At 36.9% G+C, this 144179-nt stretch overlaps 2 protein-coding genes across 2 annotated transcripts; both read left to right on the top strand.

Moving 5' to 3' along the window:
* Window positions 1-27743: 27743 nt before the first annotated feature.
* TMEM196 (transmembrane protein 196) lies at window positions 27744-83414 on the top strand. The gene is made up of 4 exons (XM_022587857.3): window positions 27744-27999; window positions 71052-71108; window positions 75115-75369; window positions 79401-83414. The coding sequence occupies exons 1-4, from the start codon at window positions 27835-27837 to the stop codon at window positions 79458-79460; spliced, it is 537 nt and encodes a 178-aa protein (XP_022443565.1). The 5' UTR covers window positions 27744-27834; the 3' UTR covers window positions 79461-83414.
* Window positions 83415-92519: 9105 nt separating this feature from the next.
* Window positions 92520-114387, top strand: POLR1F (RNA polymerase I subunit F). Its single transcript, XM_022587814.3, has 4 exons — window positions 92520-92831; window positions 97517-97658; window positions 110254-110462; window positions 111749-114387. Exons 1-4 carry the CDS (start codon window positions 92578-92580, stop codon window positions 112131-112133), a joined length of 990 nt encoding a protein of 329 aa, XP_022443522.1. The 5' UTR covers window positions 92520-92577; the 3' UTR covers window positions 112134-114387.
* The last annotated feature ends 29792 nt before the right edge of the window (window positions 114388-144179 follow it).

Genomic DNA, 144179 nt, shown 5'->3' with positions numbered 1-144179 from the left:
AACTATGATTTGTCCATAATGGGCACAGGATACAGTTTGGGCTCAAGAGTCCCACCCTAAAGTTTCACTGATTGAAAAAAGCATCTCTTTCTCCCAATGTTGCTAAACTTCTTGAAAATAAGTGGATATTCCAAGGTCATTCTTGGAGAGAGCCAATCTGAGAAAAGAGCCAGTGCAAAAGAACATAGAATTCAAAAATGGAAAAAGAGACTTTTTCCCAAGGTCATTGCTGAGTTCCAAGATCTCCCTGTGACCAGAGCTGCAGAAAACTGTACAACTCTGATGAAAAAATCACAGATACTAGTAAGTGAAAATGTATTCCATGATCATGGGCTGAAAGATTCAACTGATTCAAAATCCTTACACACAGAAGCCTACACATAAATGTTTATAACAGTGTTGTTTATGATTGCTTGAAGATAGATGCAACACTAACAGGTGAATGGATAAAAAAATCGGTACGTCCATAAAATGGAATAGTCATTGATAAGAGAAATGAGCTATCAAGACATGGATGAATTTTGAATGCATGTTGCTAAATGAAAGAAGCCAGTCTGAAAGACTGTATAATTGTATAATTATATGATATTCTGAAAGAGGCAAAACTATAGAGATAGTAAATAGATCAGTGGTAGCTACAGGTTTGGGGGAAGGGTAAAACAGGTGAAACATGGGGGGTTTGTTGGGAGCAGTAAAGCTATTCTGTATGATATTCCAGTGGTAGATACATGAATTTGTCAACCCATAGAATTATACAGCAAAAAGAGCTAACAACATTTGTAAGCTTTAAAAAAATCATTTAGGTGGCTGGGGATCCCAGGAAAGAATGCAAATTGCCACAAGAAAACGTAACTATTACAAATGTATGAAACAACCTCACTAAATGAAGTGGAGGGAAAGGTGCTGACCTAAATAACTTTGAAAATGAGTGGATTCTTCCTGTAAGACTAAAGGCAAAAGGAACCGTACATAAGTACTGTACTTTAGTTGATAAAGTTCACTCCCACGAAAGTACTGGGTTAACATTTTTGATACTGCTATACACACGTATATACTAGAAGTGAATAATTAAATAAATGGATGGAGCTTGGTGGGAGTCATGTTTTTCCACAGTTGTAGGAATTTATGGATCAAGATGGGGAGGAGGCTATAATGGTCCATGTGGAAATGGATTAGAGTTAAATATCATTATTAACTCATGTTTAAATTAGTATAGGTATTGAAAGTCAGTTATAGACATATTTATAGATGTACATATGCACAGGTTGGTTGGTGTGCACACCACATAGTTATTTGTTCTGTCAGCTGAGAGGACTTACAAGCAATGATACCCCAGTAGCAACTAGTGCACCAAGCATCCAGAACTTGGTTTCTAACACCATAGTTACAAAGAAAGAACCAAGAATCCTTGGATAAATAGCTGATTCTAGGTCTAGGGCTGGAACCACTGAAGGAGATCCTAATAGCCAAAGCAAGAACAATTTGAGCATCAAAATAAATAGTAATGTATTATAATGCAAAGTATAAATATCCATAAGTTTATATTGATGTAAATGAACGATTGAATGAATAAATAAATAGGGAGAAGAGACAAATCTCTTCTGCAGAATAATTTCAAAGAATTTATGTAGATACTCCACCCTCAAGGATGAGTATCTGTTTCAACCTCAAGGAGTATAACTGTATTATAGTTGCTATGTATAATACAAATATATATGTATGTATGTATATCTATATACATACATAATATAGTGCTTATATATTATTTCTGTTTTAACATAGTATGTACATATGTGTATGATATAGTGCTTTTGTATAATATATTTATATGTACCATATATATTAACTATATGTTATAAATATATACTTATATGTAATATATTTATAATTTTTAATATATATAATGCTTAGCACAGTGCCTGGCTCATAATCATTACTCAGAGAATGATAGTGGTGATGGTAGGAGTCATAATTGAACAAATAATCAGTGACAGTAATTATTTAATAATAACAATGGAAGATATGCCCTGTAGAACCATTTTGGAAACCTGTTGGGCAGTATCTATCAAAGCTGAATATTTGTACAACCTATGCCTCAGCAATCCCATTCCTAGGAGGTGTGTGTATGGGTGTATCTCTGAAATTAGTACATATTTTACCAAATGGTATATAGCAGAATGTTCGTAATAGTGCTATTTGTAATAGTCCAAAAGTAGAAATTCCCAAATACCCATCAGCAGTGGAGTAGGTAAATAAATTGTGATATATTTAAATTTTATGGAGTGGCATATGGCAGTTAGAATAATGATATAGAACTGCATGCCACAATATGGATGAATCATGAATGTAATGTTAAGTTAGAGAAGTCAAACATAAAAGAGTATAATATATGATTCCCCTGATGTAGACTACAATAGTAGGCAAAAATGTGTGTTGTTAGAAGTCAGGGTTCTGGTTACTTTTGGAGTTTGGTAGGGTGAATAGTTACTACAAATGGGCATAGGGGAGCTTCTGAGGCTCTTGATCTGGGTACTGGTTACATGTGTGTTCAATTTGCAAAACCCCATCAGCCTATACACTTAAGTGCACTTTTCTCTTTGTATATTACACTACAAAAATGTTAAAAACATAGAGGACACTGTGATGTCATGTAAAGGTCATTGCATTTATAGAAGCTGTCAGTAACTAGCTGTAAGAGCCTGAGCTACTTCTGAAACAGAATTTATCCATTTACAATATACTACAGGGTCATTGTGAAGATTAAATAAAATTAAAGTATGTGAAAGCATCACAAAAAACTCAATCAGTATTGACCATGCCTACCTACGTAATAGGTTTCAGACTGCTGAATTGTCAGTGTCAGTGATGTGGTGAAATGAGTGGTATATTATTCATTTTCAATTACTTTCCATATTCTTTATCCAGAGAATGATTATCTCAAACTCAGTCATCAAGGGAGTTCTGTTTTTATGAGCTTGTGTCACATGGCATGACTGCCAAGTGGACATAAAATGAAATAAGATAAAATAATATTTGCTTTCTCACGGTGTCAAAGGATGCCAATGCTATTTTGGGAAGTGTGTCATGGTAAGCGGATTATTATCACTTTCAACATGACTGTATTAAGATTGTACCTGAAAACTATTTTTTTCTTTTGGTACCTCAGGAGCCTCCAGCAGTAGAGCAACTGGTGGGAAGCTTAGGAACTTTCCATGCCTGTAAGAAAGAGAAAAAAAAGAAAGAAAGATGATGGGTTAAAATGCATATAGTTTTGCTTTGTCAGTGAGAATGAACATAATAGCTCATAAATATGGGAAAGGTGTAATTCTAAAATAAGATAAGGGTAAATGATTATAGTCAAGTATAAGAAGGTATATCTATGAATGGTAGGATATAATTCTTTTTAAAGAACAATTTAGGTTAAACATCAGAAAGAAAAGTCTCCTCAGAGTAACAACAATTCAACTATGGAACATTAATTTAAGAGAGGCAATGTCAACCCCGTTTCTCAAGACAGCGCAAACAGAAGCAGGCTAAGTGGGCAGACGATAAGTTACAGGGAGTAATATTTTGCTGATGAGAGGTTAGTTTGGTCATTTTCCCCCCTTATCAAAAGATTATTAAAATATTTATGGATGAATTGGGATTGACATATATACACTACTATGTATAAAATAGATAACTAATGAGAACCTACTGTATAGCACAGGGAACTCTACTCAGTACTCTGTGGTGACCTAAATGGGAAGGAAATCCAAAAAAGAGGGGAGATATCTATAGGTATAACTGATTCACTTTGCTGTACAGCAGAAACTGACACAGCAGAGTAAAGCAACTATACTCCAATGAAAAAAATATTTATGGAACTTAGATCTTTTTAATTTTTTAACAAATTTTATTGGAGTATAGTTGATGTACAATGTTGTGTTAGTTTCAGGTGTACAGCAAAGTGAATCAGTTATACATACACATATATCCACTCTTTTTTTTTTTAAATAAATTTATTTATTTATTTTTGCCTGTGTTGGGTCTTCGTTTCTGTGCAAGGGCTTTCTCCAGTTGCAGCGATCAGGGGCCACTCTTCATCACGGTGTGTGGGCCTCGCACTGTCACGGCCTCTCCCATTGTGGAGCACAGGCTCCAGACGCGCAGGCTCAGTAGTTGTGGCTCATGGGCCTAGTTGCTCCACAGCATGTGGGATGTTCCCAGACCAGGGCTCGAACCTGTGTCCCCTGCATTGGCAGGCAGATTCTTAACCACTGTGCCACCAGGGAAGCCCCTATCCACTCTTTTTTAGATTCCTTCTCCTACATAGGTCATTACAGAGTATTGAGAACAGTTCCCTGTACTCTACAGTAGGTCTTTGTTAGTTATCTGTTTTATATACAGTAGTGTGTATATATCAATCCTAATCTCCCAATTTATCCCTCCCAGCCCCCCTTACCCTCTGGTAATCATAATTTTGGGTCTGGCATGTTAAATACTGAAATTGGTCTCATGTAGAAGACCTCAGACTTCCCAAAAGGGAAGAAACTCCCCACGTACCTGGCTGTGTGGCTGACAGGGTCTTGTTGCTCCAGCCAGCTGTAAGGCCTGAGCCTCTGAGGGGGAAGAGCCGAGTTCAGGACATTGGACCACCAGAGACCTCCCGCCCCCACATAATATCAAATGGTGAAAGCTCTCCCAGAGATCTCTGTCTCAACGCTAAGACCCAGCTCTACTCAACGACGAGCAAGCTCCAGTGCTGGACACCCCATGCCAAACTACTAGCAAGACAGGAACACAACCCCACCCATTAGCAGAGAGGCTGCCTAAAATCATAATAAGTTCACGGACATCCTGAAACACACCACCAGATACGGCCCTACCCACCAGAAAGACAAGATGCAGCCTCATCCACCAGAACACAGGCACCAGTCCCCTCCACCAGGAGGCCTATGCAACCCACTGAACCAACCATACCCACTGGAGGGCAGACACCAAAAACAACGGGAACTACAAACAGGGAGCCTGCGAAAAGGAGACCCCAAACACAGTAAGTTCAGCAAAATGAGAAGACAGAGAAATACGCAGCAGATGAAGGAGCAAAGTAAAAACCCACCAGACCAAACAAATGAAGAGGAAATAGGCAGTCTACCTGAAAAAGAATTCAGAGTAATGATAGTGAAGATGATCCAAAATCTTGGAAATAGAATGGAGAAAATTCAAGAAACATTTAACAAGGACCTAGAAGAATTAAAGACCAAACAAACAATGATGAACAACACAATAAATGAAATTTAAAATTCTCTAGAAGGAATCAATAACAGAATAACTGAGGTAGAAGAATGGATAAGTGACCTGGAAGATAAAATAGTGGAAATAACTACTGCGGAGCAGAATAAAGAAAAAAGAGTGACAAGAATGGAGGACAATCTAAGAGACTTCTGGGACAACATTAAATGCTCAAACATTCGAATTATTGGGGTCCCAAAAGAAGAAGAGAAAAAGAAAGGGACTGAGAAAATATTTGAAGAGATTACAGTTGAAAACTTCCCTAACATAGGAAATAGTCAATCAAGTCCAGGAAGCACAGAGAGTCCCATACAGGATAAATCCAAGGAGAAACACACCAAGACATATAATAATGAAACTATCAAAAATTAAAAACAAATAAAAAATATTAAAAGCAGCAAGGGAAAAGCAACAAATAACCTACAAGGGAATCCCCATAAGGTTAACAGCTTACCTTTCAGCAGAAACTCTGAAAGCCAAAAGGGAGTGTCAGGACATATTTAGGTGATGAAAGGGAAAAACCTACAACCAAGGTTATTCTAGCCAGCAAAGATCTCATTCAGCTTCGACAGAGAAATTAAAACATTTACATACAAGCAAAGGCTAAGAGAATTCACCACCACTAAACCAGCTTTACAACAAATGCTAAAGGAACTTCTCTAGGCAGGAAACACAAGAGAATGAAAAGACCTACAATAACAAACCCAAAGGAACTAAGAAAATGGTAATTAAATGTAAATAGATTTAAAGCTCCCACCAAAAGACGTAGACTAGATGAGTGGATACAAAAACAAGACCAGTATATGTGCTGTCTACAAGAGACCCTCTTCAGACCTAGGGACACATACAGACTGAAAGTGAGGGGATGGAAAAAGTTATCCCATGAAAATGGAAATCAAAAGAAAGCTGGAGTAGCAATACTCGTATCAAATAAAATAGACTGTAACATAAAGACTCTTAACAAGAGACAAAGAAGGACGCTACATAATGATCAAGGGATCAATCCAAGAAGAAGATATAACAATTGTAAATATTTATGCACCCAACATAGGAGTACCTCAATACATAAGGCAAATGCTAACAGCGATAAAAGGGGAAATCAACGGTAATACAATCATAGTAGGGGACTTTAGCCACCCCACTTTCACCAATGGACAGATGATCCAAAATGAAAATAAATAAGGAAACACAATCTTTGAATGACACATTAACAAGATGGACTTAATTGATATTTATAGGACATTCCGTCTGAAAACAACAGAATACAGTTTCTTTTCAAGTGCTTTGGAACATTCTCCAGGATAGATCATATCTTGGGTGACAAATCAGGCCTTGGTAAATTAAAAAAAATTGAAATCGTATCAAGTATCTTTTCTGAACACAATGCTGTGAGACTAGATATCAATTATAGGGAAAAAAACTAAAAAATACAAACACATGGAGGCTAAACAATATGCTACTAATTAACCAAGAGATCACTGAAGAAATCAAAGAGGAAACCAAAAAATACCTAGAAACAGATGACAGTGGAAACATGACGACCAGAACCTATGGGATGCAGCAGAAGCAGTTATAAGAGGGAAGTGTATAGCAATACAATCCTACCTCAAGAAACAAGAAACATCTCAAATAAACAACCTAACCTTGCACCTAAAGCAATTAGAGAAAGAAGAAGAAGAACACACAAAAAAAACACCCCAAGTTAGCAGAAGGAAAGAAATCATGAAAATCAGATCAGAAATAAATGAAAAAGAAATGAAGAAAACAATAGCAAAGATCAATAAAACTAAAAGCTATTTCTTTAAGAAAATAAACAAAATTGATAAACCATTAGCAGGACTCATGAAGAAAAAAAGGGAAAAGACTCAAATCAACAGAAATAGAAATGTAAAAGGAGAAGTAACAACTGACACTGCAGAAATGCAAAAGATCATAAGAGATTATTACAACTATATGCCAGTAAAATGGACAACCTGGAAGAAATGGACAAATTCTTAGAAAAGCACAACCTTCTGAGACTAAACCAGGAAGAAATGGGAAATATAAACAGACCAATCACAAGCACTGAAATTGAAACTGTGATTAGAAATCTTCCAACAAAAGCCCAGGACCAGATGGCTTCACAGGCGAATTTTATCAAACAGAGAAAGCTAACACTCATCCTTCTCAAACTCTTCCAAAATATAGCAAAAGGAGGAACACTCCCAAACTCATTCTACAAGGACACCATCACCCTGATACCAAAACCAAAGATGTCACGAAAAAAGAAAACTACAGGCCCATATCACTGATGAACATAGATGCAAAACTCCTCAGCAAAATACTAGCAAACAGAATCCAACAGCACATTAAAAGGATCATACACCATGATCAAGTGGGGTTTATCCCAGGAATACAAGGATTCTTCAATATACACAAATAATCAATGTGATACACCATATTAACGAACTGAAGGATAAAAACCATATGATCATCTCAATAGATGCAGGAAAAGCTTATGACAAAATTCAACACCCATTTATGATAAAAACCCTCCAAAAAGTAGTCATGGGGGGAACTTACCTCAACGTAATAAAGGCCATATATGACAAACCCACAGCCAGCATCGTTCTCAGTGGTGAAAAACTGAAACGATTTCCACTAAGATCAGGAACAAGACAAGGGTGCCCACTCTCACCACTTTATTCAACATAGTTTTTGACGTTTTAGCCACATCAATCAGAGAATAAAAAGAAATAAAGTGAATCCAAGTCAGAAAAGAAGGAAGGCTGTCACTGTTTGCAGATGTCATGATACTATACATAGAGAATCCTAAAGATGCTACCAGAAAACTACTAGAGCTAATCAATGAATTTGGTAAAGTAGCAGGATACAAAATTAATGCACAGAAATCTCTTGCATTCCTATATAGTAATGATGAAAAATTTGAAAGAGAAATTAAGGAAACACTTCCATATACAACTGCAACAAAAAGAATAAAATACCTAGGAATAAACCTATCAAAGGAGACAAAAGACCTGTATGCAGGAAACTGTAAGATGCTGATGAAAATAATTAAAGGTGATACACACAGATGGAGAGATATACCATGTTTTTGGATTGGAAGAATCAACATTGTGAAAATGACTCTAAAACTCAAAACAGTCTGCAGATTCAATGCAATCCTTAGTAAACTACCAGTGGCGTTTTTCAGAGAACTAGAAAAAAAATTTCAGAATTTGTATAGAAACACAAAAGACCCCGAATAGCCAAAGCAGTCTTGAGAAAGAAAAACGGAGCTGGAGGAATCAGGCTCCTTGACTTCAGACTATACTACAAAGCTACAGTAATCAAGACAGTATGGTACTGGCACAAAAACAGAAATATAGATCAGTGGAACAGGATAGAAAGCCCAGAGATAATCCCATGCTCATATGGTCACCTTGTCTTTGATAAAGGAGGCAAGAGTATACAATGGAGAAAGGACACCCTCTTCAATAAGTGGTGCTGGGAAAATTGTACAGCTACATGTAAATGAGTGAAATTAGAACACTTCCTAACACCATACACACAAATAAATTCAAAATGGATTAAAGACCTAAATGTAAACCCAGACACTCTAAAACTCTTAGAGGAAAACATAGGCAGATCACTCTATGACATAAATCACAGCAAGATCCTTTTTGACCCAGAAATGGAAATAAAAACAGAAATAAACGTATGGGACCTAATGAAACTTACAGGCTTTTGCACAGCAAAGGAAACCATAAACAAGATGAAAAGACAACCCTCAGAATGGGAGAAAATACTTGCAAATACAGCAATGGACAAAGGCTTAATCTCCAAAATATACAAGCAGCTCAATATCAAAAACACAAACAGCCCAGTCCAAAAATGGGCAGAAGACCTAAATAGACATTCTTCCAAAGAAGATATACAGATTGCAAACAAACACATGAAAAGATGCTCAACATCACTAATCATTAGAGAAACGCAAATCAAAGCTACAATGAGGTATCACTTCACACCAGTCAGAATGGCCATCGTCAAAAAATCTACAAACAATAAATGCTGGAGAGGGTGTGGAGAAAAGGGAACCCTCTTGCACTGTTGGTGGGGATGTGAATTGATACAGCCACTATGGAGAACAGTATGGAAGGTCCTAAATAAACTAAAAGTAGGGCTTCCATGGTGGCGCAGTGGTTGAGAGTCTGCCTGCCGATGCAGGGGACACGGGTTCGTGCCCCGGTCCGGGAAGATCCCACGTGCCGCGGAGCGGCTAGGCCCGTGAGCTATGGCCGCTGAGCCTGCCCGTCCAGAGCCTGTGCTCCGCAATGGGAGAGGCCACAACAGTGAGAGGCCCGTGTACTGCAAAAAAAAAAAAAAACAAAAAAACCTGAAAATAGAATTACCATATGACTCAGCAATCCCACTATTGGACGTATACCCTGAGAAAACCATAATTCAAAAAGAGTCATGTACCACAGTGTTCACTGCAGCACGATTTACAATAGCCAGGACATGGAGGCAACCTAAGTGTCCATCGACAGATGAATGGATAAAGAAGATGTGGCACATATATACAATATTGAGTTATTTGTAATGAGGTGGATGGACCTAGAGTCTATCATACAGAGTAAGTCAGAAAGAGAAAAACAAATACCGTATGCTAACACATAATGGAATCTAAAAAAAAATGGTTCTGAAGAACCTAGGGGCAGGACAGAAATAAAGATGCAGAAGTAGAGAATGGACTTGAGGACACGGGGAGTGGGGAAGAGCAAGCTGGGATGAAGTGAGAGAGTGGCATTGACACATATACACTTCGAAATGTAAAACAGATAGCTAGTGGGAAGCAGCCGCATAATACAGGGAGATCAGCTCCGTCCTTTGTGACCACCTAGAGGGGTGGGATAGGGAGGGTGGGAGGGAGACACAAGAGGGAGGGAATATGGGGATATATGTATTGGTATTGCTGATTTACTTTGTTATACAGCAGAAACTAACACAACATTGTAAAGCAATTATACTCCAATAAAGATGTTAAAATATATATACATATATATATATATATATATATATATATATATACACACTAAGAGATGCCTAAGGTTGCATATATTTATTTTTGCCTTTAATTTGTCTTGTTACCTATTGTTTGTCTCTGAGTAGATAAGAAAGATAAAAGATCGGTATTATGGAATGTGTTAATGTACCTCTGTTGTGTCATTAAAACTAATGATATTTTGAACAAAACAAAAAATGCAGGTCTTTCTGTTCTATTCTCAGCTTATGAAACAGTGCCTTATAGGCAGGTATTAAGTATTTTTTGGCTAAATGATGAAAGATTGAACATAGTGGAAAATACACATACCTAAATTAGGCTCAGTATTTAAATAGAAAATTGACAAATTATTAGGCCTTGCCAAATCCAGTTTTCAGCACCATATTGAATCCTAGATTCTGTTTGGGTATTTAAGTGCCATGGAATAAGTTCAATTCTTATATATTTGGAAATCAATTATTTAATCTTTTATTATTCCTTAAATCTCTTTGAAGTTCAAAAGGTAGTACAGTATTAGATTTCCTATGTAGAAGTAAAAGTATAATAAGAATTTCTTATTCTACTAAGCTCTACATACCAAACCTTTTTTTAAATATCATTGTTTATATAGAAAAATAAACAAAACCATACTAGGTGAAATGGACAAGTTACTATTTTGCTGGGATACCTCACGGAGGAAACATGTTTTGCCAGGTTTTTTCTAAATCTCCTTCTGTAAACAGATGTCATACATACCATGCAAAGTATCATGGTAAGACTCTAATACCAATTAATACCTTATGGGACAATTATATTCTCATAAAAGAAGCATTAGTTCACCCTTTTTCTGTCTTCTGGTTTATAAGTTGTCTATTCATAAGATAGATATAATCATTCTCCTCAAAACTTATATATGAGAAATATCACACTGTGTTTTAATTTACATACTTTGACTTAAATCACCATTTCCAGAGTTTCTAATAAAAGTCATTATGATGGAGGCCCAGGGAGACATTTTTGTTTTACCCAAGAATTGTTGTATAAGAGTTCAAGAGATAATAATTCAGAAAGTTGAAAAATGATTTTGTCCTTGATTTATCGTGGTCCACCCTGAGAAGGTAATTATCCAAATCAACCCCTCCCCAACCAACAGTTCCATAAAAGTTAAGTCCAAAGCCCTAAATATTTCATTGTATATAACGATTAACTTTTTTCCTTTACTCCAAGAATGGGACTACCTATAATTCATCCCTGGGAGAACTGACAAAATATTCATTTCCTTTTAAGGAAATAATTCATTTTCGGTTAACTTTCTTTTAGAACCTTGGTTGGGAAAGGGTGGTCTGAATCCATGTGATCCGTTTTAAGCCTATTCATTGACTACTTACAACATGCATTCATCTCTCAGCCACTGGGACTTTTTAACATTTCCAAGGCCCCTGTACCAGCGATCACGTGTACCAGTTCCATCAGATCTCTTTCCACCTCCCAGGCCCCTTAATGAGCATGAGGACCAGATTTCATAACCCAGAGAGAAATTACCTTCTTCACTATTCTTAATCCTCATAAATCCAGTCTTTCCCAGCCTCTCTTCAACCCTTCCAAGAGTTCTCCAATTCTTCCCCCCTATCAAAACAAAGCCTCCTGGCTCTCTATTGGATCAAAGGAAGTCTTAAGATCAACTTGCTCTTTTGAAAGAGGAAATAGAAATTACCTCTTATTCTTTCTTGAAGAGCCTAAGAAGCAATAGAGCAAGATAATTTCTCAGTTAGTCTGTTTAGACATGAATATCTGAACTGGCTTCATGCTCTTAACTGTTCCTTCCTGAGGTGCAGTATTTCTTAAGCTTCACGACCTTCTTCAAGTCATGGCACGTAGAGGAAATCATGGGAGATGTATGGCCCGTTGGAGGAAGATGGAGAGAATTTGGGGACATCTCTATGGGATTTTATTTTTAAAAAATCATTTCATTTCCTTTATACAGCATAATTTTGATTAAAAACCATTTAAAGTATTAGGGAAAATATTACATTTTGAATTTGTGTGAAATTTCTAGATATACTCTAACAAAAATTTTATGGAAAATAATATTATATCAAGATTTTTTTCCATGAAATGGATACATAATCCCTGATCAAAATTTTGCTAAAATTCAAATTCTTGACAAGAAACTTTATTTGGATCAGTAGTTGGTAATAATTTTTTTATTTTGTTTTTATTTTTTATGTACTTCTAATACATTTTTTATTGAAGTATAGTTGACTTACAATATTAGTTTCAGGTGTACAACCTGGTGATTTGCTCGTTTTACAGATTATACTCCATATAAAGTTATCATAAAATATTGGCTATATTCCCTGTGCTATACATTACATCCCTGTATCTTATATATTGAAAAGATATATGCACCCCAAAGTTTAGAGCAGCATTATTTACAGTAGCCAAGACATGGAAGCAACCTAAGTGTTCATCAGTAGATGAATGGTTAAAGAAGATGTGGTATATATATACAATGCAATATTAGCCATAAAAAAAAGAATGAAATTTTGCCATTTGCAACAGCATGGATGGACCTAGAGGGTATTATGCTTATTGAAATACGTCAGACAGTCAAAGACAAATACTGTTTGTTTTCACTTATGTGTGAAATCCAAAAAATAAAACAAATGAATATAACAAAACAGAAACAGACTCACAGATACAGAGAACATACTAGCAGTTACCGGAGGGGAGAGGGTGGCAGGAGGGAAAAAGTAGGGGAAGGGAATTAAGAGGTACAAGCTACTAGATATAAAATAAAGCAGATAATAATTTTAAATCATTACTATAAATCATCATAAATGATAACATTTGAAATGTAAAAATTCTAGCAGCAATTTTTTTCTGTAATTTACAAATGTACTTTTGAAATTTTTTATGGTAACGTGAATGCTCTTCAAATTCAAGTAGATATTTTTATATCATGTGTTTCCTAATAAACATCTGTAATTGTAAAACTGTTTGCACCTGGCTTACATAGAACTAAAAGGACACAAGAGCCACAAAAGGAATTTTCCAATAAACATGAAGACACTAGTACCTAAAGCTGCACCCGTCAGAAGCTTCCACTTGGCCACCATTGCTTTTCACTGACTCTATCACCTTGTACTACTCCACTGATCCTTAGGTACCTGGAGTAGGGTTCCTCCATGAGCCACTTTATCCAGGGAATATGTTTGCACCTGGCTAATTAAGTAGATGTCCAAAAGATAGAGCACCTCCTTGGCAATGTTCACTATCACATACCATACCAGCAAGTACTAGATGGTACGGAATAGTCTACTGCCTGCAACGATTGCAGATTCACCCAGCACTGAGAAGTATCCAGCAGTGGGTATGGGGAGTGATGAGGGTAAGAAGGAATGGTTCCATCCACCCCACTCCCCACCCTAGCAAGCACTCTAAAGCCTGAGAAGACAGATATTTCTTGGCCATATGTAATACATTTTACCATGCTGCCAAGTGGTGAAATACCAGTACCAACCTCTGACCGGCAATTTTACAGGATTCACTCTTCCTGATTGTCTCCTCTTTGATTCCTTGGCCTGGTTTCAATTTCTCAGTCCAGCACTATAAAATAAGATTGCGGTTGAATGTTCTACTTTTTAAAGAAATTCAGATTTCTCCCTTGTATGATATTGTCAAAATGTACATCTCACCACCTCTAACACTACCTTTCTAGTTCAAGCTTTTATTTACAATTGCAACAGACAGACTCCAACTGCTTCCATCCCTACCCATCCCTCAGTGGATTGTATCTGGAGTCAGCAGATTAGGAAATTGATTTTATGAAAATGTAAATCATGTCACTTCTTTTCTCAAAAACCCTCAGTTTATCCACTTAGAATTTAATACAAAATATTACCACGGTCAAGCAGGCTTAAATAATCTAGTCCCTGGCTACCTCTTCAACTTCATTTCCAACCACTTTCCCCCTAACTCACTAGGTGTTAGCCATTCTAAAAACACTTAATACTCACTTCTTCCCTTTGTCTGCTATGCTTTTTCTCCAGTTCTTCTTTGAGTTCACATGCTCGCTTTATTCAGGTATCTCTGATCGTGTGTCATGTACTGGACACTATCTAAACTACCCTTTTATCACGTCATTCCCAGAACTTGACTTAATTTACTTCACCATTTGAAATTATGTCGTATAATTATTTGTTGACTTGTTTGTTGTTTGAATCCCCCACAGAATGTAAGCTGTTTTAGGGCAGATATTCTGTCTTATTTATGGGATATCTTCAGTAGCTAAACTAGTGTCTGGTATATAGTAAGCACTCCATAAATATTAGCCATTATTCATCTTCAATATTATCTCATGAATCAATATTACTTTGTCCTTTTGCCCAGAAAATGTTTCCAGAGTCTGAGTCCATACCTAGAACCCCAAGTCAAGATCTGGTGTGAGGATGAGGTTAAACTAATTAGAATAATTCAGAATGAAAATTAATTTAATCAAACTTTAAAAAATATTATGTAATATCTCTCTTCCTAACTCAAGGCCCTCATAATGAAGTTTGATCTACTTTAAATCTTCTTCTGTTATAGACAATGCCATTGTGACTGTCCAGCTAATCAGTAAACCTATCATTTTTAGTTACTGTTGGGTATGTACAGAGTTCTGAACCAAGAACCATTCATAAGTTATCAAGGAAATGTAAAAGCTGCTTTTATTACTCAAGATTTTTCTTATTGAAGATAACAGGAAGTGAAATTAAATAATAATTTTATTGGTGTCTAAGTGGCCTGAAAATTGAACAGAACTTTCAATCTTTCTTGTTTATTCCCAATAATTGGCATATTTGCTAAGAGAATATAGTGTTGACTGAGAAGAAAGGGTTTCCTTTGAAATCGCAGAAACTTTATGCTTATTCAGCACCTGTGGCATAATGATCTACTACAGTTATGGCCTATCAACCCTATCATATTATTGGATTTTTCATATTCCCTTATCATTCCTTAAGGGCAGAGGAATATGCTTTTTTTTTTTTTTTTTGCGGTACGCGAGCCTCTCACTGTCGTGGCCTCTCCTGCTGCGGAGCACAGGCTCCGGACGCGCAGGCTCAGCGGCCATGGCTCACGGGCCCAGCCGCTCCGCGGCATGTGGGATCTTCCCGGACCGGGGCACGAACCCGTGTCCCCTGCATCGGCAGGCGGACTCTCAACCACTGCGCCACCAGGGAAGCCCGGAATATGCTTTTTTACAGCTTAAAGATTTCTGATTTAAAAAAAAAGACCTGTTTAAAACTTGTAATTTATTCCCCTGGCTTCTTAAGCTGGCAATATTTAACTTAACTTCAGTTTCCAAACATTATCATTATTAACTTTAATTTCTAAATTAAAGTATCATAAAATGATGTTCTCTGGAGGTTTTGAGATTCATATGCATTTTCCCACCCATGTTAAGTAACACCAGACTGCTGTGCTTTTTAGTTCCTGTTTCTTATTGTATGACTTTTTCTGATTAAAAATTAATACAAGTTTTTGTTCCCAAATTGAAAAGTACAAAAAGCATAAAGGAGAAAATAATAAACATCTAATAAACATTAGAGTACTAATAAAATGATTGTGTAATTCCTTACAGTGTTCTTTATATTCATACTTTTAAAGAAAACTAGGATTGTTTTGTTTACTTATATGATTTTTAAAGTATAGTTTCAAATCGTATTTATAGCTAGAAAATATATGATTTTAATATAATTTTAATACTATGAATTATTCTATCTTGTAACTTTGCAATTCTTTATTTCACTGTTAGACTTTATGTGGAAAATTGGGCTGATTTTAACTTTTTTCCTACAATAATACTGTTGTTAACGTTCTTATGTGTAAATCCTTTTGATCATCAATGAGTATTTTATTAGAGTAAAATGGAAAGGTTATTACTGAGTGAAAGTGTATAAGCATTTTCAATACTCGATATGTATTGCTAAATATCTTTTTAAAATATCGTACCCATTAATATTTCCACAGTATTTATGAGAATGACCATTTAACTTTACCCCAGTAGCAATAATTATTATTTTAAAATAATTTTTTGCCAGTCCAATAGGAGAGTTAACGACCAGCTGCACATTTTGTTTGCTCCTGAGTCTGAACATTTTTTAACGTGTTAACTAGCTATTTGTAATATTTTGTTTGGGTGTGAAAATTGCCTATTCAAACACTGTGACCTTTTAAATCAGGTTGTTTTCTTTTTGTTTGAAATAGTTATTTATATGTGAAGACTAAAACTTTATCATAAATGTTTCACATTTTTTCCAAGTATTTATTTTAATTTTATCAAAATGAATCAGTGAAGAAAGCAAGGAGAGGCAGTCACCATGCTGATCTGATTTTTTGTAATTAAATATAACTAGCTGAAGAACTTGAAGTGGATAGTCTTGGAAAAATAACATCGTTATCTCTCAGTTTTTCATCAATTCTTTAATTTTTCACATATTTGTTAAACAGGTATTTATTAAGTATTTGTTCAGTAAGTTTACAAGTTAGTGTCAACTCAAAAAGCAGGAAACAAGCGCTGACATAGTAAAATATACACCCAAATCTCTAGAATACATAAGATGAGGCACGGACCAGACACACTAGTTGTAAGATAGCTGAACTTGACAGGATTCTCTTAAAACCAAAATTGTGATTATAACTACAAATTCCTCATTTGGGGGAAAATAAAAAGATAAAAACTATTAAGTCTTGTGCCTGCCCAGGAACTACTCAGCCATGTGTTTTGAGAGAAATACGGAAAGCTAACAGGGGGAGCACATACATGATGATAAACCTTTGAGTGACAGGAATCTGGAAATATAGAGGCAGAAAAGCAAGAGGCATAAATGAGCAGAGGCTTGTTAAAAATGCCAAAGACAGTAAAAATGACATTTTTAGAAATGTTCAGAACAAGAAGAATGAGGCCAGAATAGGCCCACTGCTTGGGGGGAATATGACATAATAATTCTGGAAGGAACAGCTAAAGCATGGGATGACAAAAAGAAGATTCAAAAAGATCTCTACAGGAAAGCATGAAGGGCCAAAGCTAACAAGATGAAATTAGATAAGTGATAAATAAATCAACCTGTCCTTATGTTAAAAAAAAAGATAAACTGAACAAGTGCAAGATTGGGGAAACAGGACGGTCTACAGGAAAAGTACTCTGGGTTTTTCATTGATTGAAAACTCAATATGAATTTGTCTTTCAGCGTGCAGCCAAAAATGGCCACAATCATTATAGAGCACATTTACAAAAAACACAGAATTACAGAGATAATTATGCTGCAGTACTTGGCCCGTATCAGAACACACCTGTTACACTTTACACAGCTATAAATGTTTTTACTTTAGAGAAACAGGAGCAAGTTAAGACTCACTACTATCAATGACCTGGACCATTTTGATTGATCTTTAAGAGACTCAGAAATTTCTCCTGTAAATGTTGAACATGACACAAGACATGAAAATTGTAAACTATTTGAACAACTGTGATAACAAAAATAGGTTTTACTTGTTCTCTGTTGCTCCAGAAGATAGAACTGAGTGCAGTGGATGGAATTCACAAAAAATCTAGATGTTGGTCTAATATTCAGACTTTTTTTAAGGCATTGTGTTCCTAGTCACTGCAAGAGTTGAAGAAGAGGTCAGGAATATGGTAGAAAGGATTTAAATATAGGATGAAATCTAACAAGAGGGATTTTCATGACCCTATCAACTCTACCATTCTATGCTAACCTACTTTTCATATTTGTTAATGTAACCTAATAGCTTTTTCTCATCAGTTAATCTGTTTCTGAAATAATTATATAAATAGTTGCTCAGTTAATAAATGCATAACAAAATGATTATTAAATATCTTAGCACTCATTTTTTAAAGTGTTTAAGAGAGTATCAGAAATCAGAAATAGGTGTGAAAACTGTCTCTTTCTGGCAGCAAAAATTTGAGCAGAACACTGCATTTCACTGAACCTCAATAGTCAAGCAGCTGGTTCTTTTTATGGTAAAAAACAAGCCTCAGCATAAATTATTATCCCTGGTTTATTGATTAGGACAGTTGATGGATAGTTTTGTTTATTTCTTCTACATACTTGCTGATTTTTTTCTCTAGTTCTAGCAGATGGGTATTTAAAATCTCCAAATACAGTGGAATTTTCCATTTCTCTTTTAAATTCTATCAATTTGCCTCATATGTTTTGACATTTTCTTTTTGGGATTTTTTACATTTATGATTGTTATGCCTTTGTATTAGTTTATTGCTCTTTAAAAAAATTATGTCAGAATTTAGTGGCTTGAAACAACATTTATTATCTCACAGTTCTGGAAATTGGAAATCTGAGTGCATCTTAGGTGGGTCCTGTCTTGCAGTCATGGTGTTGGCTAGGTATGCAGTCATCTCAAGGCTTCCATGGTCAAGGATCTGCTTCCAAACTCACTCATGTTGTTGGCAGGATTCAGTCCCTCCTCCTGTTGTTGGACCAAGAGTGTTAATTCCTTATTGACCATTGCTCTGAGGCTGCCCTCAATTCCTTGTCTGTGGGCCTCCTAACATATTAGCATATTACCATCAGAGAAGGCAATAGAGATGACCATAAGATGGTAGTGATAGTCAGGGTCTTTTGTAACCTAGCTACAGAGGCGACATCCATCACTTTTATCAAATTCTGTTAGTTAGAAGTAAGTCACTAGGTCTAGTCCACATTCAAGGGGAGGGATATTTGAGTACCAGTAGGCAGGAATCATTGTGAGATGTTGTCAGAAGATAACTACCACAATCTATTCTTTAACTTAAATTTTTATCCTTTTATTATGTCCATTCCAATCTCTGGTAGTAATTTTGTTTTGAAGTATATTTTATCTTTTATTAATATAGCCACTGTTTGCATGGAATATCTTTTTCCTTCCATTCACTTTCTTTTTTTTTTCTTTAAAGTGTATATCTTGTGTACAACATGATTGTTTTGTTTTCCTTCTATTGTTTCTGATAATCTCTGCCTTTTAGTTTTAATTTTTATTTCATTAATGTTTGATACAGTTTTTTTAATATCATTGAATACTGTTGTGCCATTTTATTTTTTGATTGCTACTTGTCTCCTCTGTGTTTGTTCCTGTGTTTCTCCTTTCCTGCCTTTTATTTGGATTCTAAAATATTTTTTAGAATTGAATTTAAGTTTCCTATTTTACTTCTTGGCTATATTTCTGTGCTTAGTTATATATTTTGCATTTCCTTTTGGTTACATCAGGAATTACAATACATCCTTAACTTGTCATAATACACTCAGAGTCAATTATGTACTACTTCATTTAAATATGAAAATCTTGTAAACATAAAGAATCGTAGTTCCCACCCTTTTCATTATAATTTATTATATATAATAATCTACATACATTTTAAACCCCACAAGACAATGTTATGATTTTGCTTTAAACAGTTAAATGGTTTGTAAAGATATAAAGAGGAAAAAGTCAAAAAGAAAAAAATAACCTTTTTATTAAACCAGATATTAACTATTTCTGATGTTCTTTATTCCTTTCTTAGGATCTGAGTATCATTTTCCTCACTTTGAAGAACTTGTGATTTCTTACATTTCAGGGCTGAAGGACATGGATTTTTAGTCTTCTTTTATCTGAAAATATTTTTATTTTGGACATTTTTAAAGGACATTTTAGCTGTATATAGAATTCTGTGTTTTTTTTCTTATTTAATCATATAAAATAAGTTATTCCACTGTCTTCTGGTTTCCATGGTTTCTGATGAGAAGCTATTGATATGACACATATGCCACTTTTCTCTTTTTGCTTTTAAGAGATGCTCTTTATCTTTAGATTTCAACAGTTTGACTTGGCCTTGTGCTTTGTTGTTAGCTTCTTTATATTTTCTCTGCTTGGTGTTGATTTAGAAACTCAAATATGTGAATTTCTCCCTTTCATAGATTTGTGAAATTTTAGCCATTATATTCTGAAATATTTTTCTGTCCAGTCCTCTTTCCCCTTCTTCTATTCCAGTTGTACCTATCTTTGACCATTTCATATCATTTAAGATGTTCCTGCAACTCATTTTAAAAACATTTATATTGTTTACTATAATTATTATTTATCTATATTTAAATTAACCTATGCTGTTGTGTTCATTGAGCTAAGTCCTTCCAATTTTGTTTCTTTTAAAATTGTATTTTTTACTTCTAGAATTTCGATTTTAAACTGATTTTATCTTTGTTATAATTTCCCATTTCTCTACTAAAATATTCATTGGTTGAAAAAAATGTTCTCTTTTAGATCATTGGGGATAATTGTAAGTACTGTCTTAAAATCCTAATCTGTTAGTTCCAACATCTGATTTATTTTCTGGTCACACTTGCTTGATTTTTTCTCTCTCGTGAGAGAAAATGTATTTTATTTTTTGGTTCTTCATATGTTGGATAATTTTTTATTACATCTAGGATATTAGAAATATTAAGTTGTAAAGATTCTGGGTTCTGTTATTTTTCTTTAGTAAGCATTGTATCCTTTGTTTCAGCTGTTAATTTTTTTGCTGGAACTGTAAACTCCGTTTCTTGCACAGCAGCTCTGGCTTCTGTGCATATTTTTAGTCTGTTTGAGGCAAAAACCAAAAAAGACTATTGTTCACAGTTACCCATCTATGTAGCATTATGATGCTCAGAATTTCTTTGTCTAGATCTGTTTCCTTCTGATATATTTTAATTCTGTTTGAAGAATATTTCTTTTAATATTTCTTAAAGTGAAGATCTCATGTCTTCACTGAGTAAATTTACTAAGTAAGTTGTCTCAGCTTTTGTTGGTCTGACAGATCTGTTTCCTTTACATTTTTCAAGGTATTTTTGCTGGGAATATAATTCTAGATTAATAGGTTTTTCTGATTCTTTTTAAGTTTCAGTAATTTAAATTGTCAGTCACTTGTCCTCTGGATTGAATAACTTTAGACGAGAATCTGTAATTCTTTCCTCTTTTCCTCTATACATAATGCATCCTTTTTCCTCTGGCTGCTTTTAATTTTTAATCCTTATCACTGTTTTCCAGCAATTTGATTGCGGTATGCCTTGTTGTGTTTATTCTATTTGTATTTTACTGAACCTCTTGGATGCGTGGGTTTGTAATTTTCACCAAACCTGGGAAATAATTGGTCATTTTTACTTAAAGTATTTTCACATACCTATTCTTCTAGAATTTATATTATGTCCATATATCATTTCTTAATTGTTCTACAGGTAATTGAGTCTCTGTTCATTTTTTTTTTCAGTCTTTTTTTTTCTCTGTGATTTAATTTGTATTGAGATTTTTCTCTGTGTAACTTAATTTCTGTTGTGTCAATGTTCACTAATTTTTTCTTCTTCGGTGTCTAATCTAATAAATCAGTGTACTATTTTTCATTTCAGATATATAATTTTTCATCTAAAGGAATTATATTTTGTTTTTTGCTACAAATTCAGTTTATGTCTTTATTACATTAATGTTTTTTCTCTTCATCTTTGAATGTATTTCTAATAAGTCTTCAAGTGTTAACAAATTCCATCATCTCTGAAATCCTGGTTATGGATCACATTTTCCTGGTTCTTCATATTTCAGGTACTGATTAGTATAGATTGTGAGTGTTACATTGTTGAATGATAGTTTTTGTCATTTTATTTAAGATGTGCTAGACTTTGTTAAGTTACTTACCAAATAGATTGATACTTTAGAAGCCTGTTTTAAAACATTTTTATGTCAGATATAGGGTTGCCTTTATGCATAGTTTAGCCCCACTGCTTATATGTGCTCTAACTGTTTTCTCCACCAAAGGCTGAGTATTCAACAAGAACTCTCACTGGCTATTGTGAATCTGAAAAATTTCCCAGACATCTTGTAAGCTTCAGATTTTAGTTCTCTGGTCATTCCATTTCTAGCCTTGTGTAGTTGCACCCCCTGATTTTGCGGCTTAGATTTAACAAGAGACTCAAGGGAGCCCTATGGAGATTTATGGATCTCTTTCTCTATTAAACACCCTGAAAATACTGGGTACCTCAGCCTCCAAGAATTCTTCAGTTTGTCCCTGAATTCTGTAAGACTACTGTGCTCTGCTTGGTACCCCTCTTCTTGTAACACAGCTTGTTAGATGCCTATAGTCAAAAGACCAGGAGAGAAAACATTGCTTGACCTTTTGACCTTTTAATTTACTAACCTTATATTAGTGACTGAATTGATTATTTCACCAACTTACTTGACTGTATTAAGACAGGTGGTATTTGTTTACCAGCTCTTGGATTTTCCTTTTTCCATGTATTAAAATTTCTATATACGGCATAGGGAATATAGTCAATAATATTTTAATAACTTTGTATGGTGAAAGATGATTACTAGACTTATTGTGGTGATCAATTCATAACCCTATAATTGTAGAGCCACTGGGGCTTAGATACCAATGTATGAATACTTTATTTGTGTTTCTCTTGATTTATTGTTTTATCCTGTAATTCTTTCTCTAACAAATAATTTTGAGAGGTAGAGGATGCCATTTGAGCCCCCCCTTTTTTTTTTGCCATGATTTCCACGATTAAGAGTAAAATTTAGTGTTGCTGTATTTAATTGGGAGTGGGGATCTTTCCATCGTTTAAAAGGGCGTGGAAAATATACTTTGTTTCAGCTGTTAATTTTTTTGGCTGTGCTGGAACTGTAAGCTCTGTTTCTTGCACAGCAGGTTTGGTTTCTGTGCATATTTTTAGTCTGTTTGAGATGCAAACGAAAAAAATCTATTGTTCACAGTTACCCATCTATGTGCCATTATGATGCTCAGAATTTCTTTGTGTAGATCCAAGTTTCCTTGCAGGGATCAAAATTCTGCTCTGCCTGTCGTATGGTATCCTAACACTGTTTATTTGAATATATTGTATATAGTAGGAGAGTAAATCCAGTCCCAATTACTCCATAAAGGCTAGGAGTGTAAATAATCACACTCTTTATTAAAAAGTAGATATCAGTATAAAATACATAATTTGGGTTTTTTACACGCTTAAGTCATTAATAATCAAAAGATATTTCAGACATAAATGGAAAATTGTGATAAATACAATACTGAGTACTATACTTATTCTAATTAATTTTCATAAGCACTGATGTTACTATTAGATAATGACTTCTAAGCTGTATTATCACTAGAAGACAAAAAAGGCAAAAGATAAATTCAGGATTAATTATCTCTTCTTCTTAAGCTTTAAATAAGGAAAAAAACGTCCTCACAATGTTATTTCCTTTTTTCTTTTTTTAGCAGAATTACTTTATAAAGTCCTAGCTAAGTCTTAGGTATCATCATTTCTAGCCACACTGACAAGAGTATTGAAATATTAAATAGACTTGTAGCACTTAAAAACAGCTATATGATTTGTAATAATTTTGTGATTTTTATTTTTCTTCATCTTCTGGACTACACTGGTCATTCAGTGCAGTTCCTAAAATCACCATACAAATTTAGTTTATAATAGCTTGAACAATTTAAATCAATTCTCAAAATTAATCAGTTTAAAATTTTGACCTTTTCATTTACTAACCTTATATTAGTGACTGAATTGATTATTTCACCAACTTACTTGACTATATTAAGACAGGTGGTATTTGTTTACCAGCTCCTGGATTTTCCTTTTTCCATGTATTAAAATTTCTATATATGGCATAGGGAATATAGTCAATAATATTTTAATAACTTTGTATGGTGAAAGATGATTACTAGACTTATTGTGGTGATCAATTCATAATGTAGATAAATGTCAAATCACTATGTTGTATACCTGAAACAAATATAATATTGTATGTTGACTATACTTTAATAAAAAAATTCTATAAATCTTATTTGGGTAAATGGATGTATGAAGATCTCAGAACTCTTAGATACTTATTGGCAGAACTTAGGTCCGTAAAGAAAGCAATTACAGAGGATTTTCTTCTGATTAGCTGGTAAGTTTAATAAAAATTATTTTGAGATTACCTATACATTCATATTCACTGTATCCTACATAAGCCAGCAGGTGGCAAACTTGAGATTTTTTATACTATTGCTCCTATTGAGGAAGTACAAGTATTGAACCATATATCTGTCAATGGATATCATGAATAGCTTTTTTATTGTACTATAACATAAGAAAAATTAAACCCTCTAATTGTAGAGCCACTGGTGTTTAGATACCAATGTATCAATACTTTATTTGTGTTTCTCTTGATTTATTGTTTTATCCTCTAACAAATAATTTTGAGAGGTAGAGGATGCCAATTGAGCCCCCCCTTTTTTTTTGCCATGATTTCCACGATTAAGAGTGAAATTTAGTGTTGCTGTATTTAATTGGGAGTGGGGATCTTTCCATCATTTAAAAGGGCATGGAAAATATACTTTTTCTCCCAGAACAAGTATTGTAAGATATTTTTGAAAGTCCTAACAACATTGATCTTCATGTTGTTAAATACAAACAGTAACTTGTTCATGGTAATGATTGTTTTTATTTTATTCCTATAAATATTTCTGTTTTGGTGTGACTCGTTGGTAGTCATTTATAAGTGATGATGGATTTAATTTCTTATTATTTTAAATTTTTGTTAGAATATAGTTGATTTACAAAATTTTGTCAGTTTCAGGTGTACAGCAAAGTGAATCAGTTATACATATACTTATATTCACTCTTTTTTAGATTCTTTTAGTATTGAGTAGAGTTCCCTGTGCTATACATTAGGTCCTTATTAGTTATCTGTTTTATATATAGTAGTGTGTATATGTCAATCCCAATCTTCCAATTTATCCCTCCCTCTCCCCACCCCTGGTAACCATAAGTTTGTTTTCTACATCTGTAAATCTATTCTGTCTTGGAGATAAGTTCATTTGTACCCTTTTTTTAGATTCCACATATGTGATATCATACATGTATATTTGTTTTTCAAAAAATGAAGATTGGTTGTAGTCAAGCATATGATTAGGCTTTGGGTTTATAAGAAAACACATTTCTAGCCATTGCATTCAGAGATGAAAATTCAATCATAATAATTTACTCATTTCTTTCTCTCTGGGAAATTCATCCATTGTTAACACTACCTCTAAAAATTAATTTTCCGTCCTGTAAGTTACACTCCTTTTTATATGGCTGCATTAACCAATCTATTTTAACACTTACTATAACTTTCTCTTCCAATGGGGAATAATATAAAAAAAAAAAAAGGAAAGCAGTGACTAAAGGCAAACAAAAAGTTAGGCAACATAGTTACTCCATTATTTCTACATATAAATTGGATCATTTAAATGACTTTTACAGGATTTAAATAAAATAAACTATCCTTCAGTAAAGCCAAAAACTATATGAAGGATTCTAGTGATTGGCTCTTTGGTAGACTGAGTTTTCAAGAAGTGGAAGGTGAATTCTCTAATTATTGAAAATAAACGTTTGAGGTTTTCTTCAAACATCACAGTAGCTGAAGACTCTTTAAGACTTATTAAGACTCTAATAATTCATAATTCTTCCTTCCTTGCTTTTTTTTAAGGGAAGAAGACTCAATTTTTCTAAAATGTGGAATATAAATACATCAAAAGGAAAATAAATTATACTGTACATTTGAATTTAAACTCTGAAAGAAGCTCTGAAACTTAAGAAAACTAAAACGGGCACATGATATAGATTGTATATCATTCCACGTTAGTGTTCTCAGCACTGGGGCCTTAAGAAAAAAAAAAAGAAGCTTCTGATCAGAGGAAACTGCCCTGCTCTAGACAGCATGCATTCAGAGGTCAAGATGCCCTGGCCTTGTGCAATGTGTTCTAACTCAACCCTCCTTTCTTCTGTTTTCCTTCAGTCCATCTCCACATTCCCCAGAAACCAGTTTTTGAGAAAGATGACCCAGAAACATCTTCTCATCCTCCCGACTCCCGAGATCTTCCTGCTGGAATACCTTGGGATTTTTCATGAAGTAAAATCAGGGACATGAAACTGGGGCCCAGACTCAGTGATACCCAGACTTCTAGAGTCCCACGTGCATCAGACTACAACACAAAAATACCTGAGCCATAGTTGGCCCTTGTTCTAAGGATTCTGATGAGGTCAAACTGTCATAAACAGTTGTGCAGTGAGCCAGATTTTTGTTTTTAATAATGCCCTTTCCAATGTAGTACTGAAATATACACATCTCTTGAATATGAGTGAGAACACGCAGTCCCAGGCATGTGGTCTGGTGATGCTACCTAGAACGCGCGTAGCTGCGCTGCTAGGGGAGAGCTGGGGAGGAACCGCGGGCACCTCCCCCGCAGGGGTGAGGCCCCAGCCAACTGCATCTTCCCAACCTTCGGACATGGAAGGTGACAGGTTGTGACAGCAGGGAGTGGCCAACTCCTTAAAGCAGGCTTGAGTGTAACTCTTCTTGAGAGAAGAGTTCCTTGGTGAGTGTTCTTTGGAGTCCTAGTGAATTTAGGAGTCTGTATTTTCTCCCTCCCCTGTGTTCTCTCTGCCTTTCTTTACACACTGTGCACCCACGTCACCCTGTGTACACGCAGAAGAAAGTTTTATACAGAATGAGCCCCGTGTTGACGTAGGCATCACCTCCCCTCCCATCTGGACAGAAGCCCAGAAGGCAGCGAGAGGGGGGTTGGGGGAATGCGAAGGTAGGGATCGCTTGGATCCCTGTGGTAAGCGTCCCGAGGCGGGGCCGATCAAGGGCCAGACTAGAGTATTGGTTCTGGACCCACAAATAGATCAAGCTTTTCCCTCCTCCATCACCCTCTTAAATCCCAATGAGGTCATTGCAATGAGAGAGAATCAGATCAAGAGACAAGGGGAGGAAGAGGACGACGACGAGGGAGAAGAAACCCAGACGGAAAAAGGCCATCAGACAAGGTCGCTTTTTCTGGCGACACAGAAACTGCGCGGAGTGTGGTGCTGAATATCATCTGCCCGCTCAGCCTGGGGACCAAGGGACTCGTAGAAGCACTTTGTGTTACCACGAAAACAAAGGAAAGGAGACGAGAGGGAGAGAGAAGCTCTGAGCAGTTCCGCCTTGGATCTGGGGAAGCAAAGCTCATCTACTTGGCAAGGAAAGAAAGGGGAGCCTGAAAGGGTTTGGGAGGCTGAGGAGGGAGCGGGATTTCCCTGCGGAGAGTTGGGACGCGGCAGAACTCTGGACAGCGCCTCCCGAGCCGGATTCCAGGCTCGGGGCTCCGGAGCTCCGTGGCTCCTCCAGGGTTCCAGCTCCTTGTTGAAAGCCCTTTCTACCGGTGTGCTCTCCTCTCCTGGACTCCGACCACCGAACCGAACCGGGAAAATCCTTCTACGATCCCTGTCCGAACGTGCCAGGGGATGGAGCGACTCTGCCTCTGACCCGGTCAGGGAAGAGGGTCTCCAGTTCTGGAAATCCAGTCCTTGTGGATAATGCTTCGCCGGTGAAGAAAGAAAAGTTTTGGGGTCTGGTAGGGGGCAGAAGGGGTAAGGAGGATAGTGGAAGAAAGAAGGTGGATGGTTGGCTTCTCTCTCTGATCTGGAAGGAATGATGACCGAGGAAGGATGTGCACCAGCGGCCAGATTATTGGGAGCCTCTTGGTTCTCTCTGTGCTGGAGATAGGGCTGGGGGTGTCCAGCGTGGCCGTAGGAGCGGTCAGCTTCAGCCTGGCCCTCCGAGAGCACAAGCCGCAGCTTGGAGACTCGTCCCCGGTATGGAGCGGGGTGTGTGTACGTTGAGCCATTTCACTCTCTCTTTACCTCTTTACGGTGATGGTCAGTGTGTGTGCGTTAGTCACTCCCTCCCTGGGGAAGAAAATTATAAATCTCCTCTGGCTTGCATGTAGGTTCATGTTGGCAGGCTATACTTTATGTTGTCCTTTATTTATTAGTGTGTTTCCTTTTTTCTTACCTTGACTTGATACCAATTAAATGGCTTTGTTTAAAGTTGGGGGGAGGGCAGTTTCCACTGGCTGAATCTGCAAAAGCCTGCGGAGTGGTGCTGATTAGGGGCATCACACCTGTCAAGGGCAGACTCACTTAATTTCTTTTACAAGGAAAATCAAAATGAAAGTGTCATATCATTTTCTTATACCAGGAACAAGCAAGGGTAGAATTGTGCGTTTATTTCTGGATAACAGTGCCCAAAGTACACTAAAGGCAACACCGATATCACAAAAGGAGAAATGGGGTGTGAGTGTGAAAGGAGCATTTTATCCCAGAAAACACTGCTCTTAATTTTCCCTTGTTAGCATCTATAGAACTCTTTTGTAAGTTCTAGGCAATAAGGTAAACAACAGATTATGATATGTAACATTCTAATTGAAGAATAACTCAGCTTAAACAGTACCTAATGCTCAGAGAAAATGTCATAATTTTCTCTAGGTCAGACGGCAGACCCAGTGAGCTTCTTGTTTATTTACTTTGGGTGAATCTCCAGGACAGCTTTGGAGACCCATTCCTTCCACCAAGGATCAATAAAATAACTCAGCACTATTCCTAGCGTGAGCCTAATTGTGAAAATCAGCTTTTCTTCTCCTTTAAGTTATATAGCTGCTATATCCACATCCTTCTGGGTCTCTGGCTTGATTCTATTTTCTCAGATAGTTTAATAGGATGTTATTCTGTCACAGATAATCAGTGAGTATAATTAACAGTCATGGCTTAGTCATGCTCTAGGTCACCGAGGAAAAAATTATTTATGAGTTAAAGAATAACTCTGAAGCAATTTACTTTTGAGAGAAGTTCTAGCATTCTTAAAACTGGCATACTTGTGCTTTAGAAAATTAGTTTTTATATTTTAACTTTTCAGAGTGAAGTGTTTTTAAATTGCAGAAGTTATAAGAAGAAAGAAAAATGGTGTTCATCTCTAACATGGAATTTTTCTAGGAATCCTTGTTCTGAATTCAATGTTACCACCAACCTCAATTAATTACCTTTTTCTTTATTATGTAATTTTATCAATGTATATTTTAAATTTAAGTATGAAAGACTAAAAGGCAAATCTTCAACCTAGTAATTTTACATCTTATATGTAGTAGTGATTATTTTGAGATTTGTAGTATTATTACTTTATTATTATTTAAATAGAAATTGTTAGACTTTAAAACTTCTATCAGACAGTTGTCAAAATTAACTGTAATGTCAACATTTAAATCACGGGAAGAAAATGTGATCTTCTGGTGGCTTATGAGGAAGAAGCCTCAAATACTCTTCAAATCAATTCCTGTCTGAAATTCAAGAAGCTGAGTAAATAAATGTAGGTTGTATCTAAATAGCATTAAAGTATCCAGTTTACCTTCAAGAATAAAGAAAAGTGCTTACATTTGCTTAGTGTCAAGTAAGAAAAATAATTAAATGATTTTTTCCTTTCTTTCCCAACTATTTACCATTATCTAGGTGAGTCGACATATGTGTATGTACAGAAAATGAAAATTCTGAAGCAGCTCAGTGAAAAGCAAATAAAATGATAATACAGTCATTATCATAAAGAATTATTTCCAGTTTTAACACTTTGTTTCCTTAGAGTAACCAAAATTCACCTAGGATTCTCAAATAATAATTTCAAATTCTATTGTCTGATTCAGTTAAAAAAAAAAATCCATATGATTGAATGAATGGATTTAAAACTTGAGTGCCCATAGATTTGGTCACTTTTATTAACTCAACATAAAAAATCAAATTTGTGAAGATATAAATATCCAAATTTGATCTTTGTTTATCACATTATAGGCATGCTAAATTGATTTTTAAAATAATTTTTCAGAGGTCATTTGTGATACAGACTGAATTCTCTCTTAATTCTGGCGATGATGAATTCATATAACCAGTATTTATAGAGGGCTTACCATATGCAAGGTGTTTTACTGTTGAACACAAAGCCTATTAAGGTGAATCAGAATGCCTAGCAGAGGAAACAAGATGGGTATGTCACAAACTTTTATCAGTAGTGAGAAATTAGTTTGACTTCAGGGAGTTACAGGAGTAGATAAAGGGGAGAGAGGAAATACCCATGGGAGAACTATTATTTTTCTCTTGATCTTTAAAGTTTATTGAAACTTGGAGTTAATGTATCACAGTGTTAAGTAATGTATCACAGTATGAAATCTGGAGTTTGCCTGGGTACAAATCGCAGCTCAGCCATTAGCCATTTACTATCTGGATGACTAGCCAAAGTTTCCTCATACTCTGTGAAATAGGGTTGCTAGAAGTCGCAAATGAAATAATGCTCTTAGTAAAATGCATGGTATGTAGTAAGCACTGAATAAATGCAAACAGCTAGTACTGGGTGCATAGACTAACAGTAAAGGGCATGAGAAAGAGAAACTTTTAGGCAGCAAGGATGAAGACGAAAAACTGGGACAGGATGGGTTGTGTTTCAGGTAGAATAGGCTCTTCTATTTTTCTGGGGCTTACGTGCGTGAGGGAGAGATAAGGATGGAAAGAGTGGAAGGGACCAGACCATGGGAGGCTGCGTGCCAGTCTAAGGCAATAGGTTTATTTCCTCACAGTTTTAATATAATAATAATAATAATACCAATTTTTAGTTCCCAAAGAGACTGCAGGAATATGCAGCAGAAAACTAGATTGAAAACTACTAATCTCTTTGGTATTCGGTGAATTAAAAATCTGTGTTATTTATAAACACTGGATGGGATTTTATATTAATTAACCTTTCAGGTCATAGTGTATAATCAGAGTGTGTTTTGATTGGTGCCATGAAGTTTTCTCAACACAGATATCATTATTGCCAGATTTTGAATTAAATTTTAGAAGCCAATGGAAATAAAAACTGCACTACGAAGGGATTACTTATTATAATGGACCTCAACATCATAAGCTTTTTTCTAGGTCAAATGCACTAAGAGTTCAGGCAACTATTTGATTATTTGGACTTAAATTATTATTGGATATTTTTGGATTATTGGAAAAATTATTGGACCAAAATTTTTTTTATTGTATTTTATTGTGATAAGAACACTTAACAAGAGATCTTAGCAAATTTTTAAATGTACAATATGTTATTGTGGACTATAGGTACAATTCTGTGCGTCAGATCTCTAGAGCTTATTCATCTGATTAAATGAAATTTTATGCCCCTTGATCCATAACTCCCATTTCCTTCTCCCCACTACCCCCTGGAAGTCACCATTCCACTCTTTGATTATGTAAACTTCACTATTTTACATTCCTTATATAAGATGAATCATGCAGTGTTTGTTTGTATGTGATTGGCTTATTTTATTTAGTATAGTGTGCTCAGGTTCATCCGTGTTTTCACACATGACATAATTTCCTTCTGACTTTCCTTCAGAATTAAGGCTGAATCGTATTCCATTGAATGTATGTACCATATTTTCTTTACATATTCATCTGTTGATGGACATTTAGGTTGTTTCCACATCTTGGCTATTGTGAATAGTGCTGCAATGAACATGAAATGCTAATATATCTTTGAGATCCTGATTTCATTCTTTTGGCTAAATACCCAGAAAAAGGATTGTTGGATCAAATGGTAGTTCCATTTTAAGTTTTTTGAGGAACCTCCATACCGTTGTCATAGTGGCTACACCATTTATCATTCTCACCAACAGTGTGCTAACGTTCCAATTCATCCACATTCTTGCCAACACTTTTTAAGTGGCTTAAAAAAAGAAAAAGGGCTTAAAATCCACAAGGTGGATGCTTATACAGACTATCTCCAGTCACTATTTCACAATCAGGCAAAGGGTACGTCCTGGGACCAGTCTAAAAGATGTGGGCAATCAGAAGGAACAATTACTTAACTATAATTTCATAGTGAAAGAAAGCTATAAATGCCTTATAGGATTTTGGCCGCCTCCTGATTCTTTGTTACAGTTTATATAGACACCTCCTTGAGAGCATGAAAGAATACATTATTACTAGATAACAATAAATGAACCATTGAGTAAACTGCTTTGGAAAAGACATAGGCATGGTGAAATATAATTGATGTGTCAGGTATATTGACAGGGAGTTAAATAGACAGGGCTATGTTTCCAAGCTGCTGTGGGATAGTCATTTTTCTCAGTCTCCAGTGAATCATGTATAATGGAAGTGGTTTATATTTAGTGGTACACAGATCCAGGAGAATTTTATTTTGTTGCTCTAAGTTGGTACTTGAAAAATCTAAAGATTCAAATGGTGATGTCCAGAGAAGCATCTGATACTGAGTTTTATTTGATACATACCATGCTGAATTCCATCCATCTATATCTGATATTCATTCTATAAATTAAATATATTAAAATAACTTTTCTTAGGCTCCTTACCCCACATGTAAAATAGTTTTTTAAAATACTCAAAGTTTTTCTGATCAAAATCATATAAAGTTTGAGCGCTTTTTATTGCTTATTTTTCTGAAGCATACTTGATTTGTACGTCATAACTTCATCTGCTTAAAAAATCCTCTACTTTAGGTGAGTGAAATTTATAGCATAATCAAGTCACATACTTAGTATGTAGACTCCTGATTCACCATGGCAACAACTCAGCCAGTGGTAAGATTGTGTTGAAATTCACCTACTGTACAATCTGACCCATACCATAGCACGACAAATGAGATGCTATGTATAAATGATAGTTGCTCAAAAATGTTATTTCTAATATTTAAGTCTGTTCAGTTAATTTAAGGAAAAACAAAATAAAGTGAAAGAAACCCCTCAAACAGTTACTTCAATTGTACAAAATTTGAAGCTAGTGTGTCTCTGGCCAGATAATACATCATTTTTCTCCAAAGTTAAAATATAATATAAAGGATGCATATAATTTGTCATGAGATGAAAACACTGCCCCTATCCTCAGAAAAAATTACAAATGAACATTTATATCCAATCTTTAAATTAATTTGAATTATATAAGTAATTCACAAATATTGTTTCAAAGGGTTAAATAAAAAAAGATCAAAACTGAAGTTCTCTTCTCTACCACCTCATCAAGATTAGCCACCATTATAAATTTAGTGTGTAATCTCAAGATATTTCTTTATGCATAAATAGTATTGTTTGAACATATAGACTAATTTTAATATCAAGTTTCTGGATATAATAAAGCGCCTTCATGGACTCTCTAGAGCCAGGTAAAGAATATCTTCCTTATCTGAGTCACACTCTTATACTCAAGTGCTACTTGTTATCTACTCAAGTTAGGGCAGTTAGATAACTGGCAATTAGATAAGTTAGACAAGCTAAACAGTTGGAAAATGTAGTTATTATTCAAGGAATCATACTCTGTGTCAAAAAAAATAAAATGCCGATTTCTGGTGTTGATTGATAATGGTAAGATGGAAGAAAAATGGTGAGTTTTGCCATTATCCGTTGATATTTTTTTTTGTTTTAGTCTGTATTTCACCCACATGTAAGTGACATGTGTTGAAATTTCTGTGCAGAGGCCATGAAAAATTCTGCTTCAGAATTGTGGCCCTCATTCAAGGGTATAACTGGTCTTGAAGAATTTGCCATAGAAATGTGAGGGGATAAGTGATAATAATAGCATCACTCACCTATTTGTTGACAGTTTGCTCCATACAACATGATCTAGACAAAGTCACATCTTTTCATTTGGATGTTTTTGCTTAAAATGTTCAAGCTGGCTCTCCATATTGACTTAATTATTAGCCAGATCATCCAATATGTGCTTTGAATATGGCTAAGCAATTTAACTTTCCTGTATATTCACTTAGCCCTCAGATACTTAATTTTATTAGTAGATGGGAGGTATAACCCAGCCATCCAAACTTCATCCAAAGCTATCTTGAAAATTCAGTAAAAATTAGAATAGATTTTGGTGTGTGTGTGTTTACACACTCACCAAAGGGGAAAAACCCCAACAATTTTCTGTTTTCTGTTCAAATGATGTTGGATCATTCACTTACGAACTGAACAAAACTTCATCCTACTACTGCATTATATATATATTGATACATAATTCTATTCATTCAAATGGCATTTCTATACCTAAATAACTAAGCCCAGAGTTGTTCAAAATATTTAACTTTATTGTCCTAATAATTTAGTCAGATTACAAGGTGGTTACTCTGCAGATAGGTGTCCATGTTGAAATACATGGACAATGGCAGATTAATTAGACGATAGTATATAAAGACTCTCACTGAGCATCATTCTAGGAGAAAAAGAGAGAAAGAAAAGACACTATGTGACTACTTTCCTCTGTGATGTATAAAGCCATGCAATCCTTGTCATGAATGCAGATCTAATCTATATATACTTTACTCATATTGAATGACAGATGGGATTCATACATCTCACTCAATATTACTGTAGCTCTGGATAACTATGTGTCTTCACTGAGTCAAGGAGTACCTATTTTACAGGTTGCTGTGAAGTTACTGTGAAGCTAAGACAATGCTTATAAAGCTGTCAGTAACGAGCCTGGCACAAAGTAAGCGCTCAGTGAGCATTAGCCCTGTTTGGCTCCATGACTGCCTGGGACCATTAACCCACTAGTGGTGCACTGGTTCTCAACATTTCTCCAACACCCTTAATCAACTCCAGTTTGACTCATCATTTTTGTTTTTTCTTTTCATGTATAGTATCTAGTTAGCTTTTGATTTAATCCAAGTATATACATTAACAACTAAAAAAATGTACCGAAATATCTACATTAGAGAAGTCATGTAAATATTCAGCTTAAAACCGAATGGGGAAACAGCTGCTGCTGTAAGACACCTCTCTCTTTGTTTTTCTGTTGGAGGTGGAGAGGGTGGTAGAAACCCTGTGATAAAAATATTTGAAAATCAGATAAGTTAGACAATTATCTAAGTTAGGCAAGTCAAACAGGGGAGGTATGGTAACTACTTTTTATACCATAAGACAAAGTCCTCGAAACACATATAAAACCATATGTTACTGTCATAAAGTCAAAATAAAAGTACAAATTAATACTTCTGACAAAGATACTCAATATCTTGGAAATTCGTATGGTTTTGCCCTAACTACCCAAATAGCTTTTGAAGCAATGTTGATTTCATGTTGTACTATTAACAGATTCATCAATGAAATATCTAGATTTCAACAATGACTCTTATAATGTTAATTAGTGATCATGATTTTGAGTGCCAATATTACAACTCAAGAAGCAATTGAAAGTTCCATTAGTTCATGATCTTTTATTAAATATTGGAAAAAATTAAGGCAAAAATAAAATACTAGTGGTTAAGTATATCACCTTGGCGGACAGGGTGCCTTGAGCTATTTATCCTATAGAAATAATACTAGACATGATTTATTCATGGTTAACTATGGTCCATATGCTTTCTTATACATTTTATTTCTAATTTTAACAACTTTGTGAACAATGTAGTGTTTTATAAAATTTATGTAGGAAAAAGAACTTACCTAGGGTCCACCATTATTTAATCAGCTGAGTTAGTATTTAAAGCCAGAGCAGTCTTATTTCAAAATCTGTACTTCTTTGACTGCATTGTGTGGAACATGGGATATTTTCATGAGAAAGTCATTCACTGAGGCCCGACCTCATTATTTGCTCCCATCCCTGAATCTACGAGTCAGGCAGGATGGCATAAAAGCCAGGCCCCGATCACTGTTTGTATCTGTTTTCCGGAAGAGACTGATATAGTCAACTGATGAACAACACAACCCCGATGTTCTCAAAAGAGTGTGAGATAATGGATTAAATTGTTCCTATCCGTAAAGCTTAAGCTTTAGCCTTGAAAAATAAAGCTAAATTATGCATCTCAAATAATCATTAAATATTATGAGGACAAATCAGGAAGACACAAAATAACATATTTGTTTAAATATGTTCAGAATGAGAGGTATCAATGAAAGATCAAGGGTGTTCTTCCTCATGGTGGGAGAACTGTACCCAGGCCTTGGAGATCGGTCAGATTTCCAGTGGGCAGAGGAAAGAAGATGATGTGCTAAGCAATTATTAGTATGTGTAAAATCACGGAAGGGATAATAAAATGGAGAGTTTGTGGAGGATTGAGGAGACTGAACTTGTTAGAGCAAAGACATGTTCACAGAAAAACTGGTAAGTGAAGATCTACCTCATCTGAATAGGATGGGCCCAGCTTCAAAAGGGTCCTGAAAGAATGGTAAGACTAGTCTGCTCTTGATTCCCAACTAAGCTTGATGAGTTCTACTCGGTAGAACTTGACGGTCATGAGGCCAAGGCAGTGGGGCCAGGCATTGCTGCTCAATTTCAAGGCAAAACACCAGCCCTTGGTCCCAAGATGTGTATGCAGGATCAAGAGAAAGACTTGAAGGAAATCTTGAGACTTGAGGGAAGTGAAAATCTTTCATCACAAACCTAACTCCAAATGGCTTTCCTGTTATTGACGGTGGATTTGTAAGATCATAAGTTCCTTTTGTTCAATTATTCTTACGGCTGCCTGTCATACAAAAGTAAGAGTTCATTTGTGTAACTGGAAGTATTGGCATGACACACAGAGATGAAAACAGGTTTTGGAGGTATTAAGACTTGGGTTCACATTCTAGCTCTGGTATTTTCTAGTTGTTTAAGTTTGAATGATTTGAATTATCTCACTGAGCAGTCAGCTAACTCATTGGTAAAATAGCAATCCTACTACTTATCTCATGGAGTTTTCTAAAAATTAAAAGTAGGACTTCCATAAAGGGCTTGATAAATTTTAGGTATTCAGTAACTGTGACTGGCCCACAACAATGACTGCACGCTTTTGCCATATCTCTGGAAAAATCCATTTTCTGTGTGTGGTTTCTATTGTGCATTATAGACATTTTATTTCTATACATTTCTGAAGGGCAGCTTATTGTAAGACCGTTGATGAAATTGACCTTGGACTCAAGACTTAGTAACATTTAGGCCATATATCCTCTTTTAGAAAATATGTACTAGTCATAACTGATTTTTGGCATTAATAGTAGTGGTGATTTAATGTGCTTGTCCCAGGGTCCCAGGAATATTTTCTAGGTCAGTATTGACATAAAGAGGTATAATTTTTGTTTGTTCTATCAAATACAGATGTGTTCTTGATTTTCTCATTAATTTTGCTGGGTTGTTGGAATTTTTAGTTCTTTCTCTACTTGTTTTCTGCCAATTAATCTCTTACATGGATTACTCTGAAGAGCTAAAATAATAATTAATGATAATAATAATGACATAAATAATAACAGCAATGGCAGCTTATGTTTATAATATACTACATTGCCTAAGAATTCCACCTACTTGTTATACCACTTAGCAGGTGAGTTTCTTCACTTAAGGGATGAGAACCTAAAGGATTTAGGATTCAGTGATTTAAGATCGAAAAGCAACAGGTGTAGGGTAGAAACCTAAATCACCTGAAGAAAGAATGTATATGTATGTGTGTGTCAGTGTGTGTGTGCATGTGCCCATGCAGGTGCTCATACATGTACAGTGGAGATCGAGAGACAAGTAATTCCTAGGAGGAAGTCGATAATTATCACTGATACGCAGTATAAGCTGCATTTAGGCTGCTAGTGCCCTGATTTGGGGGCAGGTTCACAACGTCGTGACCCTCTCGCAGCTGCCTCTTATCTCCATAACTGGCAGGCTTTCAGAAACTGCCAGGCATGTTGGATGGACGTTCATTCGTGGTGTTGACAATTCTTAGGAAGAGTATAACTTCTACCCTCCAGTCCCCTGTAGCCCCTGGATATTTTCAACTCTGAGAGGACAGGACACAAATCATAGACTCAAAGCTGGCATGTACCCAAGGAAGTATCTTTTTACCTTTCCTCTTCACCAAAGCCATCTTCTACATTTTTAACTTTATGAGGTCTTCCACATGTATCAAGTTGTGAGCTTGATATTTGAATGTTGCCCAAATATATTATAGTATTTAAGTTAATATTATTTATATGACACGAAGGAATCTTAAACATAAAAATACAAGTGAAATCATTGCAAATTGGGATAGCCCACATTAATGTAAAACTACCTTAATCTACATAAAAATACTTATTAAGTTGTTATTATGACATATATGGAGCTCCTGTAAAATGTATATAAGAAGTTTATGCTACTTTAATAAGTAGAATGTCATGGACAGCATTATCTATATCTGGATGTTGAATATTGATTGCATCTTCCTTTACTTCCCTCCAGAACTAATCATTTTTTAAAATTTTAAGTAAGTTTGAATTTTAAAATTCATTTATATGTTATATTTGGCTAAAATAACAAAACTTTGGACTCAGGAGATAAACTCTTCTGATTTTTTCCTGCTTTCTATGAAATAGTTTTATTTTGTTTTGTTTTAATAACTAACATGAATAATGACTATACCTAAGATTTACTTGGACAATTGCCACTTAAATATACTGCAAATTCAAAGTCCCTCTTGCTGAAAATTTACAAGTTTAGTTAAAATTTTCCTTGCTGCTTCTGGAGCAGAAATAGCTCGAACATCAAAAAGCCTTATTCACTTAGCATACTCAAAATATTGAACAGATTATTTTTTAAAAAGAAAAACTATCACAAAGAGTAGTTGTAACAAAATACAATGCATAATTCATTAAATACAAGAAAGATTGCATTACCTGAACCCTGAGTGGGGGTGTGAAGGAATGAATGGCATTCTGAGCATCAAGGCTGATTCTGAAGAAAGAAAGAATTCCACACTGAGGATTTGGGTCCCAGTAAGAAGTTTCTGAGATTTTTGGACTTGGGTTCATTTAGAAGAGCTTGGCCTGCCGATCAGCCTCATACTATCTATGTTTGATGCTTTCTTCTGAAATTCATTCTTGCGTGTTGATAGTTTCATTCAGTTACTTTACAGTCTCTGCAAAGGTTTCTTTCACTACTTGCTGTGCATCCCCATTTACTACTGTGGGGTTTTTCTTTCCATTTCTCCCTTGAGTGCTTGATTTAATTTCTTTATTTGCTCTGGTTGCCTCTTACCCCATGCTGTCTGCTAGGCTACCAAGATGGCCTGGTGCTAATAGAGGACTGCTTGCTTATCACATCAGCATAGCTCTTGTACACTTTATCCTCTTGGTATTTTATTTTCCTGGGAAGGTGATTATATTTGTGAGAGGTAATGGCTCTATTGATAAAAAAGTGTACATTTACCCTTTCCCAGTTGAACTTTTAAATTTTTTTAAGTTTCAAAATTTCCTGGAGTGGAAGAAACATAGTATATGGATCAATGTATATAAATGCCTTACTTTATTTCAGTGTTCTGTTTTGGGATGGAAAACAAGAAATTAGATCTAGCTTAAGGGAAAAGAAGAACACTGCGTATTAGCAGGATCTTCCATAGACTAAGAAAAGAAAAGACTATAAATAGGAAAGTAGAAAAGTGACTTATTTTAAAAATGAACGCTTTGCTAAAAATGCAGAATAATTGGGAGAGGGGAAAGCAGAGGCCATTGAGGATATCTATAAATGTAATAAAGGCAGAAAAAGCCCAGGAAACTGAGTTGTTAGATAGCATGGTCAGGGCCTGGGAACCCCCCAGGGATTAGGCTTATGAAAATGGGGCTAAATCAACGTTGAAGTCAGTGACAAAGACACTTGATCAGCCTGAGCTACATGGTCTACACTGGGTTGGGATGAGTCAAGAAGAGGAATGACAGCATGGTATGGAGGAAGAGCTATGGAAAATGAAGAGAGTCAAGTTCCTGTTCCCATTCTCATCAGCCGTATGCTATTCTTCTCAATTCACTTTCTTATAAGATTTCGTTAACAAGTATTGATTCCACAGCTATGACATTCTATGCTCCGAGTTAGGTTCTGAGGATTTAGCAGTGAATAAAATTATCATGATCCCTGGTCTTCTGAAGCTTAATTTAAAAGGAATTCCCTGGTGGTGCAGTGGTTGAGAGTCCGCCTGCCGATGCAGGGGACACGGGTTCATGCCCCAGTCCAGGAAGATCACACGTGCCGCGGAGCGGCTGGGCCCGTGAGCCATGGCCGCTGAGCCTGCGCGTCCGGAGCCTGGGCTCCGCAATGGGAGAGGCCACAGCAGTGAGAGGCCCGCATACCGCAAAACAAATACATAAATAAATAAATAAAAATAAATAAAAAGGAATATAGACGATGAACAAATAATGCACAAATTAACAATTAAAGGTTGTACCTGTTAAATAGGAGAAGTACAGGCTTATGAAGACTATAACAGTTGTCAATAATGGGAGAATAAGAAAATGCATCTCTAAGGAAGCAATATTTTCTGAAGGATGATGAGGCATTACCCAGATAAAGAGGGAAAAAGCATTGTTCCAACCAGAGGGAATACCGTGTGTAAAGACTCTGAGATAGAAAAAGATCCATGTGTTTGAGAAACTGAAAGAAGGCCAGGGTAACTGGAGCATGACTAGTGAGTAGGAGGAGATATAAGGCACTGGGTGAGGTGAAGAGACACACGTGGGGATGAAAATCACTTCAGGCTTTATACATACGGTACAATGTTTTTATTTTCTCCTAATTATATTAGGAGCCACCAAAAGATTTTAAGCAGGAAAGTAACAGGATTATACCTGCATTTAAAGAAGCTCATTTGGGGCTGCATTAAAAAAAAATTTTTTTGGAGTCAGACAAGTTCTTAACTTGTCACAAATTAAATCACAAGTCTAGTTAGGAGGCTGCTAGGGTGTATGAAGCAATAGTTACATGGATGAGAGTTAAAGAATAAAACAAAAATAGAAGAAGAACAGATATTTGAGATACACAGTTGACAAAACTTTGTGTTTCATTAGATGCCATTGTAAAGTATTAAGAATGAGCCTCAGATTTCAGGACTGAGCAACTGATAGGGTCCTATTTACTCTTGAGATTAGGAGATTAGAGAAGGAAAAACTGTGTGTGTGTGTGTGTGTGTGTGTGTGTGTGTAGGGGATAATTGTGTATGGTGGGAAGAGATCAAGGATTTATTTGTGATCTGTTAAGTTGGAGATGCCTGTGAGACATCCAAATGGAGAGATGCTGTGGGCTATTAGATGGGTCTAGATTTCAGGGCTGGAAATCTAAAAATGGGAGTAGACTGTAAATACATTAAATACATTTAAAGGTATTTAAAGCCACATGACTTGTAGAAACCACCCAAAACAATGCCTTCAGTTACTGTTATATTCAGAAGCTGGACATTCAGAATTTACTATAATACTCAGAAGTAGAAAAAAGAGACTGAAAAGTTGTGACCAGAAAGATATGCTAAAGACCAGGAGAGTGTGGTATCCCAGAAGCCCAAAGGAGAGAGGTTCCTTGTAAGATGTGGAGTGAAATGTGGAAGTCATTACTTACTTTCGCAAGAGAAGATGAAATAAAACAGGGTGTAGAAGGCAGTCTGAAGTCTGAGAGAGAACGGGAAGTAAAAATGCAGAAATAGTAAGTGTAGAAGCTTGGCAGTAAAGGGAAGATGGAGTAGAGAGAAAGAACCATCAGTAGAAAAAGATTTGGAGTCAAGGAAGGCTTTCACTTTTAAGGGAGATTTTGGAACACTTCGGCATGCTGATGTGAATAATGGAGTAGAATGGGAGAGTTATAAAGGGGGAGAAAGAAAGTCTTTGAGTAAGTGAAGGGTGATTGAATTTAGAGCTAAAATAGAGGTTTTGTGTTGAGAAGTTTTATCTTTGTTTCATGTAATAAAGCAAGATAATATGAGTTAAGATGCAGAGCTTGTCACACCTAATGGCGAATAGAGAGAGGATTCTCTGATGGCTTTTGTGTTTTCTGTCTAATTTGATATCTGTCAATAGCTAAGGGTAGAGAAGAAACATGTCTGGTTTGACTCTGAGAACATGATTAAAATGTCTTCTCTCCCTCTTGATTGAGAATTATAATTAAGCCACACAATATGAACAGGATAGAGACATAAAAATAATTTATTCCAAATTCATCATTTTACAGATAACTAAACTGAAACCCAGAGAATTAGCACTGATGGCTAACTACAGAACCAGGACAAGAGTCCAAGTCATCTAATTCTTGGTCTAACACTATTTGCACAGATGCCTCAAAACATTAAATATCCTTAAAATAAGTGTTCAAACAAAAGGATAATGAAATTATGTGGCTATGCCCCAAACTGAACAGGAATGATCTCAAATTATTGGCACTGCTAACTATCATGGAGATATAGTAATTATTTTAACAGATTTCAGGGGTTTCCTCCCAGTTGGGAGTTTCAAGGAAACAGCTTTCCAAAGAAATTGTGACGTGTTCTCCATGGTGCTTTTCCAAACTGACTGAGATAAGCTAATTTTTTTTTTTTTCCCCGTATTGGGTCTTCGTTGCTGCATGTGGGCTTTCTCTAGTTGCGGCGAGTGGGGGCTACTCTTTGTTGCGGTGCGTGGGCTTCTCATTGCGGTGGCTTCTCTTGTTGAGGAGCACTGGCTCTAGGCACGTGGGCTTCAGTAGTTGCAGTGCACGGGCTCAGTAGTTGTGGCTGGCAGGCTCTAGAGGGCAGGCTCAGTAGTTGTGGCTCACGGGCTTAGTTGCTCCACGGCATGTGAGATATTCCTGGACCAGGGACTGAACGTGCGTCCCCTGCATTGGCCAGCAGATTCTTAACCACTGCGCCACCAGAGAAGTCCCCAAGCTAATTTTTAAAAGTTACTAATGTTTCCAAACCCACAAAAGCTAGTGATCAATTTAGGTAAGTAAGCAGATTGCCTTCAAGAAGGCTTTAAAAACAAATTCCAAAGCTCATTTATCAAGCTTTATGCATTTGTAGAGCTTGGACAGGGAATGTCAAAGTCCTGTAGTTCTGAATATTTTCTCTCTGAGGCTATTCTTTTTAATTCAAACATCTAGAAATCAAAATTAAGTCAGATTTAGTACAGTTTGCCTAAAGTGGCTAGAAACAAATATGCGTATGTTTACATATATATTATATATATGTATGTATGTAAAATGCCCTTATCCAACACTGTTGTAAAAATTGTCAAAATATTTTATAATGATAAATTTCTTTAAAGGGCCACACTAAAAAAAAGGTGCTCTTTTCCATAAATGTATCTTTGGCCATGAATATAGCAGAGTGTACTTACTAGTGATGGGATGAGCTGAGTTTTGTAGTGTGACATTATGAAATTAAAATACCATTATGAAAGGTTAGCAATTTTCACCACCTTTGTACCCCAACTATTTGTAGTTGAAGGAAAGGATTTTCTCAAAGGAACTGTTCATTTGGGGAAAGAGGTGTAACTTTAACTTGTAATTTTTGCTAATGTCTTTTCAGCTCTAGCCAAGGGGTATCGTCAAACATCTTTGGCTCTCAGACCTTCAGAATAGTCTCTTAGAGGGATACTTGGGGAGTTTATAAAATATCGAGTTGAAAGTATCTGCTGCGTTAAAAGATGCAAGTTTGGCAGACATCATGCAATGGGTTATCAGGAAACTTAGGCGTATAGAGAACAAGTTGCCTCTAGAGCTCACACATAACTGAAACTAACTAATTTAGGAAATCATTGTATCTCTTGGGTGATATTTGGTGGTTGAGGGGGGCACTTGTTTTTCTTTGACTTGTGACCATAACTAGGATTAGGTATTCTCTAGATTTGCACAAATAGAGTAGCCATTAGCCACATGTGGCTCCCGAGCACTTTAAATGTGGCTAGTCTGAGTTAAGATATAAGTATAAAATGCACACTGGATTTCAAGGACTGAGTAGGAGAAAACGACATATAGTACCTCAAGTTTTTTAATGTTGATTTCATGGGAAAATGATAATAGTGTGAATATATTGAGTTAAATAAAATATATTGTTAAAATTTTCACCTTTTTCTTTTTAATGTGACTACCAGAAAATGCAAAGTTATACATGTGGCTCACATCTGTGGCTTAGGTTAAATTTCTATTAGACAGCTCTCACCTAGATACTTTTTTCTCATCAAAAACAAGTAGTCAGCTGGTCAAGAAAATTGTCAAGCTTTGTTTACCTAAGACGTGAACTATATAGATGAGGAACGCCTTTTAGACAATTTGAGTTCTTTGTGAACTGGGAAGGCTGTGTTGGCTTAGTCAGCTGGTAGAGACACTAGAAGCAGCTAAGTGTTACAGTACAGCATTTTCCAGAATGGATACCTCAGGAGCCTGCTCCCATGACACAAGTCTTTCAACCTCTGTTTTTTAAATGGTGAAATCAAAGACTCTGTGTGACTTTTTGTTAAAGGGATTTCAAATATTATTTGGCAAGTATCAAAAGTGTTTTTGGGGCTTCCCTGGTGGCGCAGTGGTTGAGAGTCCGCCTGCCGATGCAGGGGACACGGGTTCGTGCCCTGGTCCGGGAAGATCCCACATGCCGTGGAGCAGCTGGGCCCGTGAGCCATGGCCGCTGAGCCTGCGCGTCCGGAGCCTGTGCTCCGCAACGGGAGATGCCACAACAGTGAGAGACCCGCATACTGCCAAAAAAAAAAGAGTGTTTTGGGAGAGGAGAAGCTTTTTCCCACTTCTTTTACTAACCTGAAATTAATTCATTCATTTATCCATTCATCAACATATATTCATTGAACTTTTTGTATGTGTGAGGTCCTGTTAGTGCTAAAGTTTTAAAGATTAAAATACATAACACCTGACAAGAAGGAGTTCAAGAACTTTTAGAATGACAGCTATATAGTGAATAATTACCATAAAAAATGATCAGTGCATCAGTGTTATAATAGACATGAATATAATATATTTTGTTAGGTTCTGACTAGGAGTACATAGAGAGGTTGAAAAGGCTTCACAAATAATGGATCTTGATATTTAAGAAATAATTTTCCAAATAGAGGGAGAAAATAAACATTTATTGGCATCTGCCATGTCCCACAGTCAAGGCTAAGCACTATCACATGGGTTGTTTCTTTTAATTCCATGATCAGGTGATATTAGTCTCCTCATTCTTATAAAAGGAATGGAGAATATCATTTTATTATAAATGATAGCATGTGTCAGAGAGCTATGATATATGTCATGGTAGATACTGGAGAAATATTTGGTACATATGGTCAGTACTGGAGAAGTGTCTGCTGAAATTGAGTGGAGAAAAAATAGGGTTGCTTGGTTTACAGATCAGAGAATGTCAGAGCAGGGAGAACATCACAAATCCCATCCAGTTCAAATGCCTCCTTTTAAAGATGAAGCCCAGAGAATTCAATTGACTCACCTAATATAATTAAATGACAAAGGAAGACTGAATGAGAGCCTTTTTGCTTTTTTCTCGGTAGTGCATGGCCACAACTTGTTAAGCCCATGACTACAGAAAGTAATTCTATCACAAGCTGCACTTTCATAACACATTATTTACTGCTCATCATTTACGGCAAGCTTTCAGCTTATTTGTACAAGATTCCTTTCTGTATTCTACTATTTAAAGTTGCAATTACAATATTATTGCTAATTTTTCACATAATTTCTCCTGTTTTGAAATTCTGATGATTTTCCCTCCTCTTTCCTTGCTTTCCTAAATATGTGTTCCTTTAACAAGACCCATCTTGTTGAGATAGCTATGGTGATCTAAAGCTTCAGGATATACACAGGACCCTAGAGCTTCCCAATAAATCAATTTGACAGATAATTACTGGTCGTTAAATGAAGTGCTTTGCTGAGAATTTGAAGATAGATAAGTATATGGACTCTGGATTTAAGGGTTTTATAGTTGGTGGGGGAAATACATGTAAACAATAACAGATACTGAACATGAATTCCTCTAAGTGCTTTACACCTATTATTTTATCTAATATTTATAGCAATTCTATGAAGTATGTTCTCTTATGTATTTAATTAAAGGGAAAACTGTAGCAAATTATTTAAGTAACTTTCTCAAAGTCACACAGCTGGAAAATGATGGAGCCATGATTCAAACTCAGCCAATTCGATTCTAGAGCAGTCATTCTTAATCACTAAACTATTGATATATTGACTCCTACTAATCCAAATAAGTAGAGTTAAATACAGAATGCAGTGTATGAAAGTCCTGCGAAAGGAAAGTGAAGAGGGAGACAGATGGCGCAAAGGAAAGTGAAGAGGGAGACAGATGACTTCATGGAGGATGTGTTTTAGTGGCAAGTCTGGAAAAATTGAAGTAGGGAGAGCTTGATGGGAGGTGAGGAAAGAAAGGCCTTTCAGGTTGGTGGAGACATGATCCGTGGAGAGCTTGAGAATGGTAGAGGATATTGGTTTCAGAGCACAGTATATGAAGAAAGAAGAGAATCTGAAGAGGTAGGGTTGAGCTAACTGTTAGAAACTTGAGTACTATACTATGGGATTTGAACTTACACTTTTTAAGAAACGGACAGGTACTAAAAACGTTTTAAAGGTTTTGAGGATATAAGTAACAAGAGTCAGTGTATTTTAGGAATAATCACCTAGGAAGCAGTGTGAAGAATTAGAGCTAGGGGCACTATGAATATCTTTCATATTAAAATTTAGAATCAGAATGAAGGTAACTCCCGTAGGAATGGACATTAAAAGGGCATATGTGTCTCAGAGCGGCTGGGCCCATGAGCCATGGCCGCTGAGCCTGTGCGTCCGGAGCCTGTGCTCTGCAACGGGAGAGGCCACAACAGTGAGAGGCCCGTGTACCGCAAAAAAAAAAAAAAAAAGCATATGTGAGCAACTTTATGGAGATAGATTCAACAAGACTTGGTGGGAAGCAGGTTATGAAAAATGAGGGTGGAAGAGATTGGAAATTAAGGCTGCCTTTCTGCCTGGGTTAAAGAGAATGAGAGAGTTTCACTGAGATCAGGAAAACAAAAATGGAGGCATGTGTGGACGGCAAGAAAACAAATTAAGTTTAGACAAGTTGTGCTTTGTTAAGTCATTTATTCACAAAATATTCACGTGTCAATTTATAACAGACTTTGTGCTATATACTGGGAATACAATAAAGAACAAGACTATGAGGTCCTGACCTCAAGACAGCTACAGTCTATGGTAGGGAGGCAAACATTAAACAGGTAAGTGTAGAGATAAGTATTTAATTACAGTGCTACAAAGGAAAAAGTCAGGATGCCATCAGAGCTTAAAATGGGAGCTCAATCCAGAAAGTTAAGGAATTCTTCCATGAAGAAGTAATATTTAGGCAGTCATTTTTAGGTCCTATTTAGATCAGGGATAGTACTTAGCCAGTCAAAGAAGAATAGGACTATTTCAGGCTAAGGAAACAGCATATTCCAAGTCCTTTCCTTGAGTGGGATGAATTCCAAGAAGTTAAGAGAGAGATGAGTGAATGTTGATGTTGTAGAAGAAGGCAGATCATGAAACAGTTTATAAACCATGCAAAGATTTTGGATTTTTTTCTTAAAGACAATGGGATAATATTAAAAGTTGTAAAATGTGGAAGTAACAAGTTCAGACGAGAGTGGATTTGATGAAGGCAAGGGTTGTAAGAACAATTTGAAAGCTTTTGCTGTAATGCTGATGAGAGATGTTAGCGGTTTGGAAGGGAGTGGAAACAATGGAAGTGAACAGAAGCAGGTAAATTTCAGCTATGTTCTGGAGACAAAAAGAAGAACGCTGTGTGGTTCACTGACTGTGGTAGATGAGGGTAGGAAGGAGGTGTCAGTAAGCCGTTCCGGATGTCAAGAATAAGAACTGGGTCCATGACTGTGCTATTTCTGGAAGTGAGAAATACTGGAGGAGCAAAATATTTTCAGGGGGAAGATGACAGTATTTTCAGGCGAATATGCTCACAATATTTTCAGGGGTAGAAGATGAGGACATTCTGAGTGTGAAGTATTTTTGTGAGGCGCCTCAGTGCCTGGTTCCTCTAGCTGGCTTCATTCTTAGTTTTCAGACTGTGGTCCCCAGCAGTTCTCAGATCATATCGTCACTGGACCAAGGCCAGTAGAAAAGATAGTCTGCTTCCTGGCTGATGAAACAAAATTTCTAAAATATATTCTCTTTCCCTAGCTTGAGCTTAACTATCTTGTGGTCACATCTGAAGCCATCACTGTGACAAGGGGACAGAACATCCTAACTTATTATACCTGGCTCACAGGTCCGTAGGGGATGAGAAGCACATGCCTGAGAGTGAGGGATGGGTGGTTTTCTAGCAGAAAAATGAGGTGCAAATTGCCAGATAAATACATTCGGAAGAGCAAAAAACAGCTTTGCGCCACCACACGTAATCAGTGATGCCATAGACGTGAATAAAAGAAAGAGAAAAATGTATAGTTTGAAATTTGGGGAGGACATTGTTGTGAAAAAGACAGTTGGCATTCCGTTTCAGAGTTTAGATAACGGTCAGTACTTGCTGTACAAGATGTGAGAAGTTGTTGGCAGAGAATAATAGTTTTTCTACCAAGAACACAGAGTGAGAGGAGAACTGAAACTATAGCATAAGACGGAAAAAGAATCCAGCAACGGAGACCGAGGAGGCCTGGGCAGAAAAGTAGGAGGGCAGCTGGGGGAGTTCAGTGCCATGGAATCCAGTGAGGAGACTATTTCAGAAATAAAGGAATGGCCAATACAGTGTCACTGATAATCTTTGAACGGGCAATTTTAGTGAAGTGTGGGAGTAAAAACTGTATCTATCACTGTATTTACTCAACAAATAATTACTGAGAACTTACTGACTGTGAAGTCCTGTGACCAAGATCCTTACTCTTCCATTCCAAAAATTTAGTAAGTGTGCCCTATAAACCAGGCATCATGCTAAGTTTTCTGGGTGGGCATAAAAACTAGAGTAAAAAAGAGTCTCTTTCTAAAGAGCTTACTGTCTAATGATATAGATAATAAACACATGAATAACTGTAATACAAGGGAAATATAATAAGGACCATAAAAACAGGCACCTAAGATACTATGAGAATTCAGAAAAAAAGATGGGATCACACCTGGTGTGATTTGAGATGGACCCTGGAGAATAGGTAAGAAAAAGAATAACATTTTGTAAGCAGAGAAGTGAATATAGGCAAAGATGATAAACTGAGTGTGTACAGGGATTATTAAGTCCACTTTGGCTGTAGGAAATCAGCAAGAGACCAGTTCACAAATTAGGTTGGAACTACCCATCTGGGTGCTGATGACAAGCCAAGAAGTTTGCTGAGCCATTGGGAAAAAAATTGTATGAAGCACTAAAAATCATGCTGAGAAAGAACTTAGGATGACACTGGAGAAACGGAAGGCAGAGAGATGCTCTAGAAAGCTCTTAGATAATCCAGGGGAGGACTGGTGAGAGCCTGAACGAAATAAGAGGTTCACTGTGGATGTAGAATTAATAGGACGTAGTCATTGATTTGATGAAAATGATATGGAAAGGGGGAAAAATCTAAAGTGCCTCTGAGTTTTGAAAGAACAGTAGTAAAAAGTGATAGAAATAGTAAAGTTATGAGTGAAAGTAGATCCGAGACTCATTTTGTGAGTGTCCCTAGTGGGCCTCTTTCTTTGACTTCCATGCATCTGGCTGTGAGCACACTGAATTGCAGAATGACTGTAGGCTGAGTTAAAAATAGATGAAGCTTTCGTGATGACCAACATCCTGTGTTATTCTCTGATCCCTTGGAACATGGGCCCACTTTAGACATAACATTTTGCCTTGAAGCATCACGTTCGGTAGCAAATATCATTGGCAACATTTAGAAGACTTCCCTTGCATCACATAGAAATTAATACATTTGATAATTACTTTCTAGAAGGTAGTCCACTTACAAACCTTGAAGTGTTGTTCATTGCAGCTCAGCATATCAGGGCTAGAAGTTTGAGAGAATAATAGTGCCCAAATCCCTGAGTACATATTGTTTTGATGTGGGACAACCCACATCCACGAAGGAGCAAATATATATACAGTTTTGGTATAAGACAAGATTTTGTGAATGAGAACAGAATAACAAAGAATGCATGCACAAAATATTTTTATAATTCCTGTCATGAATTCAGACACTGGTCTATACTCATCAGATACTCAAAAATATTATATAGTTTTAAAAATTATTATGAATAGCTCCATTTGCTTGTGGTTCATTGGGTATTAGAAATTATACCGAGCACATCATAAGCATTATCTCATTAATCATTTTAATAGCACTGTGAGGTAAGTGTTAGGATACCTGTAGTAGTGTATCCATTTCACAGATGAGGAACTTGAGATTCAGAGAGTTTAAGTAGCTGCTGTAAGTCCTGCTACTATGTGGCATAGCCACATTTAAAGCCCAGGTTCTCCTGACTCCAAAGTCTGTACTCTTAACCATTACGCTGTACTCCATCCATTTTTTCAAGTCCTGGCTGTAAAGAGTAGCACTGGGTCTATAACCCAGACCTTAGTCAACAGCGCCCATTGATTCATCTTTTCCCAGAGTGAGAAAATGTCCTAGAGCATAAATGCGGCTTCTCTGATTCTTCAGAGTACCCAGCAGCCGAGTGTGACAAGACATTGCAGATACCTTTCTCCCACTTGTAATTCCATTCTTCTAGCTGATGCACGGCCATCACGCTGTCTCTCTTGTCAGGGGAAAGAGGTTATTTTCTCTTGCAATATTTGTGTTTCTTCTTCATGTCGATTAACAGAAAAACGATGCCAACCTGCTTCTTCCTAGTTCTGTACTTAAACAAAATAACCACGATATCCTTTTCCTGTAATTAGATGCTCTTGTTATTTTTTCCTCCAGAAATCAGGGTCAAACTTAAAATTGCATTCCATTTTTCACCGTCCCCCTCAATTTGTCCCAAGTATTACAGTTACTTCTCACAGACACCTTTGGAAACAAAACACTGTTCAAGGAAATGAGCATTGGGAAATTATAACCTCTATAACAAATATTTAAAAAGAGCATAATGCACAATTTCTTCTCCTTCAGAGATTCTGAAACTGTATTTTGGTTATAAATTGTGCAGGCCTCACTTTATTTCTGAGGGAATGATGTTACTTGTATTGAGTTCTGTAAAGTATAGAACTATCCGTAAAGGAAAAGAACTGGATAATGGATCGTGTTTGTTTATAGACTTCTAAACATTGTAGACCCCATATGTTTTAATCTCTCTTGTCCTGTTTGAAAGTAGAGAATGGCCTGGAATAGACAAAGAACACCAGAGGGGCACTGTTTGAAAGTATCTATCACCCAACAGCAAAGTTCCACCAGTTAAAGACTGATATGTGTTCATTCTTCTGAGATAGAAATATCTGTAGGGAGGGTGGACCAGACATAATGATGATTAGAGACATCAACGATCTGGAAATCTGCTAGAAAGAAATCTCCTGGATAAAAGAAGGTCTGCCAATTTATTGATTTGCTTTTCAGGCAGTTCCTTTGCTGACAGAGGACACCACAGCGTTCAGGAGAGAGTGATCATGAAGATGGCTGAGAAACCAGGGCATGTTTCCCCTAGAGAAAACACAGGGTTAACAGTGTCCTTGTCCTAAACTGTGGATGATGGGCAGATACCACAGGATTAAGGCTTCAGGCTTAATGAAAGAAAGAACTCTTCGACAGTCAGAGTTACTTAAAGATGAAGAAGGCTGACTCTTTTGATGGAGCAGATCCAAAACTGTAAACACTCTTGTCAAACAAGGAAAGCAAGTAATAGAGTGATATTGGTTGGGCACATTATGACTATATGATTCACTACCATCCTAATTTTCAGTGCAACAAACTGAGCTTAGCCCCAGTAAGTTGGAGGAATTGTTTGTAAGTGTTGTTTACTTGGAAGCAGGAGGATAAATGAAAGAAGAATTTGGAGGAGTTGTTAAGGAACACAAGGCTAACTCACAAAAAGCCGTGACCTTCCCTTTCAACAAAAACAGAACTCTCTGTTTTATTACCAAGGGTCTGACATATACATAAAACAAGAAAATGGTGTTAAGTCCTTCTCTTGAAAACAGAAGTTTCTACTTATAAAGTATAATATGGAAAGAGCTAATCAAAATATTTCTCTCCTTGGCTTTAAGTTCCCACCATGTGAATGACACTGCTCTGGATTATTATCAAGGGTTCTGACATATACATAAAACACGAAAATGGTGTTTTCCCCATATGGATACTAATTTTTGCATGTAAAACCCACCCAAGTTGTAAGTAGAATTTAAATGGATGCCCTTTGGGATTTTGTAACTTAATTCAAATATGTCATTCACATGGTGGGAACTTAAAGCCAAGGAGGGAAGTATTTTGATTAGCTCTTTCCATATTGTACTTTGTAAGTAGATCCTTCTCTGTTTTAAAGAAGGGTTGCCTCTGCTGTCTTACTTTCCGTCTTTTTCATATTCATTAACTCCTCTAAATGCTAAAGCCATAGGCTAAGCCTTATGTGGTGTGATCAGAACAAAGTTCTGGAAATACTAAGTGAAATATCCTATCATTTTGCATAAGTTTACTGTAGAGAATTGGGAAAATACAAAAGAACAAAAATGCCATTGAAATCACCAATGATTCCAGCACTCAGAGATAGTCAGTGTCTATATTGTGGTATATTGCCTTAACTTTGTATGAAAATAATAATTTTTGCAATGTAAACAGTGTGCATAAAGTTTTGCATTCCACTGTTTTGTTAAAACAGTGTTATAAGCATTTCTTCATGACCTAACATATTCAAAGTAAACACAATTTTAAAGACTAAATTTTAGCTCTTTGGTCCAGTCCTCTGCTTTTAGATAGTTTCATACAGTTACTAAAGATTAATATTATCTACACCTCATAAAATAGATTTGCCTTTAGTAGACCACTCCAACTTTCTACCTGACTTCAAATTGTCTTCTTTATCCTATAAACTGATTTCTTATCTCTACATCAGAGAGTTGAGCATCTTTAGAATTTTGATATTCCCTTTTGAGCTTGAAAATTAGAAGTCTTTCATAACTGCTTCTTTCCTTAGACAGGATAATACCATTATCAGAGTCAGCATGAGACAGTGGAGAGTATGCATGCTGCAGAGGCAGCCAGTTCTGAATCTGAATCCTGATGCTGCCGTTCATTAACTTTATATACCATCCAAGCATATCTTGGACAAGATCACTTATATTTTTCTCAACCTCAGTTTCTTCTTCTGTAAAATGGACTGGTTTGGTGGATCGAAACAACATGCTTGAAGTTTCTTGATTATTTTAAATGTGGATAAGTTAATACTCAATAAGTCAACGATTATAAGTCTCCTTCCACTTATGTTTTGATAAGCCCTCCTATGCATTCTTACCTAGTTCTGTCATCACCCTGTTTTGGCCAGCTACACGATAAATACCTTGAAAACCATAAGGCTGAATGGACGAAACTTCTCTGTAGTAATTACGTATAGTCTTTATTCTAAAGGGAATCAAAGGACTTTAACTTAGGAGAGGCAGGAGGGCATCCAAATAACATCCAAGACATCATCATCACTATCATAAAGCTACATGGGAGAAGAACTGGTAGAAGTAAATGCATTACATGAAAAGGTTAATTACTTGAAGGGAGAAATTTTTAAGAAATCACTCCCAGCTAAAGACCAGTATTTCTGTTGTAAATTGAAAAACAACCCTGTAAATTAATTGGTAGCTACTGCCATCAAGTGGTAGAAAAATATTTCTTCAGAGACAAGAATCCAATAGCCTTTAGGCGGGAAAGCTCCGTTATCACAATTTAGTAATTCCCCGTGGACCTGAATTTATTTCATCCCTTCCTGTTGCATCATAACCACCCAAAAGCTGATCTTCATTAAATGCCCAGCTGTCTTTGATTTCTATTACCACACTTCCAAAATATCTTCCTGTCCAAAGAGAAAACTTAAGGCTTATTTTGATGGCTGTCCCAAGGGCTTTCTCCAATACAGAAAGAAAAAAGAAATATAACTGCAATGAATGCTGACAGAGTTGGGGTAAAATCATGATTGGAAAATCCTAATGTAGTTCAGTCTCTAGAGTTAGAAAGATAGGTGTTTGAGTTCTGCCACATACCAGCTGTGTGATGTGGGAGAAAAAATGTTGGTCATAGGATCAGTTTTCTTAGGTGACCGTGAAGACTCAATTAGATGATATATGTAAAATGTTTAGCCCAGAGGCTGGTATCCAGCAAGTGCTCCATAAATGTTAGCATGTTCTTTTATTACTATGACTATTATACTACATTTCCCTTCCCTAATCCTAAATAAATATTTATTGTCCTAGCAATTAGTACTAATATCATTCAACCCAACCCTAAAGAGGTTCAAGCTAAGAAGGTAAAATCCCTACAACAACAAACTTTGCCAACCATGCATGATAGGGACGTTCTACGATTTGTCTAGCTCCAAAGAGAAATAGGCTGGGAACACAGGAATGAAGAAACCCTCTAAATTCTAAATCTAAATCTGGCAGTCCTTCTTTCCTGCTGAGGTAATTAATGGTCATGACAATAAATAGCCCAGGACCCTGAGGACCCTAAAATGTCTTCTCTTTCATCAGAGAGAGATAGCATGGTGCCACATGTTTGTCGCTGAACTCCAATTATTTGAAAATTGATCATCTAGCCATGTGGTATATTACTCTCAACTAAAATGTCAGTATATTTCATAGGATCCTACTTCAACCCCTTGTCAAAACTGTACCAACCGGTCCTCTGCATCCCAAGAGGTGGTCATTCAGTCACTCCCAAACATTTCCAAAGGGACCTCATTAATTTTATGAGGAAGCCTAAGCTACTTTGTGGACAGGTCTGTTCATTGGAAAAATTTTTCTGGTAATGAGTGGAAATCTTCATTCATGTAACTCCTATCCATTATTCTTGGTTCTAGAATTTAAATCTAAAAATAATAGGCAACATTTTATGCTATGCCCATTTCCCAGATAGGCTAAAGACCAGAATTTTGGATAATACTAGCTTCACCCTATGAATATGTGTATACTGCAGCACAAAATGTACCTGTTCATTTAAGTTCAAATAAGCTAAAAAAAATAGTTTATTTTTCAGCAGTCATGCAATGTCATGGACAGATATTTTAGTGGTCTCAGCACTTTAAAAGAAATAAAAATAAAGATCCTCTGAGTTATTTGATTTTTAAAAATCTGAATAGAAATCGGAATGAAATGCAAAAGAGTCACCATTTTTATTAAATCAATTCACATAATACTCCAAAGAATGATTTCAATTGGGAGCAGATGACCACAGAAGTGGCCTCTGGCCCCTTTTCTCCTAAGACTTGATATCCTTTTGGAATCATCAGTATGGGGTCCTTCAAACAGGATGTGGGATGGAACACAGCCTGCATATTAAATGAGTAATGCACCAGGAAGGGGACCATTTCCATGCATCTTACAATTGCTTTGTTAATTTTGCTTTTGTATCCCTTTGTTTTTTTTATCAAGTTCTTTTGAAAACATCAGCTTATTTTAGTTGTGTTGAGGGGATAATAGAAAGGAATTTATTTTATGCTAGGTTTTATTTACAACTGAGCTGCAGATGTAGCTGGGAACCTCAAGCTAAGTATGATAGTGGCATTGAGGAAAAAGATAAAAAACTTCCAGGGGAAGGTTAAAGCTAAGGTGATAGTCACACTTATATAGCTGTCCTTCCTACCAGGGAGATTTTCCTAAAAAAGCTTTCCACTGGGGACATTGTATGCCTTGTCTATTAAAAAGAACCTTTTTGACAAGGTGCTTCTAATATACTTAGAGCTAATATGAAGTAGGGTGGAGTGCACAAAAACCAATGATATGGGAACCCCAGTTTTCAGTTTTCATTGAACTTCTGCCACTGACTTGCTATGTGAGTTTTTTTTTGACATCTTAATTCCTCCATCCACAAAATGGAAATATTAAGGAGTTTTTTCAGCCTTCCCAGAAATACTGGGAGAGAGAGCCCAAATAGTAAGTGTTGCGAACTTCTGAAAAAGTAAACTATGGAAATTTGAGAATTTATACCAACAGAATACTTGAGAAACTGTTTCCATTCGGGGTTCTTTAACAGGAATCAAAATAAAGAGACTGGATGATGAGGATAAAGGTTCATCTGCTAAGACATCTTAAAAACTTCCTTCCAGTAAGACAAATAGTCTTTGAGCTGAAGAATATTGATGGAGAGTGCAGCATTTAATATTTTCTCCAAAGCCTATAACCCAAGCGTTTTTTTTTATGTTCCACAATTATTTCTTTTTGCCACATTATTATTTCTTCCTGTAATCTTTGTGGGGTTTTCAGTAAAAGCACACCTTAACTCCAGGAAATAGAAAATCTGTCAGGCTTAATTTTTCTGCTTCTTTAAGAGCCAACGCTTATTGTCTGGCTGTGTTGAGAATTTAAGTTATTTTTTATTCACAGTCGTATCATCTTATAACACTACAAAGACGTGTAAGTGTCTGTGCCACTACTGGCATAATAAAGTTTCTGAGTAATAAAGAAATGAATCAATGGAAGGCTGGAATAAGGGTTCAAAATTATTTTATGATGGTCTTCCTTATCCAGAGAAAGCCGAAAGCCATCCCATTTATAGCATAAATCAATGAAGCTCAGAAACCATCATTCAGAGCTCTTCTGAAACAATTCAGAAATGCAGCATCTTCCTTGGGCTTTTTATTAGCTTAAGTTTATAAATCTTCTTCACCACTATTGCACTTCAGTTACAATGATTCCTTCCAAAATTTGGTCTTCAAAAACCTCACTCTCCAGATTCATTTCCTAGAATCTACTAGTTTTAATAGCCTGATTCATGTTCTTGTAAGATCGTACTTAAAATTTTTTAGGCAATGAGAAGTTTATAATCGATTTTCAATTTTATGTTTTCTAATGACCTCTTTTGAGAATTGATGTACAAATCTCCCTATTTACCTTGTCAACGTTTTAGGGCTCTCTGCGAATCAAATTGAACCAGGTACAGGAAAGATGGTTGCCAGCATTTAAAACGAGTTTAAAGTTAATTAAAAAGGTATGTGGAGAGAAGGGACACTTCACCCTTAGAAATGTCAGGCGAGTTATAAATAGTGCTGTGCAACTCATTGGTTACCCATGGTTTATAGAAACACCTTATTCTAGTTCACCCTTTCCAATCTTTTGATTTTCATAGTCCTATTATGTATACTGACAAGCTCTGGCATAAATATATTAAGGAAGAAAACTGTAATTTCCTTCCTGATCTAAAATATTCATTATAAGAACTGGAGCAATCAGAGAAAGCTTGGCTAAGTAATATAAATTATAATACTGAACCACGGAGTGAAAATAAAATTTTCTGTGTTTATTTCACAAGACTAATCAACTGCTCCAGACTCTATTAAAAGAGACAGGGAGACAGAGAAAGTTGGGCAAGAAAACTTCCCTTTTGTTAATGCCCTGTAAAAGAGCAATTCTCGAGGCTCTATGTGGAATACTGATAGCCCCACCTTTGCTTCAGTCTAGGTGTTCTGATCACCAGAAATGAATCATCATCATGGGAAACAGAGAAAAAAAAAAAAAAGGTTAAAAGACCTTAAAAGCCCCAATATACCACCATTTCTTTTTTTTTTTTTTTTCTTTTTTTTGCGGTACGCGGGCTTCTCACTGCTGTGGCCTCTCCCGTTGCGGAGCACAGGCCTAGCGGCCATGGCTCACGGGCCCAGCTGCTCCGCGGCATGTGGGATCTTCCCAGACCGGGGCACGAACCCACGTCCCCTGCATCGGCAGGCGGACTCTCTACCACTGCGCCACCAGGGAAGCCCACCACCATTTCTTGATGCGAGAAGTGAGTCTGCCAAAGATAAGCAAAGGCATAAAGTATCTCCAATAGGATCCAGAGAAAGCAATATCAACTTCTTTTCCTCTGTGGCTGCTGATATGTATGAATAAAACACTCTTCTGCTAGAGTTCTTCTGACAACTGACTTAACACCTGGGAATGGAAACAGACATGTTTTCTATGAGAGTTTAAACCCTTCAGGAAAGAGAAGAAGATTGGTTGACCATATAAGCCTAGGGAGTCTTCAGAGTCTTATATTAGACATCCATTCCTGTTCCCTTCGGGACTACTACTCCTATGCTAGTCTCCATAGGTGGCCAGTTCCTGGTAGGGCCAGCTCATCTAAGCCAAACTAGAGAGTTAAATCATTCCTTTGATTCTACAGCTAAGGTTCTCAAATTATAGGAAGCATTAACAGTTACCTTGGAATTTATCCAAGATGCAAATTCTTGAACCCTACACCACCAACATTTGATTCAAGAGGGGCTCATGACTGCACTTATAACAATTATCTCCATGTCATTATGATAAAAATGGTTTGTGGTTGTTATTCTTGGAAAAATTCTAGTCAGTACTTTGTAACTCATTCATTTCGGCTAAAGGGGGTCCAGTTGTTAAGACCACCAAAAGCGTATTCTCAAAGACTGTTCTTGGAGAAGAAAAAGGGATGTAGCGTGAGCAGCTTTTACACACTGCCTAAATCGGAAGAGTGTTGGGGGAAATCTTGTTACTTGAAACTGGCTGGATACATATTCAGATGGGACTATTATGTGAAACATACGTCCTCAGATGGGGAGAGCTCCCTTTATTTTGAGAGAGATCTTAACAAAGAATTTTAAGTAGAGGACATAAAGTCAGGATTATTTTAATTGAGGCATAAGCCCTAAGGTTTGATGGAGCTGTTTTTATGGATGCTACTCTGCCTGCCATAGTATTCTCTTTTTCCCCAGAAGGAGCACATGAAGATAGTAATTACCTCCATTTAGTCATAGCCATTTCAGCACATCCCACTGCTTATAATCAGAAAATGAGGTACCCTCCTTGCTTTAGAATGTCTGCTTTCAGACGTGCTCGGCTTGCCAGGTGTAGTATAAGAAGACTTAAAAGAACCAGAGAGTTAACAAAACAATTGACCTATGTTTTTTAAAAAAAATTGTATTCTCATAATTTGATGTCCTGAAGCTTTTTGTGATGTCCTTTGATTGTGTTTACATTATTTGATCTTGACTGAATGAAAAGCGTCTGGATTTCTTCCAGGAGCAAATTTCTGAATGGGATTGGAATAGTGTGCATCAAGGTTGAAGGGTGATTAAAGGGGAAATTACATTATTATCACTCAAAACAGTTTAGTGTAGATCAGACCAGCGGATAGTAGGTAATAGCATTCAGATGAGAGTACTAAGACACTGCCCAACTTCTAATTTCACCAAAGGGGAAAAAACTATTCTGGGTCTATTCTGAAGCCAAGCTTGGGGTTCTGAGAGAAAATGAATCAACACCTGGGATATATACTCATCGGTTACTTTCCCAGATCATTTTCTCTTTCACAGAACTAAGAACACAGACTCATGTAATGTTATATGTCAATTATACAACAGTAAAAAAAAGTTAAACATTTTTTTTAAAAAAAGAACACAACGTTTTCTAGTTTGGGAAGCTACTTCTCATCTTTTTTTTTTTTTTTTTTTTACTTCTCATCTTTAAAAAGAAACTTCTGGCAGTTATCACTTAGTGCCAAGGTACTATCTTTTTCAGTGTTTTTGTTCGTTTGTTTTGTTTTGTTTTGTTGTTGAAATGTCTACTTATGCTGACATCTCAAGAGCATCTGAGGTTTGAGAAGGAAATTTTTGAAACCCACAAAGCTACAATTGTGACACTTAAAAGGTCAACACATCCAAATTATTTTCAAATGCTACCATTGATAAGAGAATTAACCTAATCTGATCAATCATGAGTGTTTCATAAAAACAAAAATTAATTCGATTTTATTCAATGAAAAGACTCATTGCACCCAGTTATGTCTTGGAATTGGCTAAATTTCATTAATTTCTGCCCTTCCCCATGCATACTGTAAATACATTAATGCATCCATCTACTAATTCATTCATTCAGTTCGAAATTCCATTATGTCATCTAGAAACTTTATTTCAACAGCACAGCTTTGTCTGAGGAGATATGGCAAAGTTGGATATAAAAATAGATCTCTCACCCTAAGAGTACCAGTAATGGCAAATGAAATAACACATTCAATTCCATTTTTGTAGTAATATGAGGTTCAAAACTGTTCTTTTGCTCCATTATTTCTTTTCTTCATTTACTTGTCCAACACGGAGCAAAATTCCTTTTTTTTTTTTTTTTTTTTTTTTGCGGTACGCGGGCCTCTCCCTGTTGTGGCCTCTCCCGTTGCAGAGCACGGTCTCCAGACGCGCAGGCTCAGCGGCCATGGCTCACGGGCCCAGCCGCTCCGCGGCATGTGGGATCTTCCCGGACCTTGGCACGAACCCGTGTCCCCTGCATCGGCAGGCGGACACTCAACCACTGCGCCACAAGGGAAGCCCAAAATTCCCTTTTTTCAATCCATTTTTCTTCTGCAGGGTTGAGAGAATATCAAAATGCTTTGCAAAATAAAAGGTTTATTTCCGCTACCATTATGAATGTGTAGAACTGCAAAACCTTTTCTAAATAAAGATGAAATATGATGGTCGTTGAGGGTGAAGCTGCATCTACTTTAATATGTAGTGGTTTATGATTCGTTATACTTAACTGAGAATAAAACCACATTCAGCCTTCAATCACAATTATCCATGATCGGCTGCATTAATTTCTAAAGGACTGAACCCAATTCTTGTAAATTATTCTGTGGCACTTTTGGATTTGTGCCTGAAAGCTCTGACCATAGCAGGTTGCAAACTCAGTTCACCAGGCAAAACCAGCCTTGCGTAAAAGCAAGCAAATGATGGCCTTAGTGCTGTGATTGAAGAGAGACTAGCACAGCTCCTTGGCTCCAGAATATGGGCTGCCATCCTCCTTTCCAAATATGCATTCTGAAAACATATAGATTGGGGAGTTTTTGTTAGTTTTTTTTTTTTTTTAATACAAGAGGCATGGAACTTTGAGTCATTCACTAATCTATATATCTATTTATCTTGGCTGCTTAGTCACAAGACGGAAGTCATTCTCTAGTAAGGATGAATCTTCATGGGCTATTCTTTCCTAATACCTCACTAATAATTTGGCCTTGAGCAAATAGGGGGCTACTCATTTAACTTTTTGAATAGGTAACACCTGTACATGGCTTAAAAATAAATAACCAAAAGTATTCAACGAAGAGTCTAGTCTCCTTTATCCAGCTGGCATCAGTTCTCCAGCCCACGTAATCACTCTACTCTATGTTTCTTACATGTTTTTCCAGAATTACCTTATGTGTGTAAGGGCAAATATGTCCATAGATTATTAATATTTCTTGTCTTTTTATACAAAAAGTAGTTTATTACATACACCATATTGCATCTTGCTTTTTTCGTTTAACTATATATGGTAGAGAACTTTCCATATCAGTGTATAGAGAACATTCTCACATGTTTTTAATTGATGCAGAGAAGTCCATTGAATTTAATCAACTCTCTACTGACTGACAATTGAGATTGCTCCTCTTGTATTGTTGCTAACAATGCTAAAATAAATAGACACATAGATTGTTTTGCACACTTGCAGCTATATCTGATAAATTCTCAGATGCAGGATTACTGAGGCAAATGAGATATACAGATATGCTTGTATATGTATATGTGTGTGTATAATATATACATATATAAAATTTTGATAATTGTTGACAAGTTCTTCTCAGTAGAGTCTGTTTCAATTTATCTTTCCACAAGCAATGTACGACAATCTGGTTATTTTTCCCAGTTTGTCACTTTAAACTTGTTCATAATTTTCTGCCATGTAGCAATTTTTTGCTTATTTTCTTGTTTTAATTTTTGAACAAATCAGTCTTTTATTTCATGGACTTTGTAACTTCAAAGTAATAAAAGAATTCCTCTTCTAGTATTTTTATGATTTAGTTTTAAATTTAAATCATTAGTACATTAGGCTATTACCCTGTCATATAGTATAAAGTGTATATATCTAGTTTCATTTCTTTTTCCGGATGGATACACAGATGTCCAAACACCACTAACAAAATAGTCTGTTTTTTCATAAATGTTTAGAGATGACATTTTATTATATACTAAATTTCATATACATTCTGTCTATTTCTAGGTTTTATAATTCTATTCTTCTGTTCAGTTTTTCTGTTCATGTGTCAATGTCATTCTGTTTTAATTATTGAGGGTTTGTAATATGTTTTGATATCTGATGCTAACATTCACCCTCATTGCTCATCTTTGCCAGAGTTTTACTGACAAAGTTTAGGTATTCTTTTATATTAACTTTTGGATCATGTTTCCAGTTAAAAAATTGATCCTTTTGTTGTTTTTATTGAATTATGTTAAATTAACAAATTAGATTAGAAAGTACTAGCATATTTTTTACGTTAAAGCTTTTTATCCAAGATCATGTATTTTTCCATTTGTAAAAATATTCTATTACCTTATTTATTAATGTTTTTAGGTTTTATTTCATTAAAACTTGTATTATAAATGTATTTTTAAGAATTTTATTATTATTGAAAATGGGATTTCTTCCCTTACAGCCTCCAGTAGGATGTTGTTTGTCTACCTTAATTTATTAGTTTCCATATATTAATTTGTGCCTTGCTACCTTACTAAATCATCTTATTTTTTGTAGTGAATGTTAGAGTTGATTCTCTTGGAAATTTCATGAGTAAATCATACTGTCTGCAAACAATGGTAGTTTTAACTCCTCTTTTCCAATTTTAATACCTTTAATTTCGTTCTGCTATCCAATTGCATTGTCTAGTTGTGTAGTAGCTCCATTCCAGTATTCAACAAAAGTAGTGATACTGGGCATACTGATTATGTACATGACTTATTGCTGCTGGTGTTGACCATGGTCACCTGGCTGAGGTAGTGTTTGTTAGATCTCTCCTCTAAGTTACTCTTTTTTCCCCCCTTTTCATATGATACTCTTTGGAAGGAAGTCTTTATGTGTGGACCACACTTAGGGAGTGGACCACACCTCTCTGAGAGTGAGGTATCTACATAAAATATTTGGAATTTTTCTGCATAGATTTGTCTCTTCTCCATAGTTATTTATGTACTTATTTATCCAATCATTTATTTATATCAGTATGGCCCCATGAATATTTATTGTACTCATTGGTCACAATCTAATACTATTTTATTTATTTTGCTGCTCAAATTGTTCCAGCTTTAATCATTGGGAGCTCTTTCAATTGGCCTCTGTGTCCCTCTGACAAACCTCAATCAGTGTGGGTTTTTTGTTTGTTTTTTGAGCATCTCCATACTTTCTGACACTATAGTATGCTCCTAGCCCATATCATATATTTTCTGCTGCATTCCAAGGAACACACATTTCTTTAAGGATTTGTGATTCCTTTTACTGGAGGACAGTTTTAGAAACCAAGAGCCGAGTGATAGGTGTGTTCTTTGCTACTAGTATCATTACATCTAGGCCCTCTCAGCTGACAGCAAGAAAATGTGTGTATACTAATGTATATATTCACAGACCTATAAATAGTTCTATATGTAGCTATATTTATAAATATTAAGTTAAAAATTACTTCACACTGCTATCTACAATGCTAATCTGTTACCATATAGATCATTCTAGGCTGTTCCCCATGCTTATCTATAAACTCACGCTCCAATACTAAGAAACCTGTCTCCCACCGTCCATCATCCATTTAATTTAATTGTTCAATTTTAGTATACATGTATAGTAGGATCAGAATTGTTAATCAGTAACCCTGTAGGAAACAACTTTGTCCGACAGAGTATGGTGCTTATGTACAGTTTCTTTTGCCTTTACTTACTCAGGTCAGTATCTTTTCCCTCACCTCCTTCAGGGAAACCATTTCATACATTCATTGTTATACCGTAGATTGCTTTGTCACATTCTGCATTCCATCCTGTGATTCCATGACCCTCGAAATGATTTTTTAAATTTACGTGCATTAAGGTTTATTCTTTGTGCTGTGAAGTTCTGTGAGTTTTGACAAATGTGTAGTGTCATGTAACCGTAATTACAATGTAATACAGAAGAGTTTCACTGACTTAAAAATATCCCCTAGTCACCTATTCAATTTCCTCTACCTTGCCCCAAACGCTGGAAACTACTGAGCTTTTCACTGTCTCTTTTGTTTACTTTTTTCAGGATGTCATATAATTGGAATCATATGGTATGCAGACTTTTTAGACTGGCTTTTTTCATTTAGCAGTATACATTTAAATTTCATACATGTCTTTGAGTATCTTGATACCTCATTTATTTTTTATCACTGAATAGTATTTCATTGTATGGATATACCTGGTTTATCTGTTCACCTATTGAAGGACACCTTGGTTGCTTCCAGTTGTTGTCAGTGATGAACAAAACTGCTATAACGTGGCAAATTAGATGGGTAAATACCTGAAGGCACAATTGTTAGATCATATGGAAAGACTATGTTTAGCTTTGTAAGGACTGCCATGCGGTCTTCCAAAGTAGCTGTACCATTTTCCACTCCTATAAGGAATGAATGAAAATTTCCCTTGTTCCACACTACCAGCAACTGGTATTTCCAGTTTATTTTAAATTTTAGTTATTCTAATAGCTGTGTAGTGGTATTTCATTGTTGTTTAAATTCATGAGTTTTTAACAATAAATGATGGTGAATATCTTTCCATATGTACCATCCTTAGATCTTCTTTGGACACATGTCTGTTAAGATCTTTTCCCCAAGTGTTAATTCAGTTTTTCGGTTTTTATTGTTGATCATGTTTTTATTTCAACCTATTCCCTTGCAGTATTTTTCCAATGATGATTATTTGCATCAGTTTCTTTATTATGCCTATTTTCTTAATTCCCAACACAAAATTAGTCAGATTCTTCCGGATAATAGTGTATCATGCTCAATTCTAGATCTAGTTAACTAAAACAAAACACAGAAAATTTAGGGAAGATTAGGATTTCTATTAAGAGAAAAATCTATCAGCAATGACGAAAGACACTGGGTAGAATAAGCTTAAAAATTATGAAAGAGTGCTCTCTATTTCTGTGAACCATTAGAGACCAAAACAGCCCTGACACTTTGAACTTATGTTACGAACAAGGACTTTGTGTTTCTCCCTTGAAGAGCACTTTATTTGGCTTCATATCTGTTGGTATCTCACTGAGAGTAATTAAGGGGAATATCACTGCTTCAATGAAGAGCTCTAAAATGAGTAGGCCTGCTGGCAAAGCACAGGTGAACATATTGAGTGCAATTCCAGACCATGAGAGCACGTTGGAGTCACCTGCGAAGATTAAAATATTGATGCCTGAGTCCCAGCCTGGAGATCCTGATTCTTAATTGGCCACGGAATCAGGAATTTTAAAAGCTAATAAGCAGCCAGGTTTGAGAATCACTGCCCTCGGACAGGCTTTCCAACTTGATAAACTTTCCTCATTTTACACATATAATTGATACTGATACTGGAGTCACTAGAGAAACGGGATCCCAAAAGAAAAGAAGCCCATGACAGAGAGGACATCCTTAGGAGTCTAGCCAGGTGTCATGTAAGAAAGTCAAAATCATATCAGCACAGTATCAGGAAGACTATGAACTACTTTGGCATACTAGCATTTTGTGAGCTAAACTACAAAATAATCCTGTTAGAGACTTCAGTTATTATTCTTTTAACAGGTGATTGAAGTAGAGTAAAAATATTCAAGAACTGATGGTAACAAAACAAATCATCAAACTTTTAATCCAGGTACAAGGAGAAATATACCATTTTAATCAGAGAGATTTCTTTTGAATCAATTTCTCAACACTTATTATTTTTTTGTGTGTTTTCCTAATAGTTTTTCTATACGTTTTAAAGAAACTGATTAATTTTGATGAAGCTGTATAAATCAGTAAATGTTACCAAAGCATTAAGTTCAATTTGTGGTTCATCTCATTATCTTGAAGGGGAAAAAAGTACCATTTCTATTTTCGAATGTGTATATCTTCTGTAATTGGCTAGTGAATTTCAGTGAAAATTAATTCCCCTGAGGTGGTTAAATGTTACGTGAGAAAAATTTTAATAAGCTGTCTCAAAATAAGATTGGCCCACTGTCTTTCATAATCCCATCTGCCCAGCACTTTCTTGTTCTCCTAGCCAGCTGATAGAACCATTGCTTTTATCTACTTCCATTACAACCATGATTCCCAAATTTTCCATTACATAATTTAAATAGAAATTCTACAATAGCCTTTTTTCTCTTAGTCCTTTCGCAAAATAAGCTTCTTGGACAGAAAGAAATAGTAATAAGGAAGTCATTAACTAGCATCTAGGTCAGGACTGAAGGAGAAAGAGAGAGAGAGAGAGAGACATTGAGAGAAAGGGAAAACCAGTGAGAGAGAGAGAAAGAGAAAACCAGTAAGGAAAGAGGTTTTCATTCATTTTAGGAAAGTTTTAACAAATCTTTTCCACTTTACCTAGCAGAGTGTCTCTCCCTCTCTCTATTCTCCCTATTATTAGAGAAATTGAATACATTCACCTATGTTCTGATTGCTTTACATTACTGAAATTATTTACACCAACTTATTTTATAGTTTCACTTTATTTCCATTCGTTTTTCAAACTTTCCTGACATCTGTTGGTTCAATCTTTGTCGTCGTGGTTGTATTTTTTTCTCCTTACTTTTATTTTTCTGGTCTTTGATATTTTAACGCACAAATTTAAACTTCTACTTTTCTATCAATATCTGGCACATTAGTGCCTCTAGTACTCTGCCAAATGATACAAGAATCTTAGAACATTTTACTTACATGCTCTTTAACTCTAACCCACCATCTCTCATGCCAACATCACCTGGGATATTCATTCTAAACTGATATTATTTTTTCTAATCAATACATTTCTATTTAAAATATTTCCTGTTTTGCTTTATTTTGTGCTCTTGCTACTTACTATATTTCTTTCTTAACTCATGTCTTCCCCTGTTTGTTTTCCTGAAGAACAGCTTCTAGTTCTTTTAACAGCTTCTAATTCTTTTAGACACTGTCATGTGAAATAATGTTTTGAAGCCTGTATTAGTTTCCTATTGCTGCTAGAACAAATTACCATAAACTTAGTGGCTTAAAATAACAGAAATTTATTCTGTCACAGTGCTGGGAGGCAGAAGTCTAAAATGGGTCTGCAGGGCTGCATTCTTTCTGGAGGCTCCAGGGGAGAATCCCATTTCCTTACCTTTCCAGTTTACAGAGGCCACCTACATCGTTTGCCTCATGGCTCTCTCCCCCCATCTTCAAAGCCAGCAGTGTAGCCTCTTCAAATATCTTTGTCTCTGTGTCTTCATATAACTTTCTTTTGACCTTCTTGTGTTCCTCTTAAGGGACCTGTGATTACATTCAGCACCTACCTGATCCTACATTTAGCACAATGATCTCCTCATCTTGAGCTTCGTAATTTAATCACATCTGCCCAAGGTGTTTTTGCCATATAAGGTAACATTCATGGATTCTGGGGATTAGGATGTGTGTATATTGGGAGCCATTATTCAGCCTACCACAGTTCTTTTGCCCAAATGAGCACATCTCTTTGTAATCTCTTGTGTAAATGAGAGATTGGCTGAATGTACAGCACAAATTCAAGTTTTTCTTTCAAAATCTTGTATTTTATCTTAATATCTTCTTTTAGGCTGTTAGTGTGAAAGGTGGAGTCATCCTGGTGAGGAATTGATTTTACTGTTAACAATGATTATCTTTGGTGCATCAAGTCTTCAAATTCCATTAATGGAGGGCTGTGGTTACCTGAACTTTTTCAGTGTCAGTGCCTCACCCTCAGCTTTCCATTGTCCCTGCTCACTTCTAGAAAAGTTATCAGTCTGTAGTTTATTCACTTTTTCTTACTGTTAAGGTGGTATTGCTTTAGCCTTTCTACGTCCTAAGCAACAGCAGAAGGCTCCATGGACCTTTCATTAAGAAAATCCACTCAAAATTTAGAATGCTATGTCCATAACAGCTCCAGGGCCCATTCTACAATGAGTCACAGCCTTAGTTATCTATTGAATTTAATCTAAACTGAAATCAAACAAATTCCACTTGGAGGACTTAACTAGTTTTATTGCATAGTTGCCCTTGATGCCCTATCATTAGATTGCTTCATTTATATTACTTCCTAGTAAGAGCAAAGCAAATAATTCTCCCTGGATTAAAATTAAAATTAAGCAAATAATTCTCCCTACCTTCTCAGACATAAAATTATATTTTCTCATGTAAAATTGTATACCTAATTCAGGATAGAGACAGAGATATAGATATCCAGCTATCAGTTTTACTTTTTTTTTTTAACTAATTTGTTTTTCACTTGTTTCATAATTTCTGTAATGTGGGTCAGTGTTCTGCATCCTGGATAAAGTTATGTTGAACAAAAATAGCATCTTGAAATACTATAACAGACTCCTTATATAGTAAGGTACACTTAATTTTAGACTGTGATACAATCAACTAATCTTATAATTACTTTTATTACAACAAAATGGCAAGGGTAAAGAGTGCAATTATAGATGATGAGGTGTCATTGAATGCTTATGGTCGGATCTGCTAGCATAATGCAGTCTGCACTAACACTGAAAAATCCTTTTGAAAAGCATTCCCATTACATTATTAGAAATAAATTAACTTAGACACTTAAGCCTGAGATTTTATGTGTGATCTGTGACCTTGATGTGTGACCTTGAGTAAGTCACTAAACCTGTCTGGACCGCTCGTTTCCCATCTTTTAAGATCCCTTGTGGTGCTATGACTTGGGGTAAAGTTAGCCAATAAAATAAAAGATTATTTACTGCTTTTTTGTGCTTCTTTTTACTCTTTTCTGTAAACTGTGATGACTAAACTCAAGCCAGGATCCCTTAAAGCCTCCTCAGAATTGCATAATTTTGTATACTTCCCATTACATGGGTCTGTTTTTTCTCATGTTAGTTTTCTCTAAGGAGTGTGGATTTTGGATACCCAACAGAAGTATTTACACTGCAGGCCTGCTTGAGAGTGGAAAAACATTGTTGGATTCCCTTCCTACTCTACCTTCCCCCTCCCCAAATTTCTTAGAGGTACAATAGGAAGAAGCAATTTTATTGCACTTAGTTTATCCAACCAAGTGAATGGACAGTTAGGTTGGAGAGCTCTGCTTATGGTCCTGAGGTCCCCTTGGGCTTTGTTGTGAATAAATAATGGCATTGTTTATAGATTTCAAAAAGATCCAAGGAACACAAAACTGCACTGCTTTCAAATTATTTCAAGAATGAGTTCTGGGTGAATGGACTTTCAGGGTGAATAATGGGTTAGTCAGGGAAGCAGGAGTAAGACATGCTGAATCTTTGATTTGGAGCTTGGAAGCACTGAGAGGCACGGAACTGGTCCAAACTGGAATGACTTGAGCATAACCTTGAAAGGTCTGAGATGGGATCAGTAAGAAAGAGTCCATGAGGACAAGATCATCTAGACTTAGAACACAGGGGTGAGAAGTAGTCACTCAGAAGTTGCTTTTTAAGGCTTCTGAAAATTCTGCATGTATTCACATTTTATAAAGTTCTGAGTTTCTATCTGCTCATGGTTTTATGGTATGAAAATTATTCTGTTAGATCTATTTATATAGTATGTCAACACTTTGTCTGTTATATACTTTCTGAATATAATCCCAATTTTATTTTTTGCCTTTGAGAGTTATGGTATTTTTTACTAACAAAATTATAATTGTATGTGTTAGTATTTGTAAGTATTTTCCGTTTTGGTCTGTGACTTTGCTGCTATGTTTAGAAAATCCTTCCCACTTCTCTAAAATCGTATAAATCTTTTACTTTATCATCTCCTACCACATTTTTTTTATACATTTAAATGTTCAAACTGCTTTGTAGGCATTTGGTGTATGATGTTAGATGATGAAGATTAACAAATTGTCCCAATTACGTTTATTAAATAAATAGTTCTGATCTTTTCCCCATGAATTTGAAAGGTCATCTATATTATATACCAAATTCTTATATATCTTTGTGGTCCCTTATCTGTCTTGCTGCATCATTGCTTGCTTTATAATCATTTTGTTCCCCTGTATGGAAAGTTCCCTGCAAAGGTAAATTTTTATTACCTATTATTTTTAATCAAATTTTGTTGGTGCTTCCCACAAGCATATTACTTATTTCAGATAATCCTTAGAGTATTTTGATGTGTATATTTAAAAATCTATTCATGTGTAAAATACTCAGTTAAAACCACTTATATTATTAGTTCTGACTCGAGATAGCAACGTTTAAAAGAAAAATCAAATGAAAACAAGCTTAACCATATTCAGTTTTCTTTGCTAATCTGAAAGCCCTTATTAATGAGTTTATTATTTTACTTATATGGTTTACTTCCAGCAAAAGTATGCACAAATGGCCCTAAACGTTTCTCTCCAAATTAAACAATTTACCCGTTTCTGATAGCCAAAATGTGTAATAGTGCGGAACTGGTAGACGATTTATTGCAGCTGCTTTTGCAAAGCAATTATGTCACCAATGTACTTATTTACAAGCAATTACATACCACTGATAGCTTCATCCTGTTGTGTTCTTCTGACATTTCTGGTAGAATGAGGAGGCAGCTATCTTACCTGACACAGTTTGAGAGGTACAAAGAATATCTCTACGCAAAAAACACCTCCCAGTCTGATGCCTTCTCTTTTTATGTGTGTTATATTCCCTTCCTCTAGCAGAGCCCATCGATTTCTAATTACTTAGTATGAAGGAATGTACCATACAGCCATACCAATGAATGTATCATACCACTTTTCTCCCGAGAAAATAGGAAGGGATAAGGAGACAGTGAAAGTAGACAGGAGGAACAAAACTCCAAATTCATCTACTTCATCATTTTGCCTGGCGGTAAAACAGGTTCAAGTTTTGCTTAAATTCCACAATCACCTATATCAACTTTGCACAAAACTTTCATTAGAGTTTGCATTTTTATCCCTTACTATTCTAAAATCAGGTATTTTCCTTTTCAGCTTTTGATGGGAATGTAAAATTTTCAAGTTTCCCTGGAGAAAGTGTCATGAGTGAACTATAAACTAAAAACTAGGAGTTCTCTTATCTTTGGATATGAAATAATTGTTATTCTTTTCCTTTTCAGTTTCTTCTTTGTGGCATATGTGGAATATTGTGCGCCAAAAAAAAATCTGGACTTGTCGTAAGTTTTTGCCTTGTTTGTATTGTGCATTGAAGTGTCTGAAATGTAAGAATTCAAAAAGGGAAATGATGACTAGCCAACTTTCATACCCTGAATATTACTCATTTAGGATAAAAAGAAGACTGACACATAAATCCTGGCTTTTTTCTTTTCAAAGAAAACCATCAAGATTATTATAGACTCTGACAAAAGAAAGGAGAAGCTTTGATATACTCTTTAAATACATGAATCTGCAACCCTTAATGACCGCTGTGATGGCAGTCTCCACTTTTCGTTTATAGATTCCCAGACACTCACAAGAATCCTTCATTGAGCTGAAAAAGACAGAGCTTGAGTTCATGGGAAATTTAACTGTTTAGATATGGAGCTGGGCCTAAAGATTACTAGCCTTGACTGTGAAGTTAATTTTGCAAAGCAGCAAAACAGCTGTGTTGTTATAGTTGTAGTTAATTCCCAAAGGTTTTTAATTTTATTTTATTTTATGACTGTGAATGCAAATGTAAGCGTTCTCAGAAGTTTTATGGTACTGCTGTGGGTTTTGGGGGTTGTGGAATACACTCCCAGTTCACTCTGATATTGGCTGGAGGAGGATTTCTGTGTGCTGCAGTGTGGATTCCCTACTGTCTTTCATGACATTTTTTGAGAGTTAGAAAGTAGGAAAAAGCATGTTTATTTTTTTGAGGACAATAGGAAATATCACAGATCTTTATAAGTTGGCAAAATATATTGTACATGGACCCTAGAAAGTGGTCTTTGAGACTGAAAAAAGGAGAAGGGGACCAGGATACCAGGGAAGGGGAAGTATTGCAGTCATTTGTTCAACTCCTTTTTCTAATCACAGTTTTCTTTGTGAGAATACCTACTGCGACAAAAAGGGTGAAGCCCCCATTGCTTTAGATATGTGAGATGTAATTTTAAAAAATTACATTAAGGGAAACCTTTGGATAAAAATTTTTTTGGAGGCTTGTAATTTGCATTTGTGATTCTCCCATCACTCTTTACTATGGTTTGCTTTCTTTCTACGCTTTTCCTCTAGCAAAACTCTTCATGGCTATATAGTAACAATTTCTTGGAACATGGATGAAAGAAAAGGAAAGGAATAAAGGAGAGAAGGAACAAAAGAAGGAAAGAAAGGGGGAGGGAGGGAGGGGAAGTAATGAAAAGGGAGGGAGAGGAGAGGGAGAAAGGAGGAAGGGGGAGGGGAGGGCCAGGGAGGGGAGACATCTAAGTCAGTCTGGGCTGCTGTAACAAGGTACCGTAGACTGGGTGGCTTACAAACAACAGAAATTTATTTCTCACAGTTCTGGAGGCTGGAAGTCCCAGATCAGGGTGCCAGCATAGTTGGATTCTAATAAGACTCTCTTCTGGGTTGAAAATTTCTGGCTGTGTTCTCACGTGGCAAAAGAGGGAAGCGGGCTCTCTAGAATCTCTTATAAAAACAGGGACCCCGTTCATGAGGGCTCCACTCTCATGACCTAATTATCTCCCAAAGGTTCTGCCTCCAAATACTATAATATTGGGGATTAGGCTTCAAATATGAATTTTGGAGGGACACAAACATTCAGTTCATAGAAGAAGGGAAGGGAAGGGATTTTTTTAAAGGCCACTAGCATCTTTTCTGTTTTCCTAATTCTCTTATAAGTTATAAAAAAAAAATTATAAGATCTAAGCTTTTTAGAAACTACCATCCACTTTATCCTCCTGTACCATCTGAGGTTCCCATAGATGACATTAACTGTCTAAGATTCTCTACCCTTTAATCAAATTGTGTGAAAATTTCTCCACTCCAAATAACTCTAAAGTCTAGAATCTCTAGTCTGGTAAGATTTAACAATAGTATATGGTTATAAACTTGGTACAGATTTTAACGTTTTAATTCCTGAGTCAGAATGTTCTGTCTGCACATGTTAATGAAGTGTCATGCCTTTAAGGAATTAATGGCAATAACATCAGGAGAGATAGTGTTTTCCTGTAATAGTCTATTAAATTTGTTATTTATTTTATTAATTAACAGTAATTCATTATTTGAAGGCTAGAATGTAATATCTTTCCATATTTTCTGGGAATGAGTAAACACCAAAATATATTTCCAAGAAACAGCATGTCATTTGAATATACTTTAGAAGGAAATATAACTGATTGACTCTATTTGACATTGGGAGCTACAATTTCCCACTTGGGGTGATTCGTTGATTTGGTAATTGACATTCAATGCTATATTTCATCAACCATTAGAAGATTATACTCATCCATCACTGGGTTTTCAGTTTTGGTGATAAGTACAGAAAGACAGACACAATCAGGAATGCTGAATTAAGTTAGAGAAAGAAAACAAACTACCTGTAGTTCATTCTGCCCATTGTTCTATTTCATACATCCATGGCCTTACCCTTTGCTGGGAACTACATGCACTTAGCTTAGATGAACTGTTGTCAAGGAGGCCTTGTCTGAAACCCCTGGTTGGGCTACATTCCCCTGCTCCGTACTCCAAGGGCTACCTTTCATCCTTCTTTCTTAATATTTGCCATAATATGTTGGAACATTGGATCTTCTCTCACACAAGGCTGCAGTGTTCTCAAGGGGAATAACTATGAGCTGTTCTTTTTTTTGTAATGACAACTGCTGCCTCACTCATGGCCTAACAGATGCTATGTGCTCATTAAGTGTTTGCTAAAGTCAACTAACTGTCAACAGAAAATAATACCTAATAAAGTAAAATTAAATGCTAACCTAAGTTATCTAGCTGCTTGCCCTGTGGACTTATGCCAAAGGAGATCAGTCAAGTCCAGGAATGCTTTCTGAGGAAGTTAGGACTAGATTTGTGTCAGTCTTCCCTCTAGGGAACCAAGAAAGAAGCAAAATAATTTCCAGGAAATGAAAATATCATTGAAATGGGAATGAACAAGCTATACTGAGGGACAAGGGAGGTGATTAGAGTAGAGACAGTGTTCCAGAGAAAATGGAAATAGGGTTGGATAATTAAATTAGTATCACACTATAAAGTATCATCAAAGCTCATGGGAGAATTTAGACTAGACACAAATACAGAATAAAATTATTAAAGCTATTGGAATATTAAATTAAATTTATTAAACATTTACTGCACAAAAGGCATTGTGTTGTGCTTGGTTCTGCCAGAGATCCTATGATATTTAGGTTGAATAAAAACCCCTAGCTCAAAAAAACAAAAACAAAAAACAAAAACCCTAGCTCTATTAACAGAGACCCAGATCAAGCGAAGAGTAGGATCAAAAGGAAAGGTACATCCTGCGTTTCTCCATAGCGGTCAACCAAACAGTGGTTTTGGACTATCTATTGTGTGGTGTCACAGAGTAACAAAAGATTTGTAACATAAAGCACCAGTTCATAGAGGGTCCCTAAACTATCTCTTGGGAAAATAGATACTAAAACGATAAAATTCTTATAAATGAAAAAAAAAAGGAGTTAACTAAATTCCCTAAGCTCACACATCTAGAGAAGTATGGGGAGGTTTGAAGCTCATTGGAACTAATGACATTTCAGGGAGAAGACATTTAAATATTGGGGGGCGGGGGTGGGAATTAACAGAGAAACCGTAATCTGAGTCAAAAAATCTGGATTCAGTTCTTAAATTTGAGTGTCAACTGCTCATCATTCATTTTCCAAATGTATATCACCTCTCAGAGGATAGCGTGGTGGGTTAATTGAAATGCATAGTAGCACGCGATAGATATTAAATATTATTTAAATCTGAATCTACCTAGAAGATAAATTTTGCTTACTTCAGAGTTTTCATAAGATGTATCCCTGGCCTTTATATAGTCAACTATTAACTCCTGAAACACTGTGGTCTACTCCCTCTCCATTGAGTCAGAGTGCAGGGAATCTTGGTGAAAAGAGAGCCCCTGTCCTCTAAGAAGCACCAAAAGCACCTTCTCTTCATTGTAACTCAGCCATCCTTGACGTGCAGCAGGTCGGTGCAGTGTGTTCCAGTCAGCTTTAACTCCCCCTCTCTTTTTCGTATCAGATGATCCTCTTTTCTGCCTGCTGCATCTGTGGACTCATTGGGGGCATCTTGAATTTTCAGTTCCTTCGGGCAGTGACAAAGAAGACCTCTTCCCTCTATCCCCTGCATCTCGCGTCCATGTCTCTTGCGTGCATTGGGATCGGGGGCTGCACCCTCTCTTCGTGGCTCACTTGTCGACTAGCCAGCTATGAACAGAGGAGGATGTTCTCAGAGAGGGAGCATTCTCTGCATCACTCTCATGAAATGGCTGAGAAAGTGAGTTTTGTACCCCTACCTCTCATTGCTGTCACATGAAGACTGCAGTCAAATCTAGGTGAATCAACTTGCAGCTTTAGATGAGAATTTGAGGAATTGGATTTTATAAAAATTTGGCCCTATTGGACTAAGAATAGGAATTTTAAATTATTTTTTCCCTGTAATTCTGGGCACACCTATTTTTGACATAATTTTCTCTATATAAAAACACAGCTCCTAAAATAGAACTAATAAAATATTGAATGTCTTATAAATATGGATTTTTAACGTATTGTACTGAGGAAAAACATAAACTAAAAACACTCTCAACTCAATAATATCAGTTTTAGAAATCCGATGGCTTCTCCTTTCTAACTCACCCCTTGTGCTTGTAAGTAGATGCATTTGATTATGTAAATTAGATTTTCACGCATAAAGGGGCCTTTTAATAAGGCAACAAAAAGCCCTGCCTATCAGTGCAGATATTACAATACACATAAAGCTTCATTTAATTCTCATCTAAGCTTCATGCATATTTGGGTAGCTTTGCCTGTATTTTAAATAATGTTCCTTGCATAATTGTTTCATGATACCCATTCAAACAAGAAGTTACATTTATTGCATCAAAGGACAAATGATATAGTGAGCTGTCTGTGTTTCTTCTACATTTTGCCCATATTTCTTAATTCAGCTCCTGCTACTGGATCTGTTAAGGAAAAGATAAAACATTTGTAAAATAAACTCACTAACATAATGGCCACATCACATTTTACTTGATATCATGGAAATAAAATTGTGTAACAACAGAATAGAAGAAAGAGTAGCACAAGTTACAATTGCATACTTCTTTATAATGTGATTTTGAGAAAAATATTCTGTAGTTTATGTGTTTCCCTTTCATATACAATTTATACACTCAAGTAAGGAGAGTAGATGCTCTTAAATTGTTCCCAGAAAGCAATTTTAAACAGATCTACAAGTATCCTTCAAAAAAGAATTAATAGTCCAAATAGCAGGACTGGTAATTTAAAGAAATGGATTGTTAAAAATAGGTTATCATTATATATTTGGATAATGGCTCTTTTGTGCTCTATTTTTATATTAGTGTGATTTAGGTTTCTGTGTCTATGCTTGTGCAATATTTATTGTATGATTGTTATATTTATATTAGAGATTGAGGGCTATTGAAATAACCGACTTGCCCAGCTGCCCGGTGGTGCCCCCGACACCAGAGTTACCTACAAGGTACGCTGATTTCTAGGGAGTTACCATGTTGTAATGTCACTGCAGGAAGCACTGCCTCTTCTAGGAAGCCATGATGTCAGCAGATCAGTCTGGACTGATGCTGTGATATTGTTCCTCAAAGTATTGCTTTTGTGAGAACTACTTTGAGGACCTGATATAAACCAACATGGCAAAGTCTTGCAGCTTGAAAGTTGGTTGAGTATTTAAAATATTCAGCCTGCCTGTGAGCATCCAAACACATTTCTGCTTGGATGACTTGTGACTCCTTTATTCTCTGCTACATCATGATTCTGACTCGATATCATCATTCACAGACCAGAGTTTTGTTTTTAATAATACATGTGTCTGATAAAGGCAAACTTTGTATTGCTCTCATGCTAAAGCTGCATGAGTAGATAACTTAAGTTTGACACTAATACAGTAAAAATACTGTATAAAAGCTTTCTTCTTATAAACCTATCTGATATGATACATTTCAAATTTATTTCCCATATTTTATACTTCTGAAAATAAATAGTCACCATTCTTGCTTTGGTTAAAAAATATAATAAGAAATACAGGGAGTCACACAGATACTATGGCCCAATTGCAGAAAGTATATCCACTTGCAAACAGTCACAGTTGGTCCTGCCCAAATTTAAAGTATAATCTTTTGCTAAATTGGACATGCCTATCTGCAAATAAACTGAAGATACTTGACCACTTAAAAACTAATTTTCACTGTTTTTTCCTACCAGTGATTTTTCTGTGTCTATATTAGGGTGACTTTAGTTAAGAAAATTCTTTCTTTTGGTAAGGTTTTTAAAAACTGGATTTTTTTCTTAATCCCACAATAAAAGTTTATACCTTAATTTTTTATGATTATTTTTAAGCTACTTTTTGAATGCAGAGTTATTTTAGGAGAAGTAAAGGCATCTATGAATCTTCTATAAATTCCTTAGAAAATTGTTTTTGTCCTACTAGAAGGAATAGAAATAGATGGATGAGTAAATTTTATTAAAGATCATTTTGGAGAGATCATTTCTATTTTTCTTGCCACCAGTAGCGAGTTTTTAAATGAACCTCAAATCAGGTATCTTATCAATAAACTTACCCTAAGCCCAATAACCCCAATGTATTATCGGACCTAATTTCACAGTATATATCTAGCAGAGACAGCCTCTCAGTTATAGTGAACCATTGCCAGACCGTAGAGGCAGGCTATTGGCGCCCAAAGAACTTCTCCACTTTTTGTCAGAGCTTTTACCCTAAACTGGTATGAGATTTTAGGCCTTAGGTGATTCCTCAGCACCTTATTAGGGTAGGTATAGTGGATACCCACATACAACACTACCCTTATGGCCTGGAAGGGGCAAGCCACTTTGCATGGAGAGATGGGTCTTGACGTGAGAAGAGGAAGAGTCTTCTTTGCATATTGTCTTCTTCTTCAGCATTTTCTTGACGGTAGCTCTACCCCGTGTTCTAAAAGACACCAAAGTTTTCAAAAGCAAAGTTCCAAAATCAGACCAATTCCTACCTTCCAGTCCCTCACTGATTCTCCTAAGCAACTTTCAAAACCACCAAATCCAAGAAGTAAGCATCTGTATTTTACTCCATCTCCTATATTGAGTTTTCAAGGAGAAGATACTAAAAATGAGGCATGTGATATCTTTTCATTTCTGAAATAAAGATTTGGAAGAATTTCTAAAGTTTACAGAAGCAAACACATTACTTTTTACTTTTAATTCACCCAAACAGAAAGTAGATATACCTGATAGGCTTAAGATCATTGAGAAAATAATTTATTTCAATTGGAGTCCTCTTTACAGCTCTTTTGCAAATAGGCTTGTTCAAGTGGGGAAAGATGTTTTCATCTATTTTTAGATAGTTTTGCCTAAATATTATTTATAATATGGTGCACTAACCATTATAAATGTGAATGGGCCTCACATGTCCTCATTACCTTTTATTGTGTAGGGAAGAGTTTAACGTTTAACAAAACATATGAATTCAAAGCATCTGAATTTTTCTTAAATTAACATATTTTCTAAAATTGCAAGTGAAACTTTTTATGTAAGTTCATTCTTGATATCGAAATTTCTGTTGCCTTCCCATGTAGTTTTCCTTATTAACTACTTAGTAATTGATCTCTTAAAAAACATGTTAAGAGCTTTTTTTCTAATTTTTATTTTTTAAATTTATTTTGTGTGTGGTTTTTTTCTTAACATCTTTATTGGAGTATAATTGCTTTACAATGGTGTGTTAGTTTCAGCTTTTACAGTTTGTTTTTTACTGTATGAGTGAAGTGTCGTGAAAAGCAATCTGTCCTACTATGAATTATTAGTGATCTTCAGTTACAGATAGGCAATCCCCTGGTGGACATTTTTCAGTTCTTCACGAAAAGCCCACACATTTTTCTATAGAGCAAAAGTAACCCCTAGAATCTGTTGGCATTTTGTTGACATGCTCAACAGAGGAACCTATACATTGAAAAAACTTAAGTATTTAACCATCTTCTTTCTAGGTGAGGTCTTTCCAAAACAGAGTTGAGGGCCGAGAGGGGAGACTAAGGGGGCTGGGGAGAGATTGAACTGTTGCTGTGGGTAGAAGACTTTGGTCTAACAGACTGTCACTTCAGTGTTTCATGGGTTCCAAGATGCCATGAAATTTCATTTCCTCAAATTCAGCAACAGCACTAATCCTTGTCCTTCCCCAAAAGTCAGCAAGTTTTTCAATGGCTTGAAATTTCTGTTTTGTAAACCCATTAATCAAATTAATGCCTTACTCTGAAAGTGAATTTTAATTAATTCATGTTATTTTCCTAACAGGAAATGACAGACAACATGAGCAATGGAGGACCACAGCTGATATTTAATGGAAGAGTATAATCAATATTTTAAACAACTGAACGTTTTTTAAGATTTTCACGAGGCAAAGAAATACCAAAGGACTAGGAGATAAGTTAAAACAGTTCTTGCCTTTGCTGTTATCTCTCCTGAGTACTTACTAAAATTATTCTTCCTCAATTTTGCCTCACTTTACTTCTTCAGCTTTTTTTTACTGGTGAAAAACTTTCCAGAAATGTTCTAGTACAGTAATTTCAACCAACTTTCCAGATTGTTCTAAAAAAGACTTTTCAGGAAGAAAAAAAAAGGAATAGATAAAATAGAAAGATTCATATTCTACACAAACACTATTTGACTAGCATGAGTGTTAGATTTGTAATGACATATTTCATATAAGTAATTAAAAAGTGCAAATATCAAGAAATAATAATTTATTGATGTCTTTGTTCTGAAAGACGATGGCTTCAAAGAATGCCACAATTTAAAACCTCAGCAATGCCTTGTTATAAAATCATTGTAATTATTTTCAATTTGTGAATGAACTATATTTCATAACTTATTTGTAAATTACAAAAAAAAAAAAAACACCCTAAAACATAAAAAAGAGGTTTTTTTAGAGAGACAATATTAATCTGTATGATATTTTTGCATTTTTCCACAGAGTGAAAAGTTATAAATGAATATGTTTTGATTATACTGTGTAAATTGATGGGCATGTTCATGAATGAGCCTAAGAATAAAATAAAGTATGTGTGTGTGTGTATGTGTGTGTATATATACTGTAAATATAGAAAATATATATAGGACATATTTATAGCATTGAATGTAAATGAGTAGTAGAAAGGAAATTGTGGTGTTGTGGGGATATTGTCAAGATTCTATTCCCACAGAAATGGGAGAGCAATTGTTCAAGGCTTTTCTATGCCCACAAAGTCACATTTAATTTCTACTAAATTTTTTCAGTTTTATTTCTTTATTATGTCTGCTGTATGTAAATATCATTGTGGCTGATATTATGGAGTTAAGTGATCTGAATAGTGGAGTATCAAGATAGATTGCTTAATTATTTGGCCATTTTACTATTATTATGATATTTATGTAAGAACAATTATTAATATTGATTTATAAGCATAACAACTTTAATTCAAATACTTTCACATTTATAAATATAGACAGAATGACTTGCAATTATTCATGTTATTTATATTTCAAACACTTTACAGCTCAATTAAATTATATAAAAGGACAGATGATGTACGCCCAAAAGATGCAGGTACAATTAGCTTTGTTAGAATTTAATTTAGGTTTTTTGGTTTTGTTTTACAATTCACATGGAAAAATACAGACCATTTTTTAAGAATGCCTATATCCAAAGAACCTGAAAGAGTTCTCTGTAGAAGGAAATTAAAAGATAGGCTTATATTTACACAGCTAAATTCAACCCTCTCTTCCATAACGGAATGTTAAAATAGTAATCTATGACACGACATATAGGGGAGAAAATAGCTTGATCTTTGAAAATATTTGTGAGAATATAACTTGTGGCAACAGATAAAGAAAGTATCTATTTTAAAATATATAACTCATTGTATTGTACACTTTTATTATTCCGCAAAGCTAATCAGTTTTCAGGTCATTTTTTATGAGTTACTTACTGAACAATAGGTAAATTAGCACCTTTAATATCCAGTATGAGAACATGTTATAATTTAGAAGCAAAATATAGGTTTTAGTTGTGCTAACAAAATAAAAATAATGCCAGTTAATGGAAATCTGAAGGTCTTTTAGTTTTATAACAACCTGATCATCACCTACCCTATTTAAATCAGCTTATAAAAAATCTGGTTGTATATGTTCAAAAGAAATGACGGAACTGTGGTTGTCTGGTGTAGTTTTTTAAGTCTCCCAACTCGTATGAATAACTTCACTAGCCAGCAGATTTACAGAAGTGGCCCACAAATGCAGCCTCAAATAATAAATCAACTTCACTTCTGTTTATTTGATGCCATAAATAGGCATGATCTTTGTCACTGAAAATCTATACTATATAATGCAGGTATTTTGTGTGTATATGGTTCTCCTGATTTTATGCAAGGATGTAGTTTTGTACTAAAAGAATAACCACTGACTCTAATTTTAGGTGGCATTTCTTTGTAGACATGTTTGTACAATACAGAGTTATAATACATCAATAAGATGTTTTAATTTCTTTTGAAATGATATATAAAATCACCCATTAAAGGACAAAAGTAGGCATATCACTGCTTAGACATAGAGTTAAGAAGAGATGCCATCATCACAGTTATTCCAGTAGTCTACAGTGTATTTAACCAAGTATAGATGTATCTTTAATGTAATTATTTTAACTCAGTAGTTTCAGGACTCAGTTATTTAGAGTGATTTATTTGGGATATGTAGTGATTCTTTTTGAGATAAGTAGGGGAAGTTAGGAAGACATTGTTCAAGTACTTAAAAATTTAATTTTCATAAAACATTGAACTATGAACTAGAATACTTTAAGTGACCACATTACGGTTTTAGCATGAGCCCACACTTGGGAAAAAGTAATGTGATACTAAATTAGAAAAAAATATGTGAAACTAATGTGGTGGTGTGCTGTAGAGACTAGCTACAGGAAGGTGCAGTAATTATAAGCATAAAACAATAAAAGTGGACTCTGCCTGAAAAATTTTCAACATATGTGTGTGTGTCTCTACACATACATATATATAATATGAACTGCTTAGAAGTGGGACATAGTATGATGACTCTGTTGATATGTCTATATAATAAATGGTGTGTTTTGAAACTACATATGGTGTGAGCTTTCTTTCCATCACGATACACAAAATAATTTCCCCAATAACTTGATGAATAGATGTGCAGTTCTGAGTTTGGCAGGGGACAGGATGCTGTGAATGAGGAGAGGACATGGGATTAAGAAAGGGCGTTTAATCTTTCCTGTTTGAGCAAATGGGAAAGATTAAAGTACGCTCTAATGTAGACAGGAAGTGGTTGAAGATACAGGATAAAATGAGCATGATAAAAGAAGGTGAGATCCCTAAAGAGGCAGGAGGAAATAGGTTAGAGATCATAGGAGACAGAATTAACTAGAGACAGGAGATCTCACAAATGAAATCTTTACTTGAAGTATTTAGAGAACTCTGCTGACCTATTTGGATTTGTCAGATTGGTTGCTACTGGCATTTAGGGTGGACAGTAGTTCACTGTGCAGACTGTGCTATGCATTTCAGGCCATTAAGCATCTCTGGCCCCCACCCACTAAATGCCAGGAGGACATTTCAGTTGTGACAATAAAAAACTATCCAACAAATTTGCACCTATATCTTTGGTAGGGAAGTTTTGCCCCCGAATTTAGAAGCACTGAGGAAAACCCTTGAACATGATCCAGAGCAACCAATGTTAGGGCTACCCACAAGTGTAAATGTGAATTGCTCAGGGTCATAAGTTCACTGTTCTAAGGTCTAACTATATTATCTGATACAGTCGTCACAATCCTATCCACATGTGATTATTTAAATTTAAACAAATTAATTAAAACAAAATCAAATATTCAGTTTCTCAGTTGAGCTAGTCACGGTCCAAGTGCTGAACAGCCACATGTGGACAACAGGTATAGAATAGTTTTCATCATCTCAGAAAGTCCTATTGGACAATGCTAGTCAAAAGCACATCGAAGAGAATGGTTCCTCACCCTCAGTACTTATAAAACTTCTTCCACAGTCAGCCAATTATCATTAGAACAGAATGTGTGAAAAGAGTTCGTAAACACTCCATGGAATTTGAAGTTGATGAACCAGTTAAATCCAAGGACTGAACGAAACTAGCAAAAATACAATGTAGGTCAGACACGTAGTAAAGTTAAGTTGCATTAGAGATTTCATGTTTAAAAACAAAATCTGTTCATGCAAAGATTCCACTAAATGATTAAATATTTTATGTTTGACAGATAAAGTGAGATGTATAACTCCTATTTTCGAAGACATTTATTCAGCTTATCACCATGTGTCAATGGAAAATTCTGCATTTCTTGGGCTTGAGAAGGTGAGAACAGTATGCTGCCCTCTACTCTTTTCATTGACTTAGCTTGAAAGTGGCATGTTTAGAACCACATTTTCAAAAATTATTTAGCAAATACATTTCAGAAACTTAGAGCATCTTAAGTACCATTTGGTTAGAACACCGTTTCCAAATAAAGTTTCAGAACTTGGCATCACTTCACTCTTTTCTCCCTTAAATCATTTTTCTGGAAACATATGTAATATTTCTTACTCAAAGTATATGACAGCCAAGAAGTGCAATTATTCCAAGTCCATAAGTCACACGTCATCAGTTACTCACAGCAGAGGAAACCAATTCAGAAATTGCTGGAATGTGGATGCCTAGTAAAGTTATACAAAAGGATTTTTTTAAAACTCTTTTTGTCAGGAAAATTATCTACTGAATACAAAATCTTTTACTAGGAATGTAATTCCCAAGGAATATATTGTGAAAAGTCAAATTCTAGATCTAAAAAAATTTATTTCACTATTTTAACAGTTCAGTATTATCTACATCAATTAACTATAGGCAGATCTAGGAGCATCTTCACTTTCCTTCACATTAGCTAAAGACTACTGATTTCAAAGCTTTTCCTGCCTTAACATCCAAAGGCTGTGCATCTCTAGCCACACAAGGCATCGCAAGCCTTACCCCCAAAGCCATAATGTACTGTGTTACTGAAAATTGCTAGAGAGACTCTAGGAGCTTCACAGAAAAACCTAAAATCATGTCAAATTTGCATTGTTTTTTATTGACTACAGTGATCGCTCCTTGTTATTAATCAGGATATTGGTCCCCACCTACTCACTAAGGCAGGGGACCTCAAACGTCATTCCACAACCTCTGGGGCTGAGGCTAGAAGAAATCCCTTGGGCCCTCCAAGCTTACTGCCCAGGCAAGAAAGCCACAGCCCTTTGCGGGTGGCTATACAAGCCAACACTGTCCTTCACTCTGTCCCTTACTGTGAATCAGCAAGAAAAGAGGTAACATTCAACCTTATTCACATAAACGGACTTGAAGGGCCCTATGCTGCTAGATGTCCACTGCCCCATCACTATCCCCAGAGTCTTTCAAGATTTGGACATATCTGTCTTTTCTGTCTTGTAAGTGTATTAATACTTTTAATACACATCACATGTGTATTATACAATCAATATCTAAGCAGAATACAATAAAGGCTCTGTGTCCTTTATAATAAAACAAATTGCAGGAAAGAATACCAAGTTTTCAAGTCATGATAGAGAGGCAATATCAGCCTATTGCCATCTGTCAGCAAAACCTATGGTGGTGTAGCAGGTAAAAGACAACCATTTATTAAGTGCTATTGTAATGTACATTGTCTATAAATGTGACTATTCCTCTGTCACATTAAGAGCATTTATTTTATTTGAAATAAAGAAAAGGTGGCAAGACATCAGTATTTCACCCGAAAGGTGAGGTCATTTCTGGCTGTAACCGTGACTCTTAAAGTCATTCAACCAAATCATGCAACTTATATACACTTAGGTCTAAAACACAAACCACAACTCCACTGCATATGAAGCACTCCCCTTGACTTGTTCTGCTTCTTCTGATTTCAGATCCAATATCTGCTCTGTGGTGCTACCTTGATTTTGGTTTCTGGCCCCTGAACTTGAACCCGAGACTTTATCTCTCTGGTTGTCAGTCTTTGACTGCCACAGCCATGTGCTTCACTCTAAGCAAACAGGACTTCAGCAGCATTAGTTGCCTGGCAAACAGGCATGTGCTCAAATTGAAAACAGGAATTCAAAGGAAGGATCTCAGGTGACTAAAGGGAAAGCTTGAGCTCTCCATACCTTGAATGTAAAAAGGCTGAAAAATCTAGGTGGTCGTTGGAGACAGCCAGGGAGCTGTAAGTCAGAAACCAAGGCAAGATCATTTTTCCTTTTTTTCTTTCTTTTTTTAAATCGGGGTATAATTGCTTTACAATGTTGTGTTAGTTTCTGCTGTACAGCAGAGTGAATCAGCTACAGTTATACGTATATCCCCTCCCTCTTGGACCTCCCTCCCACCACACCCCCATCCCATCCATCGAGGTCACCACAGAGCACCAAGCTGAGCTCCCTGCGCTATACAGCAGGTTCCCACCAGCTATCTGTTTTACACATGGCGGTGCACATATGTCAGTCCCAATCTCCCAATTCATCCTATCCCCTGTCCACCTCCACCCCTGTGTCCACATGTCCGTTCTCTGCATCTGTGTCTCTATTCCTGCCCTGAAAATAGGTTCATCTGTACTATTTTTCTAGAGTCCACATATATGCGTTAATATAGAATATTTATTTTTCTCTTTCTGACCTCACTCTGTATAACAGATTCTAGGTCCATCCACGTCTCTACAAATGACCCAATTTCATTCTTTTTATGGCTGAGTAATATTCCACTTTACATATGTACTATATCTTGTCTATCCATTCATCTGTCGATGGACGTTTAGGTTGCTTCCATGTCCTGGCTATTGTAAATAGTGCTTCAATGAACATTGGGGTACATGTGTCTTTGGGCTTCATAAGGGGATTGGACCAGTAAGCTATAAAGAAAACTAATTTTATAATGAACAAAATTCTGCTTTTATATGTTAGATCTGTTCATTTCTTGTAGTATCTGTCTTTTTCTTCTTTTAAATCTCTAGTTTAGCCTACTCACCTGCACCAAAAAACATCAGATGAAGAGGTTTTATTCAAGCAGAGATAACACTGTCAGTAAGTATCATTCTAAAGCCGGTACGGTGCATGACAGCAGGAATCACACTAAGAAATGTCATGGGAAAGTGAGACACAAGGGGATAGAGTTGCTTTCATTTAGTCATTGGTCCTCCTCACCCAGAAATACCTATTTCAGTGTGAATTTTGGAGTTCCAGAGTTTTATTTGACCAATGTACCTTTTATGTAGTGTCTTCCCTTGTAAATTCTGCACACTGTTGCATTCTTTCACAAGTGAGAAAGTCCATTTTGCCACTGGATAAAGATAAATTCATTATTGCAATCATTTCCGAAGCATAAAAGTATTAAGAGCATCTTGTAGCCATAAGAGGAAGTGGAGAATGTGATCCATTAGTATGCATTCTGTGTAATTACTTGAGAGTAAATTCTAGGTCAAAATGCACCATGTCTAAACTCCATGTTTATCTGCTTTCCACTCTCAAACTTTCCATACCACGTTCTTTGGAATATATTTAATGTCAAAGATCTGCGAGTTCACACCTACACGAACTCTGCAGCCAGCAAGTGGTTTATTAAACTACAGCTTTAAAGTAATATTCAAAAAACAGAAAAGGAAACAGTGTTCTCTTTTTGTTCTGCAGTGAGCTAAAGACAGATGGAAGTAGATGAGAATTTCCATAGACACCCCTGCAAGCACCATGTTTAATTTTATTGGCCAGATTCCTCGGATTTGAAAACCTTGAAAGAGGGGTGTTGAAACTCTGTTGCAGAGATATCTACTTGAGAAGAATATAGGGCCTTAGGAAAAATACTGGCCCTAGTTTTCATCAAAGGACAGGGAGTTATATAAAGATGGCACCAAATCCTCAGAAAGTAACCCAACCCTTCTGATACCTTCTTAACCTCTTTCCAACCATCACCAGTGCATACAGCTACACGTGTACACCCACATACACAAACACACACCCCAAATGAAATTTATTATTTAAGCCAATCCTTTTCACCTAGAATCTTTCATCCAAAAGGACTGTGAAGTTGCCTTCCTGGTAATGACTGACAGATACCTAGGTAGATACTTGCAGCCTCAGGTGGGTGAAGCTAAACCATTGATATGATTTTATGATTTTATCTAAGTCCATATTTTAAAGTTCAGGTTTAAACAAATACACACACACACACGTATATATACATGTAGAGAGAGAAAGAGAGAGAACTCTAACGCACACATTCCTAGGTAATAGTCAGAACATCTGAACTATGGCCAGGAGATAAAATCTAAGCATAAAGATCAGGATGTTTCAACACTATTATATCTGGTTACCACGGAAGTCAGACACAAATAATTACCTATCTAGGGAGTGAAAATACAATGAATACTTAAGATTTTTGCCCTTGTTATTACCCTCATAAGCACCTAATGTGATTTACCAATAGTCTATTTATTAAAACTGTGTGAAAACTGTATTTATATATTAAAGATGAGAAAAAAGGTTGCCTCTATACTGAAGAAGTTGAGTAAACACTGACTCTTCATGGGAACTGTCAATTTATGTATCCTTTGAGAAATTTTGAATTAATAAAAATATTCAAATAGTAAGATAATTGAAGCATAGTAGTGTTTAAGATAAAATTATCACATTAGATAAACCATTTTTGTACACCTTCTCTTTTTTACAAATGAAAGTGTGTCCGGCTGTATTTGTTGTTAATTTAAAATGGCTGTGCCTCTTATTTCAGTGACAGAAGAATTGCAGGAGGATTTGACTATGCCTTAGAGAAAACAGAACATATACGTGTGTTAATACAATAAGAATAACACATGTTTTGTAGAGGACTGTTTATTTTCATGAAGATTGTTCTCTACTCCTTGGAAATAATCCTATTTTGACTTAGTTTGAATTTGTTTCAATAGATAGGTTGTAATGCAAAATTTACCATAATGTTATCCCTTTCAATATAGTGCAAAGGGGAACGTAAACTGAAATTCTTCTTTCAGTATAAGAAATGCATGGAAATTAGGTAATGGCTTCTACCCTTCTGAGTCAATGTAAATTGGGTACTATTTTATGTTCCTTATTTTAAAGACTTTATTGTGTTTGAACACTAAACCATATGAAAGAAGTAATTAACTACATTGTTGATTATCACTATTTACATCAGTTATACCTGAACAGAAATAAATTCAGAGCCTCTCTTCTGTATTTCAAGCCTCTTTACAGCCCCTGGTTCTCAAACTTCAGCGGGTATTATAATCACCTAGAGCACTTGGTAAAATGTATTGCTGGGCTCCATCCCAGAGGTGTGATTTAGTAAGCCTGGGTGGGGCCTAAGAATCTGCACTTCTAACTACTTCCCAGGTGATGCAGCTGTTGCTGGTCCAGGGACCTGACTTTGAGGACCACCAATAAAATATAACCTTATTAAAGCAGTCAGGTCTTAACTTATAGACAGATACATTTGAATAATTTCATTTCTATGTATTTTCAGCAATAGCTATAGCTTGCAAAATATAAAATCTATTACATCCAATAAAATGTAATGCAGTGTGCTTTATTATTTCTTTTTCTTCAGTGCAAGCACGGTGTACATCTGTTAGTTCAACAATCTAAGAAGCCAGTAGGAAGGGCTTTCAGAGTCAAAACTTGATCCTATGTCCTTTATTGAAGGATTATAGGTAAAAAAAAAAAAAACACAAAAAAAACAAAACAGCTGTCAATAAATAGTTGCCTTGGTTTTTGCCATTCCTACAGTACTTTGTGCTAAAGCAAAACTTTATAAATTTAAAGCTCATGTTTGCCATCTGCTGACACATTTGTGAATTACAAGTAGTCTGCATGGTTGGTATATATTGTGTTCAGAATTTTGTGTTTTGTTTCTTCATTTCCAAAACCCATTAGGTAAATTTTATACATGTATTTTCCCTAAAAGCACTGTATTTCACAATTTATTGAACAACTAAGATACAACTCTTTCCCAAACTGAACACATTTATTTCAAACAGCTAGTTTGTATTGAAGCTATTTTAATTTTTCCTACTGACAAATGAAATTGCAAGTTTGTCAGTAGGAAATTGTAAAATCTTCAATAACGGGAATCCTTTTGCTGATTTTCTGATTTTTTTAGTATAAAACAATGCACACTCAATATAATAATATATGAAAATTCGCTCAAAGGGAAAAAAGCCATAAACCAACCCACCCTCAAGAGATAACTAATATTAATACACGGTATTTATATATCCATATTCTTTTCTAATCACATAAGTGTGCATATTTCCTGGAAAAATCAAAGCATACAGCTCAAATTACTTTGTAATTTATTTTGGCCAAACCACCAATTATCGCATATTTATATTGCTCCAGGGATTCTTTGATTGAAACAAATAGAAACAGACTAACATAATACAGTGTATGTGTGTGCATGTTGGGGAGGGAAGGATCAGTGGTTAAAAAAAAAGTATAGCAAGTTAAAGGAACACTTTTCTCTCTTTCTTTGGGGTCAGTGGACATGAGGTCAAAGTCATTTCTAACCTCTTCTCTTCTTGAAAAAAGGGGGATTTTCCTAGCACAGACTTGCCTTTGGCTTGACAGGGCTTTTCATGAGACAGGGACCATCGTTGCCTGACTTCCTATTACACTTTGATCAAATTTTAGAGAAAAAGGAAATGGTGCAGACTGAATATAGGTCACAATGAAATAAACTTTGTGTATGTGTGTGGGATGGGAGATAGGTAGGAGGGATCCCATTGTACTTCTGTTTTCTTCTTCCCTGGAGTGGTAGGTGGAATAGGTTAATTTGGGAAGGTCACTCCATAATGTTGAACATTTACACGCAGGCTGAATCACCCTTTCACTCTTTGAAATCATGCAGAGTGTGAATAGTGGCTAACAATCAAACCAGATTTAAAAGATTAAAAAGTAGAAAACAATTCTCAAAATCAAACAAGCAAATTGCCTTTGAACATCCAAAGAGTTACGTTACAAAACTACTTCATAGTTTAAATTTGTGTATAATCATTACTGGAGTAATTGATTTCAGGTAAGTTTTGTTTTGACTGAATTGTCCTGATGTCCAGCTTGTTTTTTACTAAATTGTGTTTGGACAAATTGTTTTCATTCATGTTTTATCATCTGCAGACAGCCTAGATGCATCTTGACTCCAAGGAGAGGTTTTGATTAAATTGGTCTGGAGTGCCCTCTAGGCATCAGGAGAAGTTAAAGCTCCTCAGGGGATTTTGATGTTCAGCCAAGTTTGAGAACACTGAACAAAGGGGTCCAGCACAGGACGGCTGCAGGGCTTTGCAACAAAATCAAGGTAAAGTCTGTTACATTTCCCATTTATGGACTTAACATGTTCACCATTGGGCTTTGGGAGCGGTTTCTTCCAATTCTCATCTCTTGCTAAATTTGAAGTCAATTAAAGAATACTAAAGAAAATGCTTTTTACTTATTTGAACCTTTTATCATCTCTGTAGTAGGCAGGGCAAGTATTATTATCCCTATTTTACAAGTGGAAAACAGGTATAGAGAGAGTTTTTTCACAGTACCTAGGGGACGTGGGAGGATGTTAGTACTCATACCACTAATTGTTATACATTTCTCTTGGCACTTAAGCAGTCTAATACTTGTTACATGTTTATGTCTAGATACTACTTCCTAACTTAGACTGTAAGCTCTTTATCACCTTTTATTTTATTCATTCATTTAAGATGCATTGTGTTGACAAAAAATTTAATCAATTGTTGATCTAAGCAAGAAATGGAAAATTTTATTTGAGCCAACCTGAGGTTTATAACCTGGGAGATGGCTTTTCAGAAAGCTTTGAGAACTGTTCTGCCTGTTAGATGGCAAAGCACACTTACACACGTTTTTGAGACAAAGCGTTATACATCACATGAGGCATCAGCAGATGATACAATCCAGATAGGCACTTAACAAAGTGAGTAGTGATCATCATGACCCCTTACAGGATGAAGAAGGAAGGTTATCTCCTAGGGAGGTCTTGTTACTGCAGATGCACAATACACTCTAACGGGGAGGGAGGAGGCCCAAATCAGCAGAGAAAATTCTAACATTAAAATTTTTCTTGTCTTGCCATAAAATGTGAATTTTATTTCACTTTATTTTATTTTTGAGTCATATGGGGGTTGCAGTGGTGAACTAGACTGATTTCATGGTCCCAGCCTTAGTGACCTTGGAGTTTAGGTAAGGAAGGGGGGGAGGGGAGACAAACAGGCAATTAACATAAAATTAATATAAAACCAGTGTTTGATGGTGGTAATTTACAAAGATGGGGGAACTACCTTATCACTAGGTGGGGAAGAGAAGTAGGGTGGTAGTAAACTACTCAGAGGAAAAGGGTATATATCTGAGCTAAAATATGACACAGGAGTAGAATTTTCCCATGTGAGAGAAGCTGCCCTATTCCCAGATAGAAGGAATGGGGTGGGGGGGGAAGAGAGGGGAGGGGAGAGGGAGTGGGGAGGGGCAGAAGGTGGGCTGAGCGGCTCACTGAGCATGCTGGGGCTAGTGTAAAGTGAGGAGTGGTAAATGAAAATACTGGGCGCAAATTATAAAATGGTTTGGTAATTTAAGAGCCGGATTAAGGAGTCTGTGTCGTCCTGAGGGAAATGGGGTGCCTGTGTGAGGCTTTAAACAGGGCAAGCTCATGGAGACCTGGCTGCTCCAGAGTATCTTCACCATAAAACTAAGCTTCCACAGGCAATCCTGAAGTTTCGGATGCAAGGCCGGAAAGAAATGTACGAACAGAGTGATGTTTCGGCTTTGTGTCCCACAGGCCTTGGGGCTGGTGTGACGTTTGCGGGTACAAGAGAAGCCCTTGGGATGACAGACCGAGCCATTTGGAAAGTGGTGGTATGATTTCCTTGAATTAGTGATACAGAATGAGAAGAGAAGCTGGGCTGGAGAGGGATGATGGTTTCGTTTTCAGAAGTGTTGCGTCTGAGGCATCTGGGCTGTTTTTTAGGATTGGGTTCTCTGCACAAAATATATTCCATAAATATTTTAAAATTTATTTGTTGTACCGTCCAAGCTTGTAAACCTACCAAACCACCTTACTACTGGATATGATCAAAGTGTGAACCCCGAATAAATCTACATTCTAAATCCAATGAGGACGTAGCGAAAATACGGGTTTGCGGTCTCTTGAGCGACGGGGTGATGGTTGGCCTTTGAGCATGCTCAATGCTTAACCACAGGCTCCTAGCTCCACAGGCGTCCAAGTGCGAAAAAGCGGTTGCCCCCTGCTGGTCAGAATTGAGTACTTCAGCGCCAGGAGAGGCAATTTCCTAGGGGCGTGGTAGCTGGTGGATGACGTAGAAACCCGGCGTCGAGAGAGAGGCGGTTATTGACTGCGTAAGCAAGTGCGCGCCGTGGGAAACCTGACTAGCCGCATGGCTGCGGGTTGTTCAGCGTCTCCGCGGCCGAAGGCGGCCTCAGAAGGGCCGGTGGTGGGACCGGCCGGCGTCTTGCCTTGCCTAGAATTGCCTACCTACGCGGCCGCCTGTGCGCTCGTGAATAGCCGCTACTCCTGCCTGGTGGCGGGGCCGCACCGAAGACACATCGCACTGTCGCCGCGCTACCTTAACAGGAAACGCACCGGTATCCGAGAACAGCTCGATGCCGAGCTCCTGCGCTATTCCGAGAGGTACCGGTCTCTTACACTTTTCTTTCCCAGAGCGGACAACATCATAACGTTGCTTACTGCTCCTTCTTTGGGGCACGGGAGGGGGCAGCGGGTGGACGTCTTAATGGCGCAGCAGAAAAGGGGCGAATGGGAGGTCTCACCGGCCTCAGCGAGCTTACCCCGAGGCATTCTGGAGTGGCAGTCTACCTCGAGAGGCTAGTGCCTCCCTGGTCAAGATCTGTAGAGTCCCTTTCATAGGCAAGAAAGAAAACGTTAAGGTGACATGAATTGTGTTGGCGGAAGGGGTGAAGAAGCTGGCTCCACGAGAGGAAGAGGTAAGAATAGATAAGGGGTTTGGAGACCGGTTAGTTTTGTATGTTTTCTCATTTGATAATGAAAGTTCGGAATGCAGTACTTCAAAAGATTCTCTTTCACTTTATAGAAAATTATACATGAAGCATTAATACTTAGTTCAATCGTTTATTTATAAACCACGAAGGGCGGATTTTATTGTTTTGGCCCTGGTACTCTCCCTGGTTTCTCTTCTCTTGGACCTGATCAGGGATGAGAGAAATACTATTACTTTGTTTCCTTTTTAAGAGTGGGAAAAGGAAAGCCTTTTGCTCTTGAAGGTGAAAAAAACCCTTTTGCTGCATTTAAAGTAAGATATTCGAAAATAACTTGAAAACGCTTAGAATTACAAGGGTGGAGGGTCAGGGGGAGGGGGCAGATATACCTTAATATTCCTCTAGACCACTTGGCTGGAAAGTAAGGGTTATAAAACTAGAGTGAGTGGATTCCCTGGGGATTCGTTATTACCCTTCAGGAATTTAATGAACCCATGGAAATTGCAGTTTTCCTATGTCAGTTTTCTTGGGTAAAGCATCCAAGGTTTTCACTACTTTCTCAAGGGATCCTGAACGCTACACAGGTTAAGCATCTAGAATTTGCAGCTTCCTCCAAGCACCAGCACACACTTGTGTGTCTGTTTTGTATACTAGAGACTTGAGATATAAAAAAAAACAAGATCCCTGTTTCAAGAAGCTTTAAGCACTAGTAAAGATACAGATGTAAGCCAGATAAATCAATGAAATGTTAAAATTTGACAGAAATCTAAAGTTATAGTAAGAAGAAGTGGTGAATTGGATCTTAGGACCTTTGAGAACAACTTGGTAGGAGGAGGGTACTTTTGAGATATCAGCATTCTGGGCAAAAAGAGTGGCATAAACAAATGGATAGTAGTTGTGAAGTAGAATACTTTGCCCAGATAATTGTAAGTACTTTATAACTGAAGTAAAGTTTATATCAGGGGAAAGACATTGGGTACAGCTGGAGAGGAGGGCAGTGGCTCAAAGATGGGGTGGAGGATAATTCAGAAAGGATGGCCATTTTGCTCTTCCTCACCTGCCTTTGCCAGGTGTTTTTTTGTTTGTTTGTTCTGTTTGCTTAAGCAGGAAGCAGGATTACCACTTTGTCCTCTCGATAACCTCCAACTCTGAAACTTGGCACGCTCTTGAGACAGTGGTACCTGTGATGTCTGGGACATAAGCAGATTTGCAGTTTAAGAAACCACTTGATAGCATTATGTGATGGTTTAAGGAGGATGAGACAGTAAATATGAAGAAAAATTAAGAGCTTGTTATACTTGTCCAAGAGAAAATTGATTAGAGAAGATGCATTTGGGAGATTTAAGGATATGTGAGGTGGTCATAAAATCTGGAAACATAGATGTTTGATCTGTAACTAATTAATGCCTCCACTTAGGCTAGAGGAATAGGAACCATTACACCAGAGAGATGAGGAACTGACTGGATAATGATAATTTCTGTAACTGAATTGGACAGTGTGACCATGTGGCCTAAGTTGCACTCTGAACAGATCTGAACTCCCCACCCTACCCCCCATTATTTTGGGGGTGTGCTAAAAACTCCAGTTTATTCTGTGCAAAAGGGGCACCATACATTAAACTGCACATTAATAATGAGGGACAAAACATTGAATATATCAAGAATTGTAATATTGATCCACCATTTATCATATATAGTTTATGTTTCCAGACTTTGGGGCCATTCTATACAATCAGGAGGACATGCTTCTCTTTGTTTAAGAAGTAAGGAAAAGGGGAGAATTGAGAATGGCCCTCATGTTAGTTATCTCAGCAGCATCCTCTACATGACACACTGTCCACCTTTTTTTTCCCAGTGACAGAATTTTTTAAAGATAATACCATTTCAGTTTTGAAAAGTCTGCTTAGAGAAAATGAGTAGGTTTCCAAAATCACATTATAATTTCTAAGTTATATCTTTGAGAGGTCATTTTCTTATCCCTGTTGTATATAACAGCTCTTGAGTTATTTGAAGGTGGCAAATATGTTACCTCCCAGTAGTTCCAGAAAAGTCTTAAGTGTGCATGCAGTCTAATCATCCCTTAAACTTGATTTGTTTTCTAAGTATCTCAAGTGAGGCTATCACTCGGCCCTGAAACCTACTTAGGATGGTTTCAGAAAAGCAAAGGTAAAAGAGGGAAAGGTATAATGTTGAGGTGTCTGTCTCTGTCTGATGATTTCTAGTAAATATTATGCAGTGTGTTGCTTCTGAAAAGGTTTGCTGGATTTACACAAATTCTTTTGGGTTTAGGCTCTATGGTCACATTCCCTAGTCAGCAGTTCTGAACCCTGCAGAACTCAGTATGCCCTCTTATAAGGAATATTTTGCAGTACTACCTTTACTGTTATTGGAAACACACTTTAGTGTACTGAAATGAAACTTAAAGATAGTATAATCTACCTACAGAATTGAAAAAACATTCATATAGTGCTCTAATACAATACAGTAAAATGTATTTCAGTGTGATAATGCTCAAGCATGACTGCCTGGACAGAATAAAGCCTCCTTAACCTTGAATCATCATGAATGTATCAGTTGCAAATGTAGATTGGTGCAGGGATCTTGGGTTGATAGCTCACACAACATACAGTGTCTATAGTGGTAAAATGCTATCCTGAAATAATGTGTATATTCTCAGTAAAGTTCCATGCAAAACAAGCTACTCTTGAATTTATATATTATATTCCTGGAAATTTTAAATTATATTGAAACCATGCAAAGATTTTATGTTCATACACACACACACACATATATGCATATATTTTTAGGTACTATGACCGACTGTTTATAAATGTTTATAAAATGAGGTTTGTCCACTCATTTAACTCATGTAGAGCTAGGGACAATTTTCATTGTGTAGGACTGTTTTGTACGTGGCAGAATGTTTCCCATCCCTGGCCTTTGCAGTGTGACAACTATGATTAGTACCACAAACTCCCAAATGCCCCTTAGGGGACAACAGTTTTCCCCCACTTGAAACTCTTTAATTGTTGATGAGGGGAAACAAAGTGTTAATTTTGTTTTTCTTTCTCATGTGGCGGTTACTTTTTTTTTAAACCCCTCCTTTCTCTCTGTTTTCTGGGCCCCTAATATTCTCTTTGTGATGGTATAGTTCCTGCTTAGGAAAGTCACATGCAGAAATTAGTAATTCAAAAGGGTGCTTTCTGGAGTAAGTCTCTGAGTTTATGGATTTCCTAATTTGGTATTTAATTAAGTTCCGTTCCAGTGACTCCTGGCTGTTTTAAACAACTGCTACTAGGTATAAATTCTTACTTTTATTGTCTGTGAACCATTCTAGAAGTTTGAGTTCACCAAAAATGTTCTCTGCTCTCAAAGGCCTTAGATTCCTGTCTGGAATCCAAACATGTAAACAAAGAGATTAGGTAAATAAGAACTGTGCTCAGAGTCCTATAGGAGTAGAAGCAGCATGATTTAAGCCTTGCCTGGGGGAGTCAGGAAAGTTTTCAGAAACATGTAGGTAGTGGCTGTGGCAGTGAAGTCACCAGCTCAGACTCCTTAGTAGCTGTAATTTTTTTTGGTGGTATGCGTGCCTCTCACTGCTGTGGCCTCTCCCGTTGCAGAGTACAGGCTCCAGACGTGCAGGCTCAGCAGTTGTGGCTCACGGGCCTAGTTGCTCCGCGGCATGTGGGAGCTTCCCAGACCAGGGTTCACCGTGTCCCCTGCAGTGGCAGGCAGATTCTCAAATCACTGCGTCACCAGGGAAGCCCCGAACATACAGATTAAAGTGTCAGAATCAGTTCTCAAAAAATGAAATAGTTGTATTTGTTAACATTTTGTTATACTAGCAACAGTTGCAGTTTGGGGATTTTTCTCCATTAAGTCATCATTGGCTTTAATATTCAGGGGCTTCAGCTTTGACCCTAATACTTCTCTTGCTATATGCCATCTAGTACAGAAATTCGGTAATGGTGGATAATACCAAAATTGCCTCGATTCAGTAATATTCACAGAAATAGACATTTTTCTTGCTAAGTCCCATTTTGTCTCTCATTCTAGCATGACTAGAATTCAGATGAATAGGAAATAGGGAAGAAGTGTCAACTTATTGCTCTTGCATACTTGGACATTTTGTTTCTGGCTACCTATCTTGAATAATTATTTTTAACTTAGCCATTATTTTGGAACCCTTTGACGAAATTGAACTTCTAAAGTTGTTGCAGACTAATCATATACTATTGTGCTTTTGTCATGGGTGATTATATTAGGAGATGTATACTCTGGACTCAGCATATCTAATCAATTAAAAGGGGATAAATATCGTTTTTCTTTTCTATCTTTTTTTTTTTTTTTTTTTTACAGCCTTTTAGGTGTACCCATTGCTTATGATAACATCAAAGTAGTGGGTGAATTAGGAGATATTTATGATGATCAGGGACACATTCATCTTAACATTGAAGCAGATTTTGTTATTTTCTGCCCTGAACCAGGGCAAAAACTTATGGTATGTATCTTTTTTTTTCTATCTTTCTTTATATAGTTATTTAATTATGTAATTAGGAAAATTTTAAGAGACTGTACACCTTGGAATTCACAAGGATTGCTTTTGTAGGTAACAAAATCATTTTTAAGGAAACAATAAAAATTATTTTCCATCAGTTTAATCTAGGTAAGTTTTTTTAATTTTTATTGAAGTATATAGTTGATTTACAATGTTCTGTTAGTTTCAAGTGTACAGCAAAGTGATTCAAGTGATATATATTCATATATACATATATATATTCTTTTTCAGACTCTTTTCCATTATAGATTATTACAAGACATTGAATATAGTTCCCTGTGCTATACAGTAGGTTCTTGTTGTTTATCTATTTTATATATAATAGTGTGTATCTGTTAACCCAACCTCCTAATTTATCCTTCCCCTTCCCCTTTGGTAACCATAAGTTTGTCCTTTATGTTTGTGAATCTACTTCTGTTCTGTAAATAAGTTTATTTGTATCATTTTTTAAAATTCCACGTATAACTGGTATCATATGATACTTGTTCTTCTCTGACTTATTTCACTTAGTATGATAATCTCTAGGTCCATCCATGTTGCTGCAAATGGCATTATTTCATCCTTTTTATGGCTGAGTACTATTCCATTGTGTGTGTGTGTGTGTGTGTGTGTGTACCACATCTTTATCCATTCTTCTGTCCATGGACACTTAGGTTCCTTCCGTGTCTTGGCTATTGTAAATAGTGCAGCTGTGAACATTGGAAGCATGTATCTTTTAGAATTAGTTTTTGTCTTTTCTGGATATATGCCCAGGAGTGCAATTGCTGGATCATATGGTGACTCTATTTTAAATTTTTTTTTTTTCTGCGGTACGCGGGCCTCTCACTGTTGTGGCCTCTCCCATTGCGGAGCACAGACTCCAGACGTGCAGGCTTAGCGGCCATGGCTCACGGGCCTAGCCGCTCCGCGGCATGTGGGATCTTCCCAGACCGGGGCATGAACCCGTGTCCCCTGCATTGGCAGGTGGACTCTCAACCACTGATCCACCAGGGAAGCCCTATTTTTAATTTTTTAAGGAACATCCATACTGTTCTCCATAGTGGCTGCATCAGTTTACATTCCCACCAACAGTGTAGGAGGGTTCCATTTTCTCCACACCCTCTCCAGTATTTATTGTTTGTAGACTTTTTGATGATGGCTGTTCTGAAAGGTGAGGTGATACCTCATTGTGGTTCTGATGTGCATTTCCCTGGTAATTAGTGATGTTGAGCATCTTTTCATCTGTATGTCTTCTTTGGAAAAATGTCTGTTTAGGTCTTCTGCCCATTTTTTGATTGGGTTGTTTGTTTTTTTTTGATGCTGAGCTCTATGAGTTCTTTATATATTGGAAATTAATCCCTTGTCAGTCACATTGTTTGCAAATATTTTCTCCCGGTCCATAGGTTGTCTTTTCATTTTGTTTACGGTTTCCTTTGCTGTGCAAAATATTTTAAATTTAATTAGATCCCATTTTTTAATTTTTGCTTTTATTTCCATTACTCTAGGAGATGGATTCAAAAAAATATTGCTGTGGTTTATGTCAAAGAGTGTTCTGCCTATGTTTTACTCCAGGAGTTTGAGTATCTGGTCTTACATTTAGGTTTTTAATCCATTTTTAGTTTATTTTTGTATGTGGCATTAGAAAATGTGCTAATTTCATTCTTTTACATGTAGCTGTCCAGTTTTCCCAGCACTGCTTATTGAAGAGATTGTCTTTTCTGCATTGAATATTCTTGCCTCCTTTGTCGTAGATGAATTGACCGTTAAGTGCATGGGTTTATTTCTGGGCTTTCTATCCTGTTCCACTCATCTATGTGTCCATTTTTGTGCCAGTACCATGCTGTTTTGATGACTGTAGCTTTGTAGTATAGTCTGAAGTCAGGGAGCTTAATTGCTCCAGTTCCCTTATTCTTGCTGAAGATTGTTTTGGCTATTTGGGGTTTTTTGTGTTTCCATACAAATTTTAAAATTATTTGTTTTAGTTCTCTGAAACTGCCATTGGTAATTTGATAGTGATTGCATTGAATCTGTAGATTGCCTTGGGTAGTATGGTTATCTTAACAATACTGATTTTTCCAATCCAAGAACACGGTATATCTTTCCATTTGTTTATGTTGTCTTCAATTTCTTTTCAGTTTTTGGAGTGCAGGTCTTTTGCCCCCTTTGGTAGGTTTATTTGCAGGTGTTTAATTATTTTTGACAATTATTTTTGACATGATGGTTAATGGGATTGTTTCCTTAATTTCTCTTTCTGATAGTTTGTTTTTAGCATGTAGAAATACAACTGATTTCTATATACAGTAAGTCCCCTACACATGAACCTTCAAGTTGCAAACTTTCAAAGGTGGAAACGTGCCTTCCATCAACGTCAGGTGTGAGTGAAATCACAGCTTGCCTTCTGTCTCCTATTGCTGACTATCCTTCAGCTCTGCCGTCTCCCACCTCCTCTCCCTCCTCAAGTCAGTAACTCTTCTTGCCTCTTCACTTGATGCCAGCCCTGGTATGCCAGCTGTTGTACTGTACTACTGTACTTTTTAAGATATTGTACTGTAAGATTAAAAATGTTTTATCTTTTTGTGTTTTTTATGTATTATTTGCGTGAAAAGTATTATATGCCTATTACAGTACAGTACTGTACAGCCGATTATGTTAGTTGGGTACCTAGGCTAACTTTGTTGGACTTACAAACAAATTGGACTTATAACGTGCTCTCAGAATGGAACTCGTTCATATGTAGGGGACTATTAATTTTGAATCCTGCAACTTTACCAAATTCATTGATGAGCTCTACTTGGTTTTTGGTGGCGTCTTTAGGATTTTCTATGTATAGTATCATGATCCGCAAACAGTGACAGTTTTACTTCTTCCTTTCCAATTTGGATTCTGTTTATTTCTTTTTGTTCTATAATTGCTGTGCTAAGACTTCCAAAACTGTGTTGAATAAAAGTGCTGAAAGTGCTCATCTTTGCCTTGTTCCTGAACTTAGACAGAATACTTTTCAGCTTTTCACCACTGAGCTTGCTATTAGCTGTCGGTTTGTCGTATATGGCCTTTACTGTGTTGACGTATGTTTCCTCTATGCCCACTTTCTGGAGCGTTTTTATTGTAAATGTTAAATTTTATCAAAATCTTTTTCTCCTTCTATTGAGATGATCATATGATTTTTACTCTTCACTTTGTTAATGTGTTGTATCATATTGATTGATTTCGTATTTTGAAGAATCCTTGCGTCCCTGGGATAAATCCCACTTGATCATGGTGTATGATCATTTTAATGTATTTTTGGATTTTGTTTGCTAGTATTTTGTTGAGTATTTTTGCATCTATGTTCATCAGTGATATTGGCCTGTAATTTTTCTTTTTTGTTATCTTTGTCTGGCTTTGGTATCAGGGTGATGGTGGCCTTATAGAATTAGCTTGGGAGTGTTCCTTCCTCTGCAAATTTTTAGAATAGTTTCAGAAGGATAGGTGTTAACTGTTCTTTAAATGTTTGATAGAATTCACCTGTGAAGCCATCTGGTCCTGGACTTTTGTTTGGGGAAGTTTTTAAATCACTGTTTCAATTTCAGTACTTCTGATTAGTCTGTTCATATTTTCTTTTCTTCCTGGTTCAGTTGTATCTTTCTAAGAATTTCTCCATTTCTTCTAGGTTGTCCATTTTATTGGTATATAGTTGTTTTGTTGTAGTCTCTTATCATCCTTTGTATTTCTGTGGTGTCAGTTGCAACTTCTCTTTCATTTCTAACTTTACTGATTTGAGTACTCTGCTTTTTCTTGATGAATCTGGCTAAACTTTTATCAATTTTCTTTATCTTTTCAAAGAAATAAATTTTAGTTTCATTGATCTTTTCAATTGTTTGTTTTTGTTTATTTCATTTATTTCTGCTCTGATCTTCTGATTTCTTTCCTTCTACTAACTTTGGGTTTTGTTTGTTATTCTGTCTTTCATTGTTTTAGGTGTAAGGTTAAGTTGTTTATTTGGGATTGTTCTTGTTTCCTGAGGTAAGATTGTATGCTGTAAACTTCCCTCTTAGAACTGCTTTTGCTGCATCCCAAAGGTTTTGGACCATCTTGTTCTTGTTGTCATTTGTCTTTAGGTGTTTTATGATTTCCTCTTTGATTTCCTCAGTGTTCCATTGGTTTAGTAATATATTCAGCGTCCATGTGTTTGTGTTTTTTACAGTTTATTTTCTGTGGTTGATTTTTAATCACATAGCATTGTGGTCAGAAAAGATGCTTGATATGATTTCAGTTTTCTGAAATTGACCAAGGCGTTTATTGTGGCCCCAGACGTGATCTATCCTGGAGAATGTTCCATGTGCACTTGAGAAGAAAGTGTATTTTGGTGCTTTCAGATGGAATGTTCTAAAAATATCAATTAAGTCCATCTTTGTGTCATTTAAGGCCTGTGTTTCTGTATTGATTTTCTGTCTGGATGATCTGCCCAGTGATGAAAATGGATGATGAAGTCCCCCACTGTTATTGTGTTAATGCTGGTTTCTCCTTTTATGTCTGTTAGCATTTTGCCTTATATATTTTTTGTTGTTGTTGTTTTTTTCCGGTACCTGGGCCTCTCACTGTTGCGGCCTCTCCTGTTGCGAAGCACAGGCTCTGGACGCGCAGGCCCAGCGGCCATGGCTCACAGGCCTAGCCACTCCACGGCATGTGGGATATTCCCGGACCAGGGCACGAACCCATGTCCCTTGCATCGGCAGGTGGACTCTCAACCACTGCGCCACCAGGGAGGCCCTGCCTTATATATTGAGGTGCTCCTATGTTGAGTGCATATATATTTACAATTGTTATATCTTCTTTGATTGTTCCCTTGATTGTTATGTAGTTTCTTTCTTTGTCTCTTGTAACATTCTTTATTTTAAAGTCTATTTTGTTTGATATAAGTATTGCTACTCCAGCTTTCTTTTGATTTCCATTTGCGTGGAATACCTTTCTCCATCCCCTCACATTCAGTCTGTATGTGTCCCTAGATGTGAAGTGGATCTCTTGTAGACAGCATATATACGGGTCTTGTTTTTGTATCCATTGAGCAAGTCTATGTCTTTTGTCGGGAGCGTTTATTTACATTTAAGGGAATTATCGATATGAATGTTTTTATTGCCATTTTGTTAATTGTTTTGGATTTGTTTTTTAAGGTCTTTTTTCTTCCCTTCCTCTTTTGTTCTCTACTCTGGTGATTTGATATCTATCTTTAATGATGTGTTTGGATTGCTTTTTTTATGTATCTATTATAGATTGGTTTGTGGTTCCCAGGAGGTTTTGATATAGAAGTCTGTATATGTACAAGATTGTTTGAAGTTGCTGATCTTTTAATTTCAAAAGCAGTTCCAATATCCTGCATTTGTACTTTCCTCTTCTCACGATTGCTGGTTTGTGTGTGGACGATTTCCTGCCTTTACTTTGTGTTTGCCTTTACTGGTGAGCTTCCCCATTCGTAATTTTCTTGATTCTAGTTGTGGCCTTTTCTTTTCCACCTAGAGAAGTTCCTTCAGGATTTGTTGTAACGCTGGTTTGGTGGTACTGAAATCTCTTAGTTTTTGCTTGTCTATAGTACTTGATTTCTCTGTCAAATGTGAACAAGAGCCTTGCTGGGTAGAGTATTCCTTGTTTTTAAACTTTTCCTTTTCGTTAGTTTAAATGTATTGTGCCTCTCCCTTCTGGTCTGCAGAGTTTCTGTTGAAAAATCAGCTGATAAACTTATGGGGGTTCCCTTATATGTTATTTGTTACTTTTCCCTTGTTTTAATATTTTTTCTTTAATTTTTGTCAGTCTGGTTAATATGTGTTTTGGTGTGTTCCTCCTTGGGTTTATCTTGTATGGGACTCTGTGCTTCCTGGACTTGTTTCCTTCCTCACGTTAGAGAAGTTTTCAGCTATAATCTCTTCAGATATTTTCTCAGGCCCTTTCTCTCTCTTCTCCTTCTGGGACCCATATAATGCGAATGGTGGTGCATTTAATGTTGCCTCAGAGGTCTCTGAGACTGTCCTGGTTTCTTTTCATTCTTTTTTCTTTAGTCTGTTCCATGGCAGTGATTTCCACCATTCTGTCTTTGAGCTAACTTATTTGTTCTTCTGCCTCAGTTATTCTGCTATTAATTCTTCTACTGTATTTTTCATTCCAGTTATTGTATTGTTCATCTGTTTGTTCTTTAAAAACACCTCATGCAACTTCTTGGTCTGTGCTGCCAATTTTTCCCCCAAGATCTTAGATTATCTTTACTCTCATTACTTTAAATTCTTTTTCAGGTAAGTTGCCTATCTCCACTTCATTTAGTTCTTGTAGGTTTTTATCTTGTTCCTTCATCTGGAACATATTTCTTTGCCATCTAGTTTTGTCTAACTTTCTGTGTTTGTGGTCTCCTTTCTGCTGGCTGGAGGATCGTAGCTCCTCTTGCTTCAGATGTCTGCCCTCTTGGTGACGCTGGTCCTGAGGCTTGTGCGGGCTTCTTGGTGGAAGGTACCGGTGCTTGCCCCCTGGTGGGTGGAGCTGGGTCTTGTCCCTCTGGTGGGCAGGGCCATGTCAAGGGGTGTGTTTATAGGTGGCTGTGAGCTCAGTGTGGCTTTAAGTACCTTGTCTGCTGATGGGTGGGGCTGTTTTCCTATCCTGCTGGTTGTTTGGCCTGAGGCTTTTCATCACTGGAGCCTGCAGGCTGTTGGGTAGGGCCAGGTCTTGATGTCAAAATGGCAACCTTTAGGGGAGCTCACACTGATCAGTATTCTCTAGGGCCTCTGCCACCAGTGTTCTTGCCCTCGCCATGAGCCACAGCTGACCCCCACCTCCCCCCCCAGAAACCCTCCAAGACCCATAGGTAGTCCAGCCCCGGCTCCTATGGAGTTACTGCATTATGCTGGGTCCCAGTGTATGTGAAGCCTTGTGTGTGCCCTCCATGAGTGGAGTCTGTTTCCCCCAGTCCTGTGGAGCTCCTACACTCAAGCCCTGCTGGCTTTCAAAGCCAAGTGCTTTTAGGGATTCCTTCTCCTGATGCCAGACCCTCTGGCTGGGGAGCCTGACATGGGGCTCACTCTTGTGGGACGACCTCTGCAATATAATTAATTTTCCAGTTTGTGGGTTGCCCATCTGGTGAGTATGGGATTTGATTATGTTGCGAAAACACCCCTTCTGCCGTCTCACTTTGTTTTCTTTTTTGTCTTTGAATGTAAAATATCTCTCTTGGTGGGTTCCAGTCTTCTTTATCAATGATTGTTCAGCAGTTGTGATTTTGGTGTTTCTGCAAGAGGAGGTTAGCTCAAGTCCTTCTACTCTGCTGTGTTTTCTGGAATTGAGAGGCTGCTTTTAGTTTGGATGCTTGCTGTCTCTTTCCTCAGTGTGTGCTTGCCATTATCCCCTTGATATGGGGTGTGTAGGTACAGCCTTCCTTACATGCTCCCCGGACAGTAGGGGCAGCACATGGCGCCTGGTGAAAGGTCTTGTGTGGGTGGCCGCTCTCCACTCCTGGGACACTGGGGGCAGGGCGTGTTGCCTGGTCGTGGGTCTTGTATGGATGGCTGTTCTCATGCCCTCCTGGGACACTGGGGGCTGTGCTTGATGCCTGTTCATGAGTCTCGTATGGGCTGGTGCTATCTGTGCACTCCCGGGACAGCAGGGGTAGAGCTTCACGCCCGCTTGAAGGGTCTCGTATGGGTGCTGCTCTCCGTGCACTCCTGGACTGGGACAGGGCAGGGCCTGGCGCCTGCTTGTGGGTCTTTTAGCAGCAGTCCATGCCAGCCTCAGGAGCCTGCTGTGGTGGCAGTGACTCAGCACACCGCTGGAGCTCCTATAGCGGTGTCCTGTTGTCTGGGAGCACTCACAGGGGAAAGAAACTCGTGGTGGGCCTAGTCCTTTCCCTGGGTCTGACCTCTGAAGCCTGAGCTTCAGCACCCAGCCCCCTCCCACACCAACAGAGGAGTGTCTCAGGCTGGGGAATGCAGTGTGGCACTGCTGGTCTTCTGTGCATGTTATTCTCCATTTTGCCTTCCACACACCAGTTGCTGCTCTCTCCTCTTGGGCAATGAAGCTATCCCTCCATACATTCTGATCTCCTTGTTGGTGAAGAGACTTCCCAGGGTGTGGGAACCTTTCCTCCTTCACAGCTCCTTCTTTGGGGTGCAGGACCCATTGCGATTCCTTCTTTTTCATTTTCCTTTTATCCTACGTGGCTATGGGGAGGTTTTCTTGTGATCGGAAGTCTGAGGTCTTCTTTTGGCATTTAGTAGATGTTCTATGTGAATCGTTCCACTAGTAGATGTATTTTTAATATTTTTGTGGGAGAAGGTGCACTGCATATCATACTCCTCTGCCATCTTGATCTCCTCCAGCCAGTCTGTGAACTTTGGTTGGAGCATTTAGTCCATTTACATTTAAGGTAATTACCAATATGTATGTTGTTATAGCCGTTTTTAAAAATTGTTTTAGACTTGTTTTTGTAGGTCTTTCTTGTTTTCCCCTTTTTTAATTTTATTCTCTTGTGAGTGGGTGGTTATCTTTAGTGTTATGTTTGGATTCCTTTTGTCTTTTGTGTGTGTATATCTATTATAGATTTTTGGTTTGTGGCTACCATGAGGTTTTTGTAGAGCAGTCTCTCTCTCTCTCTCTCTCTATATATATATATAACACATATATGTATATAACATACATATATATATATAAAACACATATGTATATATATTTGATTGCTTTTAAGGTGTTAATCTCTTAATTTCAAATGCATTTTAAGTGCCCTACATTTGTACTCTTCTCCCCTCATGATTACTATTTTTGATACCATATTTTACATCTAATTGTTTTATGTTTCCCTTAATTGCTTATTGTGGATGTAGGTGATTTTTACCACTTTAATGTTTTCCCCTTCCTACTAGCTTTGCATGTGGGTGATTTCCTACCTTTACTATGTTTGCTTTTACTGGTGAGTTTTTACATTTCGTAATTTCCTTGTTTCTAGTTGTGGCATTTTCTTTTTTGCCTAGAGAAGTTCCTTTAACATTTATTGTGTAAATCTTGTGGTGCTTAATTCTTTTAGCTGTTGCTTATCTGTGAAGGTTCTAATTTCTCCATCAAATCTTTTGAGACCCTTGCTGGGTATTTATTCTTGGTTGTACGTTTTTCCCTTTCATCACTTTAAATAATCTTGCTACTCTCTTAGGGCTTGTGGAGTTTCTGCTGAAATACTAGCAGGTAACCTTATGGGAGTTACCTTGTAGGTTATCTATTACTTTTCAGTGTGTCTTGGCATGTTCTTTGAGTTCATCCTGTATGGGAATCTGCACTTCCTGGACTTGAGTGCCTCTTTCCTTTCCCAGGTTAGGGAAGTTTTCAGCTATTATCTCTTCAGATGTTTTCTCAGGCCCTTTCTCTCTTAACCTTCTGTGTCCCCTATCATGTGAATCTTACTGCACTTGATATTGTCCTAGAGGTGTCTTAAACAATGTCATTTATTTTCATTCTTTTTTCTGTTCAGTGGCAGTCTAGGCAAGTTTTTAAACTCCATGATACTAAAACTGATGTGCATGTACAGAGTATATGTCCCATCCAATTTATTCTCTGTATACCATCAGAATGATTTTAAAGGGTTAACATTTTTTTTATTATTATTTTATAACTTCTCAAATATATACAAGTATAGTTTGTTTATATAGGATTCAGATGGTATAGCAATATATAGAACTGGAGTTGCAAATCCAAATAGCTGTGGGACCAGGCAGGTAATGGAAATGAATGATAGGGGTCAGGGCATCCATACTGTGCTGTGGAAATGAAGGCCCTGTGGGGAAGGTCTTTCAGTTTTTTGTTTTTTAAGAGAAGGTGAAAATGCAGAAGTTGATGTGAAATCTACTAAAATGTGTACATTTATCCACATCACTTGCTCCTTTCCCACCAGCAGTTCTCTGTGTTCATATGTACTTGTATATATATGTATTTTTTCCTTTAACTAAATGTCTGTAGGAATTGTTTAGTCCATGAGAACTGTTAACTAGCCCTTGATACTGTTAATTAAAATGTAGGTCAGATTTCACTATAACAAAATTACAAGGCCTTTCTAATTTAAAAATGTTTTTCAATGTCATTTGAACTGCTAGAAATAGTACCCTCGCCCTCCAAACTGGGATCCTATAACCTCCATACTATTAAAGTTGGTGGTAGATTTGTACTTTAAAATTCCCAAATTAAACTGTCATCTGCTTTTTGTAAATTATCATAAATGTAAATATGTGCATGGAATTAACATTCTAATTGTACAGAAAGTGAAATGAAGTTAAATTATCCCTTTTACTCTGTCCCCTACAATAAGATCCAGTCCTCAAATAATTTGACCATTTTTTTCCATTTAATAATATGAGATATAGTTTACATACAATATAATGTATCAGGTTTAATTTACATACAGTAAAATGCAATAGATCATCCTGTGCAGCTCAGTGAATTCTGACAAGTGCGTATACCATCTTCTCTCCTTAGAAGTGACTCTCATGCCCTGTCCTGGTCAATCCCCTTTATCCTAGATACAAACACTATTCTCATTTCATTATCATAAATTAGTTTCACCTGTTCTGTAATTCCATATTAGTGGAATTTTTCGTTATACACTCACAGTCTGGCCTCTTTTGGTCATGTTTTTGAGTTAATATCCATGCTGTCGGGTATATTGGTGGGTTTTGTCTTCTAATCGTTCGTGGTATTCAGTTATATGAGTATATATGTACTTTGATTATCAATTTGATTATCCATCCTCATTGATGGACATTTGAGTTGTTTCCAGTCTGGACCTGTTATGAACAGAGCTATTGTAAACATGTATTTTCATTTCTCCTAAGTAGAAACTTGAAGCAGTATTGCTAGGTCAGGGTTAATGTGTGTTTAACTTTATGGAGAACTAATATCCCCTTCAGAACTTCCAGTTGCTCTGCATTCTTGCTGACAATTGGTGTTGTCTTTTGATTTTACTGGTGGGCATATGGTAGTTTTTCCTTACGGTTTTAATTTGTATTTCCCTCGTGAGCTCTTTTTCATATGTTTCGGTAAGAAGGGCCTGTTCAAGTACTTTATCCCTTTTTAACTAGGGTTTTATATTCTTTTCATAGTTTTGGTACATATCCTTTTCAGGTAACTGTATTGTGAGTATTCTTTCCCAGTCTGTGTCTTATTTATTAACTTTTAATGGTACCATTTGACAAGCAGAAGCTTTTAATTTTGATGCAGTCTAATTTATCATACTTTCTAGAGCCTATCTAAGAAACTTGGCTACCCCTCAGTTGCAAGGATATTCTTCTATAAGATTCTAGAATTTTTGTAGTTTTAGCTTTTCTGTGTAGGTCTGTGATCAATCTTGTTTTTTTGTGTGTAGGACTTCATAGGTCCTTGAGCTCCATTCTCTTGCCCATATTCAGTGTTCTCAACCCATACATTGAAAAGACTTTTCTTTGCTCATTGAGTATTTTTTAATTGAAAACTTTGTAACAGTTTTAGAAAAATTGAATGTAAAGTATATAGCATTCTCATATACATCACCTCCTTCCACACCCCTCCCCCCCATAAAAACCTCACATAAACAAACTATTTCAGTTATTATTGACATACATACAGATGTGGTACATTTGTTACAATTGTTGAGCCAATATTGATACATTATTAAAGTCTATAGTTTACAGTAGAGTTCACTCTTTGTATTGTACATTCTTTGAGTTTTGACAAAGGTATAATGACACGTATCCAACATTACAGTATCCTGTGGAATAACTGGTCACTCTAAAAATCCTCTGTGCTCTACCTATTCATTGTTCCCTCCCTCGGAAACCATGGCAACTACTTTTTTTTTTTTTTTTAAACTGTCTCCATAGTTTTGCCTTTTCCAGAATGTCATATAGTGGAATCACAGAGTATGTAACCTTTTCAGATTGGCTTCTTTCACGTACAAATGTGTTTAAGGTTCCTCCATGTCTTTTTCTTGGCTTGGTAGCTTCTTTTATTGCTGAATAATATTCTAATGTATAGATGTAGCACAGATCCTTCAGACCATCCAGAAGGTACCATTCTGGACTCCAGACTCCTTATAAGGAGACAAGTAAGTTTTATTCTGCCACATGTGGAAGGAGGTACTGCCATTACACAACACTGTATATGTGTTAATATTTCTTACAGTTTTATAATTCAAAATATGTGATTTTTAAAAAAATGCTTCGGGTTTTCATTCTATATGTTGATTCCTAGGGGAATAGAAAACTTAAGTTTCTTGGAAATTTTCATTTTAACCTTAAAATCATATAGTATTGTTATTTTATTGTTATTTAGTTTTAAAGCTTCTAGTAATGTTATGGTTTAGTTAAAATAGCCTTGCTCAAGGTGAGCTTTCTAAAAACTCTACAGTGTTCCTAAAGTGGTATTTTAGTGTAATATGTGGTAAGTTTTAAATGAGGATCAACTTTTTCGATATTGAATTATACCATTATTTTGACATTTTCTATTTGAAGATCACTTTGAAGACTGTAAAGTTTGTTTCACCTTTTAACTCTTTGGCTCTCTTCTTGATGTAATATTTTTTCCTTCTTCCCAGGGTACAGTTAATAAAGTGTCTTCCAGCCACATTGGCTGTTTAGTACACGGGTGCTTCAATGCCTCCATTCCTAAACCTGAGCAGATGCCGGCCGAGCAGTGGCAGACTCTGGAGATAAACATGGGTGATGAACTAGAATTTGAAGTATTTCGTTTAGACTCAGATGCTGCTGGAGTATTCTGCATTCGGGGAAAACTAAATATCACTAGGTCAGTTCCTAATCATTTTTGATACTTAATTGTTTCTATTAATTCTGAATTTAGGGAACATAAATCCTGCTTTTAAAAAGTTAATTTTTTGTACTGGAATATTTGTACTTTCAAACCATAAAGTCAATGTAAATATGAATCATAAGTGCTCTGACAGTGCATTGAATATTCTGAAGCTCTGCATCTAACTGGTATTTTATTAATTCAGTTTTTTATTGTCTAGTTCTTTTTAAAAGTTGATCCCTGAACTTGAGACAACTAGAAGCTTAATCATATCGCATAACTATTACCCTTTTGTTTTTACACAGTTGAAACAAAAATACTGATTTTATTATTGTCATTATACCAGGTAGATCATTTAATTTCTGTATTTTTCTTGTTTGGAATTCTTGTAAGAATTACTTTGATCCTGAGCCTGGGTTCATGGGAGCCAAGTTTAATGGGGTGCGGGGGGAACTCTTCGCATCCTGTGTTAGCAACTTTTTTTAGATTCTTCCTTGATAAGGCCTTGATAAGTAACAAGAGTATGGGTTAAAGTTCTAGAGCAGCTGTCCAAAAGAACTTTCTGTGATGATAGAAATGTGCTATATTTGTGCAATATAGCTTGTTGCTCAAGCCTCACTCTTGAGCATCTGAAATGTGACTAGTGTGACTGAGGAAGTGAATTTTTTAAGTTATCTTATTGAAATTTCTTAAATTTAAATAGTTATAGGTGGCTAGTGCTACTCTATGGGACAGCAGTTCTATAGAGAGAGGGCTACTTCATTGATCCTTGTTTTTATAAAATATTCACAACTTTGAAGTCATACTGCTTCAGCATAGGTTAAGAAGAACAGTGAACTATTACTTGAAACAAGGATTGAGGTAGTAGATGGGAAACTCCAATACTTTGATAGATACGAGAAGTTTTTTTCTTTTTTTTTTTTCCTATCGAATGTCACTGGTTTGGCTGGTAAGGCTGGGTATGGTGATGTTTAGTGTTCAGTTTGGTTTTCTGAACCAAGGTAAAATTTAGAAGCCATGTTTTTGACAAAAGTTTATGTCATTTTTATATATGAAACAGTCTAGGAAAAGTACTTGGGAAACAAAAAATTTAACATTTCCAAGACATGTCACTGTGCTGGGAGATAACAGGATAGAATATTTGAAATTTGTGTCCTAGGTATGGTATCTTGTACTACTGTCATCATTTAGAAAAATCTTAGCATGTGGGGAATATTCTTGATCTTATTTTGTTCTTTCATTTTTTGCTTAATGTTCTGTAAATTTTTTAAACTAATTTATAGTTTACAAACCAAGTGCTCTGCAGTTTCTGAAGAAGTAACAGAAACTGGCACTGAGGAAGCTACTGAAAAACCTCAAAAGAAGAAAAAGAAAAAGAAGAAAGACCCAGAGCCATATGAAGTGGAAAGTGGTATCACAGAGCTAGCAGATTTTGCAGATGTTACCATGAAGGAAGAGACAGATCTGCAGATTAATAACAATGTGAATGGCCTCTGGGAGGAAGAGCCAAAGAAGAAGAAAAAGCACCAGGACCCTGTTTTCCAAGGCAGTGACTCCAGTGGTTACCAAAGTGACCATAAAAAGAAAAAAAAGGAAAGAAAGCACAGTGAGGAGGCTGAATTTGCACCACTTTTGGAACATGCACCTAAAAAGAAAAGGGAAAAGTAATTTTCTTTAGTGCATTTTAAATATGATTTGGTTTTTTAAAAATTGATTTACACAAAAGAGATGACTAGAGTTTCAACTATGAAATGTTTTGTATTCCATAAAGTTTCAACTATGAAATGTTTTGTATTCCAATACTTTGCAAAACAGGGAACATTTGATGAGCAGTTGAGTTTTTGGTGCTAAAACTACAAAACAGATAAATTTGGGAAATGCCAGTATTATTGAAGTGCTATTTTACTATAGACAGAATAGAAAGGTAAGAGCTGCCCTCAATCTCAACTCCTTCATTCTTCCAGTGTATACATTCTAAATAAAATGATTTCTACAGTCTGCAAAAGGACTTTTAAAATACAGTGTTATTTCATATCATAATGAGTTTTGAGCTTGGGCTTTTTTGTTGTTACAGGTTTCACATTTAGTCATGATATTACATGACATGCTATTTTGCTTTGTTTAAATTACCAGTTTTAGGATTTCTTTTATCATGGCTACTACAGTATTTCTACTGTTTAACTTAGAATGGTTTGCCAAAGGAGTTTCTGAAGTTTCCAGAGCTTTTAAGAACCTTGCCACTACTGACTGTGTGGTAGGAAACAATATTCACTATTCTTTTCTTCTAGGTGCATGTATGTTGTTTTCCTTTTTCTCTCAGTCTAAGAGGTTGATTGATGGAGAGGCTGTTTTCTGACACTTGTTCATTTGTGCCTCAACCATTCTGCTTTTGTTGTGTGTTGGAGAGGAGGAGAGTCTGCTGAAGACAGGAAAAACGTGATTCTGACTAGTGGGGAACTTCCCTACTTTTAATATTTGAGTTAAGCTACTAGAAATTATTATGAAGAGAAAACAGCTATTCACTGCTTTCACTGAGAAAATGTGGAATATCTCTTAACTATTGGAAAACAGTGAAGAATGAAATGGCAAGCAGGTTGAGCCTGATAATCAGTGCAAGGTTGTGTTCGTTCAGGTAACAGGTATTTGATGATCTGTGTGTAAAACACATTCTACTGAGGTCCACCAGGGGTATAATGGCAAACAAGGTAGAAATAATTCCTTCCCTCATGGAATGTCATAGGAAAAACAGATGCACATACACAATATAAGTAAGAAATACAGAAAATTACTAATTGTGGTAAGTGCTACAGAGAAAAAGAAGATTGTCTACTCACTGTTAGTTGTGATCCATGGCAGCCATTTTCATTGCCATTTATCTAGTATCAGACATAGTACTGGTCTTACATTGTTTAATGTTTGTTAATGTATGGGTTCCCATAGTAGTAGATCCAATCTGTAATGATAGAATATAGAATTTGGAGAGTGGCAGTCATGCACAATGTTTGTCTACAAGCACATGTGCCAGATAGTGGAAATGTGCAGGCCAGTATCTTTCCTGATCATTAGGTTCATGTCGGTATTTAGCCCTCAAAATGTAGCTAGTCCAAATAGAGATGAGGTATCAGTATAAAATACACATCAGATTTTGAAGATGTACAAAGAATGTAAAATATCTCAATTTTGTATATTGGTGAGATTATAATATTTTGGTACAGTGGGGTAAATAAAATGTTACAATTAGCTTTTTTCATTTTTTTTTAAAGATTAAAAATTGCATCTGAGGGGCCCACATTATCTTTGTTTTGGACAGCACTGGTTTAAAGGAAGGATGATTTGAAAAAGGTTTAAAACAAGCTATACCATATTCTCAAGAGTTTAATGTAGTACCATACCCAGAAAATGTCATATAAATACTTCCTTTAAATTTTTAAATTTAAATACATAATTATAATGTCTGACTTAATGTGAAAAATTAATGTTTAGTGAAACAATTCTAAATCCCTTCTGGTAAATACTAAGGAAGCTGTTATAAATTGATGCTATTCATGGAAAAATACTTTGTGGCTTAGCAAAATAAATTCCCACATATTTATTGTATTTTGCTTCAGTTGCTGCTTCTGTTAATCAATGTTGTATTTTAAAATAATTTGCATCTTTGAAGAAAAGCGTATGCTGAACTTGAAGCTAGATTTATTCATGGTTTTTCACAATGTCAGTAGCTGTGAAAAGGCAGATCTGGTCATTTGCCTTGCCTAGAATAAAGTGACAATGACAGTTGTTTTTATCTGATACAGAAACCTCTGATGATGGTATCTTCCATATATACTTCAAAACACTTCTCACATGCTACATTAATCTAGGTTTTTCCTTTTTATCTTGGAATTTGCTCATTAAAAACTTCTAGCCTAGACTAGACCCCTTATCCTCTCTTCAGTTCCTATTAATCATTAATCACTGGGAATAAACAGAAGTTTGAAACGTTTTCAGGGCTCTGGTCACCACACCACCAATCAATCACACCCTCTATCAAGGGGATAATGGCCAGCACATACTGAGGAAAAATGTGGTAGGCATCCATACTGAAAACAGCCCTCCAAAAATATTAGACTCATACAGGCTACACAGGGATGTTCCCACATAAAAACAACCCTTCACAGTAGATAAGTTTCTCCTAAATTCACAGAGAAATATAAGTAAAATGAAGAAGCAGAGGAGCCAGTCCCAATAAAAGAACAAGAGAAAGCCCCTGAAAGAAATAATAATGAAATAGACCTCTCCAGTCTACCAGATCCTGAATTTAAAAAGGAGGTAATAAAAATACTGAAGAAATTAAAGGCTATCAATAGAAATGCACTAGAACTAGAAACTATAAAGAGGAGCCCATTAAAATTAGAAAACTCATTTGCCAAGATGAAAGCTGAGCTAAAGGCAATGAATAGGAAACTAAATAATGCAGAAGAATTAATACGTGATCTAGAAGATATAATAATGGAAATCAATCAGAACAGCAGACAAATGAAAAAAAAATGAAAGCAATATATGAGGCCTATGGGATAATATAAAGTCAGCCAATCTACACATAATTGGCATGCCAGAAGGAGAAGGAAGAGAAACAGGAATGGAAAATGTATTTGAAGAAATCAGCTGAAAACTTCTCACAGTTAAAGAGATATCCAGGTACAGGAAGCACAGAGGGTCTCAAACAAGATGAACCCAAACAGACCTACACCAAGACATATAATTAAAATGGCAAAAGTTAAAGAGAAGATTCTAAAGGCAGCAAGAGAAAAAGAGCTAGTTAAAAGGGAACCACCTTAAGGCTATCAGCTAGTTTCTCTACAGAAACATTGCAAGTCAGAAGGGAGTCTCAAGATACATTCCAACTCGTGAAAAGGAAAAACCTGCCATCTAGGATACTCTACCCAGCAAGATTATAATTTAGAATAGGAGAGAGAAAGAATTTCTCAGACAAGCAAATTTTAAAAAATAAAGCAATACTAAACTTACCTTAAAGAAATATTGAAAGGTCTTCTCTAAATAGAAAGAAGCAAAAATCTACAGGAAAGAAATCACAATTGTAAATTACTTAAGACAGTACATAGATTTTTTTAAAAATCAAAATTTGTGAAAGTGAAAATACAATGAATAGCAAAAGGATAAAGAAAAATGTAAAAGAGGACAGAAAAATCGTAAAATATGGGGAAGGGGAGTAAGACAATGTAGTTTTTTGGGGTGTTTTTTAGAATGTGTTTGATCCTATATGATTACAAGTCTAAAGCAAGTAGATATAGTAATGCGTTAGCATACGTGAAAAGCTGGGTAACCACAGATCAAAAACATACAGTAGATTCACAAAAACCAAAAAGGAGAGAACTCAGGCATAATATAAAAAAAAGCCATCAAACCACAAAAGGAAAAACAAAAAGGAAGAAAGAAGAAATACAAAATCAACTGGAAAACTAGGTTTAAAATGGCAATAAATTCATGTCTATAAATAACTACCTTAAATGTCAATGGAGTAAATGCTCCAAGCAAAAGAGTGGCAGATTAGCTAAAACAAGAGCATACAATATGCTGCCTACAAGAGACCCACATTAGGGCAAAGGACACACACAAACTGAAAGTGAGGGGATGGAAAGAGATATTTCATACAAATGGAAATGAAAGCAGTGGTAGCAACAATCATATCACACAAAATAGACTTTAAAACAAAGGCGATAAAGAAAGGACACTATAGGGCTTCCCTGGTGGTGCAGTGGTTGAATGTCCACCTGCCAATGCAGGGGATATGGGTTCGTGCCCTGGTACGGGAAGATCCCACATGCCACGGAGCGGCTGGGCGCATGAGTTGTGGCCGCTGGGCCTGCGCATCCAGAGCCTGTGCTCCGCAACGGGAGAGGCCACAACAGTGAGAGGCTTGCGTACCACAAAAAAAAAAAAATCATAAACCACAGTCAAGTTGGATTCATTCCAGGGTCATAAGGAATGCCTCAACATACACAAGTCAATCAATGTGATACAAAAGAAAACATCAACAAAAGAAAAGATAAAAACCATGTGATGATATCAATAGATGTAAGAAAAGCGTTCGATAAAATTCAACATCCATTCGTGTTAAAAACTCATCAAAGTGGGTAGAGAGGGAACATATCTCAACATCATAAAACCTATTTATGACAAACCCACAGCCAGCGTAATACACACAGTGAAAAGCTGAAAGCCATCCCACTAAAATCTGGAACAAGACAAGGATGCCCAGTCTCACCACTTTTCAGCATAGTATTGGAAGTCCTAGCTACAGCAATCAGACAAGGAAAAGAAATGAAAGGTATCCAAATAGGAAGGGAAGAGGTAAAATTGTCATTATATGCAGATGAAATGATACACTATGTAGAAAATTCTAGACTCCACACAAAAACTACTAGAACTGATAAATTCAGCAAAGTAGCAGGATACAAGAATAACATACAGAAATCTGTTGCCTTTTTTTTACACTAATGATGAAATGTCAGAAAGGGAAATCTTTTTTTTTAAATCTCTCTTAAAATTGCATCAAGAAAATAAAACACTTTAGAACAAACCTGACCAAGGAGGTGAAAGACATATTATATATGCTGAGAACTATAAAACACTGATAAAGGAAATTTTAGGTCATTTAAAGAAATGGCAAGAATATCTCATGCTCTTGGATTGGAAGAATTAATGTTGTTAAAACAGACACACTACCCAAAGCAATCTACAAACTTAATGCAATCCTTATCAAATTACCCATGACATTTTCCACAAAACTAGAATAACCCTAAAATTTGTATGGACCCATAAAAGACCCAGGATTGCCAAAGCAATCCTGAGGAAAAAGAACAAAGCTGGATGCATAACCCTCCAAACTTCAGACATACTACAAAGCTACAGTAATCAAAAGAGCATGATGTTGGCACAGAAACAGACATATGGATCAATGGAAGGATTAGAGAGCCCAGAAATAAAATCACACACCTATGGTCACCTAATCTAAGACAAAGTGGGCAAGAATATATAATGGAGAAAAGATTGTCTCTTCAGCAAGCAGTGTTTGGGAAAGCTGGACAGCTGTATGTCAATCAGTGAAGTTAAAATACTCCCTCAGTCCTACACAAAAAGTCAAAATGGTTTAAAGACTCAAATATAAGACTTGACACTAGATGACAACATTGGCAAAACATTCTCTGACATAAATTGTAGCAATGTTTTCTTAGGTCAGTATCCAAAGGCAATAGAAATAAAAGCAAAAATAAACAAATGGGACCTAATCAAACTCATAAGCTTTTGCACAGCAAAGAAAAACATAAAGGAAATGAAAAGACAACTGACGGACTGGGAGGAAATATTTGCAAATGATGTGACTGACAAGGGACTAATTTCCAATCTATACAAAGAGCTCATACAGCTCAACATAAAAAAAAGCCAAACAGGGACTTCCCTGGCGGCACAGTGGTTAAGAATCTGCCTGCCAATGCAGGGGACACAGGTTCGATCCTGGTCCAGGAAGATCCTACATGCCACGAAGCAACTAAGCCCATGCGCCACAACTACTGAAGCCCACGCACCACAACTACTGAGCACACATGCCGCAACTACTGAAGCCCACATGCTCTAGGGCCCATGTGCCATAACTGCTGAGCCCATGTGCTGCAACTACCGAAGCCTGAAGCCTACCGAAGCTCTAGTGCCTAGAGCCTGTGCTCTGCAACAAGAGAAACCACTGCAATGAGAAGCCCACAGGCCGTAACTAGAGAAAGCCCGCGAGCAGCAACAAAGACCCAATGCAGCTGCCGTAACTAGAGAAAGCCCGCGAGCAGCAACAAAGACCCAATGCAGCTGTAAATAATTAAATAAATTTAATCACTAAAACAACGCAATCAAAAAATGGGCAGAAGACCTAAAAGACATTTATTTCTCCAAAGAAGACATACAGATGACCAACAGGCCCATGAAAAGATGCTCAACATCACTATTAGAGAAATGCAAATGAAAACCACAGTGAAGTATCACCTCACAAAGGTCAGAATGGCCATCGTTAAAAAGTCTACAAATAATAAACGCTGGAGAGGGTGTGGAGAGAAGGGAACCCTCCTACACTGTTGGTGGGAATGTGAATTGATAAAGCCACTATGGAAAACAGTATGGAGGTTCCGTAAAAAACTAAAAATAGAACTACCATATGATCCAGCAATCCCATTCTTGGGCATATATCTGGAGAAAACCATAACTCAAAAAGATACATGCACCCCAGTGTTCATTGCAGCACTATTTACAGTAGCCAGGTCATGGAAGCAACCTAAGTATCCATCGATAGATGAATGGATAAAGAAGATGTGGCACATATACATAATGGAATACTACTCAGCCATAAAAGGAATGCAATAATGCCATTTGCATCAACATGGAAGGACTTAGAGATTATCATAAGTGAAGTAAGTCAGACAGAGGAAAACACATATCATAAGATATCACTTACATGTGGAATCTAAAATACAATGCAAATGAAATTATTTACAAAGCAGAAACAGACTTATAGACATAAAAAACAAACATGGTTACCAAAGGGGAAGGAGGAGAGGGATAAATTAGGAGTTTGGGATTAGCAGATAAACTACTATATTAAATAAACAAGGTCCTACTGTATAGCACAGGGAACTATATTCAATACCTTAAACTATAATGGGAAAGAATATGTAAAAGAATATATTTATCTGAATATATATATATATATATATCTGAATCACTTTGCTGTACACCAGAAGCTAACCCAACATTGTAAATCTACTATACTTCAGTTAAAATTTTTTTTAGCAAAAGTAAGTGTTGGTGAGAATGTGGAGAAATTTTACCGATGGGAATGTAAAATGGTATAGCCAGAGCTCCTCAAAAAGTTAAACATAGTTACCATAAGTCCCAGCAATTCCACTCTTAGATATTGAATACATACCCAAGAAAAGTGAAAACATATGTCCATACAAAAAATGTACGTGAATGCTAATAGCAACGTTCGCAATAGCCAAAAAGTGGAGACCACCCAAACGTCTATGGACTGATGAGTTGTGTATGCATACAATGAAATATTACTCAGCCATGGAAAGGAATGATGTACTGATTCATGCTACAACATGGATGAACCTTAAAAACATGCTAAGAGAAAGAAGCCAGACACAAAAGACTATATGTTGTATGGTTCCATTTACACAAAATGTTCCCAATAGGCAAATCCATAGAGACAGAAAAGCAACTTAGTGGTTGCCAGGGAGTGGGAAGAGGAAGGAATTGGGACTGACAGCTAATGGGTGCAAAATTTCTTTTTTGGGGTGATAGAAATGTTCTAGACCAGGTCATGGTTACACAAAATCTGAACATAGAAAAAAACTGTATTATTTTTTAAGTGATGAATTTAGTTATGTGAATTTTATCTCTAAAATGTTTTTAAATAAAATAAAAATAACAAACACTAAAAAAAAAAGCTCAGATATTTGGTCTAAACTGTTTTCTCTCTCAGACCTTTGCCTCGGCAACAGTAAATAACTTCTTGGTATTGTTTTGTCTACTTCTTTCAAATAAATATTTAGTACACTGGATCACCTTAAAGCCCAGTTGCCTTTCCTCAGACATTAGACTGATAAACTTGTTCCTACTTATGTTGATTTGGTAACTTGCCCTGAACTTATTTGCATGTTTCTGTAAGGCAAAAATTTAGTAAATTACAAAATGCAGTAATTAAGAATAGAAGCAAAATCAGCAAATATATATATGTGCAACCAGGATTTCAATAGCAAATAAGCTGCAGTCTCAGCAGTTTTAAGTAATTAGTTCCACATTTACTGGACATAATTAGAAAATGCTCTGGTACTTGCTGACTCAAGGAGAAACCAGGACAAATGAAATGCCAATGCTTGCCTTAGTAAACAGAGATACAAGGTAATACATCCATTAAAAAGGACCATAATTTAGAATTTAAAATTGGAATGTATTAGTAAATATAATGATCTACAAATTTATGAGATTATGATCAGGAAAGGAAAGAAATTTAAACACCATGTGTCTAATACATGAAAGAAGTCCCTGCTAGTCCTACGTCCCACCATATTTTGTTACAGTCTAATGTCTTTCAGATTTGGTTGTCTGTAGCCCAGATCACCAATTAAGGAAGATTCTTATATCAAAAAACACATTTTGTGTGAGTATTCACGCATATGTGCAAGGAAGCCTGAAATAATACTAATCCTCCAAAATGAATGATTATATAAAAATATTTCAATACCTCATGTTCTAAGATATTCATACCCACTTTTTATTCATTGCTTTTAAATAACCTTTGCATATTAAATGACAGTGTTTTAACCTCATGAGGGTTGAGTAAAGCAAACTTGAACCTGAATCAGTTCCTGATTCTTATCTATTTGTTACTTTGAACAATTTCACTTACTTCCCTAGGGTGTGGTCCTTTACCTGTAAAATAGGAACACTGAGTTGGGAGCTAGATGATCTATAGGTTCCTTTCAGTTATAACGTCCTGAATGACACTGATAATGCTGTCTTTGTAAATAGTTTATGTACTTGAAATCTCATCTACCTACTTGCATCTATTAAGAACTATAAAGAGTCTGAGATTTTAACCTATTTGCAAGCTAACAAGTTAGTCTGCCACAGTCTCATGGATGCTGACATAAGACGTCAGAGACACAGGGATTTTATTACTCAGGGCACATCAAGAAGCATAATATATATGGAATGGATAAACGACAAGGTCCTACTGTACAGCACAGAGAACTATATTCAGTATCCTATGATACACCATAATACAAAAGGATATATTAAAAATATGTATATATGTGTAACTGAATCACTTTGCTGTACAGCAGAAATTGACACAACATTGTAAATCAACTATACTTCAATAACAAGAATAAATTTTTTTTAAAAAGCTGCATGAGCTTCTTGTTTGTGTCAGTTCCCCTTGCCCAGCAAGTCCCCTGGGGACAGTGCTGAGGGCCCTATTTGGATGCTGTACGTGAAGAAAGCTTGTGTCACAGCTAAGAAATGCTATGCTTAGTGACTGGTCATTTATAAGGGTTGCAAGCAAACCTGCCCAACTTTTGCTGCAGTGGGAGACGTTATCTTTATTACACTGGACGATAAACAAACCTGGCCTTTGCTGTTGAGGGAGACACTGTTTTTATTTTCTGAGTCTTTAGCTATTTAAACATCCTTGAAAAGCTAGTCTGGAGCAAAAGCTGTGAGTGCCACTTGTTCACAAGATGCGCAGAAATGCAAGAGACTTGTGGAAAACTGTCTTCTGCTACCAGCTCGTCCCAAAACATAAGGTCAATTATTATCTTCTAATTTAATGTATACTATATATCATTACAGACTGATACAATTTATGCAAATATATACTCAATAATAGAATCCACGGTTTCAACTTTAATATGAAACTAATCACTGATTCTTTTTATTTAACGGATTTATCTTTAGAAAACAAAGTGCTTACTCTTAATGTATTTTTTTCTTATTTTAAAACTAATGCACGTCAAAATGCTAACATCTTGCACATTACACACATTTATACATATTTGCACTCACACATACTAGTGGATATATGCTAATTTTTCTAGCAGTCCCATTAAATTAGCATTTTCCACCTTTTTAGAAACCACCTCACCTCTACATGGATTCACAGAGGGTTGTGAAAACATGGGACCCAGTACTGGGGCCCCATCTGACCCCATCCCATGAATCATGGGCTCCGAAATAATGATGTGATTATGCAAACAGCAAGGGAGATTTGGGAGTACTAATTTTGATCCTGTAGGAGAGAAGGTTGTGTTCTTATCTCCGGGATCATTCAACCTCCATGGAAATATACCTTACAGACCTCCTGAACAGGAAGCTTCATTAGCTATGTGCCCTCACTGCTTCACTGTGAAATCCAAATCCATCACACATGCATCAAGGCTGTGCTCTCTACAGCTGCTCTCAGCCCAAGGTAGTTTGTGATGTGCATAGGAAGGCAGGCTCATTCCCTGGAGACACTGACTTCTCCTACAACCAACTTTGCCTTGAAAACAACCCGGTGTCCCTTCCCTGAACCCTCTTTAGATTACACAGCAACCTAGAACCCTTCTGCCTAACCATCCGTCCCTCTCTCTTTCCTTTTGGCTCAGAGTTACATTGTGGCCTGACAGCTTACCCTGTCTTCCCCAGTTCCCTCCTCATTTTCTCTCACAGGCATTTTTCCTAACAAAATCCTTGCATATTTAATTATATTTAGGTGTCTTTTTCTTGGAAGACCTAACTAGATCACTAGCTGTTAGTAGGATCTAAAGGTGATGGTGACTATTTTGACTGTCACGTGGAATAAGCCTATTGAGAATCAGGAAAACACAGAGCCAGAGAGATGGAGAGAAGTGATAATGTTCTTTCAGTTCCTACAACCAGTCAATCTGAAGCCATAACTGTCTTCTTGGACTTATGTAGTCTATAAACCAGGAAGTCCCCTCCCTCTCCTTTCTCTCTCCTTTTCCATGAGAGCAGGAACGTTACCTATCTCCCTCCAAGAGAGCAAAAACATGGTTGTTTCAGACTGCCTCTGAATTCTGAGTACTAGTATTTTGCTGGTCACCTGGTAGGAATCCAATACATATTTGTTGAATGAATGAAAAAATTACACTCTAATTTCTCTCTTTGTAATCTCTAGCCACTTTAAGGCTGGATTATTATGGAAATACAGTGGACAGCCATGGAGCCAAGTGTACTTTAGTTCAGGAGATCCACTGAGCAGAATCTTTGTTCTATTGTACTTTGAATGCAGAAAAGCGTTTGAGTAATCCACCCTCAGGAAAGAAGAGCACTTATTAAGTCTACTTTAATATCATATATTTCAGGCTTTACTTTCTAGAGCTACATGCCCATAATAACAACTTTTTTGTTGTGCTTTGTTTTTTAGAGCCACACTGTCTTGTCCCATTAAGTTAGCATTGTCCACCTTGACAGGCTCTGTTGGAGCAAACAAGAATTTCACAAACAATATGTCGACTGCTCTCCTCATAATCCTATATTATAATTTATAATTATTTTTTCCCAAGCAAATGAAAACTACTAGAATTTACACAAGCTTCAAAAAAAGTGGGAATGAACGAGAGCTGCTATGATAATTCAGGGGTGCCACTGAAATTCCAGGATAAGAATGCCACAAGACTTCAAGATTAGATGAAGTTACTGGAAAGTACCAAGAGTTTCTCTTGATCTTTCATAGGCAATCCCTACATTTTGCAGTCCCAACCATAAGGAGAGTGATTCCTTGGCTGTCAGTCCCAATGGCAAATTCCTAAAAGAAGGAATCTGGCCCACTTTGGGGATGATGTCCTACTACTCCTGGTAGTACTAACACGGCTGCCTGGCTCCCAGACTTGTGAGAATTTGTAGGGATTTATGAGGGCTTTTAAGAACAAGCCCTCCCAAAAGGGGGATCATTATTATCTGGCAGATACTCCAAAGGGTGACTTCCCCACATGGTATCCAATAAACATTTTCATCTTAATAAGCATTTTGAAATGGTGAAATTTTCTTTTTGTATTTTTCTTACCCCATGAAGTTCTTAACAGAACTGCATCTTCTCAGTGAAAAAGACATGAGAGAGAAGTGGCAACATTATAGAGTCATGGAGAATCATTCTAATCCATATGTTATTAGCATCTGAGTCTACCAGAAAATTGCAGGCTCAGGCTCTTGCTAACTGAATCAGTCAAGTTGGGAACATACAGCTATGAGAAGAGGTATGCTCTGTTTTTATAACCCAGAGGTAATATGCCTGTGTCATCACAAGGGGTCATAGTGGTGGGAGGATTGAGAGAGGCATTTATAAATTTATTAAGCTGTAGTACTGGAAGTTTGTATTTTATTATATAAAATACACGGCTCATCCATTTCCTTTCAAAAATAATAAAATTTTTAAAATGGGAAAGAAGCTATTTATTATTTTTTGTTTGTTTTGTTTTTGCGGTACTTGGGCCTCTCACTGTTGTGGCCTCTCCCGTTGCGGAGCACAGGCTCCGGACGCGCAGGCTAAGCGGCCATGGCTCACGGGCCCAGCCGCTCCGCGGCATGTGGGATCTTCCCAGACTGGGGCACGAACCCGTGTCCCCTGCAACGGCAGGCGGACTCTCAACCACTGTGCCACCAGGGAAGCCCCGAAGCTATTTATTTTTAAAATCACTCATTAGTTAGAGCCAGTTCTGGGGCAGAACAGTTTGTTCATCCTCCCATTCAACTGTTTGAATCTGCCTTCATTGCCCTGGAGGCTGTGGTTTGCGATGCTGGCACACTGTTTATTGCTCTGTGCAAGGAAAGAAAATGAAAACATAAAGAGGGCTGCCAAAGTGCCTTTGTGTGTGTATCAGCAGATTAAAGAAAAGCCAAGAGAGGTATTGTTTTCATCCAGCCAAATGTTGGAGACTGTATATTTTACGAATCCACATGTGACAGGGAGAGAGAAATAATATGTGCACAACAGCCTAGATCTGTGTTCCTTTGTTAGCTGTCTCTACAAGTTTGATTTATTTCAAAATATGGAAAACCTGTACTGCCAACACATTTAAAAAGCAAATGATGAAAAGTTCTCCTTGGTCGCCAAAATGTCCAAAGAACACTTCAGAGGCAGACGTGGACTAGATATGACTAAAGCTCAAAAAAAAAAAAAGAGAAAAGACAAGAAAGAAAGACTACGACCAACTTTATTTTTGGACTCCTTTTTTTTTTTTTAATGTAGCAAGACAAATTTTTTAAATGTATTTTCTATGCATATATTTCTTTCTCAATCTATTCCACTGGCTATAAGAACATCACTTATGATTTAAAGAGAAGAAAGAAGACTGGAGTAATAAGTAAGACTCCTCCACCTACATTCTAAAGTAGACTTCAAGTTTTTTCCAAATAGAGTTTATAGACCAAAAAAGTTCAAATCATAAAAGTGACAGCTCTAATCTCCAATAGAGATCAGTATGGTTCTACAAATCACAACAGAGGAGTTTCTGTCAATTTTTCTTAGAAGTATATTTATAATCCCAATAAAATTGAAGAGTTTTACATTTAACTTATCATGTAAGTATATATTATTTAAAATAATTTTTATTTTGTTAATTTCAGTCTGCATATCCTATTTACCACATGATGTTGTACCTCAAGGCCTAGACTTCGTAGTCTCTGGGGGCCCCAAGTTATTTGATGAGGGTGAATGTGAATATATTCTCACCTGAAAAGGCCATTTGCTTTGTTATATTCAGATCATTTTTGCTTTTTTGTTTTTTTCCTCTGAGCCATTCGTCCATGCAACCAATATTTAGTGTATGCCTACTATGTTATAGACTCTGATTTAGGCACTGGAATTAGAGAACAAAACAGACAAAATTACCTGTCAATGGAGGGCATATTTTAGTTGTCCTCCATTGACAGGTAAATAGGTAGTTATTTCAGATAATGATAAATACTATGGAGAAAAATAAGGCAGAAAGACATGTCAGTGTGGTGAGGATTACAATGCCAATTTTAAATAGCATAGTGAATACAGGCCTCATTAGAAGGTGAAATTAGAGCAAATACTGATGGAGATGGATTCTGGAGGTAGAGAATTTCAGAGTTAGGGCATAGTCAGTGAAGAGGCCCAAAGATGGGATGAGTGTCTTGAGTTTCAGATTTCTGAAAGATTTCCAAATTGAGGATGCCTGTGTGGCTATCACAAAGTGAACAAGGCAGAGAATGAGATGTGATGAGTTCAGAGAAAGATAATTTTTCATTTTAAGTCTTTGTATTTATGACATCATTTTACCTTGGCCAATAATTTAAAGAAACTTTGAAGGAATTAATAGTGTTTGCTTAATAATTAGTCTAATATCCATTATATCAAAGATAACTAAAAACCTGAAATAGGAAAAAAATATTTTAACTGTTGTTACATGAAATATACCTTATATGTTCTGATTTCAAATTACAAAAAAATATATTCATGGGTTTTCAATTTGTTTATCTTAATTAGATCAAATAGCATTACTCCTGTTTAACAAATGATGCAGTAGCTTCCAGATGTCAAATTTTGGCTATTTTATCTTTCACTAAGTTTAGATTATTGATTCAGGTATGCTTTCTTCATATGTTTGGACATATATAATACCTAAAAATATGTAAAAATACCTAGTCTGATAGAGAGTATTGCAATGTACCCATATGACTTAATAGCCTAAAGAAGTGAGTATGTAATTTGTTATCACAAGTAAGCGTTGTGAGAAATACACTTCCAGGTATAACTGGAAATGAAGTTCCTCTCTTTCCATGTACACCCTCTTTAACCCCAATAAGGGCAGCCTCTGTATCATACAGCTAGTTTTCTAGCCTTGTTAATTTCATTAACAATGGATGAACAGTGATCCAAGCTGAAATAATCATGTTCTCTTTCTGAAGAACTTTGGATAGAGAAACAGAGACTGAATCAACATATTATATGGAGTTTGGAGTTGTAAATTCATGGAGAGTAGCAATAAGGTCAGGAAAATAACCAGCTAGATTCTGGTGCAAGCTAAAATTACTGACAAGCAAAAATTAGGACCTTGCAAAGAGAGCTGGGTTTCTGTGAGAAGAAGATAGCATGTCCCCAAAAGGATAGCGTTTAAGAGACTGGCTGCCAGCCAAATTTCTACTTCAGGTAAGGCCTGGCTATATTTCCTGCTGTTGGCTTTCCATGAGAATATTCTCTTTATGATAAACATCCTTTTAATCTGAACTCTTTTGAGGGGATTCTGTTTCTTGCAACCAAAGAGCCTTTACTATTGTTAGGGTCTGCTTATTGTAGGGACTGAATTTAAGTTAAGTAAGTAAGTGTGTTGCATTGTTTAACCAGGCCTTTAAAATATTAAGTATGATAGTGAGACAGGCTGGGACCTGGGACCCTTTGCTACAGTGCTTGCACCTGGACAAATGTCTCATCAAGCAACAAAAAACAAAGAAACTATAAGGGACTAAAAATAGCTACGTGCATGTGCAGCTGCGGCAAATTATGGACAAGATAAAAAAAGACCAAATAATCCCCAAAAAACCCACTGCCACTTCTGAAGAGCCAAGAGCAAAAACAGGGTGTTGGGAGCAAAAGCGGGGTACTGCACATGCCCTCTACACACAACACCATCAAAGGGGTGGGCAGACCACCTAAGTCACCCCTCCAGCCCAACCCCTGGACACACCCCTAGCCTCACCCCATATACGGAACCAGCTTGCGTCCTCCCCCGCCCCCCAGGGAGCCAGCAAGGGAACCTATTGCTTATTTTCACGCTTGCTTATTTTCGTGCCCACCCCCGCTGCAGCAGGGGCCCCAGTAAAGCCTTGCCTGAACTTCTTGTTTGGCCTTTTATCAATTTCTATTGATTAATGAACGCCAAGAACCCTGGTTGGTAACAGATTTATGGCACCCAGCATAGGGCTTACAATGCCCTCGTCCGCCTTTGCAATGTAACTATTCTGCCTGTGCTCTCAGAAACTACATGATCCATCTGTAGTTCTCCAGACTGAGGGAAAAAAAAGAGGCCTTTTTTTTTTTTTGCGGTACACGGGCCTCTCACTGTTGTGGCCTCTCCCGTTGCGGAGCACAGGCTCCGGACGCGCAGGCTCAGCGGCCATGGCTCACGGGCCCAGCCGCTCCGTGGCATGTGGGATCTTCCCGGACCGGGGCACGAACCCGTGTCCCCTGCAACGGCAGGCGGACTCTCAACCACTGCGCCATCAGGGAAGCCCCAAAAGAGGCCTTTTTGAATTCAAGTGGGAAAACTATGAGATCTCTAGTTCTGTCTTTAAGTAAAAATTAACTTGTAAATGAACTGTCTTTAATTTGCTTAAAGGAAACTGAGCACTTATATACATTCTCAGAAATATAAAAGAAAATTTGCCAGAATACATTTCAGGTTCATGTGATCTGGGAAATACTCAATATTTAATTAATATCTGGTATTAGAGCTAACTTGAGCTTGTGGGTTTAATTAATACAGACCTGTCTTTACAGTCATCAACATTAAGTATAATACTTTTATTATACCTAGGGTTACTGGAAGTCAATAAATGCATATTGTTTCTGTTATAAAATCTGTCAACAGGGAAAAACACCTGATATGTTTAAATTTTTAAGTAAATATAACTGAGATAAAAGCTTTTTGGTAAACACTATAGGAATAATTATGTTTTGGAAATGGCCATCTAAAATACTCTCTCCAGATTTTGATGACTTGAAACTAAATTAAGTCAAATGAGAGGAATCCATTGAGTATCTAGGCCATTTCAAATAAGATAAAATATTGGAACATTAATTGCTAAACAGGACTAAGTGTACTTACTTTTGTCTTCTTAGGAGAGGGAAACTAAAGATGTTTGGGTTTATTAGACACATGTCTTGCTCCACATTAATGAAACAGATTGTGCTTTGGGAAGACACATGTTTCTAGAGGTTACAGTATATTCCAATCAGAGAATACTAATGTGGAAGATAGTTCATGGTTGCATAAGGAAAGTAGGATGTGTGTTTTCAGAAAAGAAGGTATGAGAAATGGAAATACATTTTGTTAAAGAAAAAAGGGAAATTTTGCCCTAAAGCTGGTTGTTTATGAATGTGAAAAGAATCTGGGGCAAAATAATATGGTTACAGAAAGTTGCAGAAGGTCTGTGGAAAAGGAACACTGGGAAAAGAGTTTTGTATGTGGTCAGGACTTTCTAAGGTCAGCTTAAGTTTAATTAGGTAAGTGGATTTTATCAATAGTAGGCTGATGAAAGACTGGATTTGATTTCTCTCTCTCATAAGAGAAAACAAAGTTTTCCTGGCATGCTGCTTTTGATAACAGATTGTGTGAGTTTCTGTGCCTTTAAGTGATCTGTATTTACTTTTGAAATCTTTTTTTCACTTTAGCTTGAGGAATAAGTATGGTTTCACAGCAACCTATTATCCTATCTGATCAGGTGTTTTAAAACTTTTTGAAATTTTTGACAGACTTCCCAAATATCAAATTCTGATTAAAATTCTTTTGACCTCCAGCTAACTTTGAGATGCTTCAGAGGGCCCCTGGAGCATCCCGAAGAGAGATCCTAAACTAACTGGGTTCACTTGGCATGTTAAGTTACATGGGAAATGTTGTTCAGACTTGCTGTTGCCTGTGTCAGATGGAATCATTAGGCTCTCCCCAGTTTTATCATAGCCGCGAAACAGATGGGGGGAAAGGGTTTTGGGTTCTTCTACTGTCTAGTCTCTCACCTCACTCTATGTCCAAAAATCCCCCGTGGAAATACTCCCACCTCTAGGCCCTCAGGTCCTGAACCCGTGGCATTTTCCTTTGTGCCCAACTCCAATTCCTCCGGGAGTTCCTTTTTGCACTTCTAGGACCCCCTTCACTCCAGGTCTTGGCAGCTTACATATTGTTACAGACTACCTACTGGGCTGGTCACTTCCAAGCAGCCCACATCCTAGGCTTTAAAGATGCTCGATCTTGAGGAATACACCCCAGTATAGGGAAACTTATTATAGGACATAAGCTTTATAGACAACAGATCCTCCTCAAGGAGGGTCCTGCCAACGCACTGGCGTAAAGGGGTCCCACCTGGGGACCCCTTGCACAAAGGACTGGGTCGATCACAGTCATCTGGTTAGGTGATGGGAAAGTAGAGGATGCTCAAAATCCCATTAGGTAAGAAGGGAATTCGGAGGACACTCCGACCCCCTTCCGACAAAAGCCTCCTGGTAAATGTCTCTGGAAGGCCGAACTTCATTTCTAGGAGTGCTTTCTCCGTTGAAGGTTACTCAACATGGGAGGATCCCCTTCTAAGCCAAAAGAAACACTTCTGGAGTGTATCCTTAAATATTGGAAAATTTTTTAAATTGAGGGGCTGAAAAGGGAAAAACTTAAACTCTACTGTAACACCGCCTGGCCTTTATATAAGTTGGGGAATGGAAAAAGATGGCCTGAAAATGGGTCTCTAAATTAAATACCCTCTTGCAATTGGATCTTTACAGTTGCAGGATGGGAAAAGGGACTGCGGTTCCCTATATTCAAGCCTTCACAGTCCTTTACCAAAATCCTGCTCTGTGCAGCTCCTGTAATCAAAAGCCTGGGGAATCAGAAAACACTCCCGACATTTTAGATGACCCCCTTTTAACCTTCCCGAACTCTCAGCAGGGAAACCAAGCCTCCCCTGCTTCTCCGGAGCCACCAGCCTCTCCAGAGCCACCTACTTCCCTGGAGGCAGCTATTTCTCCAGATGACTCTGACAGATCCCAAACTCTGCCTCCCATGTCCCTTTATATCCTCCATTGCCCCAGAAGGGAAAGACTAGTCCCTCCAGGGTAACTCGTAGTGAACTCCCTATCACCCAGGATCAGGGAAAATATGCCCTCTTAGGGAAGTGGCAAACTGTGAAGGGACAATTAGAGTACATGTGCCCTTCTCTTTAACTGGTTTAGCCCAATGCAAACAGAGACTGGGCCGATTTTCTGAAGACCCTAGTAAGTTTGCTGAAGGGTCTCAGGCCCTAACTCTGGCCTTTGATTTAACTTGGAAGGATGTCCAAATAGTCCTATCTACATGCTGTACCCCTGAGAAAAACAGAGAATTTGGGCAGCAACCCAGGGGCATGGTGACCAGCTTGCCAGGGATGAAACTCAATGTTCTGTTATGGGTGGAGACAGTCCCAGATCAGAGGCTCCTTGGAATTATAATTCCCAGGAGGGAACAGAATCCAGGAACCACATGATCAAATATGTATTAGAAAGGATGAGAAAGTGTAACAAAAAGCCAGTTAACTATGAAAAGGTTAAAGGAGAGACCCAAGAAGAAAAAGAAAACCCAGCCGTCTTTCAGGGATGGCTTGTGGAGGCTTTGAGAAAATTTACTAACATTGATCCCTCTCCCCATGAGGGTCAACCCCTGCTGGGACAACATTTTATCAGGCAGTCCACCCTGATATTAGGCGGAAACTCCAAAAGTTACAATTAGGCCCACAAACCCCTATGCCCCACCCAACTCCCAGAGGTGGCCTTTGGGGTATTTAATAATCAAGATCAAGCTGAGGAGGAATAAAGAACCCGACACGAAAGCGGGCAGGCCAGGGCTCATGCAAAACTGATGGTCATTGCTGTCAGCCATGCCTTGCAACCTCAGGACAACCCAAGGGAGCCAAGAAGCTTCACCATTTACTGGAGGTAAAACCAACAAGGGGGAATGCTTCAAATGTAAGTCAATGAGCCACTGGGCCCAAAGTGCCAGAAAGAGCCCCCTGTTCCATGCGCCGTCTGCAAACAAACAGATCATTGTAAGTAGAACTGTCCCCAGTCCCAAAGGGGAAGGGGGACTCCCGCTCCTGAGACGGCCATGCTAGATGACTGAGGCGGCCCGGGGATTCTGGCAGCTCCCCGCCACAGGATGTCTATCTCCATCAAGGAGCTCCAGGTGGTCCTTGAGGTGGCAGGTAAGAAAATCAGTTTTTTAACTGATACGGGAGCCACTTACTCAGTCCTGATCTTTCACACTGGGCCTCTTTCCTCCAAAAGCTGTACAGTGACTGGTGTCGACAGAAAGCTTCACACCCATTACTTCACTGGGCCTCTCACTTGCCTATCTGAACAGCGTTTGATCTCATGTGCCTCTTTAGTTGTGCCTGAGTGTCCTACCCACTAGTGGGGAGAGAACTTCTGGGCTCCCTTGAAGCCATATTACCATTAGAAGGCCCTGAGCAACCCCTTTTCTTGACTCTAAGACAAATCAGCTGGAAGAACAAGGGCTTATTCCCAGCCATATTCTACATGCAGTTAACTCTGCAATTTGGGACAAAGGAATCCCTGGGAAGGCTATAAATGCCCGACCTGTAAAAATTAGTCTTAAGCCAGAAGCCACTTGCCCTAACAAGAGATAGTACCCCATAAAGCTGGAAGCAAAAAAGGATTTGCAACCCCTCATAGATAAATTCTTAAAGCATGGCCTCTTAGTGACCTGTCAGTCTCTGTACAATACCCCTAATTCTGCCAGTTGTTAAGCCAAATTGGGGATATTGAATGGTACAAGGCCTCAGAGCCGTAAATGATGCAGTGGTCCCTATACATCCCCTTGTGGCCAATCCTTATAATATCTTAGTTCAGGTGCCTGGCGATGCCAAATTGTTTACTGTGCTTGACCTCAAGGATGCCTTCTTTTGCATCCCAGTTCACACCTCATCACAGGATCTGTTTGCCTTCAACTGGACTAACCCCCACTTGAGCCAAATGCAGCAATATACCTGGACAGTATCACCTCAGGGGTTTTGGGAAAGCCCATACTTGTTCGCCCAGGCCTTAGGAAAAGAACTAAGGGAAATACACCTAAGATAAGGGGCTATTCTACAGTATGTGGATGATATATTAATATGTAGCCCCACCATGGAGGCCTCAGATCAGAACACCATTGAAGTGCTTAATTTCCTTGGGCCCAGGGCTACAGGGTCTCCCAGAAAAAGGCACAAATCTCAAAACAAGAAGTTAAATATCAGGGATATACTGTAAAATCTGGAAGTAGACAGTTATCTCCAGATAGAAAACAAGCTATTTTAGGCCTAAGTGCCCCAAATACAAAGAAACATCTTCGTACCTTCTTAGGCATAGCAGGATTTTGCAGAATTTAGTTTCCAGGATTCAGACTAATGGCTAAGCCTCTATATGAAGCCCAGATATAGAACCATTACTTTGGACTGGGAGACAAGAAAAGGCTTTTAATAATATCAAACAGGCCCTCACCAGAACTCCTTGCTCTGGGTCTCCCCAACTTAAAAAAGCCATTCATCTTGTATGTCGCTGAAAAGCAGAGGACAGCTCTGGCGGTCCTTGTACAAAAGCTAGGAGAAGTTTCTCAGCCTATAGGCTATTCTTCCAAACAGCTACATTCTGTGGCCCGAGGTTGGCCTGGCTGCCTCCGGGCAGTGGCTGCCACCATGTTATTAGTGGAAGAAGCTAACAAGCTTACCTTTGGAGAGCCATTGGAAGTCCAGACCCCCTATCAAGTGCAAGGGATTCTAGAGATTAAAGGCCACCGTTGGCTAAGTGGAGGCCACCTTACTAATGCCAGGCTTTACTCCATGACTCCCCAGAGGTAACCTCAAAACTTGCCACACCCTTAATGCAGCTACACTGATGCCCGCTGAGAGCCCAGAACTAGTACATTCCTGCCTCAGAACTCTTGACCAGGTTTATGCCTGTAGGCCTGATCTAACAGACCAGGCCATAGCGAACCCTGAGGAGCAGTGGTTTACTGATGGCAGTAGTTTCGTTAAAGATGGAGTCAGGAGGGCAGGGTGTGCTATTGTGAGTGCTCATAGCATCACAGAAGCAAAACCTTTGCCACCCAACCCTTCAGCCCAGAGGGCTGAACAGATAGCCCTAACCTGAGCTTTAACCTTAATGGAAGGAAAAATTCTAAATATATACACAGACTCAAAATATTCTTTCCTTGTTACATGCCTACGCAGCTATTTGGAAAGAATGAGCACTTTTAAATGCAAAAAAAATCCCCTGTAAAATATGGGGCTGAGATTTTACACCTCATAGGAGCAGCTGAAAAATCAAAACAAGTCTAGATTCCCTGGCCAAAGTGGTACTTAACAACTGACTGGCCCTTGATCATCTACTGACAAAATAGGGAGGGCTATGTGCAATTACCAATGCTTCTTGTTGCACATACGTCAAACCTCCTCCCAGGGAGAAACCAACATGGAGAAAATTCGACCACAAGCCACCTGGTTTCAGCAGACAATTAACCACCAATCCTTGTTATTCAATATGGGCGGGGAAATTGAAAACTGCTTCTCTAGTTTATCCTCTTGGATTCCCAAAAGGTATAAAAACTTTCTGGCAGGAAGTTTTCACTTTCTAATAGTCCTTCTCTTTTCTGTCATACTGATTTACGTTATATTTCGTCTAGTGCTCCACTGTCTTCCCTGCTGTTGTAAATCTGTGACGAGGGCTTTTCCGCCCAAAAAGGAGACCTGGGACCAACAGGTCCAGACCTTCCATTCTAAAAATAGAGAAACATGTTAAACTTTAACCCTGAGACTAACAAAAATATATACCCAAGCAGAATGTCTTCTTGGCAGGGGCGACATCACCTCCCCTGTCTGGTCGACAGTTAAGGAAGCCCTGCCGAAGTTAACCTGGTTCCTTCCCTTTCTAGGCCCTTTAAAGGCTATTGTTCTTCTGCTTTAGCTCTTGTTTGTTTAACCCTCTGGTCAAGGGTGTGTCTTCTATGCCCAAACAGTTTGAAGTAAGGCTCAGGATGGTTCAAGGAATTCAGTCCATTCCAGTGGAGGATGGCCCAGGTCCCTACAGGTCCTTGGAAGACTCAGTGAGCAGCTTCTGCACCTCTGGGGTAGGCTAGAGTCTGCGGCCCCTGTCCAGCAGGAAGAAGTTGCAGAAGAAGAAACCTTTGGCTCCTTACCCCTTAAGGATAAGGGGTATAGAATCTCTTGGGGGGCAATGAGACAGGCTGGGACCTGGGACCCTTTGCTGCAATGCTTGCACCTGGACAAACACCTCCTCCAGTTTTCTCCTCAGATTTCTGATAGATATCCATAACTGAAATAAGTAAGGCATCTCTCTTCCCCTTCCTCATCTGAATAAAGTTGAGTTTAATGACTACCTTGCTACATTTGGGCACTGCAAAGTTGCACTTGTGAGTGTGTAGTACATTCACTATTTAGGGGAAATACCTAGACTTGTAACTACCCTCATCTGGATGTGCATGGGTTTCATTTCTTCAGTAATTTGAAAATATAAGAACTTGCCTTCTAACTACCTCCTTTTTCCACTTTCCTCCCATTCTATAACAGAGAGGCCGAAGTTTATGGAGAACATTGATGAGAGAAGAAGCTTTGTACTACATTTTATTTTTTAAACTTTAAAAATAGTGTATTAAAAGCTTACTATTTGCAGGTTTATGTTAAATACAAAGAGGGCTACAAATGTGATTAACTGGTGGCATCCACATTGTTTCTTCACTTATCGAGTACTTCTAAACTAAAGAAAATCTTTTGAAAGGGAATGGTCCATGTTCTGGTTTGTGTGACTATAATTCAGACTCTGTTCACTATGATGGCCAAATAATGCAGATCAGTTAACATTCTCTTATGGTGGCGACCCACCTTTAGAAAGCTAATTATGCCACCTTTCTCACAAAATGGACAGGATGCATGTATGGGGTAAATTCGAAAGTCATAATGTTATTTTTATAAAACATTTAATAAATTTCTCGAAGAACTTGAGAAACTCTTCACCCAACAGCAAGATTTAGGTTAGTCTTTTAGAGAACAAAACCAAGAAAACAGATAAAACATGTGCGTGGGTTGGGGGGGAGATTAACAATGTTCTTAATCATCAATCAACTACTGGATTAGTAAATGATATGGCAGAAATACTATGTTTTCCGAAGTGCAGGATAAATGAGTTACTTTGTAAGATGAAACAATGTTTGCAGTCCTATTTACCCTCACTTTTTACTACCTGTAACATTATTAAATTTCAGTCCTAAATTTTTGTTGCTCAGGTTGCAAATCTATGATAAGATGAACATGCGAGGGGAAGATATTCTGACCCACATTTTGGCAATTGCAGTGCCCCTGGAATACGCAGGGGATTAGCTCCAGGCTTCCCTGCAGATAGAAAAATCTGGGAATGTTCAAGTCCCTTATATAAAATGGCATGGAAGAGTCTGCCCTCCAGATCCACAGGTTCTGCCTGGATCACAGAATGACAGGCTCTGGGGGTGAATTTACAGTTGGATGGAGCCAGTGGGCCATACTGTATATTTCTATGACTGTTTTTTTCCATTATAAACTATGTCCAACCTTAAAAGTCAATATGAAAAGGATCTTAAATCCCAACAAACTAAAGTCCAGGACCAGATGGCTTCAGCGGTGAATTCTATCAAACATTTAGAGAACACTTAACACCCATCCTTCTGAAACTATTCCAAAAAATTGAAGAGGAAGGAACACTTCTGACCTCATCCTAAGAAGCCACCGGCATGTATACCTGATGCCAAAACCAGACAAAGATATCACAAAAAACAAAAGTATAGGCTAATATCACTGATGAACATAGACGCAAAACTCCTTAACAAAATACTAGCAAACCAAATCCAACAATATATTAAAAAGGATCGTACACCATGATCAAGTAGAATTTATCCCAGGGATGCAAGAATTTTTCAAGATCCACAAATCAATTATTGTGATATGCCATATTAACAAACTGAAGAATAAAAACCATTTGATCATCTCAATATATGTAAAAAACCTTTTCATAACATTCAACATCCATTTATGGTAAAAAAAAAAAAAAAAAAAAAAAAAGCTCCAGAAACTGGGAATAGAGGGAACATAACCCAACATAATAAAGGCCATATATGACAAACCCACAGTTAACATCATACTCAATGGTGAAAAGCTGAAAGCATTCCCTCTAAGGTCAGGAACAAGGCAAGGATGCCCACTCTCACCAGTTTCATTCAACATAGTTTTGGAAGTCCTAACCACAGCAATCAGAAAGAAAAAGAAATAAAAGAAATCCAAGTTACAAAGGAAGAAGTTAAACGGTCACTGTTTGCAGATGACACAATACTATACATAGAAAATCCTAAATATGCCATCAGAAAACTATTAGTGCTCATCAATGAATTTGGTAAAGTATCAGGATACAAAATTAATGCACAGAAATCTCTTGCATTCCTATACACTAATGATGAAAAATCTGAAAGAGAAATTAAGGAAACACTCCCATTTACCACCGCAACAAAAAGAATAAAATAAAGTACCTAGGAATAAACCTATCAAAGGAGACAAAAGACCTGTAGGCAGAAAACTATAAGACACTGATGAAAAATATTAAAGATGATACAAGCAGAGAAATATACCATGTTTTTGGACTGAAGGATCAACACTGTGAAAATGACTATACTACCCAAAGCAATCCCCATCAAACTACCAATGGCATTTTTCACAGAACTAGAACAAAAAATTTCACAACTTGTATGGAACACAAAAAGTCCCGAATAGCCAAAGCAATCTTGAGAAAGAAAAACGGAGCTGGAGGAATCAGGCTCCTGGACATCAGACTGTACTACAAAGCTACACTAATCAAGACAGTATGGTACTGGCACAAAAACAGAAATATAGATCAATGGAATAGGATAGAAATCCCAGAGATAAACCCACACACATATGGTCACTTTATTTATTTATTTATTTTTGCAGTATGCGGGCCTCTCACTGTTGCAGCGTCTCCCATTGCAGAGCACAGGCTCCGGCTCAGCAGCCATGGGTCACGGGCCTAGCCACTCCGTGGCATGTGGGATCTTCCCGGACCGGGGCACAAACCCGTGTTCCCTGCATTGGCAGGCGGACTCTCAACCACTGTGCCACCAGGGAAGCCCAGTCAATTTATTTTTGATAAAGGACACAAGAATATACAATGGAGAAAAGACAGCCAAAATGGTGCTAGGAAAACTGGACAGCTACATGTAGAAGAATGAAATTAGAACACTCCCTAACACCATACACAAAAATAAACTCAAAATGGATTAAAGACCTAAATGTAAGGCCTGACACTCTAAAACTCTTAGAGGAAAACATAGGCGGAACACTCTATGACATAAGTCACAAAAGATCCTTTTGGACCCACCTCCTAAAGAAAGGGAAATAATAACAAAAATAAACAAATGGGACCTAATGAAACTTAAAAGCTTTTGCACAGCAAAGGAAACCATAAAAAAGACAAAAAGACAATCCTCACAATGGGAGAAAATATTTGCAAATGTAGCAACAAAGATCAATCTCCAAAATTTAAAAGCAGCTCATGCAGCTCAATATCAAAAAAACAAACAACCCGATCCAAAAATGGGCAGAAGATCTAAATAAACATTTCTCCAAAGAAGATATACAGATTGCCAACAAACACATGAAAGGATGCTCAACATCACTAATCATTAGAGAAATGCAAGTCAAAACTACAATGAGGTATCACCTCACACCAGTCAGAATGGCCATCATCAAAATATCTGCAAACAATAAATGCTGGAGAGGGTGTGGAGAAAAGGGAACCCTCTTGCACTGTTGGTGGGAATGTAAATTGATACAGCCACTATGGAGAACAGAATGGAGGTTCCTTAAAAAACTAAAAATAAAACTACCATACGACCCAGCAATCCCACTACCAGGCATATACCCTGAGAAAACCATAATTCAAAAAGAGTCATGTACCAAAATGTTCATTGCAGCACTATTTACAATAGCCAGGACATGGAAGCAACCTACGTGTCCATCGACAGATGAATGGATAAAGAAGATGTGGCATGTATATACAATGGAATATTACTCAGCCATAAAAAGAAATGAAATTGAGTTATTTGTAGTGAGGTGGGTGGACCTAGAGACTGTCACTCTGTCATACAGAGTGAAGTTAAGTCAGAAAGAGAAAAATAAATACCGTATACTAACACATATATATGGAATGTAAAAAAAAAAAAAAAGGTTCTGAAGAACCTAGGGGCAGGACAGGAATAAAGACGCAGATGTAGAGAATAGAACTGAGGACATGGGGAGGGGGAAGGGTAAGCTGGGACGAAGTGAGAGAGTGGCATGGACTTATATAATACTACCAAATGTAAAATAATAGCTAGTGGGCAGCAGCCGCATAGCACAGGGAGATCAGCTCGGTGCTTTATGACCACCTAGAGGGGTGGGATAGGGAGGGTGGGAGGGAGACACAAGAGGGAGGAGATATGGGGATATATGTATACGTATAGCTGATTCACTTTGTTATAAAGCAGAAACTAACACACCATTGTAAAGCTACTATACTCTAATAAAGGTGTTAAAAAAAAAAAAGATACAGAAGCAACCTAAATATCCACTGAGAGAGAGATGGATATAGAAGATGTGGTACATATGCACAATGGAATATTACTCAACCATAAAAAAGAATGAAATAATGCCACTTGCACATATGATGGACCTAGAGATTATCATACTAAGCCAGGCAAAGACAAATATATAATATCAACTCTATGTGGAATCTTAAAAAAATGATACAAATGAACTTATTTACAAAATAGAAATAGACTCAGACACAGAAAACAAACTTCCAGTTACCAAAGGGGAAAGAGGGAGAGGGGTAAATTAGGAATTGGGGATTAACAGATACACACTACTGTATATAAAACAGGTAAACACTATACTGTATAGCACACAGAACTATATGCAATGTGTTGTAATAACCTATAATGGAAAATAATCTGAAAAAGAATATATATATTCTTTTATATATATATATGAGAAATATGTATATATATACACATACACACATATATAAATGAATCACTTTGCTAAACATTAGCACACACCTAAAACATTGTAAATCAACTATATTTCAATAAAAAAAATGATTCCTCAGGATGGGGTCCAAAAAAAAGCCATACATACTATGATATGCTACATATCAAAGATTTGGACACAGCTAACAAACAACGTTATTTTGAGAAGAATAGAAGTAATTAAGGATGAGAGAGATTTATACAAGATTAAGATAATAACTCAAAAATAGTAATTACAGTTAAGTGATGGCAAAATAATCACTAAAATAACTTGAACATAAAAAAATTAAGGCAGAAGAAAACTGATTATAATAGTATAAATTTGCACAGGAAGCTTAAATGAAACATTAGGTAAAAACATAATGATAAATTTAACTAGACTGATAATCATCTTTCAGAAGAAGTGATTTTATTCATGCGAAGTCTATTGCATTTTTATCATTTTTAAGATCTGAAATAAACTTAATAAACATCATTTAATTTTTCTTGATAGTAACCAGGAAACAAATCCTAATAAGCTCAGGTTTTCTGTGAACAGAATGAGCCCAAGGAAAGAGAAGTATATCTTAAACCCTCCCAACAATACCAGTAAGTGAAGATGAGAGAACATTAATCAAGATGTCTAGTTTCTCATATTTGCACTTGAGAGAATGCATCCCGTTATTTTTGCTTTAATTTTTTGCTTAGGTACAAAATTTATGTAAACACTCCAATTTCACAGTTCCCAGAATAAAATAACACCACCTTTCTCATTGTTCTTGTCTCTTAACTCCTCTTTCTCATATCTTTCCACTGATACCCTCTTTTATCATATCAACATCTTCTTCACCCCTCCCCATATTTTCCTTCATTTTGCCTCACTTGAATCCTTGTATATTGGAAGTAATTATTGCTAAAGCAGATTATCCCTTGAAATCTCCTCCAGTTACTAAATCTACAATTATTTTTTTCATATTACCCTCCCATTAATTTACTCCTTCTCATAAATGTATCAAAATTATGAGAAACTTAAATAATCAAAAGAATCTTAAAAATCAGTAAACGCATGGAGGACTTCCAGTTTCTGGTTCCACATATGAGGAGCTTGGAAGTCACCACTCCATGCTAACAATAATTAAAAAGCTGAAAACACTGAGAAATCAATGACTTTTCTTGGATTCATAAGGGAGGGTAGAACACCAGGCAAACTGTTGCCCCCAAGACTGGAGAGACAGACAGCGGAATACAGAGCTTCCTAGAGCTTAAACTCACAAACGGAAACTACCGGAGTGGGGAGGGGAACTAGTGCCAGAGTAAGAAAACCTAAACTGTAATTGACAAATCACTGGAAATTTAGTGTGTACAAGTCTGAAAGTTAAAAACTCCAGGGGGACCCAGTCATGGGGAGGGGTGCCCCATAAAGTTGTAAGACTTACCTTCAGGAGTTTGACCACGTTCCCATAGAAAATATTGGAGAAAAATCTCCTTACGCTTCTGACGGGGAAGGAAGCAGGAGCCATTTTGAAACAGACCAGAGCACCTTTGTTCTTCTTAACAAGGCCTGACCTCAGGGGAAACTAATTAACCTGATGGGGTATAATCAGAGCCCAATTGACTCAGGAAAAGGAAAATAACCAACAGTAGTCAGCTTTAGACTTCCATGTGTGAAAAGGGAAACACCCAACTCCAGTCCATTCTAGCCATCCTGTCCCATGTAAGGGGGAGGGAGGGAGGGAGAGACAGAGACAGAGAGAAACTTGTAAGGTTCACAGAGGCATAGACTGACCAAAACTGAGACCTAATCATAAAACTATATAATAGTTCCCCTCCCCCCATATCAGCACATAACTAAAGGCCTATTTACTTAGTTCTTTTCACCTGGTACATCATGTTTAGCTACCAAGAAAAAGTTTTAAGGCATACTAAAAGGCAAAATACAATTTAGAGAGACAGAGCAAGCATCAGAACCAGATATAGCAGGGATGTTAGAATTATCTGATTGGGATTTAAAACCACTATATGAATATGCTAAGAGTTTCAATGGATAAGGCAGATAGCATGCAATAACCTATGGGCAATGTGAGCAGAGAGATAGAAATCCAAAGAACCAAAAAAAAAAAAAAAAATGCTGGAGATGCAAAACACTGTAACAAAAATGAAGAATGCCTTTTGCTGGGCTTATTAGAGGCTAGGCATAGAAGAAAAAAGAATCTCTGAACTTGAGGATCTCACAATAGAAACTTTCAAAACTGAAAAGCAAAGGGAACAAAGACTGAAAAAAAAGAACACAGTATCTAAGGACTTGTGGGACAGCAACCAAAGGTGTACCATACACATAATGGTAATACCAGAAGAAAAGAAAGGAAGAAAAGAAATATTTGAAACAATAATGACTGAGAATTTGCCCAAATTAATACCAGACACCAACCCACAGATCCAGGAACGTCAGAGAACACAAAGCAGGATAAGTGCCAAAAAACAACACCTATGCCTATCATTGTAAAATTACAGAAAATAAAAAAAAAGAAAGAATCCTGAGAGAATCCAGGGGAAAAAAAACACCTTATCTGTAGAGGAACAAATATAAGAATTACATTCAATTTCTCCTCAGAAACCATGCAAGTAAGAAGAGAATGGAGTTAAATATTTGATGTGTTGAGAGAAAAATACCACTAACGTAGAACCTGTACCCTGTTGAATTATCTTTCAAAAGTAAAGGAGACATAATGACTTTCTCAGACAAAAATTTGGAAAATTTATTGTCAGTAGACCTGCCTTATAAGAAATGTGAAAAGAAGTTCTTCAGAGAAAAGGAAAATAATATATATCAGATATTCAGCTATCCATGAATAAATGAAGAGAACTGAAGAATATGTGAGAGTAAAATGAAACTTTTATTTTACTTATTTGATCTAACAGATAACAGTTTGTTCAAAATAATAATAGCAACAATGTATCTGATTAGGTATTCTTATTGCATTTTATATGTTTATATTTATATATAATACAAGCATATATATGTTTTAAGTATTATATATAATATATAATACATAAGAATACCTAATCAAATACATTGTTGCTATTATTTTATTATTTTATACATAAATATAGATATACACATATGCTTATATACAAGTAAAATGAATGAAAACAATGATACAAGAGATAGGAAGTAGAAATTAGAATTATTTTGTTATTTTAAGGTACTCACCTATCCATATGACTGTCCAGTGTTATTTGAAAGTGGACTTCAATTAGCTGTAAGTGTATATTGCAAACTCTGGAGTAGCCACTAAAAAAAAGGAAAAAAAGAAGTTTATCTGATATCTAAGAAAGAAGAGAAAATGAAATCATATAAATGTTCAGCTACAAGCCCAAAAGGCATAAAAAGAGTAGAAGACAAAAATATGAACAAAGAACAAGGGCAATAAATAGAAAACAGTAACAAATATTGTAGATATTAATGCAACTACATCACCAATCACTTTGAATGCCAATGGTTTAAAAGTACCAATTAAGGGGCTTCCCTGGTGGCGCAGTGGTTAAGAATCCACCTGCCAATGCAGGGGACACAGGTTCGAGTCCTGGTCCAGGAAGATCCCACATGCCGCAGAGCAACTAAGCCCACGCGCCACAACTACTGAAGCCCGCAGGCCTAGAGCCCGTGCTCCGCAACAAGAGGAGCCACTGCGATGAGAAACCCGTGCACCACAACAAAGAGTAGCCCCCGCTCACCACAACTAGAGAAAGCTGCATGCAGCAACAAAGACCCAACACAGACAAAAATAAATAAATAATTTTTTTTTAAAGAGTACCAATTTTGTTATAAAGCAGAAACTAACACACCATTGTAAAGCAATTACACTCCAATAAAGATGTTAAAAAAAAAAAGTACCAATTAAAAGACAGAGGTTGTTAGGGTGTATCAAAAACAAGACCTAACTATATGTTGTTTATAACAAACCCACTTAAATATAAGGACACATAACAATTAAAAGTAGATGGATGGAGAAAAATATACCATGCTATTAACACTAATCAAAAAAAGTAGAATTTACTAAATTAATTTCAGACAGAGCTGACTTCAAAGAAAGTAAAGTTAGCAGAAATAAAGAAGGGAATTATATTATGGTAAAGGAGTGAATCCTCCAAGAAGATATAACTTAATGTGTATGTGCCTAACAACAGAGCATGAAAATACATGAGGCAAAAACTGATAGAACTCCAAAGAGAAACAGATGACTCCACTATCGTAGTTGGGGACTTCAACATGTCTCTATTTGAAATGGACAAACCAACAGGC

Source organism: Delphinapterus leucas, chromosome 9 (assembly GCF_059928025.1).
Source record: "Delphinapterus leucas isolate spDelLeu-1000000601 "Yukka" chromosome 9, BTC_Dleu_Yukka2, whole genome shotgun sequence".
Lineage (NCBI taxonomy): Eukaryota > Metazoa > Chordata > Mammalia > Artiodactyla > Monodontidae > Delphinapterus > Delphinapterus leucas.
Note: the sequence above shows the minus strand (reverse complement) of the source record. Positions and strands in the feature narration are given on the sequence as shown.

What these genes read in the sequence shown, in the direction of transcription:
- TMEM196 (XM_022587857.3), top strand. Translation starts at nt 27,835, where the DNA reads ATGTGCACCAGCGGCCAGATTATTGGGAGCCTCTTGGTTCTCTCTGTG. An exon ending in AAAAAAAATCTGGACTTGTC is followed by an intron (nt 71,109 to 75,114) that starts GTAAGTTTTTGC and finishes TTTTCGTATCAG; the next exon opens with ATGATCCTCTTTTCTGCCTG. An exon ending in CTCATGAAATGGCTGAGAAA is followed by an intron (nt 75,370 to 79,400) that starts GTGAGTTTTGTA and finishes TTTTCCTAACAG; the next exon opens with GAAATGACAGACAACATGAG.
- POLR1F (XM_022587814.3), top strand. Translation starts at nt 92,578, where the DNA reads ATGGCTGCGGGTTGTTCAGCGTCTCCGCGGCCGAAGGCGGCCTCAGAA. An exon ending in AACCAGGGCAAAAACTTATG is followed by an intron (nt 97,659 to 110,253) that starts GTATGTATCTTT and finishes CCTTCTTCCCAG; the next exon opens with GGTACAGTTAATAAAGTGTC. An exon ending in GGAAAACTAAATATCACTAG is followed by an intron (nt 110,463 to 111,748) that starts GTCAGTTCCTAA and finishes ACTAATTTATAG; the next exon opens with TTTACAAACCAAGTGCTCTG.